This window comes from Eurosta solidaginis, chromosome 2 (genome assembly GCF_040869045.1).
Source record: "Eurosta solidaginis isolate ZX-2024a chromosome 2, ASM4086904v1, whole genome shotgun sequence".
Classification (NCBI taxonomy): Eukaryota; Metazoa; Arthropoda; class Insecta; order Diptera; family Tephritidae; genus Eurosta; species Eurosta solidaginis.
Genome location: NC_090320.1, coordinates 237292334 through 237436512, shown reverse-complemented (window position 1 = coordinate 237436512; position 144179 = coordinate 237292334). Strand labels below are relative to the sequence as shown.

The following is a 144179-nucleotide window of genomic DNA, read 5'->3' as shown; positions in this document are numbered from 1 at the left end:
GCGTTTGTACAATATGGGTATCAAATGAAAGGTGTTAAAGAGTATTTTAAAAGGGCGTGGGCCTTAGTTCTATAGGTGGACGCCTTTTCGAGATATCGCCATAAACGTGGACCAGGGGTGACTCTAGAATTTGTTTGTACGAAATGGGTATCAAATGAAAGGTGTTCAGGAGTATTTTAAAAGGGAGTGGGCTTTGGTTCTATAGGTGGACGCCTTATCAAGAGTTCGCCATAAAGGTGGACCAGGGGTGATTCTAAAATTTGTTTGTACTATATGGGTATCAAATGAAAGGTGTTCAGGAGTATTTTAAAAAGGAGTGGGCCTTGGTTCTATAGGTTGACGCCTTTTCGGGATATCGTTATAAAGGTGGATTAGGGTTGACTCTAGAATGCGTTTGTACAATATGGGTATCAAATGAAAGGTGTTAAAGAGTATTTTAAAAGGGCGTGGGCCTTAGTTCTATAGGTGGACGCCTTTTCGGGATATCGTTATAAAGGTGGATTAGGGTTGACTCTAGAATGCGTTTGTACAATATGGGTATCAAATGAAAGGTGTTAATGAGTATTTTAAAGGGAGTGGGCCTTGGTTCTATAGGTGGACGCCTTATCAAGATACCGCCATAAACGTGGACCAGGGGTGATTCTAGAATTTGTTTGTACAATATGGGTATCAAATGAAAGGTGTTAATGAGTAATTAAAAGGGAGTGGGCCTTAGTTCTATAGGTGGACGCCTTTTCGGGATATCGTTATAAAGGTGGATTAGGGTTGACTCTAGAATGCGTTTGTACAATATGGGTATCAAATGAAAGGTGTTAATGAGTATTTTAAGAGGGTGTGGGCCTTAGTTCTATAGGTGGACGCCTTTTCGGGATATCGTTATAAAGGTGGATTAGGGTTGACTCTAGAATGCGTTTGTACAATATGGGTATCAAATGAAAGGTGTTAATGAGTATTTAAAAGGGAGTGGGCCTTGGTTCTATAGGTGGACGCCTTATCAAGATATCGCCATAAAGGTGGACCAGGGGTGATTCTAGAATTTGTTTGTACTATATGGGTATCAAATGAAAGGTGTTCAGGAGTATTTTAAAAGGGAGTGGGCCTTGGTTCTATAGGTGGACGCCTTTTCGGGATATCGTTATAAAGGTGGATTAGGGTTGACTCTAGAATGCGTTTGTACAATATGGGTATCAAATGAAAGGTGTTAATGAGTATTTTAAAAGGGCGTGGACCTTAGTTCTATAGGTGGACGCCTTTTCGGGATATCGATATAAAGGTGGATTAGGGTTAACTCTAGAATGCGTTTGTACAATATGGGTATCAAATGAAAGGTGTTAATGAGTATTTTAAAAGGGCATGGGCCTTAGTTCTGTAGGTGGACGCATTTTCGGGATATCGCCATAAGGGTGGACCAGGGGTGACTCTAGCATTTGTTTGTACAATATGGGTATCAAACGAAAGGTGTTAATGAGTATTTTAAAAGGCTTTAGTTCTGTAGGTGGACGCCTTTTCGGGATATCGCCATAAGGGTGGACCAGGGGTGACGCTAGCATTTGTTTGTACGATATGGGTATCAGATGAAAGGTGCTAATGAGTATTTCAAAAGGGCGTGGGCCTTAGTTCTATAGGTGACACCTTTTCGAGATATCGCCATAAAGGTGGACCAGGGGTGACTCTAGAATGCGTTTGTACAATATGGGTATCAAATGAAAGGTGTTAATGAGTATTTTAAAAGGGCGTGCGCCTTAGTTCTGTAGGTGGACACCTTTTCGAGATATCGCCATAAAGGTGGACCAGGGGTGACTCTAGAATGCGTTTGTACAATATGGGTATCAAATGAAAGGTGTTAATGAGTATTTTAAAAGGGCGTGGGCCTTAGTTCTGTAGGTGGACGCATTTTCGGATATCGCCATAAGGGTGGACCAGGGGTGACTCTAGCATTTGTTTGTACGATATGGGTATCAAATGAAAGGTGTAAATGAGTATTTTAAAAGGGAGTGGGCCATAGTTCTATAGGTGGACGCCATTTAGGGATATCGCCATAAAGGTGACTCTAGAATGCGTTTGTACAATATGGGTATCAAACGAAAGGTGTTAATGTGTATTTTAAAAGGGAGTAGGCCTTAGTTCTATAGGTGGACGCCTTTTCGAGATATCGCCATAAACGTGGACCAGGGGTGACTCTAGAATTTGTTTGTACGATATGGGTATCAAATGAAAGGTGTTAATGAGTATTTTAAAAGGGAGTGGGCCTTAGTTCTATAGGTGGAAGCCTTTTCGAGATATCGCCATAAAGGTGGACCAGGGGTGATTCTAGAATTTGTTTGTACTATATGGGTATCAAATGAAAGGTGTTCAGGAGTATTTTAAAAAGGAGTGGGCCTTGGTTCTATAGGTGGACGCCTTTTCGGGATATCGTTATAAAGGTGGACCAGGGTTGACTCTAGAATCCTTTTGTACAATATGGGTATCAAACGAAAGGTGTTAATAAGTATTTAAAAGGGAGTGGGCCTTAGTTCTATGGGTGGACGCCTTTCCGGGATATCGCCGTAAACATGGACCAGGGGTGACTCTAGAATGCGTTTGTACAATATGGGTATCAAACGAAAGGTGTTAATAGGTATTTAAAAGGGAGTGGGCCTTAGTTCTATGGGTGGACGCCTTTCCGGGATATCGCCGTAAACATGGACCAGGGGTGACTCTAGAATGCGTTTGTACAATATGGGTATCAAATGAAAGGTGTTAATGAGTATTTTAAAAGGGAGTGGGCCTTAGTTCTATAGGTGGAAGCCTTTTCGAGATATCGCCATAAAGGTGGACCAGGGGTGACTCTAGAATGTGTTTGTACAATATGGGTATCAAACGAAAGGTGTTAATGTGTATTTTAAAAGGGAGTGGGCCTTAGTTCTATAGGTGGACGCCTTTTCGAGATATCGCCATAAATGTGGACCAGGGGTGACTCTAGAATTTGATTGTACGATATGGGTATCAAATGAAAGGTGTTCAGGAGTATTTTAAAAGGGAGTGGGCCTTGGTTCTATAGGTGGACGCCTTTTCGGGATATCGTTATAAAGGTGGACCAGGGTTGACTCTAGAATGCGTTTGTACAATATGGGTATCAAACGAAAGGTGTTAATAAGTATTTAAAAGGGAGTGGGCCTTAGTTCTATGGGTGGACGCCTTTCCGGGATATCGCCGTAAACATGGACCAGGGGTGACTCTAGAATGCGTTTGTACAATATGGGTATCAAACGAAAGGTGTTAATAGGTATTTAAAAGGGAGTGGGCCTTAGTTCTATGGGTGGACGCCTTTCCGGGATATCGCCGTAAACATGGACCAGGGGTGACTCTAGAATGCGTTTGTACAATATGGGTATCAAATGAAAGGTGTTAATGAGTATTTTAAAAGGGAGTGGGCCTTAGTTCTATAGGTGGAAGCCTTTTCGAGATATCGCCATAAAGGTGGACCAGGGGTGATTCTAGAATTTGTTTGTACTATATGGGTATCAAATAAAAGGTGTTCAGGAGTATTTTAAAAGGGAGTGGGCCTTGGTTCTATAGGTGGACGCCTTTTCGGGATATCGTTATAAAGGTGGACCAGGGTTGACTCTAGAATGCGTTTGTACAATATGGGTATCAAACGAAAGGTGTTAATAAGTATTTAAAAGGGAGTGGGCCTTAGTTCTATGGGTGGACGCCTTTCCGGGATATCGCCGTAAACATGGACCAGGGGTGACTCTAGAATGCGTTTGTACAATATGGGTATCAAACGAAAGGTGTTAATAGGTATTTAAAAGGGAGTGGGCCTTAGTTCTATGGGTGGACGCCTTTCCGGGATATCGCCGTAAACATGGACCAGGGGTGACTCTAGAATGCGTTTGTACAATATGGGTATCAAATGAAAGGTGTTAATGAGTATTTTAAAAGGGAGTGGGCCTTAGTTCTATAGGTGGAAGCCTTTTCGAGATATCGCCATAAAGGTGGACCAGGGGTGATTCTAGAATTTGTTTGTACTATATGGGTATCAAATAAAAGGTGTTCAGGAGTATTTTAAAAGGGAGTGGGCCTTGGTTCTATAGGTGGACGCCTTTTCGGGATATCGTTATAAAGGTGGACCAGGGTTGACTCTAGAATGCGTTTGTACAATATGGGTATCAAACGAAAGGTGTTAATAAGTATTTAAAAGGGAGTGGGCCTTAGTTCTATGGGTGGACGCCTTTCCGGGATATCGCCATAAATGTGGGCCAGGGGTGACTCTAAAATGTGTGTTGTACGATATGGGTATCAAATGAAAGGTGTTAATGAGTATTTTAAAAGGGCGTGGGCCTTAGTTCTGTAGGTGAACGCCTTTTCCAGATATCGCCATAAAGGTGGACCAGGGGTGACTCTATAATGTGTTTGTACGATATGGGTATCAAATTAAAGGTATTAATGAGGGTTTTAAAAGAGAGTGGTGGTCGTTGTATATGTGAAGGCGTTTTCGAGATATCGACCAAAATGTGGACCAGGGTGACTCCGGACATCATCTGTCGGGTACCGCTAATTTATTTATATATGTAATACCACGAACGGTATTCCTTCCAAGATTCCAAGGGCTTTTGATTTCGCCGTGCAGAACTTTTTCATTTTCTTCTACTTAATATGGTAGGTGTCACACCCATTTTACAAAGTTTTTTTCTAAAGTTATATTTTGCGTCAACAGACCAATCCAATTACCATGTTGCATCCCTTTTTTCGTATTTGGTATATAATTATGGCATTTTTTTTATTTCTCGTAATTTTCGATATCGAAAAAGTGGGCGTGGTCATAGTCGGATTTCGGCCATATTTTACACCAATATAAAGTGAGTACAGGTAAGTACGTGAACCGAGTTTAGTAAAGATATATCGATTTTTGCTCAAGTTATCGTGTTAACGGCCGAGCGGAAGGACAGACGGTCGACTGAGTATAAAAACTGGGCGTGGCTTCAACCGATTACGCCCTTTTTCACAGAAAACAGTTACCGTCCTAGAATTTCACAAGGATTGGTAAATTTTTGTTCGACTTATGGCATTAAAAGTATCGTAGACAAATTAAATGAAAAAAGGCAGAACCACGCCCATTTTGAAATTTTCTTTTATTTTTGTATTTTGTTGCACCATATCATTACTGGAGTTGAATGTTGGCATAATTTACTTAATTTTATTTTATCTATCGTGACAGCAGCGAAGTTCGGAAACGGCTGTGCAGTAGCAGAAACGATATAATATAGAGACATTGCATAGACGAAAAATCGTGTGAGGCAAGCTTCACAAAATTCTAGTAGGTCACATTCACCACTTACCACAGCAGAATTTGTTAAACTATCACTGTCTGTATTTGTTATTTAATAATTATTGGTACACTTTTTATTCAGCTAAAGTGTTCAGAATTTTAACTTTTACTCACTAAAACTCCAATCAGTGTATTTCTGTGCTTAAATTATGTTAAAAATTGCGTTAAAGTTTTTGGTGTGGGGAAAGTGATCTACTAGAATTTTGTTACGCTCCGCTGCTTTCCACCGAAGTTCGCGCATGCAATATCTTTATATTCAAAAATTTTTGTCACAGCTAAGTTTTTATGTCTTGTATGTAATCATTTTGTTCAGTTTTTTTTGCAATATTAAAACAGTTTGATAATTGCACACAGTAGTGGCGGCGAAAAAGGACATGTAAAAAGAAAAACCAATTTCATACACTAATAGTTAATCAAAAAATCTGCTTAAATATCTATTGCTAGACATTGTCAAAGTACAATAATAAAATTTTGAATTGTTAGTGTCTGCCACTAAGCTGTCGAGTTTACATATATGTAGGTGTATATAATAATATTAATTCATATTTCATATACCATAATATTTTAAATAACCTTTTGTATCAAATTGTAAGACCATGAACCCCGAACAAATACTAGGCTTGACGGTAGGCGGGCTAAAAGAAACATTAGAAGAACGACTACTGGACGGAAGGCTACACTACAGGATAGGTTATTGGAACACTTCGGCCTGAACGCTAGCGAAGATGATGATGTCGATATCGATGACACAGGTAGGTAGTAGACGAAGTGCCCATTTTCCCATTACCGAGCGTTCAATATTTACTATACACGACGTTGAAGACTCTATGACGCAATTCAGCGGATCAGGGCAACCTACTTTTGAGCAGTGTGTCCAGGATTTCGAAGACAACGCAATAGCCGTACAATGGAGTGAGCTGCAAAAATACATCTATGCCAAGCAGTTACTAAAGGGAGCTGCGAAAATGTTCAGCCAAACAGGTGTTAGCAATTGGAGCTCACACAAGGCAGCGCTGAAAGAAGAGTTCGGAACTGCAGTGTCATCTATCGAGGTACACCGGACCCTGAGAAATCGTCGTAAGCGTCATGGAGAAGATCTACGCGAATATATGTATAGCTTGATGGAAATTGGGAAATGTAAGCTTGGATGACCACAGCTCAATACAGTATTTTATCGACGGCATACCGGATGCGAAATCAAACAAAATCAACTTGTATCAAGGGAAGTTCATAGATGATCTCAAGTATCAAATTAAAGTTTACGAAAAAGTTCAGCAAGGAAAACCTCAACCCTTTGCTCCCAGCTCAGTGCAGCCATCGTCATCAAACAAGGCAGTACCGAGTTACTGATTGTAAGCGCAGCAAAACAAAATGTTTTAAATGCGGTGAAGAGGGCCACCGTGCAGCGGAATGCAAACCAGATGTAAAAGTGAAGTCGGACAAGGATAGTGTTAACACGATGACAGGTATCAAGGGTGGTCTGATTTTTAAAGATTTGGTTTTCACGGCGCCGAATATGATGCCCCAAACTATGTCAGCGTTAATAGATACTGGTTCGGATTTGTGTTTAATGCGACATGATACGTTGGTGATGCTACGGTTGGACGTCGATCTAACTAAAGAAAAGCGGCGATTAGTAGGCATAGGCAACAGCGAGCTAGTAACCATAGGTAGTTTCACGCAACATATGATCATTGACGATATACCCTTGCACATAACATTCCACGTAACCAATGAGCGAGATCTGAGTTATGCTATTGTGGTGAGCAACGATGTTTTTATACAAGTTGACTTGACATTACAGAAGAAGGGGTTGAGTTTCACAGGAAGGGGTCTACGCAGGAGAAGTTAACGACGGAGTTGGTTGCGCAGCCACAGGTATGCGCAGATACATCGGGCGTCTCACGCGAAGGGCAGACCGAAGGGACAGTAGGAGGGCAGCAGCCGAGCGCATTGAAGCTCGCGAATGCAGTTGGTGAACTGGGTGGACACAACCAGATGTTGGCATGTGCTGCGAAGAAAGGCAAAGTGGGCGCTATAGTGCGCGTGAATGCAGTTAGTGAACTGCGTGGGCACAGTCAGGTGTCAGTAACTGCTGCGGAGAAGGGCAGCGTAAGCGCTATGGTGCGTATGAATGCATTTGGTGAACTGGGTGGGCAGAAGCAGGTGCCAGCATATGATGCGAAGAAGAACGGTGTGAGCGCCGCGGAGCGCAGGTTAAGTCAACAGTGACAGAGCGTCCTAGCGACTGGAAGGCCAAATCGATATCATCGTCATCAAACAAATATATCGGGGAGGAAAATGGTAATACACGCGATCAGAGAGAAGATAAAAACAAGATTCCTGCGCAGATAAGAGAGTTTGGCGACATGTGCCTGACGGTAGATACTAGCAAATTACCCGTAGCAGAATTACCTCACCCTAGTAGCAACCAGGCAAGCAAGGTCAGACAGCTAATAGATGCGTACAAGCCAATACGCGGCGCTGAGGCGCCAGTTGAGATGAAAATAGTCACGAAGGACGATGAGCCGGTGTATGAGCGACCAAGGCGAATGTCTTATGCGGATCAGTGTCTGGTGCAAGAAAAGGTAACTCAGTGGTTAAAGGAGGGGGTCGTTAAACACAGTACCTCAGAATATGCCTCACCAATTATCCTAGTACCAAAGAAAAATGGCGAAAAAAGAATCTGTTGCAACTACAGAAGATTGAATGCCAAAATCGTGCGAGATAACTTTCCGATGCCAGTTACAAGTGTCAATTTCTTTTACGTAGAGTAGAATTTCTGGGATACGTCGTCGAGAACAATACAATTAAACCATCTGAGGTAAAAACGAACCCCATTAAGCTTTTCCTCTGCCTCGCGATCGCAAGTCGACGCAACGTTTCCTCGGCTTGACGTCCTATTTCAGAAGATTCATCGAAGGTTACGCAAACATAGCAAGGCCACTTTCAGATATGCTGAAGCAAGATGTAAGGTTCGCATTGGGCGACGAACAGCTAGCTGCATTCCAGCAGCTCAAATAAGCTCTAGTTAACGCACCAGTGCTAACATTGTACGACCCGAAAGCTGTGACTGAGGTGCACACAGACGCTTCCAAGCATGGATATGGTGCCGTGCTTTTGCAGAGAAACCCGGACGATCAACAGTTTCACCCTGTCCAATTTATGAGCAGGAAGACGAAACCGAGCGAGGAAACTTATCACTCTTACGAGCTAGAAGCGCCAGCCATCGCAGACGCCCTAAAGAAATGGCGAGTGTACTTGATGGGCATCAATTTCAAAATCATTACGGACTGCAATGCGTTTGCAATGACGATGACAAAACGAGACGTACCAGTGAGAGTTTCTCGTTGGACAATGTACTAACAAGATTTCGGATACGAAATCGAACACAGAAGTGGCACCAAGTTGCGGCATGTAAACGCCTTCAGCAGAGTTTCCTGTTTGCTTATGGAAGACTCATTGCACCATCGGTTAAAGCAAGCCCAAGAAAAGGACGATTGGGTAAGAGCTGCGCGTAAGATCCTTGAAAAGGACGAGTACGAAGATTTTTATATGAAGCATGGCGTAGTACACAAGGATCCCATCAAGGACTTGATTGTTGTCCCATCGCTCATGGAAGAGGAGATAATCTGAACAGCACACAAGCAAGTTCATTTTTCAAGTAAAAAGACTCAAGAAGTAGTTGAGAAATTGTTTTTTATTCCACATCTAAAGTCAAAAGCAGCACGCGTTGTCGAAAGTTGTATCGGGTGCATCGTAACGGATAGTAAGATGGGGAAAAAGGAAGGGTTTCTTAAACCTATTAAAAAGGAAGACCGCCCTTTAGGTACATACCACATAGACCACGTCGGGCCCATGGAGCTGACAAACAAAGCGTACAACTACATATTGGTAGTCGTTGACGCTTTTTCGAAATTCGTTTGGCTCTACGCGACTAAAAATACAGGTGCAGATGCGGTCGTCGACAGGCTTAGAAAACAATCAGCAGTGTTTGGGAACCCTAAGCGTATCATCACCGACAGAGGCGCAGCTTTCACATCGAATCTCGTCAAAGAATATTGTGAAGGTGAAAGTATCTAGCATCTAATGATTGCTACAGGTGTATCGAGAGGGAATGGCCAGGTGGAGCGCATGCACAAAATCGTAGTTCCTATGGTATCTAAACTCTGTAGTGAGAGTCCTGGTAGTTGGTATAAGCACTTAGATCGAGTACAGCAAACGATTAACAACACTCCACCCCACAGTACAAAAATATCACCATTCAAAATTTTTACCGGGTTAGATATGCGCGTAAACGGTATTCCAGAGCTTCCAGAACTCTTAGAAGATGTTGCCATAGAATAAATCAATTCGGATCGCGAGCAAAGCCGCCATCAAGCGAGAGAAAATATTGCTGCGATCCAGGACGAAAACCGAAGAACATATAACGCCCGTCGCAAAGCTGAAGTAGAGTACAACGTAAAGGAGCTGGTAGCGATTAAGCGTACACAGTATGGTTCTGGTCTAAGATTGTAGCCGAAGTACCTCGGACCTTACAAAATATTGGAAAAACTTGAACATGTCAGATATGAGGTTGCGAAAATCGGAGATCACTAGGGGCCTGGACGAACTACTACAGTCGCGGAATTCATGAAAAAATGGGACCCTTCATTCGGGTCGAATGAACGCGCAGGATGGCCGAATGTGGGAATCGATAACCGCATAACCCGTAGTGGACAGACGTACTAGTACAGGATCGCACCTAACATACTTGCCAATACAACCCTGACCAATGACAACTAAAAAGACTAAGTGGAACGGATGAGATAATAATTCAGCCACTAAGCTAAGAATCGGACGCTTGACCAATTTGACCGCGACTAAATAATTTATTGTCAATTGAAACTATTATATTACTTACATGTTAACCGGTGTTGTTTTATTTACCAAACGGAGTATAACCCACATACATACTATCAAGCTACTAACAAAACTCACTTATTATAGTATATATACATTTATACTTAAACAATTTTTATTATTCAATAACTATAACGATATAGAATTAATCATCCGGGACTTTAATCCCGACATAATATGTTTGCAAGAAACTAAAATACCTTTAAATGCAAACAATTGCGTAGTTCCAAAGTTATTGCATATTTTACTAACTCCCCCAAAACACCAGGCCAAAAGAAGGTTCAGCTACTCTCGTAAAACGTACTACTTCTCGGAAACCGAAATCCTCCCCCTACTCTACCGAGCAAACGGCCCAACGCTCTTTCTGGGTGACTTAATGCCTGGAGCCCTTGGTGGGGTTACGAAAAAGCTAACTCCCGCGGCACGATAACAGAAAGTATTATCATGACAGAAAACCTAACAATTCTAAACGACGTCTCTCCTACACACTTCTCCACTCATAAATCCTTTAGTCACATTGATTTAATGCTTATCTCGTCACAGCTGATTCCTTAATGCAATTGGAAAAGGATGGACGACTTGTTTGGTAGCGAAGACTACCCACTACTCACAGAGGTCATGTTTAACCTCCCTCCTACCAACCTATCGACTAACACCCACCAGCTGACAGCTAACATAAGCATAGCCATCAGATCTGCTGCCAATAGAAACACATTCTCGACCAATAACTACTCAGCATGGTGGAACAGAGACCTGAACAACTTAAGAATAAAAACGCAGAAGCTATGGCATTCCTACAAACAATCCCCTTCTTTAGAACTTCTCGCGGCATATAAAAAAGCAAATTTCCTGTTCAAAAAATCGGTCAAAGAAGCCAAAAGAAAAGCCATCCCCACTTTTACCGCCGATATTAACCCGTCAACCCAACCAAAGAAAATCTGGGAGAAAATTAAAACCCTTACTGGAATCCCACCTCCAACAATAAAACTGATCCAGGTTGCCAACCGTACCCTCACAACAGCGTATGTTGTTGTTGTTGTATTAACGATAAAGACACTCTCCGAAGGCTTTGAGGAGTGTTATCGATGTTGATGGTCCTTTGCCGGAAATAGATCCGGTACGCTCCGGTAACAAAACACCATTAAGGTACTAGCCCGACCATCTCGGGACCGATTTAAATGACCACATTAAACCTTCAGGCCATCCCTCCCTCCCCACCCCCTAGTTCCATGAGGAGCTTGTAGTCGCCAGAGCCTCGTCTTTTAATGGAACAGGATTCGCCTCGGGTAGGTGAGGTTGATAATTGGGTTGGAAAAGCTATATATTGCGCTGGCAGCCACTTGAGAGGGTTGCGCTACACAACCCCTTGAATACCCAGCATCTGATATAGCGAAAGCTTTCGGCAGCACCTGGTCAGAGTACGCAGAAAACGCCAACTTCCCAGTAGAATACATCAACCGAAAAAACTCAGTTCTATCCCAACCCTATGACCCATCCAACGTTTCGAGGGAGGCACTTTCCCTGAAAGCAGGCTTTTCCTACACCGAACTAGAAGCTGCCCTTCAGCATGCTAAAGTCAAAACATCGGGTGGAGACAGAATATCATAATCCATGTTACGAAACCTCCCCAAATCCTGCAAACATTACCTGTTTTCATTGTATAATTATATTCTTGAAAGTGGAACGAACCCACATACCTGGTTATCCGCTTCGATTCTCCCGATTCCAAAACCCAACAAACCCCAGGATTCATTAGTAGCTACAGACTTATATCCCTTCTTTCTTGCCTCAGCAAAACGCTCGAGAAAATGCTAGCACAACGTCTTATGTGGTTTATCTCACGAAATGGCTTTGCGAGTCACAACCAAGTAGCGTTTAGAAGAAAACATGGAGTCTTAGATTGCCTGCTTCCACTGCAACATTTTATTACAGACGCGTTCTCCACCAAAAAGCATGTGACTATTCTCTCAACAGACTTAGAAAAATCCTTCGACCGTATTGGAGCCCACGTTGTCCTCGAACAGTTAACATCCTGGCGTACATGTCCTAAGGTATACAACCTCATTAAATCATTCCGCACTGGACGCAAATTTCAGGTGAATGTAAGTCGTGAATCCTGCTGCCCATATCCCATTGACAACGGAATTCCTGAAGGCTCTCCACTATCGGTGGTGCTATTTACGATTGCTTTTGATAAACTGAATATAATGGCAAATAATTTCAAGTCCATTGACTTCCGTATCCATGCAGACGACACAATCTTTTATACTAAAGCCAAAGAGAACACAAAGGCAAAGAGAGATTTCACGAACCTACTCCTCGACTTTAATTCCTGGGGACAGTACTCAGGCACTGTATTGACCTACAGCAAATGCAAGCTACTATATATATACCCGAAATCCAAATGTCAACCCATAAACTTCAACATCAACAACATACCCATAGAGAATGTACTAACACACAAAAAATTCTCGATATAACGTTTGATAATAAATATACTTTCAAATAGCACTGCGTCCTGTTAAGAAAAAACCTTGTTAGTAGGCTTAATATTATTAAGTAATTGGCGTCGAGACACCTCCAAATTCATCACAATAGCCTCATAAACATCACTCGCTCTATCATCTTATCCAAAATAGACTACAGCCTGCCTATCTAGGGATGGTGTGCCAAAAGCCACCTCAGTCTTCCCAACTCCCCCTATCATTCTGCGGTCCGGCGTAGCCTTAATGCCTTCCCATCCTTGCCGAACAAGGGGATCTTAGCTGAAGCTGGTCTCCCTTCTATTATTCATAGACGCCTAACATGCACGCTTAAACTTATACCCAAGCTGCTCAATACCACAAATAAGCTTCTTTTCAGCACCTTTAAAACGGCTTCCCGCCACAAACGTTCTTTCAAAACAATGTCGGCCATCCTCCGTTGCGTTTCTAATTGCAAAACCCTCGGTAACTCTCTACGTTCAACCGGTTTTAAAGGTAGCACTCAGCCGCGCTGGGAACTTCCTCCTACAGCAGTAAACGTTGATCTAAATTCTCTCCGTAAACTTAATACGAACAGCTTAGTTTTCATACAACGCTACGAGGAACTGATACATGCTGAAAGCCTTAGAGACTTCACAGACTGCTCTAAAACCGACCATAGCACAACATTCGCGGCAGTACACAGAGACGGTTTGCTAATATCCAACGGCTATTTAACATCAAATAATTTATTTTCTCAGCCGAGGAACTGGCTATTCTTAAAGCTTCGGAGTACGCAGCCAGCAACAAAAGCTAATTTCTAATTTGCACAAATAGTTTGTCTGTCTGCCAAGCATTAAAAAGCATCTTTAACGAGGACGACCAGACTGTTTCCCAAATTAGGGAAAAACTAATAAAATCGACAAAAAAGATAAAAGTTTTATGGATACCTACCCATATAGGCACCCCCGGCAATGCGTATGCGGACTCAGCTGCCAAAAGTACCTACTACAATCCCACCTTCTCCTTCAACACATGCTCCAAAAACGATATTCTCAAAACTATCGACTGCCACCTGTCAGACCTAAAAACAATTGAGTGGTCCCAATTTAACCATACATATTTCCTCCTAAATCCACTTGGTGAAAAGTCAATATACCCAACTCTCCTCTCCAAACAGCAAATCACTATATTTATAAGACTCAGGTTCAGACACACCAAAATATCCCACGAACATATAGTACTTAGCATGGCACCGTCACCTTGTCGGTTCTGCGGGCATCTATTTTCAATTGACCACGTTCTTGATCGCTGCCCAGCACCAGCCACCAAACGACTAACGACATTTGGAACTACAATACCATCCTCACTATTAAGTAACGTTACCTATAATAATATGATTACCATATACAACTTAATAAAATGTATTAATATGTTAGAATACAGCTAATAACATCACATACACTAGTTAAGCTTTTAACGCATATTAACATATGAAAATACTTAGTAATAAGCCATATGTAAAGCATGAAGCACCGAAGGCCCTCGCAGCCAGTGCGCTAAAAACTGCAGCTCATTTATTACTTTTATGGTAAATATAACAACAGTTCTTGGTTGTGCCAGTAGTACTTTCGAAAAAGCTCATACATGGGAGGTAGTTTACGTAATTGAACACGCCCTAAATGGACATAGCTTCGAAATATTGTCATAGAAGCAAAAGCTCTTAAAAGCTGTGGATTTTTTATATCAGTCATAACCAAACTCCCAAGCAATTATCATATTTACCGTACATGTGAGGAGTTTTACGTGACCGTATCCAAAAAAAATAGATGCAATACAAAGAAGTAAGGACGGCACTGTCTTCGGCTGTGCCGAAGACTTCATACCTTTCATGAATGCGGCTGAACAATAATCTTAGCCCGTTCGTAATCTCCAAATAATCGGATTTATAAGACAAGAAATATATAGATGTCCATACCAAAACGATTTTTAAGATAAATATAAAATAAACAAGTAAGGAAGGTTAAGTTCGGGTGTAACCGAACATTACATACTCAGTTGAGAGCTATGGTGACAACATAAGGGAAAATAACCATGTAGGAAAATGCACCGAGGAAACCCTGGAATGTGTATCAAATGAAAGGCGTTAAAGAGTATTTTATGAGGGAGTGGGCCATAGTTCTATAGGTGGATGCCATTTAGGGATATAGCCATAAAGGTGGATCAGGGTTGACTCTAGAATGCGTTTGTACGATATGGGTTTCAAATGAAAGGTGTTAATGAGTATTTTAAAAGGGAGTAATCCTTAGTTCCATAGGTGGACGCCATTTCGAGATATCGCCACAAAGGTGGACCAGGGGTGACCCTAGAATTTGTTTGTACAATATGGGTATCAAAAAAAAGGTGTTAATGAGTATTTTAAAAGGGAGTAATCCTTAGTTCCATAGGTGGACGCCGTTTCGAGATATCGCCATAAGGTGGACCAGGGGTGACCCTAGAATTTGTTTGTACAATATGGGCATCAAACGAAAGGTGTTAATGAGTATTTTAAAAGGGAGTGGGCTTTAGTTCTATAGGTGGACGCCGTTTCGAAATATCGCCCTAAAGGTGGACCAGGGGTGACTCTAGAATATGTTTGTACGATATGGGTATCAAATTAAAGGTATTAATAAGGGTTTTAAAAGGGAGTGGTGGTTGTTGTATAGGTGGTCGCCTTTTCGAGATATCGCCATAAAGGTGGACCAGGGGTAACTATAGAACGCGTTTGCACGATATGGGTATCAAATGAAAGGTGCTAATGAGTATTTTAAAAGGGAGTAATCCTTAGTTCCATAGGTGGACGCGGTTTCGATATATCGCCATAAAGGTGGACCAGGGTAACCCTAGAATTTGTTTGTACAATATGGGTATCAAAAGAAAGGTGTTTATGAGTATTTTAAAAGGGAGTAATCCTTAGTTCCATATGTGGACGCCGTTTCGAGATATCGCCATAAAGGTGGAGCAGGGGTGACCCTAGAATTTGTTTGTACAATATGGGTATCAAAAGAAAGGTGTTAATGAGTATTTTAAAAGGGAGTGGGCCTTCGTTCTATAGGTGTTCGCCTTTTCGAGATATCGCCATAAAGGTGGACCAGGGGTGACTTTAGAATATGTTTTTACGATATGGGTATCAAATGAAAGGTGTTAATGAGTATTTTAAAAGGGCGTGGGGCTTAGTTCTATAGGTGGACGCCTTTTCGAGATATCGCCATAAAGGTGGACCAGGGGTGACTCTAGAATGAGTTTGTACGATATGGGTATCAAATTAAAGGTATTAATGAGAGTTTTAAAAGGGAGTGGTGTGAAGGCGTTTTCCAGATATCGACCAAAATGTGGACCAGGGTGACCCAGAACATCATCTGTTGGATACAGCTAATTTATTTATATATGTAATACCTGCCAAGATTTTAAGGGTTTTTTATTTCGCCCTGTAGAACTTTTTCATTTTCTTCTACTTAATATGGTAGGTGTCACAACCATTTTATAAAGTTTTTTCTAAAGTTATATTTCGCGTCAATAAAACAATCTAATTACCTTACCATGTTTCATGCTTTTTTTCGTATTTGGTATAGAATTATGGCATTTTTTCATTTTTCGTAATTTTCGATATCGAAAAAGTGGGCGTGGTCATAGTCGGATTTCGTTCATTTTTCATACCAAGATAAAGTGAGTTCAAGTAAGCACGTGAACTAAGTTCATTAAAGATTTTTGCCCAAGTTATCGTGTTAACGGCCATGCGGAAGGACAGACGGACGCCTGCGTATAAAAACTGGGCGTGGCATCAACCGATTTCGCCCATTTTCACAGAAAACAGTTAATGTCATAAAATCTATGCCCTACCAAATTTCAAAAGGATTGGTTAATTTTTGTTCGACTTATGGCATTAAAAGTATCCTAGACAAATTAAATGAAAAAGGGCGGAGCCACACCCATTTTGAAATTTTCTTTTATTTTTGTATTTTGTTGCACCATATCATTACTGGAGTTGAATGCTGACATAATTTACTTATATACTGTAAAGATATTAAATTTTTTGTTAAAATTTTACTTAAAAAAAATTTTTTTTTTAAAAGTGGGCGTGGTCCTTCTCCGATTTTGCTAATTTTTATTAGGCGTACATATAGTAATAGAAGTAACGTTCCTGCCAAATTTCATCAAGATATCTTCAACGACTGCCAAATTACAGCTTGCAAAACTTTTAAATTACCTTCTTTTAAAAGTGGGCGGTGCCACGCCCGTTGTCCATAATTTTACTAATTTTCTATTCTGCGTCATAAGTTCAACTCATCTACCAAGTTTCGTCTCTTTAGCTGTCTTTTGTAATGAATTATCGCACTTTTTCGGTTTTTCGAAATTTTCGATATCGAAAAAGTGGGCGTGGTTATAGTCCGATATCGTTCATTTTAAATAGCGATCTGAGATGTGTACTCAGGAACCTGCATACCAAATTTCATCAAGATACCTCAAAATTTACTCAAGTTATCGTGTTAACGGACGGACGGACGGACGGACGGGCATGGCTCAATCAAATTTTTTTTCGATCCTGATTATTTTGATATATAGAAGTCTATATCTATCTCGATTCCTTTATATATGTACAACCAACCGTTATCCAATCAAACTTAATATACTCTGTGAGCTCTGCTCAACTGAGTATAAAAATGGCAAAAAAACCCCTCTATCTGAACGATCGGTTGTATGGGATATATATTATATATAGCTCCGATCGAAATGATTTTTACAGGAAATCTTCTATGATATATTAGAATAAATACCACCAAGTTTAACGTTTTATATTGGAAATTAAGGGAGAAATTGCCAAAAATCTTTCTATCTGAACGATTCGTTGTATGGGATATATATTATATATAGCTCCGATCGAAATGATTTTTTCATGAAATCTTCTATGATATATTAGAATATATACCAAGAAGTTTCACGTTTTTATATGGAAACTAAGGGAGAAACGGCCCAAAAAAATTCTATCTGAACGATCGGTTGTATGGGATATATATTATATATAGCTCCGATCGCATTGATTTATACAGGAAATCTTCTATGATATATTAGAATAAATACCACCAAGTTTAACGTTTTATATTGGAAATTAAGGGAGAAATTGCCAAAAATCTTTCTATCTGAACGATCCGTTGTATGGGATATATATTATATATAGCTCCGATCGAAATGATTTTTTCATGAAATCTTCTATGATATATTAGAATATATATCACCAAGTTTCACGTTTTTATATTTGGAAACTAAGGGAGAAATGGCCAAAAATCTTTCTAACTGAACGATCGGCTGTATGGGATATATATTATAATAGCTCCGATCGAAATGATTTTTACAGGAAATCTTCTATGATATATTAGAATAAATACCACCAAGTTTAACGTTTTATATTGGAAATTAAGGGAGAAATTGCCAAAAATCTTTCTATCTGAACGATCCGTTGTATGGGATATATATTATATCCCTGCAAAAATCGTTGGATCATGTGGTCCAATGGAGTGCTTACCATTATACTCCACTGTAATGCAGCAATGGACCAACTCATGTTTCTACACGAACATATTGTAAGCCGATCATTGCTCGTTTTTAACGATTGTAATCACTACACGATCCCTGCAATAATCGCAAGTACTCCATGCATGCATGTATGGAGTACTCGCTATGGACCAAGCGAGTGCTCCAAAATTAACCACAATTCATACAAAAAATATGGTCCAATTAACATTGCGATGTCCTAGGACCGGACCATATACTCCAGCTCCGCATTACATCAGAGTAATCCATGGAGTACCCACAGTCCAATAAACTTCGTGTAGTGATTACAATAGTTAAAAACGAGCAATGATCGGCTTACAACATGTTCGTGTAGAAACATGAGTTGGTCCATCGCTGCATTACAGTGGAGTAGAATGGTAAGTACTCCAGTGGACCACATGGTCCAACGATTTTTGCAGGGATGTTTATTGGACTGTGGGTACTCCATGGATTACTCTGATGTAATGCGGAGCTGGATTTATGGTCCAGTCCTAGGACATCGCAATGTTAATTTGACCATATTTTTTGTATGAATTGTGGTTAATTTTGGAGCAATCGGCTGGTCCATAGCGAGTACTCCATACATGCATGCATGGAGTACTCGCGATTTTTACAGGGATATAGCTCCGATCGAAATGATTTTTTCACGAAATCTTCTATGATATATTAGAATATATATCACCAAGTTTCACGTTTTTATATTGGAAATTGAGGGAGAAATTACCAAAAATCTTTATATCTGAACGATCGGTTGTATGGGATATATATTATATATAGCTCCGATCGCATTGATTTTTACAAGAAATCTACGATATATTAGAATATATCACCAAGTTTCACGTTTTTATATTGGAAATTAAGGGAGAAATTGCCAAAAATCTTTCAATCTGAACGATCGGTTGTATGGGATATATATTATATATAGCTCCGATCGCATTGATTTTTACAAGAAATCTTCTACGATATATTAGAATATATCACCAAGTTTCACGTGTTTATATTGGAAACTAAGGGAGAAATGGCCAAAAATTTTTCTATCTGAACGATCGGTTGTAAGGGATATATATTATATATAGCTCCGATCGAAATGATTTTTACAGGAAATCTTCTATGATATATTAGAATAAATACCACCAAGTTTAACTTTTTATATTGGAAATTAAGGGAGAAATTGCAAAAACTCTTTCTATCTGAACGATCCGTTGTTTGGGATATATATTATATATAGCTCCGCTCGAAATGATTTTTTCATGAAATCTTCTATGATATATTAGAACATATATCACCAAGTTTCACGTTTTTATATTGGAAACTAAGGGAGAAATGGCCAAAAATCTTTCTATCTGAACGATCGGTTGTATGGGATATATATTATATATAGCTCCAATCGCATTGATTTTTACAGGAAATCTTCTATGATATATTAAAATATATATCACCAAGTTTCACGTTTTTATATTGGAAATTAAAGGAGAAATGGCCAAAAATATTTCTATCTGAACGATCGGTTGAATGGGATAGGTATATACATACTATATACATATAGCTCCGATCAAAGTGATTTTTTCAGGAAATCTTTTATGATATATTAGAATAAATATCACCAAGTTTAACTATTTTATATTTTAAATTAAGGGAGAAATTGCCAAAAATCTTTCTATCTGAACGATCGGTTGTATGGGATAGGTACATACATATAGCTCCGATCAAAATGATTTTTTCAGGAAATCTTCTCTGATATTTAGAATAAATATCACAAAGTTTAACTTTTTTATATTGGAAATTAAAGGAGAAATGGCTAAAAATCTTTCTATCTGAACGATCGGTTGTATGGGATATATATTATATAAAGCTCCGATCGAAATGATTTTTTCATGAAATCTTCTATGATATATTAGAATATATATCACAAAGTTTAACTTTTTTATATTGGAAATTAAGGGAGAAATTGCCAAAAATCTTTATATCTGAACGATCGGTTGTATGGGATATATATTATATATAGCTCCGATCAAAGTGATTTTTTCAGGATATCTTCTATGATATATTAGAATATATATCACCGAGTTTCACGATTATACTTTTTAAATTGCGGCAGGAATGACCAAAATCGTCTTATCTGAACTATCGGTTGTATAGGAGATATATGTTATAGTGGCCCGATCCTGCCGGATCCGACAAATGTCTAATATAATACAAAAATACATCCTTGTGCCAAATTTCATTGAGATATCTCAAAATTTGAGGGACTAGTTTTCGTTCAAACAGACAGACGGACAGACGGACTGACGGACGGACAGACGGACATGGCTATATCAACTCAGTTCGTCGCCCTGATCAATTCGGTATACTTAATGGTGAGTCTATCTTCTATATTTCTCAACGTTACAAACATCGGACCAAAGTTAATATACCATTTCATGTTCATGAAAGGTATAAAAAAAATAAAAGTAAAGATTCGTTATTTCAAAGTTCCACGCATACGCAGCTAGTGTAATTATATAAACATATGCAATCTTGATGAGTTGCATTGCTACTTAAAGACTTTAGTGCATTTTGAATATGCGTAATAAAAACAATACATTACGACTTTTATTTTCCATATGTAGGAATCGCTATTAGCATTAACGATCTTGATCTCATGGTCACCATAATTCACTACTCACGTTTTGCACATAATTCGCTTGCAAATGGGCCAAAAATGTTATAATGATATAATAAAAGAACTGTGTTCGAACAAAATAAACCAAAAAAATTACGAAATATTATGTAAATTTTGGTAATGCACTGAAAGCGGCAAAAAAATGCAGTTACCCAACTGATGTGACCTACTTTTTGATTAAAGTAAGGAAGCGATTAAATGAGGCTCCCCAACCACAGTAGCATCTTTCAGGCGGTAGATGGGATGTTATCCACCGCTTATATTGCTAGGGTATTTGATATTTACACAGGTAGTCAGCACTAAGCTTTACCACCGTGAGGTTGAGCGCACTTGCAGCGGCATCTAACCACTTTTTGATAAATTTTTTCTAAAAGCTGATATCTTGGTACGAGCTAGCAATGGCGAAATGAACATGCACGCCAGTGGAGACATTGATATTATCTTGCCACTTAATATCTTCCTAGCGGAAGACGTTATTCTTTCTCTTTAAATGTATATTTATATTAAATGTGGAAGCACACAGCTGGGCATATATTGTTCTTAGACTTCCTTTCTTATTCTTCATTCTGGACAATACAAATTATTTTTTTTCACACGACCACACAATCAAATTGTCAACCGCAGAAACTTAAACAACAACAAACAAAAACTATGCATAGCTACTTTGTTTTGGGTTATTTGTGCTTATCGCCGACAACAAGGGAAGAGCGTGATTAAAGAAGCTTTTAACGCATGACAGAAACCTTATAATGACATCTTAATATTTTAACAAAAACGAGATTATATTTCATGCTTATATTATTTTTTGCATATTTTGCTCAGCCCATCACATCGTCATATCATCGCTTTTTTCTTTCTTGTTTTTGCTTCAACTGTTGTTGATGAGCTAAAGTGACTAATGATACAAATTAGTGAAAGTTTTTGACCTTCATTATGAAATGAATATGTATTAAGAATATAATTCAGTGAAAAACCCCCTGTAGGAACAATTTAGTTCGAGACTAAAAGCCCACGTGTAGAAAATCTCAAATTTTGTATGACTTTCAATTCGATATATCATAATATGGCGAATTTTAGCATCAATATGTTGTTAGTAAATAAAGGAACAACAACAATAAAGTAAGCTGCCACTATTGTGTACATGAAAAAAACAATCATCATTTACACACATACATACAAGGCAACGAAGAGGTATCTCACAAATACATGTAATCATCAGCCGAAGTAATCACTCACACAAACACTCGCATATGGCTATAAGAAAAACATAGACTACAAATATACATGTATATAGATGGTATCCTAGCAGGAGATACAAAAGTTCTAGAAGGTGAAACGTCTAGACCTTAGGAGAAATATGCGAACGAAGCAATGGAGAGTATAAAAGCAGCGCAAGTTGAGTAATCAGTTTGATTTAAACACGCTATTAGTTTCGAAGTGCAGTATAATGGAAAGGTATAATTGTACTACTCCCAAAGTAATCTAAATAAAGACCAGTATGCAATACTGAATATTGGAGTGATTTAAGGATTCATGAGCTTAACACCGGCTTATAATAATTGAAGTTCATTTATTATGTTTTCTAAGGGAAACTGAAAAGAAAGAAACATTTAATGGCATATTGCGATGGAACCATTTCGAAAACCGCCAACGTAATCATCATCAGGCAATTTTGTAATGTTATCAAAGGTTTCACCGGGATTCGAACCGTGAATTACATGGTGAAACTGCAGTTGCCTTTAACCACTAGGCTATCCAGCTGGTATTTCTTTTCATGCTTAATTCAGTTTTTATCATTTCTACACTAACAACACAATTGAGACATTTTGTCTCTATATTAATTTGTGTGCCATGTAGATTTGTTTTTGTAAAGTTCTTCTTCGTTGCGAATGTGAAGCTTTTGTAAACTCGGGCTCAGTATTACATATTTATGTAGGTTTGTTTAAGGTTGTGTTCAATTTATACTTATATTTAAGAATTCATGAGCTTAACATCGGATTATAATAAATGAATTTCAATTATTATGTTTTCTAAGAGAAAGTGAAAAGAATGAAACATTTACTGGCATATTGCGATGGAACCATTTCGAAAACCGCCAACGTAATCATCATCATCAGGTGCTAAGCTCATGAATTCTTAAATATAAGTATAAACTGAACACACCATTAAACAAACATACATAAATATGCAAAACTGGGCCCGAGTTTACAAAAGCTTCTCATTCGCAACGAAGAAGAAATTTACAAAAACAATTCTACATGGCACACAAATTAATATAGAGACAAAATTTCTCAATTGTGTTGTTAGTGTAGAAATGAGAAAAACTGAGTTAAGCATGAAAACAAATACCAGCAGGATAGCCTAGTGGTTAAAGGCAACTGCAGTTTCACCATGTGATTCACGGTTCGAATCCCGGTGAAACCTTTGATAACATTACAAAATTGCCTGATGATGATTACGTTGGCGGTTTTCGAAATGGTTCCATCGCAATATGCCAGTAAATGTTTCTTTCTTTTCAGTTTCTCTTAGAAAACATAATAATTGGAATTCAATTATTATAAGCCGGTGTTAAGCTCATGAATTCTTAAATATAAGTATAAACTGAACACACCATTAGACAAATGTAAATATGTAAAACTGAGCCCGAGTTTACAAAAGCTTCTCATTCGCAACGAAAAAGAACTTTACAAAAACAAATCTACATGGCACACAAATTAATATAGAGACAAATTGTCTCAATTGTGTTGTTAGTGTAGAAATGAGAAAAACTGAATTAAGCATGAAAACAAATACCAGCAGGATAGCCTAGTGGTTAAAGGCAACTGCAATTTCACCATTGGAGTGACTTATTCAACAGTTTGGCCATAGTGGTATAGCGTCATCAATCACAAGACGAACAGACTACCTGATTCCCTATCTGCGCTTCGAAGGAGATCTTAAGGCCATAATAGTGGTGGACGGTTGGCGCAAGCGTGCGCAAATGGCGGACGAGGCGATACATGTGTACACAGATGGTTCCAAGATAGTGGAAGGAGTAGGGTCTGTGGTGTACTGTGCTGATCCGGAAATAAACAGATCCTACAGGCTGCCTGATTACTGTACCGTTTTCCGAGCGGAAATATTAGCCGTAACCAAAACAGTAGAAATCCTGGAAGAGAATAACTTAAGCTGCAACCGTGTTGACTTTTATATTTACAACCAAGCAGCAATTAAGGCAATAATCTCGCATAGCACAGCATTTAAATGTGTGTTAGAGTCTAAGCAGTATCTGGAGAGAATCGGGATAGGGAGAAGCATACATCGATATTGGGTCCCAGGGCATATGGGAATAGATGGGAATGAAAAAGCGGACGAACTAGCTAAAAAGGGCTCGTCCCTTGAAGCTTGCTCCTCAAACGTCCCAATTAGACTGGGCGAGATTAAGCGAAGCCGAGAGGTGCACATGATCGACCAAGCGGGAAAGGTGTGGGTTTAAGCGCGGGGCTGTAAAGTGTCGAAGATTATGTGTAGGTCTTACAACCTTAGACATACAAAGTTGTTTCTATCATTAAAAAGAGAGGACTGTAGACTCATGACGGGTATTCTGACTGGACACTGCCTTCTGGTGTCACATGCCTTTAAATTAGGCTTGGTCAGTGACAGCAAATGTGGGAAGTGCGGGTTGGAGGAGGAAATGATCCAGCAGGTTCTGTGCTCGCGCCTGCTCTTGCCAGGCTTAGACACCAGCTATTAGGAGTGATACAGCTGTCAGATTTAGAAGCAGCAAGTGGCTTAATTCCTAGGAAGCTTCTAGTATTTTCCAAGAGGACGGAGTTATTTTATAACATAGGTCCTGGTTTTTGATAGGGTTTCAGTTTGGTCGTTAAAACAAAGTTCTAGTAACATTATGGACTCAATCAGTCTATGTGAGGTCCTTGTGGACCGGCCAGTTCAACCTAACCTAACCATTCAACAGTTTAGCGATTCGATCGTTAGCAGTAGGTTTCATGTAAGCGGAATTTCCCAGAATTCGTTACAATATATAGTGAAATGTCGAACCATACCCAGACTATAGGTAGGCACAATATCTATGTCAAACTATATGAGTATCATATCACCTCAATATTTTAATCTGTTTCGAAACAAGTAAAGGTGTCTAAGTTCGGGTGTAACGAACATTATATACTCAGCGTTATCTTCAATTATACATATCATTTCAGACAAATTACTTTTCTACATAACACGTGCCACCGCCCGTTTAAAAAAAATGTCTCTCCATTTCCTCTTTCAATAAAACTTGATAAGTGAAATATTATTGATTCAAAACTATTTTTTTGCTAAGTTATAGCTTATTATTCTAGCCTACGACCCTTTTAAACTTGTTTTATATCTAACTTGCCATGGTCTTTAACCGATCTCGTCCATTTTTTCTAGAAATATTTCCTGCTGTAGGGAAAATCTGTGTACCAAATTTTATTACGATCCGTTAATTTTTCTTCGAGATATGGCTCCGAAACATAGAAAATTGCTTAGTAATAAAAGAGGCGGTGCCACGCCGATTTTTTTTAATTTTAAGTTTTTCCTATTTATTGTTATAAATCCACTTGGGAAATGAAATACCATTGATATAAAGCACTTTTTGTAAAATTATAGCTTATTTTATTCTCCCACGACCCTTTTAAAAATCTTTTATATAAAAGTGCGCGTCGTCCTTAACCGATTTCGTTAATTTTTCTCCAACGTATTGTTTATAGTAATGGCAACCTCTCTGCCGAATTTTGTCACGATAGGTTTAACGGTTTTTGATTTATGATTAATAATATTTGTAAAATTGATCTTATCACAAGTGGGCGATGCCACGCCCATTTTAAAATTTTTTTTCGAATTTTTATCAAGAGTCTCAATATCAATCCACGCGTCAAATTTTAACATTCTAGGCGTATTATTTACTAAATAATCAGGTTTTTTGTGTTTTCCAAAATGTTATATATATAAAAAGTGGGCGTGGTTATCATCCGATTTCGCTCATTTTCAATACCAATCTATTATTGGTCCAGATAAGCTCGTGTACCAAATTTGGTGAAGATATCTCAATATTTACTCAAGTTATCGTGTTAACGGACGAACGGACGGACATGTCTCAATCAAATTTTTTTTCGATACTGATGATTTTGATATATGGAAGTCTATATCTATCTCGATTCCTTTATACCTGTACAACCAACCGTTATCCAATCAAGGTTACTATTCTATGTGAGCAAAGCACGCTGAGTATAAAAATGTACTAAAATGTTAACCAATATAGGTTCAACGGGTTTCAAAGTTATCACCCAAAATGGGGACACAAAGTTCGACAGTACTGATATAAAAAAATCGCGCTTATGAGTAGTGCAATGAGAAGTACTCTTTTTATTAGAATGTCGCAACGCGTTGTGTTGGTAATGTACTATATCACACCGAAGGTCCTGCGGTCAAGAGCCGCGAAATGCAACATTTTGTTCCTAGAAACAAACTATTTTTTTATTTCGACAGATTGGATCATTGCTGTATATTAAAACGAATTTCCGTCATCCCTTGTCAAATTTGGTTTCGAGTCAGACCGTGTCGCCGTTACGCCATCATCAGTGTTAATTTCCGTTCTGATCTTTTTTTGTCGTTTGTCTTGTATTTATAGTTCATAGGTACATGGGCAGGTATTGGCAAAATGGATGTTTGTGCTTTTTGTTCATTCATAATCGAGATTGGTTTTTACTTATCATTTTGTGTGGCTGACTAAGGCAGGTAGAAATCGGTTATTCACGTCATTTGACGAACAAGCTACAAGACAAAAACAATGAGATTGTTAAAAGAATGTTCAACAGCGGTGCCATAGATACCCAGGAAAAGAACAACCTACTGTGTAAAAACGCTATTACTCCCATAATGTATGATTTACCAAAAATTCATAAAGCAGGTATACCACTCCGACCCATTTGTTCATTTATCGACTCCACTTCATACAACCTCTGTAAATATGTCGTGAGAATACTCAAAAATATCACTTCTTCTAAAAATAATGTCAACAGAATTTAAGAGTAAGGTCAATGGCGCATATATTTATGATGACGAAAGCCTTGTTTCCTTGGACGAAGGCTCCTCGTTCCCAAGCATTCCGGTTGATTTAGCCGTTGAAAACATATCTGCAAATTCGAATGACATAAAAAAATATACATCCTTAACAAGGGAACTATTTATCACAATGATGAAATTCTGCATAAAAGAAAATCGATATTTTAAATACAAATGAAGATATACGAACAGCGTACTGGAATGCCAATGGGCTCACCAGCCTCCCCGGCCATAGCTGACATTTTCATGGAGGAGCTGCTAACAAGATTCGAAACGAAAGCTACTAGCAAACGACGCACAGTGGCGCCTTTTGAGTTTTTTCATTGCAAAAATCATAACTTTTGAACCAATGAAGATATTTTAAAAATTTATAATGAAAATGAAAGCTAATTATTTGAAGTTTTATTGTGTGAAAGCTCAGAATGTCACAGATACAGGGTGCTTCAAAAAAATTCGTCAAAATCGAAAGATGCAAAAACAAAATGTTTTTAGTAAAAAATAAAAAAAATAAAATGAGATTTCTCTTATAATGACGTATTTAAGCAATAAATAAGATAAACTAATGATTTTGATAAGATAGCGTGGCACTGCCCACTTATGATAAAAAGTTGTATCTAAGTAGTCACGTAATCAATAACTACCAAAATCGATAGACGTATTGTTTCTATTAAATGGCAATACTCTTATAAAACTCAAATGTCCGTTTTTGGTGACACAGGTGCTTCAAAATTCATCGTTAAATTTTACATGTTTTTTTTTTTTTAATTTACAAGCCAAATATGTATTTTATTAATAACTAAAAGTTATTGAAAGTGGTTCAATGAAATTTTATTTGAGGTAGAGATTAAACAGCCAACGAATTTTGGAAAAGGGTAGTGTCACTACCCATTTATGCTAAAAAGTTTGATCTTAGTAACCGCTTTACCAATTTGTACCAAACTCGATAGACGTATTGATTTCTATAAAAATTTATTACTCGTTTGAAGGCGAAATGCCTAAGCTTTAAAATAAATTTGATAAACTTTAGAGAAATGCAATAACAAAAAGTATATATTTATAAATTACTAATTTAATTAATTCTTTTATTTGAAATAAAAAATTAACTTGTATCTAGATATTTTATTTTTCAATAAAGTAACAAAATTGATTAGTAAATCTCCTTTTCATTGTTGTGATAAGAAGTGAGAAACTTATTTTATCTTAACATAGTCATCGTCACTGGAACATATATCTAACAAAGCAACAATTTCTTAGCTATACGCATCTGTAAGATATTTTTGTGTTCTTACATACCTCATAGATGATATGACTGGATCAGAAGAGATAGCTAACATGTTGAAAAGGTCTTCGTTTTGTCTAACTCGTGATACTCTGCAGGTGTTCATACCTCTATATCTTTTGTAGTCATTGTTCTTAGATTCTTGAGCTTCTTCAGACAATTCTCCTAATAGTAAGCACTGGTACTCTATTAAATCTTTTCCATGTGCTAAAATTGTATGTACCGTTGGTGTAAGTTTCTTCTCATGATACCTTTAATGCAGAAACTCTGTAGTTTTAGATGCATATTCTCCAAATTTTGGTCCATTAATTGGTTCATGGCAGTTTAAAATATTTAAAATTACTCCCAATCTTTTCACAATATCTCTATCAACTCCTGTTATGCGAGCAGTCACTTCATCGTTTTCAAAAAATCTTCTTGAGGAGTTACCATCATTTGTATTTCCGTATCCATACTTTGGACAGTCAACTCTAAGGCCAATCTCTTTATAGAATGCATCCTGAATTATTTTTTTTCTCCTGTTTGGTTTCTCCTTACATGTTGTATTGTCGTCGAAAACTTCTCCTTATTGTGGTAGTGTATAAGCCAGCTTCAAAACAAATTCCATTCATCTTATCCTAGCATGCAAAGGGGATATTCCATACTCATAATTTAGTTCGTCAGTTATTGAATCATCAAGATTTTCAAAGTCGTTTTGACTCTTCTTACAAATTGGACATTTCATTGTCGATGTCGTATTTGTTCTTAAGTTCAAAACCTTTCCATAGACCATTGTTAGAAGAAAATCATGCTTTATTGTAATGACATTCCCCTCTTCAATTTCAATTATTGTTGGTTCTAATTTGGCAATTTGATTTTTTATATCACTCACTGTAGCTTTTATGAGTTCCGAAGACTACTTCTCGTATTTAAATAATATCGGGCGGCACAATATAGTTGATGACAGACGTGGATTTTTCCAATATTCTGAAGCTTCATCTTTCAGTCGTAATGGAATAATAGAAGCCATAAATATATTACTATCATTGTAAAAAAATTTAATGAGCTGATAGGCCTTAGTTAAATAAAACACAATATTTAAAGTTGTGTTTTAGTTTTACTTCGTCGATATTTCGATTTCAGTCTGAAATCATCTTCAGGACTGTCAAACACAAATAGAAAAAAGGACTATTAGAATAATATTATATTTTGCATATAGGTATATAATAAAGCAACTTACACATATGCCTATGTTTGATCGACTGATCAGATGTTCAAAAATTAAGTATAACAAAGCATAACAACGAAAGTAAACAATAGAAAATACCGCAAGTGTAAACAAATTTTTGCAATAACAATAATACATAGGACAAAGAACAATAAGACAGAAAAAATGCATGAGCCATAACTATGGTGTTTAGTTGTTGTCATTGGATAGATTTTGAGCGGGATGTTGGCTGGACGCTGTTTGAATTTGCTGAGCACCGTGAAGCTTGCACTGCATTTTGTTGTTGTTTCAGCAATAGATGTCGATATGCATATGCACATTGGTCGGTGTCGCTTTTAAAATTCATTCTCTTATCATTAGGTGTGCTCATAATATGGAGCATTTCCAAAGTAAAACGCTTATTATAATGTTTCTCAATATCCAAGATAGAAACATTTTTGAAGTCAGGATAGTGACCAGTGTCCTTACAATGCGCTGTCAAGGCCGTCTTATTGTCCGAAGCAATGTTTCTAAGCTTTATATTGGACTTATGACCGGAAATCCTTGTCTTTAGCTTTAATTTGGTTGTCCCCACATATACCTTATCGCATAAGTGGGACCCGTCACCGTTGCATGGAATTTTATAAATGATGTTGGATTTCTCATCTTTCGAGATTCTGTCCTTAGTATTGCTGTAAACCTGTCGTAACGTATTGTTATATGTGAACGCTAGTGTAATTTTCTCTTTATCATATAATTGCGATGTCTTTATTCTCTCCGATATTCTTGGAACATATACTATAGACTTGTATATTTTACTTTTCGTTTCACGTGTTGCCTCATCATTAGAGGTTCTAATTTTGAAATTTCGTATGAGTTTGTTGATGAGATTACTGGGGAATTCATTTTCTTCTAGAGTTTTCTTTATAATCGCAATATTCTTTCCATGGTATATTCTGTCGCTAATAGTGAGTACCCTACTGATGAATTTTTTGGCTGTATTTAAAATTGTTTTCCTTTCATGGTGTGAGTTGTAGTTGATTAATCTTCCCGAAGCTGTGGGTTTTTTGAACCAGTCAAAATATATTTTATTGTTGTGCGTGTTTATTAGCGTGTCAAGGTATGGTAGTTGACCGTCTTTTTCGACCTCCACTGTAAATCTGATGTTCTTGTTGTAGCTGTTGAGTTCCTTCAGCATATTCTCTACTTCATCCGTTTTGACAATCGCAAATAAATCATCTACATATTTAGTTAGTAGGCGTGGTTTACATTTGGCTTCCATCTCAAATCTTGTTAGCAGCTCTTCCATGACGATGTCTGCTATGACCGGGGAGGCTGGGGAACCCATGGGCATTCCTGTCCGTTGTTCATATATCTTTTCATTGTATTTGAAATATCTATTCTCCTTTATACAAAATTTGACAATCGTTAAAAAAAGTTCCCTTGTTAACGTTGTGTACTCTTTTATTTCATCCCACTTTGAAGAAATGATTTCCAAGGCCACATCAACTGGAATGCTTGGGAACAGGGAGACTACGTCGAAGGACACCAAGCATTCATCATCATATATGTACGTGCCCCCCACTTTGTTTTTAAATTCTGTCGAGTCCTTAACATTATACTTGGACGACATAGTAACTTTTTCAAGAATTTTCACGACATATTTACATAAATTGTATGACGGGGAGTCAATCGAGGAGCATATAGGCCGTACAGGTATATTTTCTTTGTGGATTTTTGGTAATCCGTAAATTCTCGGTGTGTTTGCGTTTTTACATAGTAGAAATTTCTTTTCTTGGGCATCTATATTGCCATTGTTGAACATTCGTTGTACTAATTCATTGTTTTTCTCCTGTAATTTGTTAGTCGGATCGCGTTTTAAAACCCTGTAGGTAGAGATGTCGTTGACTACCGTCTGTATTTTTGAGTCGTATACTTTTTTGTCCATGACAACCGTAACATTGCCCTTGTCGGCATTAAGTATGATTAACTGTTTGTTTTGTTTGAGGAACCGTTTTGTGTCTTCTAAGGTTTGGCATATAAATTTGTCTCGGAATGAAGTCGTCTTTTTCTTTAAGTGATCCTGTATTAGTGTCGTGAAATTATTTCTGGCTATTTCTTGCATATCTCTATCTTTTACAGTTTGTATGATGTTCTCCCCGTCTGCTATAAACTTAAACAATGGAAACTTCTCATTATCGGACGCAAGGGCGTATTTTGGGCCAAGGGATAATAGCCACTGTATGTTGTGTGGAATTTCTATCTGTGTTAGGTTTCGAAACCATTGTGGGACTACCCTAATATTTAATTTTTCCATTTCTTTTTGTCTTAGTTTTTCGTACTTGTTGGTTTGTGTCTTTTTGATATTGTTGGTAAGTTTGTCCAGCAGTACATTTTCACTGTCGAAAAACTTTTTTGAGTGATGCAAGTCAAGTATATGAGAAATCTCTGTTTTCATTTTTTCCGATTCCCTCTTTTTTTGTCTTAGGAGTTCATGTTTGATACATATTATGATGTTTAATAATTTTATTTGCACTTTGCTAATATATGTGGACACTCTGTTAGTGAACTTACTTGGTATCCTGCTGCTACTGGTGTTGTTGCTTATGATGTACATGATCGTTTTTGTTGCATCACTAATAAAATTCGGTGTTAGTCCGCTCCGCTTGCATCTCTCCAAAAACTTGGTCGACTGGGATAGTTTTGTAATTTGTTTGGTTATTTGTTGGTATCGTTTGATATGCCTGTTGGTCCGATTATTGTATTTGTGTTTGATTGTATGGTACACTTTGAATGTGTTGATGTTTTCTCGGTGTGCTCTCCGTTTAAACATATTGCTGATTTTTGATAGCCTTGTAAGTACTTATTATTGTAAAAAAATTTAATGAGCTGATAGGCCTTAGTTAAATAAAACACAATATTTAAAGTTGTGTTTTAGTTTTACTTCGTCGATATTTCGATTTCAGTCTGAAATCATCTTCAGGACTGTCAAACACAAATAGAAACAAGTAAGGAAGGCTAAGTTCGGGTGTAACCGAACATTACATACTCAGTTGAGAGCTATGGAGACAAAATAAGGAAAATCACCATGTAGGAAAATGAACCTAGGGTAACCCTGGAATGTGGTTGTATGACATGTGTATCAAATGGAAGGTATTAAAGAGTATTTTAAGAGAGAGTAGGCCATAGTTCTATGGATGGACGCCATTTAGGGATATCGCCATAAAGGTGGACCAGGGGTGACTCTAGAATATGTTTGTACGATATGGGTATCAAATGAAAGCTGTTAATGAGTATTTTGAAAAGCAGTGATCCTTAGTTCCATAGGTGGACGCCGTTTCGAGATATCGCCATAAAGGTGGACCAGGGGTGTCTCTAGTTGTACGATATGGGAATCAAATGAAAGGTGTTACTGAGCATTTTAAGAGGGAGTGGGCATTAGGTCTATAGGTGCACGCCTTTTCGAAATGTCGCCATTAGGGTGGGCCAGGGGTGACTCTAGAATGTGTTTGTATGATATGGGTATCAAATGAAAGATGGTAATGAGTTTTTTAAAAGGGAGTAATCCTTAGTTCTATAGGTGGACGCCTTTTCGAGATATCGCCATAAAGGTGGACCAAGGGTGACTCTAGAATGTTTGTACGATATGGGTATCAAACGAAAGGTGCTACTGAGCATTTTAAGAGGAAGTGGGCATTAGGTCTATAGGTGGACGCCTTTTCGAGGTATCGTCATTAGGGTGGGCCAGGGGTGACTCTAGAATGTGTTTGTACGATATGGGTATCAAACGAAAGGTGTTACTGATCATTTTAAGAGGGAGTGGGCATTAGGTCTATAGGTGGACGCCTTTTCGAGATATCGCCATTAGGGTGGGCCAGGGGTGACTCTAGAATGTTTGTACGATATGGGTATCAAACGAAAGGTGTTACTGATCATTTTAATAGGGAGTGGGCATTAGGTCTATAGGTGGACTCCTTTTCGAGATATCGCCATTAGGGTGGGCCAGGGGTGCCTCTAGAATGTTTTTGTACGATATGGGTATCAAATGAAAGGTGGTAATGAGTATTTTAAAAGGGAGTAATCCTTAGTTCTATAGGTGGACGCCTTTTCGAGATATCGCCATAAAGGTGGACCAAGGGTGACTCTAGAATGTTTGTACGATATGGATATCAAACGAAAGGTGTTACTGAGCATTTTAAGAGGGAGTGGGCATTAGGTCTATAGGTGGACGCCTTTTCGAGATATCGCCATTAGGGTGGGCCAGGGTGACTCTAGAATGTTTGTACGATATGGGTATCAAACGAAAGGTGTTACTGAGCATTTTAAGAGGGAGTGAGCATTAGGTCTATAGGTGGACGCCTTTTCGAGATATCGCCATTAGGGTGGGCCAGGGTGACTCTAGAATGTGTTTGCACGATATGGGTATCAAATGAAAGGTGGTAATGAGTATTTTAAAAGGGAGTAATCCTTAGTTCTATAGGTGGACGCCTTTTCGAGATATCGCCATAAAGGTGGACCAAGGGTTACTGAGCATTTTAAGAGGGAGTGGGCATTAGGTCTATATGTGGACGCCTTTTCGATATATCGCCATTAGGGTGGGCCAGGGGTGACTCTAGAATGTTTGTACGATATGGGTATCAAACGAAAGGTGTTACTGAGCATTTTAAGAGGGAGTGGGCATTAGGTCTATAGGTGGACGCCTTTTCGAGATATCGCCATTAGGGTGGGCCAGGGTGACTCTAGAATGTGTTTGTACGATATGGGTATCAAATGAAAGGTGGTAATGAGTATTTTAAAAGGGAGTAATCCTTAGTTCTATAGGCGGACGCCTTTTCGAGATATCGCCATTAGGGTGGGCCAGGGGTGACTCTAGAATTTTTGTACGATACGGGTATCAAACGAAAGGTGTTACTGAGCATTTTAAGAGGGAGTGGGCATTAGGTCTATAGGTGGACGCCTTTTCGAGATATCGCCATTAGGGTGGGCCAGGGTGATTCTAGAATGTGTTTGTACGATATGGATATCAAACTAAAAGTATTAATGAGGGTTTTAACAGCGAGTGGCCCTTAGATGTATATGTGAAGGCGTTCTCGCGATATCGACCAAAATGTGGACCAGGTGATCCAGAAAATCATCTGTCGGGTACTGCTAATTTATTTATATATGCAATACCACTAACAGTATTCCTGCCAAGATTCCAAGGGCTGTTGATTTCGCCTTGTAGAACTTTTTCATTTTCTTCTACTTAATATGGTAGGTGTCACACCCATTTTACAAAGTTTTTTCCAAAGTTATATTTTGCGTCAATAAACCAATCCAGTTACCATGTTTCATCCCTTTTTTCGTAGTTGGTATAGAATTATGGCATTTTTTTCATTTTTCGTAATTTTCGATATCGATAAAGTGGGCGTGGTTAAGGTCGGATTTCGGCCATTTTTTATACCAAGATAAAGTGAGTTCAGGTAAGTACGTGGGCTAAGTTTAGTAAAGATATATCGATTTTTGCTCAAGTTATTGTGTTAACGGCCGAGCGGAAGGACAGACGGTGGACTGTGTATAAAAACTGGGCGTGGCTTCCACCGATTTCGCCCATTTTCACAGAGAACAGTTACCGTCACAGAATCTATGCCCCTACCAAATTTGAGAAGGATTGGTATATTTTTGTTCGACTTATGGCATTAAAAGTATTCTAGACAAACTAAATGAAAATGGGCGGAGCCACACCCATTTTGAAATTTTCTTTTATTTTTGGATTTTGTTGCATCATATCATTACTGGAGTTGAATTTTGACTTAATTTACTTATATACAGTAAAGATATTAACTTTTTTGTTAAAATTTGAATTTAAAAAAAATTTTTTTTAAAAAGTGGGCGTGTTCTTCATCCAATTTTGCTAATTTTTATTTAGCACATATGTAGTAATAGTAGTAACGTTCCTGCCAAATTTCATCATGATATCTTCAACGACTGCCAAATTACAGCTTGCAAAACTTTTAAATTACCTTCTTGTAAAAGTGGGCGGTGCCACGCCCATTGTCCAAAATCTTACTAGTTTTCTATTCTGCGTCATAACGTCAACCCATCTACCAAGTTTCAGCGCTTTAACCGCCTTTGGAAATGAATTATCGCATTTTTTCGGTTTTTCGAAATTTTCGATATCGAAAAAGTGGGCGTGGTTATAGTCCGATATCGTTCATTTTAAATAGCGATCTGAGATGAGAGCTCAGGAACCTACATACCAAATTTCATCAAGATACCTCAAAATTTACTCAAGTTATCGTGTTAACGGACGGACGGACGGACGGACGGACGGACGGACGGACGGACGGACGGACGGACATGGCTCAATCAAATTTTTTTTCGATCCTGATTATTTTGATATATGGAAGTCTATATCTATCTCGATTCCTTTATATATGTACAACCAACCGTTATCCAATCAAACTTAATATACTCTGTGAGCTCTGCTCAACTGAGTATAAAAAGGACTATTAGAATAATATTATATTTTGCATATAGGTATATAATAAAGCAACTTACACATATGCCTATGTTTGATCGACTGATCAGATGTTCAAAAATTAAGTATAACAAAGCATAACAACGAAAGTAAACAATAAGAAAATACCGCAAGTGTAAACAAATTTTTGCAATAACAATAATACATAGGACAAAGAACAATAAGACAGAAAAAATGCATGAGCCATAACTATGGTGTTTAGTTGTTGTCATTGGATAGATTTTGAGCGGGATGTTGGCTGGACGCTGTTTGAATTTGCTGAGCACCGTGAAGCTTGCACTGCATTTTGTTGTTGTTTCAGCAATAGATGTCGATATGCATATGCACATTGGTCGGTGTCGCTTTTAAAATTCATTCTCTTATCATTAGGTGTGCTCATAATATGGAGCATTTCCAAAGTAAAACGCTTATTATAATGTTTCTCAATATCCAAGATAGAAACATTTTTGAAGTCAGGATAGTGACCAGTGTCCTTACAATGCGCTGTCAAGGCCGTCTTATTGTCCGAAGCAATGTTTCTAAGCTTTATATTGGACTTATGACCGGAAATCCTTGTCTTTAGCTTTAATTTGGTTGTCCCCACATATACCTTATCGCATAAGTGGGACCCGTCACCGTTGCATGGAATTTTATAAATGATGTTGGATTTCTCATCTTTCGAGATTCTGTCCTTAGTATTGCTGTAAACCTGTCGTAACGTATTGTTATATGTGAACGCTAGTGTAATTTTCTCTTTATCATATAATTGCGATGTCTTTATTCTCTCCGATATTCCTGGAACATATACTATAGACTTGTATATTTTACTTTTCGTTTCACGTGTTGCCTCATCATTAGAGGTTCTAATTTTGAAATTTCGTATGAGTTTGTTGATGAGATTACTGGGGAATTCATTTTCTTCTAGAGTTTTCTTTATAATCGCAATATTCTTTCCATGGTATATTCTGTCGCTAATAGTGAGTACCCTACTGATGAAGTTTTGGCTGTATTTAAAATTGTTTTCCTTTCATGGTGTGAGTTGTAGTTGATTAATCTTCCCGAAGCTGTGGGTTTTTTTGTACCAGTCAAAATATATTTTATTGTTGTGCGTGTTTATTAGCGTGTCAAGGTATGGTAGTTGACCGTCTTTTTCGACCTCCACTGTAAATCTGATGTTCTTGTTGTAGCTGTTGAGTTCCTTCAGCATATTCTCTACTTCATCCGTTTTGACAATCGCAAATAAATCATCTACATATTTAGTTAGTAGGCGTGGTTTACATTTGGCTTCCATCTCAAATCTTGTTAGCAGCTCTTCCATGACGATGTCTGCTATGACCGGGGAGGCTGGGAAAGAAAACTCTAGAAGAAAATGAATTCCCCAGTAATCTCATCAACAAACTCATACGAAATTTCAAAATTAGAACCTCTAATGATGAGGCAACACGTGAAACGAAAAGTAAAATATACAAGTCTATAGTATATGTTCCAGGAATATCGGAGAGAATAAAGACATCGCAATTATATGATAAAGAGAAAATTACACTAGCGTTCACATATAACAATACGTTACGACAGGTTTACAGCAATACTAAGGACAGAATCTCGAAAGATGAGAAATCCAACATCATTTATAAAATTCCATGCAACGGTGACGGGTCCCACTTATGCGATAAGGTATATGTGGGGACAACCAAATTAAAGCTAAAGACAAGGATTTCCGGTCATAAGTCCAATATAAAGCTTAGAAACATTGCTTCGGACAATAAGACGGCCTTGACAGCGCATTGTAAGGACACTGGTCACTATCCTGACTTCAAAAATGTTTCTATCTTGGATATTGAGAAACATTATAATAAGCGTTTTACTTTGGAAATGCTCCATATTATGAGCACACCTAATGATAAGAGAATGAATTTTAAAAGCGACACCGACCAATGTGCATATGCATATCGACATCTATTGCTGAAACAACAACAAAATGCAGTGCAAGCTTCACGGTGCTCAGCAAATTCAAACAGCGTCCAGCCAACATCCCGCTCAAAATCTATCCAATGACAACAACTAAACACCATAGTTATGGCTCATGCATTTTTTCTGTCTTATTGTTCTTTGTCCTATGTATTATTGTTATTGCAAAAATTTGTTTACACTTGCGGTATTTTCTATTGTTTACTTTCGTTGTTATGCTTTGTTATACTTAATTTTTGAACATCTGATCAGTCGATCAAACATAGGCATATGTGTAAGTTGCTTTATTATATACCTATATGCAAAATATAATATTATTCTAATAGTCCTTTTTTCTATTTGTGTTTGACAGTCCTGAAGATGATTTCAGACTGAAATCGAAATATCGACGAAGTAAAACTAAAACACAACTTTAAATATTGTGTTTTATTTAACTAAGGCCTATCAGCTCATTAAATTTTTTTACAATAATAAGTACTTACAAGGCTATCAAAAATCAGCAATATGTTTAAACGGAGAGCACACCGAGAAAACATCAACACATTCAAAGTGTACCATACAATCAAACACAAATACAATAATCGGACCAACAGGTATATCAAACGATACCAACAAATAACCAAACAAATTACAAAACTATCCCAGTCGACCAAGTTTTTGGAGAGATGCAAGCGGAGCGGACTAACACCGAATTTTATTAGTGATGCAACAAAAACGATCATGTACATCATAAGCAACAACACCAGTAGCAGCAGGATACCAAGTAAGTTCACTAACAGAGTGTCCACATATATTAGCAAAGTGCAAATAAAATTATTAAACATCATAATATGTATCAAACATGAACTCCTAAGACAAAAAAAGAGGGAATCGGAAAAAATGAAAACAGAGATTTCTCATATACTTGACTTGCATCACTCAAAAAAGTTTTTCGACAGTGAAAATGTACTGCTGGACAAACTTACCAACAATATCAAAAAGACACAAACCAACAAGTACGAAAAACTAAGACAAAAAGAAATGGAAAAATTAAATATTAGGGTAGTCCCACAATGGTTTCGAAACCTAACACAGATAGAAATTCCACACAACATACAGTGGCTATTATCCCTTGGCCCAAAATACGCCCTTGCGTCCGATAATGAGAAGTTTCCATTGTTTAAGTTTATAGCAGACGGGGAGAACATCATACAAACTGTAAAAGATAGAGATATGCAAGAAATAGCCAGAAATAATTTCACGACACTAATACAGGATCACTTAAAGAAAAAGACGACTTCATTCCGAGACAAATTTATATGCCAAACCTTAGAAGACACAAAACGGTTCCTCAAACAAAACAAACAGTTAATCATACTTAATGCCGACAAGGGCAATGTTACGGTTGTCATGGACAAAAAAGAATACGACTCAAAAATACAGACGGTAGTCAACGACATCTCTACCTACAGGGTTTTAAAACGCGATCCGACTAACAAATTACAGGAGAAAAACAATGAATTAGTACAACGAATGTTCAACAATGGCAATATAGATGCCCAAGAAAAGAAATTTCTACTATGTAAAAACGCAAACACACCGAGAATTTACGGATTACCAAAAATCCACAAAGAAAATATACCTGTACGGCCTATATGCTCCTCGATTGACTCCCCGTCATACAATTTATGTAAATATGTCGTGAAAATTCTTGAAAAAGTTACTATGTCGTCCAAGTATAATGTTAAGGACTCGACAGAATTTAAAAACAAAGTGGGGGGCACGTACATATATGATGATGAATGCTTGGTGTCCTTCGACGTAGTCTCCCTGTTCCCAAGCATTCCAGTTGATGTGGCCTTGGAAATCATTTCTTCAAAGTGGGATGAAATAAAAGAGTACACAACGTTAACAAGGGAACTTTTTTTAACGATTGTCAAATTTTGTATAAAGGAGAATAGATATTTCAAATACAATGAAAAGATATATGAACAACGGACAGGAATGCCCATGGGTTCCCCAGCCTCCCCGGTCATAGCAGACATCGTCATGGAAGAGCTGCTAACAAGATTTGAGATGGAAGCCAAATGTAAACCACGCCTACTAACTAAATATGTAGATGATTTATTTGCGATTGTCAAAACGGATGAAGTAGAGAATATGCTGAAGGAACTCAACAGCTACAACAAGAACATCAGATTTACAGTGGAGGTCGAAAAAGACGGTCAACTACCATACCTTGACACGCTAATAAACACGCACAACAATAAAATATATTTTGACTGGTACAAAAAACCCACAGCTTCGGGAAGATTAATCAACTACAACTCACACCATGAAAGGAAAACAATTTTAAATACAGCCAAAAACTTCATCAGTAGGGTACTCACTATTAGCGACAGAATATACCATGGAAAGAATATTGCGATTATAAAGAAAACTCTAGAAGAAAATGAATTCCCCAGTAATCTCATCAACAAACTCATACGAAATTTCAAAATTAGAACCTCTAATGATGAGGCAACACGTGAAACGAAAAGTAAAATATACAAGTCTATAGTATATGTTCCAGGAATATCGGAGAGAATAAAGACATCGCAATTATATGATAAAGAGAAAATTACACTAGCGTTCACATATAACAATACGTTACGACAGGTTTACAGCAATACTAAGGACAGAATCTCGAAAGATGAGAAATCCAACATCATTTATAAAATTCCATGCAACGGTGACGGGTCCCACTTATGCGATAAGGTATATGTGGGGACAAACAAATTAAAGCTAAAGACAAGGATTTCCGGTCATAAGTCCAATATAAAGCTTAGAAACATTGCTTCGGACAATAAGACGGCCTTGACAGCGCATTGTAAGGACACTGGTCACTATCCTGACTTCAAAAATGTTTCTATCTTGGATATTGAGAAACATTATAATAAGCGTTTTACTTTGGAAATGCTCCATATTATGAGCACACCTAATGATAAGAGAATGAATTTTAAAAGCGACACCGACCAATGTGCATATGCATATCGACATCTATTGCTGAAACAACAACAAAATGCAGTGCAAGCTTCACGGTGCTCAGCAAATTCAAACAGCGTCCAGCCAACATCCCGCTCAAAATCTATCCAATGACAACAACTAAACACCATAGTTATGGCTCATGCATTTTTTCTGTCTTATTGTTCTTTGTCCTATGTATTATTGTTATTGCAAAAATTTGTTTACACTTGCGGTATTTTCTATTGTTTACTTTCGTTGTTATGCTTTGTTATACTTAATTTTTGAACATCTGATCAGTCGATCAAACATAGGCATATGTGTAAGTTGCTTTATTATATACCTATATGCAAAATATAATATTATTCTAATAGTCCTTTTTTCTATTTGTGTTTGACAGTCCTGAAGATGATTTCAGACTGAAATCGAAATATCGACGAAGTAAAACTAAACCACAACTTTAAATATTGTGTTTTATTTAACTAAGGCCTATCAGCTCATTAAATTTTTTTACAATAATAAGTACTTACAAGGCTATCAAAAATCAGCAATATATATTACTATCAGTAATTGTTTCATCGTCTACATTTATTCTTTGTTTATATGCGCTTTGTCCTGATGATCCATCACAGCCTCACTTAGTTATTAATGCTAGCTCCTTTGGCAGTGATTTCAACTTTTCTTCAGTAAAGCTTTGAAGGTGTCGTGTAGACGTTTTGTAGCTCAATTTCAGCTGATACTTCGGTTATTTTAGGACTTCGAGGAACTGCTTCTTTCTTGGATTGAGTAATTTTTTTGTATCCAGGTAAAATATCGGCACTACGTTGCAATAATGGCTTACGCAATATAATATATTTTTTCTTCATTAAACCGAGATCTATAAACAGCGCCAAAGCTTCTTCGGGAGTGTATTTCCTAGGTAGCGCATTTTGTGGTGTGGGAATGCTGTTTTCCTCATCAGTCGCTCTGGACTTGCTACCGCAACTGCTTCTGTTATATGAGACTTCTTTCTTCGTCTTTTTTATATTTAATAGCCAGTGCTTCTGAAAGATGAATCGTGGCCATAGCTTTTGTGGTATCAGACAGCTTCCTTTTCCTTGTGTAGGTAGAACACTCTTCTATGGGTTTTGTTGGTCTCCCTCTAGTTGGATTGGTTGACGTGCTAGGCGTTTCTTCTTCCAAAAAAGTTTTGTCATGCTTACTTAGAAATTTTGAATTGTTACGATAGACGTCCTTCCAATTTATTTCTATCATAATGTATTGTAAACCAATTTTTTCTTGCGGTCCTTTCTTTTCTTTAATGCTTGTTTTACTCGCTAATTCTCTCATAATAGCCTCAACGATGTCCCGTCTTGACTTTGTAGATTTAAACAACGCAAATAGTTTCCAGTTTTCTAGATATATATTAGAATTGGCTTCGAGTGTATCTGACTAAATATTAAACTGCGAACTATATTTAAAAATAATATTCACTTTATTTAAGTAAACAGAATACTTAGTTCCTTAATCTCGAAAAGACGAATGATAATGTGCATTGTATGATGGATAGCTTTATATACCTACTCAAATTATTAAAAAGAAATTTCAGGTATACAATTCGTAACTAAAAAAATGTATGTTTTTAACAAGTTCCAACAAGAAAAACGAACTTACGGCCGTATTGAATTATATATACCTGCTTAGGCGCGTATTTATGCCCAAGGTTGTTTAACTTTATTTGATGTAAAAAGTGAAGTTGCAGCTGGACGCAAGTAGACTTTATGAATTTAGATAACTGAATATTTCACAAATAACTTCTGTTAATTTGATGGAGCACATAATTTAACATTTTTTTTCCATTAAAGTTTTAAAAAGGGCCTAAAAATAGACATTTAGAAAAACAGGTATATCCGCTCACTTTTACCAAAAAAAAAACAATTTTATTTTTGTTTCAATCCTAAATTAAATTATCTTTAATTGATATACGAGAAAACGACAACCGGCCGCCTTATTTACTCACAAAACCATTTTAAATACAACGAAAAAGAAGAAAATTTTCAAATTGTTCCCAATGTTGAAAATTGGTCAATTTTGAGCGGTTCTACCTGGTAAACTATAATTTTCAGTTGCATATTCTTAATCCCCGGAAAATTCTCTATTAGAGACATGTATTAGATTTAGCGAACGCTTTCATGATTTTTTTGATTTTTGCCAGGATTTAACGGCAGAGGCGCCACTGTGCGACACCTATTTACAAATTATGTAGATGACTTATTTGCCATTGTAAAAACTGAAGAAATTGAAAACGTTCTCACTGAACTCAACAGCTACAGCAGAAGCATTAAATTTGCAATAGAGGTCGAGAAGGATTGTCAACTACCGTACTTGGACACGTTAATCAATAGGAGAAACAACAAATTATATATCGATTGGTACAGAAAATCCACAGCTTCGGGAAGACTAATTAACTTTTGTTCGAAACACGAAAAAAGTACAATATTAAATACCGCTAAAAGCTTCATAAGACGGGTACTTACAATAAGCGGTAGAATGTATCACAAGAAGAATACCACGATCATCAAAAAAACTCTAGAGGAAAATTAGTTTCCAAGTAGCTTGGTCAATAAACTGTTCCGAAATTTCTATACCAAAGCACGTAATAAACGGAAACCCGAAGAAGCAAATAACGAAATATACAAAGGGATAACCTATGTCCCAAGAATAGCAGAGAGGATCAAGAGATCGGATTTATATGACAAAGAAAACGTTAAAATAGCGTTCACATACAACAATACATTGAGACATATTTACGGCAATACAAAGGACCGAATTCCAAAGGATGAGAAATCAGTATTACGTTGGAACGTTGGAATCCCACGAAACGGTGACGGGTCCCACTTATGCGAGAAGGTATATGTGGAGAGAACCTAATTAAAACTAAAGACAAAACGGCCCTAACGGCCCATTGTAAGGATACGGGCCACTATCCCGATTTCCAGAATGTTACTATATTGGACATAGAGAAACCATATAATAAGCGCTTCACCATGGAAATGCTCCACATTATGACCAGGCCTAATGATAAGAAAATTAATTTTAAAAGTGACACAGACCAATGGGCATATGCATATCGCAATTTATTGCTTAAGCAACAACTATACAAAATGCAAATCGCACGGCACATGAAGAAAGCAGCGTTCAGAAATTGTTCCGCTAGCAGCCCTGCAGTCAAAAACCAAAGTAGTCAGCAAACATTCTAGTTCATTGACTAGAATTGTGTGGCGTTCATCATAATGGTCAGTTTTAGAATGGTTCATTGTAGAGTTGTGCTTTTTCGTTCATTTCAGAGATTCGAATCTTTCGTTCTTTTTCTGATGAACGAACAAGTTGTTCTTTTTTTTCATTTGTTCTTGTTTTTTTTTTTTTAAGCAAATTTGTTCACTGCTGCTCGCCCTCGCGGAAAAAGCCTACAAGTATAGATTGGGGTGTGTATGCAGCAATGCTTTGTGTAGGTATATTTAAATGTGTATGTAGCAGTGCCACACACAAAGGTGACCACACATATCTTTAGTGCAGGGATGCACCTTAACGTTAAGCTAATCGTTTATCAAAAAATTTCCACCGTTTCCGTTGAAACACTTCGAAATATTATCGATAAAGAAATTATCAAGATAAATTGTATCTCGTTTTTAACCGAAACGAAAAGCTTTCGTTAACGTTAAAAACGTTAACGAAAACGTGATGCTTTATGTTTGAATTGTGCTGGCAATGCTGTAGCCATGGTGAAGCCGTAAGGTGGCAACAACGAGCGCACATACACACACAAACTCTATGTAATTTGTTTGTGTAATTCGTTGGTGGTAATGTCAAAAATACTCTGAGAAATGTTCGTACTGTCAAAATTCATGAGAAAAGTTGCAATCAGCTTGGCTAATGCTTTCACCTTTAATGACTCCGCCATCAATCAGCTTTGCCAGCATAGTTTGAAATTAATAATCAACATAAACGATTTGATTTCGTTTTGATATGGCAGAAAACGAAACGAAATCATTTCGTTAATTTGACGATCTTAACGCTAATAAACGAAACGAAATGACTTCGTTTCGTTTATTAACGTTGATTATCGTAACGAAATGATATCGTTTCGTTGGTTAAGCATGCCTGCTTTAGTGTAAGTCGCATCATCGACATTCGGCTCACTGTGAATTTCTGCGTATGTATGTATGAATTTACGTATGTATGTTCGCGAACGATATGAGAGAAAGAATAACATTAGATAAAACGAACTAAAAGAACAAATGAACTAAAAGAACAAATAGAACCGATATTGAAGATCTAGTTCAGTTGAGAGACCCGGTCAATTGAACAAGTTCAGAATGAAACGACCCAACTCTAGTTCATTGGCTATAATTTTGTGGTGTTATTAATACTAGTTAGTATTTAAATAATTCATTTGACTATAATTTCGTCTGTCGGCTCGAGGAAATGCGCGAGTGCTTTCTGTAGCCAATTTGCAATGCATACTTCAGTTGACAATGCTAGATATCGTCCAAATCAACGGGCACATAAACACAAGCATGACGAGTCAACCCTCACCGTTACCTCAACAGAGGTTAAAGAAGTTATTGAAAAGGCCAAGCCATCCATATCAATAGTCCCAGACGGAAGACTTATACCGATGCCAAAACACCTGTGCCATGAGGGCATCAGTAGCCTAGGACATTTTTTCTACTTGTCGTTACAAGCCTATGCCTTTAGAGAATAACAGAGAAAGACCGGAAACCCAGCCAGTATCTACCGATATTATCCCTTTAGTCAGTAACGAAAACGTTTAAAGCCGTAATGATTCCCTCAATTAAATGAAATTGTTCGGTTATCCAGCCATAAGCATGACTTCCGTAAAGTGCATATCACTACCACCATTCTGAACTCCATTAACACTCATAACAGGACGGCGCTAGTGCAGCTCGGCCTGTTTTTACACAGTCAACCACTACTGGTTCTTCCCTTCTCCGTTAGATAGATAGATAATTTATTGAGGATTGCACTGCGACCTTTGGTCAGCACCTCATCCCATCCGACTTCCATGATGAACCCTAGCAGTTCTCTTGGCTTGAGGGATTTAATGTGGGAAAAACGGAGATAGTACTTTGTTTACTTAAGCCTCAATCTCTACAAAAAAGTGGGTTTTGTCCAATATCCAGAAAAAAAGTTGATTTTGTCGCATAACGTTGTTACTATAAATACGGAACTACAGGTTTGACTCACTTATTTACTTTGACTTCCCCTATTCCTGATATTTGGCATATCTTTATTAACTTTTCAATCCAAACCCTGCAATTTTTCCTACAAAAATATCATGAGTTTCAGGTCTAAGTATAATAAGAATCAGGTCAAATAACAGTTGCAATAAATATTGAAAGTGCTATAACTTCTTTGTTTATTATTTTAGTAATATGGTTTCAAAGCAATATTTTCTTGAATTTTTAAGTACTTTCGTTTGGTTAAGGAAAAAAAACAACCATTAGGGCGGGTAAAATTTTTTTAGCTGACCTAATCATGTGAAAACGACTTCGTAGCTTAACAGGGCATTAAACGGAAATGTGGAGCTTCTCCAGGCCAAAATAATGACATATCAATTTTAAAAATCGGTCGTCAAATAACCAAGTTACAACGAAAAAACCTTTTTGGCTGTATTTCGAAGGATCAAAAAAAATTAAAAGAAATTTTTCGAAACCCTCTCAACATAATCTTCAAATTTAGGGACGGACATTAGCAACTTTTTTTTTGTATGGGGACCAACCCAGTCTACTGACTAGTATGTCAATTGGTATGATATTGGTGTATATAATAACTAGTATGCCATCTGGGATAATGCTGGCGCAAATGCTGACTAGTATGTTAATTGGTATGAGTCTGATGGCTATGCTGACTAGTATGTCATCTGGTATGATGTTGGTGTATATAATGACTAGTTTGTCAATTGGTATGATGCTGATGCAGAGGCTGGCAATTGATATTTCGTAGGATATCGCCGTGTTAAAAATACCAGTTGGTAATATGGAAAAAAGACAGAACTCATACTAGTATAGTTTTTTGGCAAACTAGTATTCTTCTAGTATACAACTAGTTGGTTTGACTGCAGGGAGCATATTTAGGATCAATAAATAATTGTTCTATTGTTCGTATGTCTATATATTTGTTTGTACATATTTTTGTTTACACTTACGGTACTTTAAATTGTATACATTTTTATACTCAGTTGAGCAGAGCTCACAGAGTATAATAACTTTGATTGGATAACGGTTGGTTGTACAGGTATAAAGGAATCGAGATAGATATAGACTTCCATATATCAAAATCATCAGTATCGAAAAAAAATTCGATTGAGCCATGTCCGTCCGTCCGTCTGTCCGTTAACACGATCACTTGAGTAAATTTTGAGGTAGCTTGATGAAATTTGGTATGTAGGTTCCTGGGCACTCATCTCAGATCGCTATTTAAAATGAACGATATCGGACAATAACCACGCCCACTTTTTCGATATCGAAAATTTCGAAAAATCGAAAAAGTGTGATAATTCATTACCAAATAAGGATTAAGCGATGAAAATTGGTAAGTTAGTTTAACTTATGACGCAGAATAGAAAAATGGTACAATTTTGGACAATGGGCGTGGCACCGCCCACTTTTAAAAGAAGGTAATTTAGAAGTTTTGCAAGCTGTTATTTGGCATTCGTTGAAGATATCATGATGAAATTTGGCAGGAACGTTACTCTTATTACTATATGTCTGCTTACTAAAAATTAGCAAAACTGAGAACGACCACGCCCACTTTTTAAAAAAAATTTTTTTTAATTCAAATTTTAAAAGAAAAGTTAATATCTTTACAGTATATAAGTAAATTATGCCAAAATTCAACTCCAGTAATGATATGGTGCAAAAAAATACAAAAATAAAAGAAAATTTTAAAATGGGCGTGGCTCCGCCCTTTTTCATTTAATTTGTCTAGGATACTTTTAATGCCATAAGTCGAACAAAAATTTACCAATCCTTGTGAAATTTGTTAGAGGTTTAGATTCTGGGACGATAACTGTTTTCTGTGAAAAAGGGTGAAATCGGTTGAAGCCGAGCCCAGTTTTTATACACAGTCGGCCGTCTGTCCTTCCGCTCGGCCGTTATCACGATAACTTGATCAAAAATCAATATGTCTTTACTAAACTCATTTCACGTACTTATCTGAACTCTCTTTGTATTAGTATAAAAATGGCCGAAATCCAAATATGACCACGCCCACTTTTTCGATATCGAAAATTTCGAAAAATGAAAAAAATGCCATAATTCTATACCAAATACGAAAAAAGGATGAAAGATGGTAATTGGATTGATTTATTTACGCAAAATATAACTTTAGATAAAAACTTTGTAAAATGGGTGTGACACCTACCATATTAAGTAGAAGAAAATGAAAAAGTTATGTAGGGCGAAATCAAAAGCCTTGGCAGGAATACTGTTCGTGGCATTACATATATAAATAACCCGACAGATGATGTTCTGGGTCACCCTGGTCCACATTTTGGTTGATATCTCGAAAACGCCTTCATATATACAACTAAGTGCACTCCCTTTTAAAACACTCATTAATAACTTTAATTTGATACCCATATCGTACAAACCCTTTATAGAGTCACCCCTGGTCCACCTTTATGGCGATATCTCGAAAAGGCGTCCACTTATAGAACTAATGCACGCTCCTTTTTAAAAGACTCATTAACACCTTTCATTTGATACCCATATCGTACACACAAATTCTAGAGTCACCCCTGGTCCACCTTTATGGCGATATCTGGAAAAGGCGTCCACCTATTGAACTAAGGCCCACTCCCTTTTAAAATACTCATTAACACCTTTCATTTGATACCCATATCGTACAAACATATTCTAGAGTCACCCCTGGTCCACCTTTATGCCGATATCTCGAAAAGGCGCCCACCTTTAGAACTAAGCCCACGCCCTTTTAAAATACTCATTAACACCTTTCATTTGATACCCATATCGTACAAACAAATTCTAGAGCCAGCCCTGGTCCACCTTTGTAACGATATCTTTATAACGATATCTCGAAAAGGTACCCACTTATAGATCTAAGGCCCCTCCCTTTTAAAAGACTCATTAAAACCTTTCATTTGATACCCATATCGTACAAACATATTCTAGAGTCATCCCTGGTCCGCCTTTATGGCGATATCTCGAAAAGGCGACCACCTATAGAACTATGGCCAACTCCCTTTTAAAGTACTCATTAAAACCTTTCATTTGATACCCATATCGTACAAATATATTCTAGAGTCACCCCTGGTCCACCTTTATGGCGATATCTCGAAAAGGCGACCACCTATTGAACTAAGGCCCACTCCCTTTTAAAATACTCATTAACACCTTTCATTTGATACCCATATCGTACACACAAATTCTAGAGTCACCCCTGGTCCACCTTTATGGCGATATCTGGAAAAGGCGTCCACCTATAGAACTAAGCCCACGCCCTTTTAAAATACTCATTAACACCTTTCATTTGATACCCATATCGTACAAACAAATTCTAGAGTCAGCCCTGGTCCACCTTTGTAACGATATCTTTATAACGATATCTCGAAAAGGTACCCACCTATAGATCTAAGGCCCCCTCCCTTTTAAAATACTCATTAAAACCTTTCATTTGATATCCATATCGTACAAACATATTCTAGAGTCACCACTGGTCCACCTTTATGGCGATATCTGGAAAAGGCGTCCACCTATAGAACTAAGCCCACGCCCTTTTAAAATACTCATTAACACCTTTCATTTGATACCCATATCGTACAAACAAATTCTAGAGTCAGCCCCGGTCCACCTTTGTAACGATATATAGAACTAAGGCCCGCCCCTTTTTAAAAGACTCATTAACACCTTTCATTTGATACCCATATCGTACACACAAGTTCTAGAGTCACCCCTGGTCCACCTTTATGGCGATATCTGGAAATGGCGTCCACCTATTGAACTAAGGCCCACTCCCTTTTAAAATACTCATTAACACCTTTCATTTAATACCCATATCGTACAAACTTATTCTAGAGTCACCCCTGGTCCACCTTTATGGCGATATCTCGAAAAGGCGCCCACCTATAGAACTAAGCCCACGCCCTTTTAAAATACTCATTAGCACCTTTCATTTGATACCCATATCGTACAAACAAATCTAGAGTCAGCCCTGGTCCACCTTTGTAACGATATCTTTATAACTATATCTCGAAAAGGCGCCCACCTATAGAACTAAGGCCCACTCCCTTTTAAAAAGACTCATTAACACCTTTCATTTAATACCCATATCGTACAAACTTATTCTAGAGTCATCCCTGGTCCGCCTTTATGGCGATATCTCGAAAAGGCTTCTACCCATAGAACTAAGGCCCATTCCCTTTTAAAATACTGATCAACACCTTTCATTTGATACCCATATCGTACAAACAAAGTCTAGAGTCACCCCTGATGGCGATATCTCGAAAAGGCGTCCACCTATAGAACTAAGGCCCACTCCCTTTTAAAATACTCATTAACACCTTTCATTTGATACCCATATCGTACAAACAAATTGTAGTCAGCCCTGGTCCACCTTTATGGCGATATCACTAAATGACGTCCACCTATAGAACTGTGGCCCACTCCCTATTAAAACACTCTTTAATACCTTCCATTTGATACAAATATCATACAAACACATTTCAGAGTTACGCTAGGTTCATTTTCCTACATGGTTGTTTTCCATTATTTTGTCACCATAGCTCTCAACTGAGTATGTAATGTTCGGTTACACCCGAACTTAGCCTTGCTTACTTGTTGATGTTTATTTTACTTTTGTTTTTCGAACATATGCTCAGTCGATCAAGAATTAGCACGTGTGTAAGTTGTGTTTCGTTTATATGTATACCTAGTTGCATAAAGTAAATTTTAATGACCATGTAAATGTCCCCTTTTTATATATTTGTGTTTACTTACAGTCCTGAAGATAGCTTCAGATTGAAGCCGAAATATCGACAAATTAAAAACCAATGCAATTTTAAACATTGTATTTGATTTAACCACGGTCTTTAAGCTCATAAAATTAACATAAAATAAAAAAAACTTGTTTCTAAAATTTTGAATTTGCTTTGCACGGGGCGTGAACCCAGGATCTTCGGTGTGGTAGGCGGTGCACGCTATCATCACACCACGGCGGCCTGAAGAACCACTACCACGTGAAAATTCATCATGACTAGTTAGGTTAGATTATAACTGGAGTATGCAAATCGTTCAGATAGCTTCATTTGACATTTTCGTTTTCATCAACACAGGGTGACCCACTTCCAGTTAAATCGATAGTTGTGGAATTTTTTTTAAACTCACTCACCAACCAACTAATTGTGGTTTTTAACATCTCTGGTTCACTTAGAGTTATGGAGAATAGAAATCTTGCAAATAACTTCAAATGATATGACAGTGAAAATGTATAGGCTTTCAGACAGCGTTCGGATTCCTCGTGAAACATGTAGATCCTGTTCAATTACGACATTATCTTAAAATCTGTTTCTAAAATTTAACAATCTAACAAATGCGCAAATGGGCATATAAGCTTATGAGGAAGCTTCCATTCTAATTTTTATTTTCGCACCAAGTTGGTAGGTATATTCAATTTTGGTCAAATTTTTTCACAGCCGTTTGTTAAGTAAATTATGGCTTGCATTTCCATTTTCTGGTAAAAATAAATATTTTTAGAGACCAATTGTACAGCGAACAACGGGACATGCATATGGCTTAGCAGCTAAAAGGCTAGCACTGACATGAATGTGAAAGATTCGAGTTCAACGCTCAGCTCCCGAAAAGCTAGCTGATGAAGAAGTGAAATTCAGAAACATGTCCTAGTAACCATCGCCTTTTGTAAACTTACAATTTTTCTCTAATATCAATTATAAATATTTTTGTTTAAAATGAAATGTTGAAAATATATTATTTTCTATTATTTTGCTTATCCTCCCATTGGGCGTAGCCTCCGTTAAGTTCTAGTATTAAATAAGCCAATTCGACATACAAACATAAGTTAATACTTTATTTATTTATTCATATATTGTCTAACATAAAGCTGCCCCGATTTGACTGATACGACATATTACGTGTGCACGAGTATATAGGTATATGTAGGTATATATATTTATTTTTTTAGCTTAAAATTTTACTTAAAATGCTTCCATTCGATATATATAACACATTTTTTTCTAATACACATTTTTTATTTAAAATATTTTCAACTAACATTTTGTTTTTTTTTTATGCGTTTTTTAACAGTGTTTTCATTTGCTGCCCCGGAGCAGCAGTAGCAAAGAAAAATATGCTCTGCTACCGTTCCGGCTCTTAACATGAACAGAGCATAAAGCAGAGCCGTAGCATGAAAAAATGTGATATGATTTCTTATGCTCTGCTACGAGCTGCGTTGTATTTTAGATCGGAGCAAATAGTAGAATAAAAAAAACTCACACTAAATGCTATTTGTAGTGAAGCGAGAGCACAAACACAAACATGTATTGCTATTTTCTCTGTTAGGCATTGTTATGCTGAACTTTGTCTTTTCTCTTGCTTTTGTTGTTGGCGTTGTAAAGTTGTTGTTTTTGAGCTTTGGTTTTATTTTTCCATCTTTAATTGTTGTTGTAGCTTCATGTTTTTGTTGGTATGATTATTAAGTCGAGACTTTCTCCTCTGTTTCCACGTTGCATTGCAAGATGCATGGAGGAACGATACAAGGTGGCCGCATCGAACAGCTGATTATAACCTTTTTTTATTTGATTTGATACATCAACTTCCGGCGCAGTACGATTTTGACATTTGTCCATCGAATTTACAAAAACAAAGTACATGGAATTCTTATTTATGTATGTAGGTATGTCACCATGCTGCCACCTTGTATCGTTCCGCCATGGCAAGATGATGTAGATAAGCAGACACATGAGAAACAACAATGATCTGCATAACAGTGCCTTTGCATAGCAAATTGCATTAACATTTTTTTTGCTTCCGCTCCACTACAAATAGCATTTCGTTTAGAGTTTTTACTCCAATATTTGCTCCGCTCTAAAACACAACGTAGCTCGTAGCAAAGCATAAGAAGTTCTATAAATTTTTTATGCTACGGCTCTGCTCTATGCTCTGGTCATGCTCAGAGCCGGAGCAACACCAAAAATAATTAAACTCCGGAGTAATGTAGCATTTTCAATCACTGGTTTTTAAAGGTTTTGCCTTTTGCCTAAAAACTACGAAAAATTATTGTTTTCATGTTAACATTCACAATTACATAATGAATATGAGTAAATTACTTATTTATCAATATGAATGTTTGCATATATTTTAACAAATACATGAATGTTTACATAAGCAATAGTTGTTTCTGTTTCTGCACTTATTTAAAATATCAATACTTCTACAATATATGTAAATACACAGGAATGAATTTCTAAACATTTTTTTTCACTAAATGATATCATATAAGGACATAAATATGGGTAATTATTGTTGGTTAGTAATTGTTGTTAGGAACATTTAAATATTTTTGGTCTAAAATATAGCACCTACATACATATGAGTATAACGACTGTGTTTAATCTATATATTTCTCAACTAAATAATGTGAGTAATATTAAAATTGAAACATACTTTTTTATTGATTTTTTTGTTTTTTTTTTTTTTTTGTAAGTTTAAAATAAGAAACTAATACTTTTTTTCAGTGTATAATGAACAAAAATATTATAAATGAAAGAAATTTTATTAATATGAACAACTTTTTACAAAAGCTAAGTGAAAAGCCCATTTTTCCGCGCACTTCGTTACTTAGTACGAAAGCTAGGAAGCTTAATACCAAGAGGTTAAAGCTTTCATGTCCATTAACGAATGAAAGCTGAACAACGCTTAATAAACTTATCGTTGAAAGTTTTTGTGAAGTAAGAAGGCAGTCAAAACTCTCTGCCAATTGATTTGAAAAGCCTTGAAATTTCAATGCATTGTGAAAACTAAAAACCTCCTGGCTAGGAATATTTTAAAGCAATAACTTTACATTCCATTTAAAGTACAGTTGCATGTAAAGGCTTAAATGTTTTAATTCAAAAGTCTTCAAAGCTTTGTGAGCACTAACAACTGTAAGGGTTCGTAACTTGTATGTACATAAGCTTTTCTTTGGCTTACTATATCAATAAAAAAGCATAAGGGCGTACGTAATCAACATATTCAGCCCAATCACGCAATCCATCGTAGACTGTTTTTTCGGGAAAGTTACGAAATTGCTATCATGCAATTCCACCGTGTTTCCGAACGTCTCCGAAAGTAATAAGTAAATCGAAATTCGTACAGTGGCATTACTGAATTCACTTGGAACGTAAACTTTTGACGTTTATTTGAAATTTTCTACGACAAGTTCTTGCCAACAGAGAAAATTTACGAAGCGCGAAAAATATTTAAAACAAACAGCCCAATCACGTAATCCATCGTAGCAATGTTACGAATTCTAATGTTACGAATACCGAAAAAACAGACTACGATGGATTGCGTGATTGGGCTGATTTATGAAGTCTAAGCAAAAAAACTGCATTTCAATTCTATAAGCTTTTCGGGTACCAAAAATCTTAAGGCTTTAAAAAATTACATTTTAGTATTGATTTGAAAAGCTCATTTTACTTCACCATGAAAACTCTAAGCTTAAATATAAAACCTTCTTTCATTTTTGTACTATACAACAGAAACGTCCAATATATGAAGTGAAACCCATAAAAGCTCATTAAAAAAGCTTTTTAAGTAATACCGTTTTGCTAAATTATATTCCCGTTTAAAACATATATTTATAATAAAACGCAAGGAATGTTAAGTGGAATTAGCCGTAATTTTGGAATATTAGCAAATTTACTGATGGATTAAAGGTTGTCTTCAATGAACAATAATCTTGATTTCCTTACAGTATAATGCTAGTTCGGATGTTCTTAAAGCTTTTGCCATACAAGCTTTTTGTTACAAAGCTTTAAAATTTTTATATACTATATTCAGCAACTATAACTCTCAAAGCTGGAAAACAAAGAAAAACTTAAAGCATTGATTTCAATGGAAGCTCATCTAAAGCTCATAAACTTATTTGCTAAAAACAAATTTTTAAAAGTTTTTTGTTTGAAAAAGTGCTTAGCCTTTGATTTTATAAGTAAATTAAAATTCAAAGATTCATGTCTTATTAAGTTTTGTTCTTTCCATCTTCGAGTAAATATATTATTACTAAAGCTTTGACTCGTATCAGACTTGCTTAGCAGGTAGAGAATGTCAAAATAAAGCTTCCCATTTAAGAAAGCTTTTAAACTAAACCATTATTCAAGCTTAAATAAATCAAATTGGACTAGCATGTGCTCTTTCCATTTTAAAAAGTTCAATAGTATAAGGAAAGCTTTAAACCCTCCTAAATTGCGATCTTTAAAGGAAAAGGTATAAAACATTCAATTTATTATATATTTCAACTTACTACAGGCAACAAATGATGAACTGTTTCTTTATCCCTTTTTTACATAGCATGTTTTTCGTGTTTTTAAGCTCCTATGCTTTAGCATCTAAGACTTGGAAGCTCATGAACATATTTATTAAAACAAAAATGTTAATTTTGTATTGCCAACATGTTCAAAACCTTGGTTTTTGCGAGTAAATTATAGATCATAAGGTCATATTTTATAAATCTTTTTCTTAAAATTTTTTAATAGTTGTATTATACTTGAAAACATTGACTGGAATCAGAGTTTCTTAGCAGGTAGCGAAAGTTAAAATATAGCTACCCATATAAGAAAGATTTCTAAAACTCTGATTTTTATTGAAACAAATATTCAAGCACAAGGAAATCAAACTTAACTAAATTGCGTTCTTTCGCTTCAAAAAGCTGATTGATATTAGGAAAGCTTTGAAGCTTCCTAAATTTCGACCTTTGGAAAAAAGCTACTGAAAACTCAGTATAATATTTTTCAAGTTAAAACATACAAAGGAATGATTCTGAAGAAAACGAATTGTGATCTTTTTATAAACTTTTCGTTTCAAAATAATTCAAATTTTCTAAACAAATTGTTTACATAGGATGCTTTTACATATTTTCAAGCTCCTATTACATTGAATACAGTTTCCATCAATCTTCTTCTATTTTTTTCGCTTACAATTTTTCATCTTGAATACAATTACTTTTGCCCACTCTTCTCCTTCCTACAACTCTGACCTTTACATTCGGCACTGTTACTGAAATTTTATTTTCATTTGCATACAGCGTTATGTAGTAACTTTGTTTTATTTAATTTAATAGTATCGTCCATTATCGTACATGCCACGTGTGCTATATTTTCGTGGCATCTCCATACCATCCATGCCATTCACTTTATTCAACCAGGAAGCACGTTGCGCTAATGTATTGCCATTAGCCTCGTTCGGTGGGCGTTGCTCTTCATTGCTGGACTCTAAGATCTGTATGACATGAAAAGAAGAAAAATAAATCAAATTATATATTTTGGTAAAGTTGTATATTTAGGACAGCAAGAGTGTGAGAACTTAAGGTGTGTTAAATTGATGACAGATTTTTTTTCCAATTTTGCTGATACGCTTTTCATTTACAGTACGGCCGATCGACTATTGCTCAAGCTTGTCTTACTTTCGGTTACTTACTAAGTTACGAGCTTTTCATTTTATAAAAATCTCAAGTTTTGGTTCGACTATGAGACAGTTTTTTAGTCTCGCTTTGGACCAGGAATAGAAGTTATCGATATAATCAATAGCTCAGACGTACCTTTAAACACAATACAACGTTCGCAATGCCAGACACTTAAGTACTGACCACCCAGCGGGTTAAGAGATTAACTCCTTAGGCGACTAAAATCCACAGAGGCAGACGCTCGACAGGTACAAAAAAAAAGGTCTCCAAGTAATCGGGCTAAAAGGCTGAAGGTGTTGGTACCGGATCGTACCGAATTTATATCCGGAGGCTTTTGAAGTTGCAACAATAACATACATACATATGCATATAATAGGATGCGAGTGCTTTTGATTCATACACACTTGAAGTTTAGGCTGCATCATAGGTTGCATTTTCAATTTCAGTTTCCGGTTCAGTTTCGGTTTCTTCGGTTTCTTTTCCATTTCGGTTGCAGGAGCGACTCAGCTTCAGTTGCCGTTTCGGTTTCACTTTTCTCTTGTCTTAAAAACACACACTGGAAAAATCTGCAGGTCTGTCAAATTGCTGCTGGGATGTCTCATTATGACCCCTGAACAACACCTACATAGGAGGCCAGAGAGCTCAACATATAAAAGAATAACGAATAGCTGAACAGACGGTTTTCGCTAAGCTGTCACAAATCGGGTCACCTTCACAAACAACTGCTTGATCTAGCCCCGCCTTCAAGAGGGTTAAGGGAACATCGCCGAAAGCACTATGATGAGATCCGGCACCTCTCAACACAGTCGTTTGATCGAGAAGACGGCTCTAGGCAAAATCCACACAGAATAACGCCTTTGCCAGGATGCGCCCCGTAAACCCTGCCATCAATATACAGTATCCTACTACTGCAGAAGAAGAAAGTACACCACCAAGGGAGACACGAATCACCCTTGCCCAACTTAGTTCTAGATACTATAACTGGTTAAACTCTTACTTGTCCAGAATCAACCCCGACATACATTATATATGCCATGCATGCGGTGTGTCCCCACATGACACCAACCATCTTTTCAATTGTAATGTGGAACCTACGCATCTAATACCAATCTCCCCAAGGTCCGCCTCTGTTGAAACTGCTAGTTTCAGGTACATATATTTGTAAAAACTGAATCGAAATACATACTTATAAATAAAAAGTGATATTTTAACTGGTATAAAGTTAGTCGGAGTCAATATCGTCGACATGCTCTGGTTCATATAATAAGCTAATAACATCACTCGTCAATGCTCGCCGCATTGACCTAGGGGTTTTCCGCAAACTGTTTATGAACGGGTCTGATGATATCAGCAATCTGTGCAGCAAATCCAAGTTACTACAAATTCTTGACTTTTTTGTGGTGAAAAGTTCACGATAGTTTCGTGCATCTTTGTTTCTGGACCCTTGAGCTTCTTCCGAAAGTTGACCAATAGGAAGAATAGCAGACACGATTATACTCTTTCCATGAAACAGAATTTTATGTACGCTCACTGGCATATTGTACCAAGCATATTCCGATAAATATAGTACCCTTGTCTCTGTCACATAGTGGTCAAAATCTTCAGAATTTATTTGATACCCACATCCTATGCATGAAAGTATTATATGAAATCTTTTCAAAAGATTGATATTTATGCCGATTATGTCTGATGTTATTTCAGGATCTCCAAAGAATCTTCTCGCAGTGTTGTCATCATTTGCGTTGCCCGTTTTTTGCTTTGGCATATCAATCAAAATACCAACTTCTTTCATGAATCTATTTTGGATATGTTCTTTCTTCTTTTCCATCTTTTCCTTATTTTCTTCTCCCCGCACACACCAGGTCTCATTTCCATTCGATAAGCGATGTGTAGCATACACTCCATGCATTGTATCCAAGAATGTAAATAGGAAATTCCGAAAGCAAGCATGCTTTTGTCAAAATTTCGCTCTGACAGGGCTCGCATATTGTTCATAACTTTTGGAGAAGCCCCACATATGTAGCACTTTTGCTATGTTGTATATGCGGACAGAGCGTTAGGTAGACGTTTATGTCATGTATACATACATATGTATATTCCCGAAGCACTCAATTGCTTAGAAGTATCACCCATAATAGACGACCCTCAGGTAGGCGTGCATACGTAACATAAGTTGATGGGATAAGTTCACAACTCGTTAACTATGGGAAAACTCATATGACAAGCAATGAAGGCTATTCAGTGCACAAGTTTCCTTTTTCTGGGTTTTTACCATTTCATGTATAACTGTCTTTTTTGGGATCTAGTATTGTAGACTTGAATTGAGGACATTCCACTACGCTTCACACGTGAGCGAGGGCATAGAGACATTAAGTTGGCGATTACAAAGAAAAACGCAAATTTTCGCAATGGTTTGTGTTTTTATTTTATATGAAACTATATGAAATTCCCTTTAATGTGTATGTATTCGTTCAATGGAATTGGGCGGAATTAGGCAAGTTTTATTCTTTTGAAAACGAAACATTTTCTAAGCTTACTAAACTTTTAGTGACTGTCTCAAACAAAAAAAAATAAAATTTAAAAAAATTCCTACGTGGCTGAGACTTACCAATACTGCTACAAACTACCCTAGTATGTTAAATAAAATAGTTCGAAGTCGAAACAGTTATCGAAAAATCCACAACGTGGCACAGAGTTGGTTAAAAATTTTGGACTGTGAAATGATTTTTACACTTGTTTCAATTATCCAAGTTTCATAATGCTTATCATGGTGATCGTGGGTTTTTTACTTTGCTGTGTATACATTTTCTTAACAGTTGGTTATTAATCTGTTGCATGTCAAAACATTTTTGAGATTGGAGAACATTCTTTTTTGGACTTTTGGCATCCTAAAAGTGAAAAAGTTACACTGTGCGTCGTCAACCTATGATCAGAATGCGATTGCAATACAGCCGGTGTACTTCATAGAGTTGAAAAAGAATGCATGGTGTTCCAGAAGTTGCTTGTTCTTGAAGTTTCGCTTCTAGGTTTCAGGTGGTCCAGGTGGTAGAGGGTGTTCCCGGCTGCGCATGGTATATAGCGCTTATATTCTAGGGCCCCAGCTTGAGTTAGAAAGATAATGAAAGCAGAGTTCACCATGTAAGACAATTTTTAAGTCGAGTAAAGTTACAAAATTGTGGTCGAAGTATAACAGAATATGTTCTCAGCCCATTTATTTTAGTTGACCACAATCCATCATTATGTACATTGCGAGTAAATGGAGCTGTGATATGGACAACGTCAACATAAAATTACTTGATAATCAAATTATAGTCATTTGTCGAGAGAAAATCCCCAAGTCATCATTACATAGTAATAGGAAGCATTATAATCAGAGAAGAGAAATAAGCCATGCCAAACCAAGAGTAAAGCCTAGCATAAATAGTATTTAGTTAGATCATTTTCTTTAAGGGAGAAGGCGCCAAGTTATTATTATAAGCTATGTGAAAAAGCCTCCCATCTTTTTATTGCTACTTCTGGGCCTCTTTTGAAAACGCTTTCGACTGCACTACTACTTAATTAGGAATCGCGTTCACTTTGGCCTGAGTTGCCGAGACATACGCCATAGATATAAACGTGGAGCTCGGATGCCAGAAGAGAGTAGACTAGCCTTTTTTTTTTTTGCATTGTTGGTAACATTTCGCAAAGGCATTTTTCAAAGATTTTGGACCATCGGAGAAATCTCGCCAACTTATTTCTTCTAACTTGAAGCCGCACTAGGCTTAAAATGCTCGATCCCTTAAATATCGGCACAAAACTTTAAAGTGGAGAATATGAGGTTCGAGCAATAAAGCAACGAGAATCGTACTCGTCCATCGTGTTTCGGAAGAGTTCCCCGTTTTGTTAGAGCAATTATCAATGGTGCCGATGATAGCGAGTTTGTACATTCAGCAGGATATTCATTCCAATATGTCCCATTCTTCAGCCATATTCTGAAATTACACTCATGTTGCTCCCTACGACATGAGTAATGGAACACAGTGCCTGTAGCACTAATAACAATTACACCAACAATGGCTGCAAAACACTTTTCTTAAGCCTACTTCGGACACATAATATATATTTCCCTGGGAAATACAACAACAAAGAACTTTTTAATGTTAAACTGTAAGAGTTACGAAGAATAATAATAATAAGAATACAAACTCTTTGATAGCGCGTTGTGTGGGAAGTTGGCTGCAGTTTCACACTAATGCACTGCCCAATAGAAAAACGAAATAGTAAAATGCACAAAACACAAAAGTTGCTCTGTTGTATCTGTAAGGCCTGATAATCTGAATTCTCGCCAAATGCAAGACCTTGTCTTGCCCCAGCGGGTTAAGGAGTTAAAAAATTTTCGCCTTCGACATGTGTGTCGGAAGAGGCGACTTCGTGGGGCCAAAATATCAATCCCGCGTCATTCGAGCTTGTACCAGAAGGTGCTAGTTCCGGAGCGTACTGGATTTAATTCGGCAAAGGACCGTTTATGTCCGTAACACAACCTAGGCTCTCGAGGTGTGTTTTTGGTAATTAAACAAAAAAAATATGTTATGAAAACAGCTCCATTTAAACCAAGTGCCCCCAAAAATTTAAAGGCATGACATTTATCCGTCTTGGGAAAAGCAAACTTGCATTGGATTATTGATTCCTTTAAGCCGTACAAGTCTTCGGGGACAGGTGAAATAACTCCTTTGGGGGTTTCTTTACGCCAACTGTCTGCGGTTGGACTAAGTCTTAGAATATGATCAAAGTCACCTTCATTCCAAAAGCTGGGTAAAGTTCTCAGTTTTCTCCCAAAGACTTGAGACCAGGAGACCTATGCTTTACACCAATCAGGCTATCCTAGTTTCGGTTAAGAACGATCTACGTCACGACTTTAAAGATAGAAGCTGTCAAGTAGTGGCTTATGCTGATGACCTGGCAATTTTTGTCAAGAATAAATTTCTGAGTACATTGAGGGAGGTTTTGCAGGGTTGCCTGACTCAAGCGGATTATCTGTAAATTATAGCAAAACGGACCTCGATTAGTTTACGCATAGGTACAAGGTTCTTGAATTAAGATTATTCTTTATTTGAAGGAGTATCGCTGGTGCAGAATCACAGGGTTAAGTATCTTAAGGTTTTCTTTGACAGTAGGCTGTCATGCGAAATTTAATGTGAAGGACAGAACTGGGAAGACTTAGGTTAGCTTGTACTGCTACAAATGGCTAACGCTTGGAGCTCTCTCCAAGGGTGGTATATTGGCTGTACGATATGTAGGTCAAGCAGATTCTGTTCTATGGACTTCTGGTTTGGTGGGAGCATTACACACTTCTTTTATGGTAAAGAGTATAGTTGGAATAAGTGGAACCCTTCGTACAACACCTATACTGGCAGTATACGCAGTGCTGAATCCGTACCTAGATATCATCGTGGGCAAAATAGCCGCGGCTCGGGCGGCAATGCTTCTTAATGGACAGGCAAGACAGACAGCTGTGCGCTGTTGCCACATTTACCACTCAAATGCCCTCAACATATGAATGGAGTGGGGAATAAAGACTGGTGGAAAGGGTCTGAGGTGGAATATTCTGCCAAAAGATCGGTGTTAGGAAATTGAGGCTGCTCGGTCACTGAAAGTCAAACGGCTATCAAAGCGCAAAGCTCAGATACTGTGAGTTCGAGGGCTGTAAGGGATTGCTTGGCCACACTTGCGGTGACATCCAGCTACTTTTTGGAAAAAAATATCTGAAAGCCAAGGAAATCCCTGGCAACTGTCAGGCTGATGTCATGACCTGGACTCGCAGCACGATCGAATAAAACGTGCCACTAAATGGAGTCTTTTGAATTCCGCTGACAATTTGCTTTCTGGCCTCGAATCAGCTTAGCAAACGCTGTGCTGACACCGCCTATGGCCGTTTATCGTGGGTTTTCTGGCCCGATGTTGACTCCAAGCCCTCGGCAAGACGTATTTGACTCTCCGGAAGAAATTTCCAAGATCGATATGTGCCTTATTCGTAGCTTTATCGTTGCCACGCAAAGATTTCCTAAATAACTGGAAGCTACTTTCTCTGCTGGAGGATGCGGTAAGGCAACGGACAAATATAAAAGTGCTCCAGTGAGATTTTCTTAAACCTGAAGCTATCATCCAACCTAACTTAACATTTCGCACACGCTTGAGCACAATTGTGGAATGGAATGCAGACCTCTGATCTTAAAACAGCGCAAATGTCTCATTGTGAGCGTAGTTGACATCTTGCGAACTCACTTCTCGATGAGAAGCACAGGAAGCAGTTTACATACTGGAACGTTTGCTTTGAAGCTATTTTGGTCTGCCTTATTACCAGTAACAAATGTGTCCTAAAAAATAGTAAACAAAAGAATGCAGATGGTAAAGCTTTGCAGATACTGCAGCATATTGAGATACTTTAAGCGTTTTTTATACTCAGCTGAGCAGAGCTCACAGTATATTAATTTCGTTCGCATAACAGTACACGGTAACGGCATAAACTAATCGAGATAGGTATAGACTTCTATATAGCAAAATGATCTGGGCGAAAAAAGATATTAATTTAGCCATGTCCGTCCGTCAGTCCTTGAGTAAATTTTGAGGTATCTTAATGAAATTTGGTATGTAAGTTCCTGGGCACTCGTCTCAGATCGTTATTTAAAATGAACGAAATCGGACTCTAACCACGCTCACTTTTTCGATATAAAACAACCGAAAAAGTGCGATAATTCATTACCAAAGCCGGATAAAGTGATAAAACTTGGTAGCTGGGTTGACCTTATGACGCAGAATATAAAATTGGTAAAATTTTGAACAATGGGCGTGGCACCGCCCACTTTAAGAAGAAGGTAATTTAAAAGTTTTGCAAGCTGTAATTTGACAGTCGTTGAAGATATCATCGTTGCGATATGTGTTCTAAATAAAAATTAGCAAAATCCGATGACGAACATGCCCACTTTCAAAAAAAAAAAAAATTTTGAAAGTCAAATTTTTACAAAAAATTTAATATCTTTACAGCATATAAGTAAATTATGTCAACATTCAACCCCAGTTATGATATGGTGCAACAAAATATAAAAATAAAAGAAAATTTCAAAATGGGCGTGGCTCCGCCCTTTTTCATTTATTTTGTCTAGAATACTTTTAATGCTATAACTCGAACAATAATTGACCAATCCTTGTAAAGTTTGGTAAGGGCATAGCTTATATGATGATAGCTGTTTTCTGTGAAAATGGGCGAAATCGGTTGAAGCCACGCCCAGTTTTATACACAGTGGACCGTATGTCCTTTCGCTCCGCCGTTAACATGATAACTTGAGCAAAAATCGATATATCTTTACTAAACTTAGTTCACGTACTTATCTGAACCCACTTTATCTTGGTATTAAAAATGGCAAAATCCGACTATGACCACGCCCACTTTTTCGATATCGAAAATTTCGAAAAATAAAAAAATGCCATAATTCTATACCAAATACGAAAAAAGGGATGAAAAATGTTTTTTTGACACAAAACATAACTTTAGAAGAAACTTTGTAAAATGAGTGTGACACCTACCATATTAAGTAGAAGAAAATGAAAAAGTTCTGCTGGGCGAAGTCAAAAGCCCTTGGAATCATTTCAGGAATACTCTTCGAGGTATTACATATATTAATAAGTTAGCGGTACCCGACAGATGATGCTCTGTGTTACCCTGGTCCACATTTTTGTCGATATATGGAAAACGCCTTCACATAAACAACTAAGAGCCACTCCCTTTTAAAACCCTCATTAAAACCTTTAATTTGATACCCATATAGTACAAACAAATTCTGGAGTCATTATATATTAGGGCGTTTATTTTTATACCCAGCTGTACTTGTACAAGGGTATTGTAACTTTGATTGGATAACAGTTAGTTGTACAGGTATAAGGGAATCTAGATAGATATATATTCCATATATCAAAATCATCAGTATCGAAAAAAAATTGGATTGAGCCATGTCCGTCCGTCCGTCCGTCCGTCTGTCCGTTAACACGATAACTCGAGGAAATATTGAGATATCTTCACCAAATTTGGTAAACTAGCTTATCTGGACCCAAAATAGGTTGGTATTAAATCGGATCATATCCACGCCCACTTTTTATATATATAATATTTTGGAAACACAAAAAACCTGATTATTTAGTAAATAATGAACCTAGTATGTTGAAATTTGAGGCATGGACTAATACTGAGACGCTTGATAAAAATTTGAAAAAAAATTTAAAATGGGCGTGGCACCGCTCACTTGTGATAAAATCAATTTAACAAATATTATTTATCATAAATCAAAAATCGCTAAACCTATCATTACAAAATTCGGCAGAGATGTTGTTTTTACTATAAGGAATGCTGTGAAGAAAAATTAACGAAATCGGTTATTGACCACGCCCACTTTTATATAAAATATTTTTAAAAGCGTCATGGACGAATAAAATAACCTATACTTTGCAAAAAAGGCTTTATATCAATGTTATTTCCTTTCCCAAGTGGATTTATAACAATAAATAGGAAAAACTTCACATTTTGAAAAATGGGCGTGGTACTGCCCCTTTTATGACTAAGCCACTTTCTATGTTTCGGGAGGTATAACTCGAAGAAAAACTAGTTCAGAATAGAACCATATGTATGTATTATTGCGCAGACTTGTAACACTATTAAGCACACAAAACCAACAACAACAGCATTTCAAGCGTACAGCTGGGCACGTAATGTTCTGTTTCACCCGAACTTAGACTTCCTTGCTTGTTACTCTTTCCTTTTTCTACTGGGTAAGTGAGTATGTGTGCATGGTAGTACCACTTATTCTCTATCCAAAATAAATGTGTTAATGTGATAATAGCAACATTGTTAATAGAGTTTATTCGTGTGTTTGTGCAATCAAAAGCCCACATTATTGGAGCTCAAGCTGGCTTTTGGGAATGTTGCAAGCCAACAATGCAAGTAGTAGAGTACGCGTTATAAAACTGGCATTTCTTAGCTATGAAAAAGCAAAATCACTAAGACAAGTAGACAAAGCTTGTGAACTTGTTGTTGATGCTATTGCTATTACTCGTTCCATGCAGCTCGTAAGCGTCAAACAAGCGATCTCATCTCATCGTAAAAATCATAATCTTTTGCCTCCTCACAATGGACTTTGCTCTAATCTCATATTTTGTTGATGTGCAATCATGGCTATTATTTTTGTTGTGTTTTTTACGCTGACGCGATAATAACAAATTACCTCTAACAAATGAATTGTTACTAATTAAAATGTGGCAACCTCTATTTATCTCGTCATATTGTGCGCATGTAGCCACAACGGACGGTTGCGGCCCGTTACTAACCAGGTAGGCTGTTTTATGTGGTGATGTCAAGTCAAGTGGTTGCAAACGTTTTGCTACAGTTATTATATCGCGACTACCTTGCCCTTTCCTCTTAGCATCTTTGAACCCTATTAAAATGGCTGATACGGTTTGTTAAGGTTTCGTTAACTGCTCGTTGTTAGCAGTTTACTGAAGTATTCACTTATGGTTAGGCGGCATGGCGTCAGGCGGGGTAGCATTCGTTCGACGGTTTATCGTTCACCTGTACATCCTCCGCATATTTAGAGCTTGTACGGAAAAAGAAACTGAATATGTCGTAGCAGTTGTGTCGCGCCATTCGGAATGAAAGGGTCCTGAGTCGTCGTGCCGTTAGTGCAATTTATAGTGGCCGATGGATGCGATGCAGGTGCTGCTTAGCGTACCCCCAAAGAGGACTAAAATGGCTTTGCTGAGGATGAATGGGTTGCCTACCATGATGTGGAGAAGGGATTGTTGGAAAATAGGTGTCGGTTTCTTGGGGGTTATAAGAGGGAAAATGCAGGAGCGTTGGGACAATAATTTCAGCGGCGGTGTAACGTAGGGTACATCCAGGAAGTTTCGTTTGTGGCAGAAAATCTGAACTTCAGATTAAATATGAGTCTGGGCTTTCGTCTTAACAGGTCATGACCCTCTCAATATATTCTTTCACGAGAGCAACCAGACTGAAACGAGCGGTGTGTTTGTCGGACGTTGCGTGAGGGCTGGTACATGTGACAATGATCGGAGTAATCAATCAAGGACACTAGCAGTTGTGAGGTAATTTATAAAGATAGAACAGTGGATCCATGTGAGCCAGTTTTCACTAGTCGGTATTTTGACTTGCATAATAGATATGCTTAAGAAGTGGCCAGACGGAGGAGAAGGAGAAAAGGGCGGATTATCAGTGATGATGGTTGGGGTAATATGTGTTTGTGAATGTGCGGAGCCGTGTGTTCGGAGTAGATGGATACTCAACCAGAATTAGCTGAGAAAGTTCCACCAAAAACTTAAAAGCTTGGACCACGAAGCTTCCTCCATATCCGTTCAACTGGGATAGGACCTTCGGCCAGTAAATGCTACACTAATTTGCAATATACGCAAAGTAAATATAAGCTTTGTCGTGATTGGTTTCCAATTATGAAATTAAAGTGAGAAGAATAGACAAAGCAACGAAGTAACTCTTAGCAAATTATTTAGATCCCTAACGTAATATCGGTGTATTAAGTAAGTGAACTGTCCGCTTTTGTTCCTGTGCCACAGCTCTACAATAATTTTGGTTTTTGTCGCTTGGCCGCAGTCTTGGGGTTTGTTGTTATTAAACTGCACCTCCTACTGCCGAGCTCATGGCCTTTTTTTATTGGACTCTATTGCCAGTAAGGGTTCAGGTGTATGACCATTTCAACACCTGCCTTTTAGGCTAATCTATCTTTTTGTTCGTTGCCATTCAGCAATTTTGGTCTGAAACCCATACCAACAGGATATCCAATGCTCCCATGCATCCGAGGGCTTATCAACACTTCATATTACCTAAGGCTAGTGCCTGCTTTCCAGCTCATCTCAACTCAAAAGATTATGACGAATACTTCCACCGAAAAGATGTTCGAGTTGTAAAGAAAAATTATCTCTAGCGTAAAAGATTAACGTTCTAGTACCTTTGAGACATTTAATTCACTTTCAAATTCGTTAATCTTCCTAAACTCGTTTTAAGGGAAGCTGTATGAGTGGGAGCTGATCTTTTAGCTCCGGTACCATAGCACCCTTAAGGTGCTAGCCCGACCATCTTGGGAACGATTTATGTGGCCGCGTTAAACCTTCAGGCCATTGCCTCCCTCCCTACCCCCAAGTTCCATGAGGAGCTTGGGGTCGCCAGAGCCTCGTCTGTTAGTGAAACAGGATTCGCCGCGGATAGGTGAGGTTGACAATTGGGTTTGGAGAAGCTATATATTGCGCTGGCAACCTGAAAGGTTGCGCTACACAGCCCCTTGAATCTGATATTTTAGTCGCCTCTTACGACAGGCATACCTACCGCGGGTATATTCTGATCCCCTAACCCGCTGGGGTCCAAAGCCCCCGTCGGCTATGTGCACATGGCTACCACGATAAAGGAATACTCCGCGTGAAGTTTATCGACTGATACCAAAGTGGCTCCAAATGCCCAGATGACCGCTTCATATCAGTGACAGAAAACTTCTGATTATGTAAAAGATAGACACACCAATAAGTATAGGCAAATGATCAGAATAACGAGCTGGGCTAATTGAGCCATGTCCGTCTGCCTGTCCGTATATTTGGCAGTCCGATTGATAATTTGTTAGAATCGACCGGATGAGACCACTATAGCACATATCCTACATACTACCGTGGCGGTATGGCCTAGAAGGTTTCATCCGGTCATACTATATAGTTCACGAGATGGTCAGGCTAGTAGTTTAATGGTGCTTGATTCTTTCATCATCATTTAATTTTTAGAGTTTACAACTAATCTTAATTTAGATAACCTATAACGACTCGAGAAAGTTATATCCGGTGCTACATATAGCAGTGAAATCACAGTTGATAACCCATCTTCCCATATACCGCCTTTCACTACCAATCTCCTGCTTTCCTTCACATCAGGTGAGACAGTTATCTCTAAACGTGTTTTGAAGAGAATATAAATTACTTGAGATGGTTCGAAGTTATCCAGGAAGTATCCATTTGGAGCAACTTGGGCATCAAAATTGAAGAATGTGGATCTGCCAAGTTTCAGTAAAACGCTGAGTCTAACCCACATGCGAAAGTAGCTGAAATTGTTCACCTGAACCTAAGCTTTTAAGATGTTCCATATTACCAGTTTTGAGCTAAATTTTATTAAGCAATGTTAACAACTAATTTCAACATTAGATACAACACCAACAACAAAACAACACCTGTTACTGTAACAATTCATACCATATGGCAATATTTCCTAGTCCTTACCAAATTTTTGTTATAACTTTCATTTGCAAAATGAAGGTGGCTTATGCTTTAGACGTCATTTTGACATATTAATTTGACTTAAGCAAGAAGTACAGAGTTATGTCAGATGACCAAGTTTCCATGGTGTGTGTATGTACGTCTATGTGTGCGTGTGTGCTTAATACTCTCCCATTGCAAGTCTTCCTTAGCACTTCTTTCAAATTTTTGTTGATGGTTTTGTTTTTGCCTCTCACTTCAATTATGAGCTCATATATAATGCAAAGTTATTATCGCACTTGGTATATTAGACCGTTAAAAATGATTTCCTTACTTTAGCGTTTAGTTTTTGGCACTTAGGTGAAGAGTTATGTATCTAAGTTTAAAGGTGTTTACAGAGGCGTTAAACCATTATGCGAGGAATTGTTTTTAATTTAGTATTACTTAAAAGGCACTATCACAAGTATAAAGATAATAATTATGTGGCGCTAATGTGAATTAGTAGGGCTCTCGTTAGTGAGAATTAAATGAATGAATGTATCTAAGTTCGCAAATACCTTCTAATCAATAAGCGTTGTAAGATTTAACAGAAACCTAAGACGCCCTCCAAACAATTGTTATGAAAAATTTATATCCCCTGCTAATATCGCCCGAGAAACGTACATAAAGTTGTCAAGGTCTTAACGGATTCCCGTCTTATTAAGCTTTTAACTGTTTACGGCTTAGGGAAGGATTCGGGCAATGTTACGAATGAGCTGAATATATTGCTGGATAATAGTTAATCCGGTATGATCCTGTACCAGCCTGACCGTCGTGGGCGCGATTTTTTGATTTCTCAAACATTCGAGTCTTTGGATCGCCTTTGATGGCTTATTTCTTAACTGTACCTTATAGATACAATAGATAAACCGCTTTAAAATTTTTGGAAGAAAATTAATTAAGACCTCACTCTCAAAATATAAAGGCTTTTCACAGCATGCTGAAATAATCCGCAATGTCTAGCAATCCACAATACCTCAGCTCATTTTATGTCAATATTGGGGAACCCGTATATTTTTGTAAAGTGTAAAATATATTCAAGGGATACTTAGCCATCTCACACTCGGTAGAGTGGAGTCGTAAGGACGTAGTAAACTCAATCCACCTGAATTTCCTTGAATTTTTTTCATAGAGTCTTTACAAGAGTCATAATGGTCAAACGTGAAAGAGGAATACAAAAAGAAGAAACGGCTACAGCAACGACTAGGCACAGAAACGGGACGAGCTTCAAGAATTTTTCAAAAATAAAGTACAAAAAATATCGAAACCACGTTTCGGACACCAGAGTTAGATACAACAATGTATGCAAAGGGCACAAAGGAAATTATAAAACATACACAAAAAACAAATTTTTTCCTGACCCATAGAAAAATCTGCAGCTAGTTTTAGCTGACCATGTTAAAGTGGGCCCAAACCCGCCATTAAGCTTACTCGATGCAGCTTGAAAACATGTCGAGAGGGCTCCTAAAATTACGTAACGCTGCCGACAGAGAAATCGCATCATCATTAATCTAACTTAAGACGGTCCGTTGACCATGAAAGCTAGATGCGCAGCAGCACAAGAATAAAATCTCCATCCTGAACTACGAAACGTCAGTTACGTTAAAATATCAATATTTTAACTCTCGATGATACATTTCTCGATGTAAGGGCCGCGGCATAGGACATTGCCGTAGTCATTACAGCCCGAAATATGCAGATAGCCTAATCGGGGTTTTAACACACATTCCAGCTAGTAGTATTCCAAACAAAAAATCATATGTCGCTCGAAGTTGGTTCGAAACCTCTGGGAAGAAGGTTGTAAGCCACTAAGACCTAAGATAAGGCATCTAAGAAGATATCGCGGCTAAACTAGATGATTGCAAATATTGGAGCACCAACAGAGAGCAAAAAGAAGTTGCTGATGGACATCGCCCTATCGATGGTAATAACGCTTCGAACTGAGGGCAACCGCGCTTCAGAGAAGGTCTGTGAAAGCTCCTAACATACATATCGCACCATAAGGAGAACAACAAGGCATCTTGCTCCGGGCGCTACTCACAGGGGGCGCCAAATTGTCCGCAAAGCAGAAGTTCCTGGATTATTCTTTTTTTACATAACTAATTTCTGGAAAATATTGATTTCGGAAAAAAACAATGCATGCATATATCCGGAAAACTTCGACAGGTTGTGGAATAATTGAAAGCATATATCTTTTCTTCTCACGTTCAAACTAACGAGGGGAATTATTAAAAAACGCTTTAACAAAAACTGTCAAACGTGAATCTGAAACACAATGGAGCGCCAGAATACAAAGGATTAGCGTTATTTTTATTAATTAGCGTTATCGTCGATGGGCTAGAGAATGAAGTAGAACACTTAGAACAATTAGCAGAGGACACTAGCACCACAAGTGACACCAGAAGCGAAGCTACAGTTGTGTTGCAAAATATACTAAATTTTAGTTTTATAACATTAGTTCATTTCTGGTATGAAATCTTAAGTCGGATAGGATTGGATACAAGATTCGGGGATGAATTTTAGAGAAGCGTATTATGATTTTAAATCCTTAGCGACTGACCTATGTGAAATTCGAGACAATCTGTGAAGAAGCAATAGAAAAAGTCAAGTATCTTTGTGAAAAATGAGATATTGATGTAGTACAACGTGTAAGAAGGCGCCGCAAAATGCCCGGAAAATCGGTTAGAGATATTGGTCTTTCCGCAGAATGTGAAATTTCTCACGTTATGAAAAGTTGTCTCGATCGTCTCCAAAAAGAAATACGTACAAGATTTACACGACTAAATTACCTTAATTTTAGATTTGGATTTCTCTTAGACTTTGGAAATTTGTTAAACAAGGATTATAACGACATAAGGCCTGAACAAATAAGATAACCTATTTGACGATACCCATACAAAAACATGTAGTCAACTCATCTGTCAGCGCACGATGCTGCAGTTGACTGCATGTGTTTTTATGGGGATCGTCAAATGGGTTATTCTTATGTGTTCAGGCCTTTAGAAAGAAAATGTAAGAACTTGAGTGAATTTTGTAATACAGATTTCGATGGAACAGAACTTTTTATCGAAATATGTAACTGCAAAATATTAGGTACCTACTTCGCATTAGAAAAGACATTGAACCTAAAACTCCGTTAGAATTACTTACTTTTATAATCTCGTATGGATAAGATGTTTTTCCAAACTTGCGAGTGACACTTCAAATACTCTTGACTACCTCAGTATCAATTGCTAGCTGCGAACGTTCCTTCAGCAAATAAAAACTGATTTTAGGCGCCAAAAAAATATCACTGCAAAGACTCAGGAGAAAGTAGGCCAAATCCGAGTCATTGGTGTTAAAACGAAAATTCTGAGCAGCCCAGAGCAGGAAATCAACGACTTCGTACATACTATACTTAGGGGCTTCAAACTACAAAGCGAACTTCGCACCAGCAAAGGACTGTACAAAGTGAGAAACATGCAATGCTACCAAAGTGCTAGAATTGATAATATTTTTATTCCACGGGCATTCGGCTGCTGTGACGGGATAAATTATGTTGCACCAGGGTTTTTTTATCCCACCGGCAAATAAAAAAATTACCCTTGGACTCTTATGCTGTCCTGAATTCGCGTTTGCCATTAAATAATTGCATATATTACGGCCTGGCCTAGCCTTAATTAGCTGACTTAAAGTTAGGTTAGATTGAAATAGCTGGCACGGAGGCACATTATATGTCGCTCTGTATCAGTAGGCATAGTGGTAGTGATACCACAAACAGACACAATTACTACTGCGAACCATTTTGAGGACCTAATAAAGAGTAACACGAACATGATGTTATACTCCACAACCTGACTTAGATTATCCAGAAATGACGCTACCAGACAGAGCTGCCTCGTGCCACTTAAAGCGAGGCAGTTGCAGATGACGTGATTCACCGTTTCTTCCTCTTCCTTGTCTTTATAACTTCTACAGCATCGGCGATAGGACACTTCTACTCTTACAAATGTGGAAGCTTATCCCTACTTAGGGTGTAACATCCCATTTTGGCTAGGTTCGCTTAGATATCCGACATCCTGGTGTTTGTAGTCATCTATCGTTGGCTTGACGGTAAATGTACTCTTTTGTCATTAAACTGCACTTGGCAAAGAGTATTCATCAGCGTTCTTTGTGAAGAAGACTTGTGCTTTGTCGTTACCTGCGTCTGCAATACAGTTTTCCTTAATGTACATACCAGTGTTCCTATTTGAGGCGTACACGGTTCTGTTGAGCTATCTCCTGAAAGGATCGGCGACAGTGTATTTTTAGTTCAGAATCGAATCAGTAAAAGGGATTTGATAGCCGCTTTACTGTCGCCAAAAATTAAGGTTCCCTTACCGATAGTGTATTTTCCTACAACTGCGGCTTCCATGATAGCTGATACTTCTGCCACCTTCAAACAAACTTGTAATTTTACTGTAGAAATATAAAGGCTTTTGTAACTTAAACCTCAAATTAATATTTTTATTCGCATCTAAACAAATCTATGTACACCCTACCGGGCAAGAGGTGCTTAAATCAAAATATCAGCGGGGGTTGTCTGGAGTGAATAATGCGGTCAGTTTTATTTATTTGTTTCCGCATAAACAATTAAAAAAAAAAAATACATAAATAGGCATTAAAGCGATCACCTTCGCATGCGCGACTTTGAGTTTCAACGCCTCATCAAGGTAAGTAAGACAAAGCGCGTTCGTCTTCGTGGGTATTAAAGATGGGACTTTTTGGTCTCTTTTATTTACCACTCTTTCCCATCGATTTGATAGGTACTGCTATGATGCAATAAACCAGACAGGTGGAGTTAATATTCCAAAATGGATTCGTCCTCATAAATTTAAGTGGTGGTTCCTGACTTACCTGCAGCGTTGTTTTTTCAGTGTTATAAAAAAATACTACTAATGCCTTTCTGAAGTATGAAATAACGTGCAGGAAAATAACGACAGCGGTCTGTTTTTCCATTTGTGGGAAGGTTTAAATGTTTTCCTAAGAGGAAATTGATAATTTTAGTTTACGGAACTGAATTGCTGGAACTTCAGAGTATCACATTGTGCACAATTAAGGGATATGGAAACATGCTACTGACGTCAATGTTATAATTAACGATGTGGAGCAATATCATGCACTTGCGGTATTGTTGTATTAACCATAAAGACACTCATCGAAGGTTTTGGGAGTGTTATCGTCGTTGACGGTCCTTTGCCAGATATAGAACCGCTACGTTCCGGTAACGAAGCACCAATTAGGTACTAGCCCGACCCATCCCGGGAACGATTAATATGACCACATTAATCCTTCTAGGCCCCCACCACCTTGTTCCGTGAGCAACTTGGAGTCGCCAGAGGCTCGCCTGCTAAATACATACGTGTATGATACATTCATATTTGTAAAAGGATTCCCCTCACGTAGGTGAAGTTGACATTTGGGTTGCGGAAGCTTTGAAGCTATAAAGCTTTGTATTGCGCTTATCAACCCCTTGAATCCCATTGCGGATGAGCGTCTGGGAGGCATGTAATAAGAAAACTCGGAATTGACGGTCCCAAGACCTGACATTTATCTACGTAAACCGAGCATTGAGATAGGCTCATTGAGCAGAAAAAGGTGGTTGGTGTAAAAATATATAGCAACCGAGGTTTTATAGCAACGATGCTTCAACAAATCAGATTATAGATTTACCTGATGGCAAAAGAAAAATTTGGCTTATGAGAACTTATTTTAAACAGCTCTGGATAACCCTGAAAACGTTTATACAAATATGAAATGCTCCCAGCCGTATGATCAAATTTGACAGAAATTGTTCTGACTATCCATGTATCCACGTGTCTCTGCTCTGACTAGCCCTCTTATTTCCTGTCCCCTCTGCATCTTTAACCTCGATCGGCTTATTGAATTTCCCAATTTATTTTCCTCTAATTCTTTTCGTTCTTACTTTATCCAAGTCAAACTTTCACTACTACTCTTCATCTTATCCTTATTCTTAATTTCACTATTAACCTCTTTTTACTTCTTTGTCTCAAACCATTACCCTTACTCTTACTTTTGCTATACCTCTCCCTTTTCCTCTTGTTCTCTTCACTTTTCAGACTTCCCCCTAATTCCTCTTCGTTGTCTTCTCATTTCCTCTGTTTTCTCTTTTCTTTCATGTCCCCGTTATCAATGAGGAGATATATCGAGTTTGGCTTTTTTCCGCAAGTTACATTACTAAAGTAGTAAAAAAGTACCAAAAATTATTACTAGTACTATAGAATTCATGACCGGATTTTGAGGACCGTAAAATTTTTGTTGTTGTACCACTGACTTCACTTGTCTGGGTTTTTCTGCGTCATGAGTGTACACTTTGAAAACCAAGAGCAACAAAGCATAAAATCAAATACAAACTTTTTCTTTTATTTATTGCAATGTTTGCTTGTGACGTCATAACTTACCGCCATCAATTTAACAAGTACTGCAGTCAAGCAAAACACAATAGTAACTTTGAGTGTATGTTTATATTGATTGCGTTATCTTTTTATACTCAGCGTGCTTTGCACAGAGAGTATATTAACTTTGATTGGATAACGTTAGGTTGTACAGGTATAAAGGAATTGAGATAGATATAGACTTCCATATATCAAAATCATCAGTATCGAAAAAAAATTTGATTGACCCATGTCCGTCCATCCATCCGTCCGTCTGTCCGTTAATACGATAACTTGAGTAAATTTTGAGGTATCTTGATAAAATTTGGTATGTAGGTTCCTGGGCACTCAGCTCAGATCGTTATTTAAAACGAACGATATCGGATTATAAGCACGCCCAGTTTTTCGATAACGAAAATTCCGATAAACGGGAAAAGTTCGATAATTCATTACCAAAGGCGGATAAAGCGATGAAGGTGGGTGACCTTATGAGGCAAAATAGAAAATTAGTAAAATTTTGGACAATGGACGTGGCACCGCCCACTTTTAAAAGAAGGTAATTTAAAAGTTTTGCAAATTTTAATTTGGCAGTCGTTGAAGATATCATGATGAAATTTGGCAGGAATGTTACTCCTATTACTATATATGTGCTAAAAAAAATTTGAAAAATCGGTTGAAGAACACGCCCACTTTTAAAAAAAAATTTTTTTAAAGTCAAATTTTAACAAAAAAATTAATATCTTTATTGTATATAAGGAAATTATGTCAACATTCAACTCCAGTAATGATATGGTGTAACAAAATACAAAAATAAAAGAAAATTTCAAAATGGGTGTGGCTCCGCCCTTTTTCATTTAATTTGTCTAGGATACTTTTAACGCCATAAGTCGAACAAAAATTCGTCAATCCTTGTCAAATTTGGTAGGGGCATAGATTCTATGATGGTAACTTTTTTCTGTGAAAATGACCGAAATCGGTTAAAGCCACGCCCAGTTTTATTACACAGTCGACGGTCTGTCCTTCCGCTCGGCCGTTAACATGATAACTTGAGCAAAAATCGATATAGCTTAGCTCACGTACTTATATGAACTCTCTTTATCTTGGTATAAAAAATGGCCGATGACCACGCCCACTTTTTCGATATCGAATTTTGCGAAAAATGAAAAAAATGCCATAATTCTATACCAACTACTATGATTGGTTTATTGACGCAAAATATAACCTTAGAAAAATCTTTGTAAAATGGGTGTGACACCTACCATATTAAGTAGAAGAAAATGAAAAAGTTTTGCAGGGCGAAATCAAAACCTTTTGGAATTTCGGCAGGAATACTGTTCGTGGTATAACATATATAAATAAATTAGCATTACCCGACAGATGCTGTTCTGGGTCACATATACAACTAAGGGCCACTTCCTTTTCAAATACTCATTAACATCTTTCATTTGATATCCATATCGTACAAACACATTCTAGAGTTGGTCCCCCTTTATAGCATATCTCGAAAAGGCGTCCACTTATATAACTAAGCCCACTCCTTTTTAAGATACTCATTAACATCTTTCATTTGATATCCATATCGTACAAACACATTCTAGAGTCACCCCTGGTCCACCTTTACGGCGATATCTCGAAAAGGCGTCCCCCTATGGAACTAAGTATCACTCCCTTTTAAAATTCTCTTTAATACCTTCCATTTGATACCCTTGTCATACAAACACATTCCAGGGTTACCCTAGGTTCATTTTCCTACATGGTGATTTTCCCTTATTTTGGCTCCAAAGCTCTCAGCTGAGTATGCAATGTTCGGTTACACCCGAACTTAGCCTTCCTTACTTATTTTTTTTTTTTTTTGCGGTTTGTTGTAAAATATTTTGGCGCTAATCCAGGTCATGCACTTGAACTTAAAAAATTTTTCAAATCAAAAACTCACAAAAAATCATATTTGTGTCGCCACAGTTTGAGTTTTATGCAAGACAAGGTAAACATAAATCAGCGTAAAATTATGAGTTATTGTGCAAAATTTACTGTTACTTTTATTTAATTTTAGTTCATAGTGCACCACAGGCAATTTGCAACATTCCATTTGGCATTGTAGGTGTCTTAACACATTTGTGATGCCGAAATTAAAGTTTTTATAGTTTTTAGCGTAATCTTATATTAGTTACACTTTCAATGTTCAGATTTTGAGGGTGCATCATTATCGCTAGTAATAGAAGAGTACTTTGACAAAATTAGAAGAGCAGCCCTACAAGAAAAATATAGCACAATGTATCTAGGAGTCATCCTAGGTAGCAATTTGTTGTGGAAGCTCCAAGTGGTAGAGAAAGCGAAGAAAGCTTCCGCGGCACTGTAGGCATGCAAGAGAATGCTAGGATGCTCGTGGGACCTAGAGATATACGCCGTCGATAAACGCCGCCGCCGAATGTCAAAAATATCGGCGCGGCGGCGGCGTTCGCCGCGTTATTGTATTTTCTACTCTTTTAAGACTGTCTAGGCCATTTATTGTTCATCTCGAAAATTGGTCCGATATGATCGAAAGGGGTATCAAGGAATGCGCATCACTGCCAGTTATAAAAATCCAATTCCGAAATTTAACACTTTCTAACCATTCAAAAGTTGTTTGCGAAAACAGGCGCTTTCAATGCCAGCTTAACAGAGATTTCGCATCACCGAATTCATCAAGTTATTAAAACAAAACACTTAAAGAAAAGTTATATAATACATTTAAATGCTTACTTCGCATAATTTTTTCAAAAAATTATTAAAGAACAATGAATTTAAATAAAATGTCCCAAGTGGAACATATTTTCAAATTGTCCTCAATTTGTTAAAAAAGCAAGTTATATTATAAGCGTAATCAGTGATGCAAAATCTTTTAGTAGGCTCCTGTGGTTGAAATTCTCCTTTGATATGATTCTCAGCTCATACTTAAGTTGCATATACGTATCTTCAACACGTATGAGAAGGGTTTGAAAAGTCACTTTATTTGTTGAACTATAAAATAGCGTCAGAAATCTTAATTTTGATTTTCACACTTCATCATTCAACGCCCAAGTCTCCCAGTTTGACATTTCGTAAAGTTGGCGGCCCTATCCACAACTAGTCCATTGGAGTGAATCACATGTTTAAATATGACCTACACGTGACGGCTTATGTGAATACCTAGGCTAATTTTTTACACATGTTAGGCTTTGTCCTTCACAAGAACACTCAAGTGGTGAAGCAAAAGCTTTCTCAAGACAGTCAAACAAATGGCCGGGTATTCTACTAGCCTAACGTAGGGGATAGTCGAACTAATCTGAAAGCTGAAGGCGGTCATGATATCCACTTAGACCATTTATGACCGCACTTATTTCGAGAGCGGCATCCTTGGCCGAATAGTTACTCCCTATTCAAGGTGTTTTTTTGGTGTAGCTCGGAAGCATAGCGCGACCCCGTCAGAAAGTCTGCGGAGCTACACCTAGAGCTTCTAGGAAAGTGACGTCAATGAGTTCGAAGTCACAGTCCTATGGCTTCTGTGCTGGAAAATGGCATAAAAGCCAGGATGCGTGGTAGCGACTGGTGGTCGGGATTGCTACTGTTCGCACGTCGGGAATTGTAGCTCCTAGCCGAAAAAACTTAAGGCGCCCTTTGGCGCGATCAACAATAAGCCGCAATTGATGGTAATGGTTAAAACTGTGCCACGAGAGTCATGACTATTAGTAGATAATTGATAGAAACCGTAAGTCGCCTTTGTGCGTGACCAGCATGTAGCCACAAATGATTTAAAGAAACCGTGCCGACGACGACGATTAGAGTTAGCCCAGAATATATCCTTCGGTGAAACTACGCTACAAAAGTGTGACCATTTTAAGTAATTCTCCCTCTCCCCGCAAGGAGTTACTCACGAAATTTTCTGAACGATACGCAAAATTTTGAGGCAAAAACCGCGGATCTTTTTGAAATGTCCGAAACGTCGATTTCCTTAAATACATATAAACAAAAACTTTCCAAATATTATTTTTTTAATTTTCGCTTTAAAAGCCATTGACGTCAGCAGTATGTTTCCATATTCATTAGTTGTAGACAATGTGATACTCTGAAGTCCAGCCATTCAATTAAGAGGTTTACGCTGAACAATTTGTTGGTGCGCCGGCCTAGCCGCCGCCTCCGATTAAGTGACCGGCGTAAACCTCTAGTGGGACCTATCACTCAAACTTTCTCATTGGCTATTTTCGGTAATTGTCAAACCCATACTTTACTATGGGGTCTTTGTTTGGTGTACGTATACCAACAGATTGTAAGATCTATGCAGATTATCAATAATTAGCACAACGAGAGCCCTAAAAACTACCCCAATAACAGCATTGCATGCCAATATATACATCCCTCCTATCGACCTTTTGGCCAAAAATATCGCGTTTGCCACTGCAACAAGGCATCGGGGCAGCATTTGTGCAGGCAGTATGACCATATTACTATAACGTCATCTAATATCAGGCAAACAGAATATATGGTCCCGTGGCTGAGCTTCGAAAGAGTTCTGGGGGCCACAATTCAGCCGGAGGGTGGGCGCCTGGTTGCTGAAATTACAGAACATAAAATTTACGTGTATACAGATTGGTCCAAGTAAACGGAAGGGGTCGGGTCTGCTGGCTACCGGTTGCCAGATTATTGAAGCGTCTTTCAGTCGGAAATTATAGCAAATAAGAAAGCAGCAGAAGCTCTGGAAGAAGCGTGCTTAAGCCGCAGTAGCGTCTGTATATATTTATTCTCATAGTCAGACGCCGACTAAGTCTATAATCTCTCATATTATTTCATCAAAAAGTGCCTTGGAAGGCAATGCTTTAAAGCATCCCCTTGCTTTTATTACTATCCGCAAGCGTTACTCTCTCTCGTTCTATTCTCTATTTGTTTTCCGGATCCAAATATGATTTTTTTATGCTCAGTTGAGCAGAGCACACAGAGTATATTAACTTCGATTGCATAACGGTTGGTTGTACATGTATAAAGGAATCGAGACAGATATAGACTTCCATATATCAAAATCATCAGTATCGAAAAAAAATTTGATTGATCCGTCCGTCTGTCCGTTAACACGATAACTTGAGTAAATTTTGAGGTATCTTGATGAACTTTGGTGTGTAGGTTCCTGTGCACTCATCTCAGATCGCTATTTAAAATGAACGATATCGGAATATAACCACGCCCACTTTTTCGATATCGAAAATTTCGAAAAACCGAAAAAATTCGATAATTAAATTGCCAAAGACGGATAAAGCGATGAAGCTTGGTAAGTAGGTTGAACTTATGACGCAGAATAGAAAATTAGTAAATTTTTGGACAATGGGCGTGGCACCGCCCACTTTTAAAAGAAGCTAATTTAAAAGTTTTGCAAGCTGTAATTTGGCAGTCATTGAAGATATCATGATGAAATTTGGCAGGAACGTTACTACTATTATTATATATGTGCTAAAAAAAATTTGAAAAACCGCATGAAGAACACGCCCACTTTTAAAAAAAAATTTGCTTAAAGTCAAATTCTAACAAAAAATTTAATAACTTTACTGTATATAAGTAAATGATGTCAACATTCAACTCCAGTAATGATATGGGGCAACAAAATACAAAAATAAAAGAAAATTTCAAAATGGGCGTGGCCTTTTTTATTTAGTTTGTCTAGAATACTTTTAATGCCATAAGTCGAACAAAAATTTACCAATCCTTCTAAAATTTGGTAGGGGCATAGATTCTATGACCGTAACTGTTTTCTGTGAATGTGGGCGAAATCGGTTGAAGCCACGCCCAGTTTTTATACACAGTCGACCGTCTGTCCTTCCGCTCGGCCGTCAACACGATAACTTGAGCAAAAACCGGTATATCTTTACTAAACTTAGTCCACGTACTTATCTGAACTTACTTTATTTTGGTACAAAAATGGACGAAATCAGACTATAACTGCGCTTACTTTTTCGAAATCGAAAATTACGAAAAATGAAAAAAAAAATGCCATAATTCTATACCAAATACGAAAAAAGGGATGAAACATGGTAATTTGATTGGTTTATTGATGCAAAAAATAACTATGAAAAAAACTTTGTAAAATGGGTGTGACACCTACCATATTAAGTAGAAGAAAATGAAAAAGTTCTGCAGGGCGAAATCAAAACCGCTTGGAATCTTGGCAGGAATACTCTTCGTGGTATTATATGTATAAATAAATTAGTGGTACCCTAGTCCACATTTTGGTCGATATCTCGAAACCGCCTTCACATATACAACTAAGGGCCACTCCCTTTTAAAACCCTCATTAATACCTTTAATTTGATACCCATATCGTACAAACACATTCTAGAGTCACCCCTGGTCCACCTTTAGAACTATGGCCCACTCCATTTTAAAATACTCTTTAGTACCTTCCATTTGATACCCTTGTCATACAAACACATTCCAGGGTTACCCTAGGTTGATTTTCCCTTATTTTGTCTCCAAAGCTCTCAGCTGAGTATGTAATGTTCTGTTACACCTGAACTTAGCCTTCCTTACTTGTTCAACTGAATTTACTTACGGCTTACTTATAGTACATATCTAGGTGTCGATATATCACCGGTGATGGGAAACTTCTCTGATATATAGCGGGATGTATAAAATTTTGAAGGACGACATTCGCAAATTCAACTGCAAATATCTAAGGCGATTTTCTTTGCAAAAGCTTTGGAACTTTGAAGGACGACCGTTTACCAGATTTCTTTACGAAAAATATGAATTAAAATTTGCAATGAATTAGCGCCTTTTAATTAAATATATATTAAAATTATTGCTAAAACTGCAATGAAATAACTGACTGTTGAAGTGATGAAACAGCTCACAATTCCCCCTTCACCAAAATATTATCGCCTTGAAAATCACTCCAATTTGTGTTATGCGAACCACTGGCAATTATTTCGCCATAATTATTACCAACCACTGAATGACCTCTACCGTTCAACACATACATACAAATACTACTCCAAGAAATGTCGCCTATAGCCCATTAATAGATGAATTTATTTTTGCGGTTAAGTGATTTGAAGCCACTAACCAATAATTATTATAAACATTTAAATTATGAAGATGCGCTTTCAGCAAAAACTAAAAACTTTCAACAGTGGAATATCTGGTAATTGCTATAGGAGATAAAAATTAAAAAACGAAATTAGTAATTATCAATTAGTATAAATGTTAGTATATATATAGTTTAGTTTCAAGCGTATTTAATATTATTAACCATTATTATACCCAGCTGGACTTGTACACAGGGTATTATTACTTTGACTGGATAACGGTTGGTAGTACAGGTATAAAGGAATCGATATAGATATAGACTTCCATATATCAAAATCATAAGTATCGAAAAAAAATTTGATTGAGCCATGTCCGTTCGTCCGTCTGTCCGTTAACACGATAACTTGAGTAAATATTAAGATATCTTCGCCAAGTTTGGTACACGAGCTTATCTGGACGCAGAATAGATTGGTATTGAAAATGAGCGAAATCGGATGACAACCACGCCCAATTTTATATATATAACATTTTGGAAAACACAAAAGACCTGATTATTTAGTAAATAATATACCTAGAATGTTGAAATTTGACGTGTGGACTGATATTGAGACTCTTGATAAAAATCTGAAAAAAAAAATTTTTTAAAACGGGCGTGGCACTGCCCACTTGTGATAAAATCAATTTTACAAATATTATTAATCATAAATCAAAAATTGTTAAACCTATCGTAACAAAATTCGGCAGAGAGGTTGCCTTTACTATAAGGAATGCTTTGAAGAAAAATTAACGTGATCAGTTAAGGACCACGCCCAATTTTATATAAAAGATTTTTAAGAGGGTCGTGGACGAATAAAATAAGCTATATCTTTGCAAAAAAGAGCTTTATAACGATGGTATGCCATTTACCAAGTACATTTATCACAATAAATAGGAAAAACTTCAAATTTTTAAAAATGGACGTGGCACCGCCCTTTTTATGACTAAGGAATTTTCTATGTTTCGGCAGCCTTAACTCGAAGAAAAACCAGTTCAGAATAGAACCATATGTATATTAGACTGGGTCGAAAAAAAAAATTAACAATGTCCGCCCCTAAATTTGAAGATTGTGTTGAGAGGGTTTCGGAAAAAAAATTTTTTATAATTTTTTTTTTGATCCTTCAAAATACAGCCGAAAATGATTTTTCGATGTAACTTGGTTATTTGACGTCCGATTTTTAAAATTGATGTGTCATTATTTCGAACTTCGAACTTCGTAAGCCGGTGTCTATTTTGTTAGCTGACCTAATCATGTGAAAACGACTTCATACCTTAAAAGGACATTAAACGGAATGTGAAGCTTCTTAAAGCCAAAATAATGACATATCAATTTTAAAAATCGGACGTCAAATAACCAAGTTACAACGAAAAAACATTTTCGGCTGTATTTCGAAGGATCAAAAAAAAATAAAGCAAGTAAGGAAGGCTAAGTTCCGGTGTAACCGAACATTACATACTCAGTTGAGAGCTGTGGAGACAAAGTAAGGGAAAATCACCATGTTGTAAAAAGAACCTAGGGTAACCCTGGAATGTGATTGTATGACATGAGTATCAAATGGCAGGTATTAAAGAGTATTTTAAGAGGAAGTGGGCCATAGTTCTATAGGTGAACGCCTTTTAGAGAAATCGCCATAAAGGTGGACCAGGGGTGTCTCTAGAATGTGTTTGTACGATATGGGTATCAAATGAAAGCTGTTAATGAGTATTTTGAAAAGACGTGATCCTTAGTTCCATAGGTGGACGCCGTTTCGAGATATCGCCATAAAGGTGGACCAGGGGTGTCTCTAGAATGTGTTTGTACGATATGGGAATCAAATGAAAGGTGTTACTGAGCATTTTAAGAGGGAGTGGGCATTAGGTCTATAGGTGGACGCCTTTTCGAGATATCGCCATTAGGGTGGGCCAGGGGTGACTCTAGAATGTTTGTACGATATGGATATCAAACGAAAATTGTTACTGAGCATTTTAAGAGGGAGTGGGCATTAGGTCTATGGACGCCTTTTCGAAATGTCGCCATTAGGGTGGGCCAGGGGTTACTCTAGAATGTGTTTGTATGATATGGGTATCAAATGAAAGATGGTAATGAGTATTTTAAAAGGGAGTAATCCTTAGTTCTATAGGTGGACGGACGCCTTTTCGAGATATCGCCATAAAGGTGGACCAAGGGTGACTCTAGAATGTTTGTACGATATGGGTATCAAACGAAAGGTGTTACTGAGCATTTTAAGAGGGAGAGGGCATGAGGTCTATAGGTGGACGCCTTTTCGAGATATCGTCATTAGGGTAGGCAAGGGGTGACTCTAGAATGTGTTTGTACGATATGGGTATCAAACGAAAGGTGTTACTGAGCATTTTAAGAGGGAGTGGGCATTAGGTCTATAGGTGGACGCCTTTTCGAGATATCGCCATTAGGGTGGGCCAGGGGTGACTCAAGAATGTTTGTACGATATGGGTATCAAACCAAAGGTGTTACTGAGCATTTTAAGAGGGAGTGGGCATTAGGTCTATAGGTGGACGCCTTTTCGAGATATCGCCATTAGGATGGGCCAGGGGTGACTCTAGAATGTGTTTGTACGATATGGGTATCAAATGAAAGGTGGTAATGAGTATTTTAAAACGGAGTAATCCTTAGTTCTATAGGTGGACGCCTTTTCGAGATATCGCCATAAAGGTGGACCAAGGGTGACTCTAGAATGTTTGTACGATATGGGTATCAAACGAAAGGTGTTACTGAGCATTTTAAGAGGGAGTGGGCATTAGGTCTTTAGGTGGACGCCTTTTCCAGATATCGCCATTAGGGTGGGCCAGGGGTGACTCTAGAATGTTTGTACGATATGGATATCAAACGAAAGGTGTTACTGAGCATTTTAAGAGGGAGTGGGCAATAGGTCTTTAGGTGGACGCCTTTTCGAGATATCGCCATTAAGGTGGGCCAGGGGTGACTCTAGAATGTTTGTACGATATGGGTATCAAACGAAAGGTGTTACTGAGCATTTTAAGAGGGAGTGGACATTAGGTCTATAGGTGGACGCCTTTTCGAGATATCGCCATTAGGGTGGGCCAGGGGTGACTATAGAATGTTTGTACGATATGGGTATCAAACGAAAGGTGTTACTGAGCATTTTAAGAGGGAGTAGGCATTAGGTCTATAGGTGGACGCCTTTTTGAGATATCGCCATTAGGATGGGCCAGGGGTGACTCTAGAATGTGTTTGTACGATATGGATATCAAATTAAAGGTATTAATGAGGGTTTTAAAAGCGAGTGGCCCTTAGATGTATATGTGAAGGCGTTCTCGCGATATCAAACAAAATGTGGACCAGGTGATCCAGAAAATCATCTGTCGGGTACTGCTAATTTATTTATATATGCAATACCACTAACAGTATTCCTGCCAAGATTCCAAGGGCTGTTGATTTCGCCTTGTTGAACTTTTTCATTTTCTTCTACTTAATATGGTAGGTGTCACACCCATTTTACCAAGTTTTTTCCAAAGTTATATTTTGCGTCAATAAACCAATCCAGTTACCATGTTTCATCCCTTTTTTCGTATTTGGTATAGAATTATGGCATTTTTTTCATTTTTCGTAATTTTCGATATCGATAAAGTGGGCGTGGTTATGGTCGGATTTCGGCCATTTTTTATACCAAGATAAAGTGAGTTCAGATAAGTACGTGGGCTAAGTTTAGTAAAGATATATCGGTTTTTGCTCAAGTTATTGTGTTAACGGCCGAGCGGAAGGACAGACGGTGGGCTGTGTATAAAAACTGGGCGTGGCTTCCACCGATTTCGCCCATTTTCACAGAGAACGGTTACCGTCATAGAATCTATGCCCCTACCAAATTTGAGAAGGATTGGTAAATTTTTGTCCGACTTATGGCATTAAAAGTATTCTAGACAAACTAAATGAAGATGGGCGGAGCCACGCCCATTTTGAAATTTTCTTTTATTTTTGTATTTTGTTGCATCATATCATTACTGGAGTTGAATTTTGACTTAATTTACTTATATACAGTAAAGATATTAAATTTTTTGTTAAAATTTGAATTTGAAAATTTTTTTTTTTTTTTAAGTGGGCGTGTTCTTCACCCAATTTTGCTAATTTTTATTTAGCACATATATAGTAATAGTAGTAACGTCCCTGCCAAATTTTATCATGACATCTTCAACGACTGCCAAATTACAGCTTGCAAAACTTTTAAATTACCTTCTTGTAAAAGTGGGCGGTGCCACGCCCATTGTCCAAAATCTTACTAATTTTCTATTCTGCGTCATAATGTCAACCCATCTATCAAGTTTCATCGCTTTACCCGCCTTTGGCAATGAATTATCGCATTTTTTCGGTTTTTCGAAATTTTCGATATCGAAAAAGTGGGCGTGGTTATAGTACGATATCGTTCATTTTAAATAGCGATCTGAGATGAGTGCCTAGGAATCTACATACCAAATTTCATCAAGATACCTCAAAATTTACTCAAGTTATCGTGTTAACGGACAGACGGACAGACGGACGGACGGACGGACTGGCGGACGGACGGACATGGCTCAATCAAATTTTTTTTCGATAATAAAAAAATTTTTCCGAAACCCTCTCAACATAATCTTCAAATTTAGGGGCGGACATTGGCAACTTTTTTTTTTTTGTATGGGGACTAACCCAGTCTAATGTATATGTATTATTGCGGAGGCTTGTAACACTATTAAGCACACAAAACAAACAACAACAGCATTTCAAGTGTACAGCTTGGTATCTAATGTTGGTTTCACCCGAACTTAAACTTCCTTACCTGTTTTTTACTTAATTTAAGTAAATATAATGGCGCCAATAGCATTTAGATATGGGAAAAAGTGCTAAAAAATGGTTTAAGTAAAAATTTTAATAGTGATTAAAAAAGGTATGCAAAAATGATTAATGAGCAGGAAAACCTGTCATTATTTATGCAATAAAAAAAGTTATTCAAACTATATTCCCATAACACAATTTTTTCAAAAAGGTAGAGTTTAAAAATTTCTTTTGTATAATTTATATGCATTTTTAGTATGGGATGCGTGTTTTTCCGAACAAAATTTTTTCCCAAGGTTGGGCTAGCGAAAACAAAGCTCGGCTAACCTGGGCTAACCAGGGCTAACCATGAGTAAAGGAACCACAAAGTTTTAACTTAATAAAATCGCATTTGGGTGTGCCAGCTTCAACATTTTTTTTCTATTATTTCTTTTTTTCTAAGGATGGGCTAACGAAAGAATGGCTATAGCCCACCCTGCGCTTAACTTCGGCAAATGGCCGTAATTACAAAGCAATCATTTTTGAGGGGTTTTCAACTTGCAAAATTGTGTATTATGAAAATTTCTTTTCTAGATGGGCTATCCTGGACTACCCTTGGGTAAACGAACCGCATAAGAAAAAATAAATACCAAGAGCGTCGTGTTCCTTTAAATTTTTTGTTTTTCTGTTTTTCAAATTGGCGGACCTATATGTTCTACGACGACTGGGAACAGCATCTGCAAGGCAGATGAGTTTACACTGAGAAACTTTTCATAGCAGAAATGCACTAGGAGTGTTTGCAAAATCACTGCGGATAGGCGACCCCGCTTGGAAACACTTTTTTCGAAGCACATAGTTTTTATTTAAAACAGTTTGAACATTTTCCCCCTATATAGTCTTTTTTCCAAGGGTGGGCTAGCGACAAAAAATAGTATGCTACCTTGTAATTGTGTCTCAGAGTTGAATATTTTTTTTATGAAACTTTTCTCTCCCATGGTGGGCAACCGAAAAAAGGGTTGGCTATGCTGCGATAACCTTTGGAAAACGACACACGGTGAGAACACGCGCATTTTGCATTTTTGTTTTTTTCATTACGATAATTTATCTTTTTTTCCAAGGCTGGGCTAATCTTGGGCAAACGAACCACATTGATTTTACTTAAAACATCTTGAAAATTTGTTTTCAAAGGTTCAAAAGTTACCTAATCGAACATTGAGATATCAAAATGTGTGATACTTTGCGTCCTTTTTGTATAATTTTACTAGATAAGTCATATTTACCGAATCTTGGAGACAAAAAGCAGTGACTTTATCTAAGACTACCATTTCATCCGCTCCGCTTCGGTACTGGAGGATGCCCGACGGATTACCTATAGCATCAATGCATCAAACGAAAGCAAAACTACGTGATGGAAAACACTTTGCGAGGAAGTGAACGGAAGCACTATAGCGCTACTTCAAGGTACCACAATTTCTGCAAGAAATTTTAAGAGACTACCTAAAATACCCATATCTAACTCACGAAACCACTCACAATTTGAAAAAGGTAAATATAACAGGCGAAACAGACCAGTGATCGGTACTCGGCCCTAATTTTTGCAATATTACTTGCTACAGTATTCTTGAATTTGACATGCCAGAGAGGAGCTTCTCCGTCGCTTTCGCAGACGACGTGACACATATCATAACAGCACGATGATGTGTGCTACATAGATGGACGGTTGACCACGGTCCTCAGCTAGCAACAGCATAAACGAAGATTGCCATCCTCAACGGGTGAGACTATGTTAAAGCTAAATCTGTTTACTACAATGAATTTGGCCCTACCTGACCTAAAACTATTTTTCAAATGCAGCCCTCACGTTCCATTTTCATGATAATATGTCCGACCAGATAAAGGAACCACTACCTCGTCTATTTGCTCCAGACTCTTAACAAAATTTCATTTGTTAATACTCTGTGGTATGATATGCGAAGGGATCAATATTTAATGGTGGCAAAACTATAATTCTGGTAGAAATTTTTAATATAGATATGCAGTATAAACTTGCACTAGAGAGTGCCTATGAAGAGATTTACCTTTGTGGCATGTATTAGATAGCCTTGCATTCGTACACAACTATTTGAAAGCACATATATGAATAAATATGAGTCCTTAAAGATCAGGGGGCCACAGACACGTTTTGTTAGGCTGCATTGGTATTGAAAATATGAAGATAATGAACAAGGCCATTGGGGGCCCAGCACAACACACAAACCGAACAGTGTAACCAACACCAGATTGACTACGGAGGGCAAATCATTAATTTAATCAGAAAGAATGCACGGACTGCCACTGGTACTGTCTGGAATAAAATTGCTTAAGCTCACACCTAAGTAAACTGAATCTATCCGATACACAGGTTTGTTGCTTATGTGAACTAGGCCACCTAAATTTTCTGCGAGTGCCTTTCTATAGCAAAACATAATCACCCAGTGTGACTCTTACACTCAGAGAAAAACGCCGTTCTAAAATCCAGCACCACCGGACTCAATTCAAGCTTTTCATGTTCTTACTTTTTTGTTCTTGAAAAACGAACGACAAAACAACTACCTTGTTCTTAAACTGACACCAATTTCTTGAAACGATAACGGTTGGTCCTAAAATATAAACAAATGTTCTATTAATGAGAACGTTGTTCTTAAATTGACAACAATGTTCTTAAATTAAGTTCAAGAAAAAAGAAACGGTACAATTCGTTTGCAGTACAATGTTAAATACGACATTTGGCACAAGCTACCAAGCAGTTGTAGTGGCGCAGAGGCTACGATGTTGCTATTGCGATCGTGTGGCGCGAGTTCGATCACCGTCGAACTCTGAAGTTTTTTAAAACATTTTTTTTTTTGTTCTATTTTTTAACTCATATTTTTTGTTCAATGCACATTATTCACATATGCACAGGTAATTCTCAAACTTGTTATGTAATGCTTTAAGTATATATTCAGATTGCATCCTCAAATAAGAAAAATTTCTCAATGAGAAAAATATATGAAAAATGCATATTATGCGTTTTTTTCACCTTTTGGACTTTAATATGTAATAGGTTTTTGTTGTTAATATTTTTTATTAATGACAAAAAAATTAATATTAATAAAACTAAATAAATGGGTACTAATTGGAAAAATTACCTTCTCACTCCCCCCAAAGATCAAGTTCAACCGTTCTTGAATTGACGCCGAAAAATGTTAAATCAACCACAAATCGTTCTCGCAGCGTGAGAACGAAAAATCTTAAATCAAGCCCAAATAGTGCTTGAAATGAGCACAGAAGATTCACACATTAATACTAAACTGGTCACAAAATACAAACGGTGTGCTTGGAAAAACTGTTCTTAAAACAAGCCCATCGGTCACGAGTTAAGAAAAAACGTACTTAGCAGACTGTTGTCAACGATTTTGAACTTGTTTCATTCGTTTTAGAACGATTTTTTTTCTGAGTGTACTCCTTTCGTTACGAAGAGTAAAAAGCCTGATGAGAAAAGTTGCCCTATAACCCAGGGATTGTGGTAGGTGAGCGATTCAAATAATCTTTGGACTTAAAAAGTAGCTTCTTTTCGGGTCGGTTAATTTGCAGATATATCGCTCAATTCAATATTTTACACCCGTTACAACTATTTTGCATATAACGTCCGCATTACTTTGATCATCGTTTTAACCATCGTTACCTATTCTAATTTAATTGACATTAATATGCGAGTTATTGAATTAGTGACCAACGAACTTCTACCACTCAACAGTATGACAAGATAAACATATGCTAGGTCTATTGCGATATTTGACTGTTAACTTAATGGTGGTATAAGAAACTGATAATTAATTAACACTTTTAGTTAATTGTCGTAATAATTTTTATATAGACCCGCTTTATCTTAACACTTTAAGCACTCAAATCAAGTAATTAAGACTCGCAGCCCACAATAACAAAAAAAGTATGAAATGAAGGAATGTGGAAGATTTCAGTGACGTCACGCAAAAGTCATTGTAAAGTAAACTATTATTACATCAAATTACAACAAATGTGAAGATTATAGCATTTAATTGATGAGATTATGTAATAGTGAAAAAGCAATATGTAGTGGAGATAGTTTTAAAACTTTTTAAGTAATTAAACGGAAATCAGATGCATGACGAAGATTTAAAAGGTGACTGACAAAAGAGGGCCCCGTTTGGGTTTAGTACTAAATTTCACACTTTTTCTATAATGATATCATATAGAAAGCAGTAAATGTAACTTGATTTGTGATGGTAGCGTGCTCCGCCTATCACACCGTATGCCCTGGGTTCAACTCCCGGGCAAAGCAACATCAAAATTTTAGAAATAAGATTTTTCAATTAGAAGAAAATTTTTCTAAGCGGGGTCGCCCCTCGGCAGTGTCTGGCAAGCGCTCCGATTGTATTTCTGCCATGAAAAGCTCTCAGTGAAAACTCATCTGCCTTGCAGATGCCGTTCGGAGTCGGCATAAAACATGTAGGCCCCGTCCGGCCAATTTGTAGGGAAAAATCAAGAGGAGCACGACGCAAATTGGAAGAGAAGCTCGGCCTTAGATCTCTTCGGAGGTTATCGCGCCTTACATTTCTTTATTTATTTTATTTTATGATGAAAATTATGAAATGAAGTGTGCTTTATTCTATTTTTAAACATTTGCAGCTTATCACTTTCCTTTTAAGGCATCAATTTTGCTGGTAATACTCTAGGATAGGGGTCAACTGCCAATACATGACCAAAATGTCGGAAGAGGTGTTATTTGTCCTCGGTATCAATAACCCGAAAAATTGTTACTTTTGTCGAAAGCTATTTGCAAAAAAATGTTTCAGATAGGTGTTGGCGAATAAAGACTATGGATCCTATCCCCCCATATTTTTGGACCCGCATTAGAAGTATACTTCTGTTCTTGAGAATTAACAAAAGCAATTTTTACTATATTACATGTTGGGAGAAAAATTAAACTACACACAACAAGAGGACGAAAAAAGCGACAGGTCTATAAATTTGATGAGATATTGAAGTTCTGGATTTGAACGGTAAACCTGTGATGTTTCGGCTGTAAGAAGATCCATTTTTAGTCACCCACCCTTAACCAATGCTCACGCCGACTGTAGGCAGGGATTCCAAAGCCAAAGGGGGCATCGATTATCAGTTCACACATCTAGCCAAACCTTCGCTGATAGTAATGATATCGAGCGAGCTGCTACAATTTCCCGTATACTGTACGGGGCATTTTCATTGTTGTTTTTATGATAAAAACACTCCTCGAGTGCTATCCTTTGCAGGATATTTATCCGGTACATTCTGTTAACTAGTACCATTCAGGTACTAGCACGACCATCTTATGAACGATTTGATATTGTGGCGAATGTTAGCATCACTAAGCTGCTAGTAAATAAAGGCACAACAACAAAACAATTAAAGCAACCTACCCTTGTGTACATGAACACATCAACCATCATTTATACACATACATAGAAGGCGACGATGTAATATCTCACACACACATATGTAGTCATCAGCCGAAGTAGTTACACATAGACACACTTATGGCTATAAACTACAAATATACATGTATATAGCTGGTAACCTAGCATGAGATACAACTGTTTGCGAAATTACTAGACCTTAGGAGAAATGGGTGAACAGGGAAACCGAGAGTATAAAAGTAGCGCAAGCTGAGTAATAACTAATCGGTTTTGATTTAAACACGCTATTAGTTGTGAAGTATAATTGTGAAGTACTACTTCCAAAGTAATCTAAATAAAGACCAGTTTGCAATACTGAATATTGGAGTGATTTATTCAACAGTTTAGCGATTCGAACGTTAGCAGAAGGTGCATAAATATCAGAAATCCCCAGAATTCGTTACAATATGATCAAGTTGAACTTTATAGGTCATCCCCCTCCACAAAGGTAGAAAAGCTTCTGATTGTCATTTACCTATAAAAATAACAACAAAGAAGAGCTACTTGGTTTAGTGGGGGCCTGTAATTTCAAATTAGAGAATCATATAATATATTTTTTTGTTGTTGTTGGTGTTGTTAGCATTTGTATATTTCGACATACATATGTAGGTCTATATTCATGGCCGCTATCTGTGTCCGGATATGTAGTTGCAAAGTAATAGTCCCATGGTTATCTATGCGCGCAGAGAGGTCATGCGAGGGTTGACGCATGCTCTTATGATAGATGCGATAGAATGGCACCTACTGCAATAACTTTATTATTCCGGGCACATAACGTGCCATGAGGCCTGCCAGAGTTAACACGGGGCATGGACAGCTGCAATATTAGCCCACCAGTTATTTCAGCAGGGTATCACACCTAGGAGTCATTCTTATACAAACATCGCAGGATCATTTCAAAAAGTAAGCCAGTCCGTCACCATTGTGTACCGATTTTGACACATAAATGCAGTATTCTTTAACCCATGAGCTCGACACAAATGCTCAGCGTTGCTGGTTTTATCGAGTTTTCCTATTTCGATCCGCCAGTTTCAATAAAAGCACCTCTCAATCTCATAACTATGTTCGGTCTAACGCTGCTAGCAGCCTCTGATCCGCAGCCTGGTACCATGTTTGATATCCCGACCAAGAATCTTCAACCCCTAGGTATGTACCTAGTAAGAATCCAAAAAGGATGTGACATCCTCGGTGAATAGTTGCTCTACTGATAGCTTTCTTGTTCGGACTAGATTGATTCGAAGAGTATGGTTACTCCTACTGCTCAGCAGATTTCCTCTGCAATTGTCTTTTATCCTGCTGGGTCTTTTTCGGAATCCATATCAGGACTAAACTTAACCCTTCACTCTCCCTACGTAACTTCCTTTTCAAAGAGTTAAAAAAATCGAAATAATGGCGGTATTTTGAGAACGAAAAGGTGAGTGTCAAAGAAAAATGGAGGCAGATGTATAGAACGAGAAAGAGAACGAATGAGTGGCATAGGAAAAAAACATTTAGACAGAGGGAGTAGGATGTAAGGAGTGAGAGTGCAGAAGAGGTAAAGAAAGATGTAAAGTTAATAGAAGATGGATAGTGAAGTGAAGAGAGAGGTTGTTAAAGTTAAAGATCGGAGTCCTACGCCTGGGAATATAATTAAATTTGACATAACTCCGAGTATATTAAGCACTTTACAGAGTTTCAAATAAAATACAAAATTTCCTAAGAATTAGAGGCAGCATTTGTCCAGTCAAAGATTGTTCTGTCATATTCGAGTTACACAAGAAAAGTCTTCAAATTAAATATATACAAATGACTAACGTTGGCGTTTCTGTACATCTTGGGTGCTGCGCCGTCCAGATACCAAAGACCCGAGCCCAATTAACACATGTGATGCCATTTTTATACATATTATCTTGGAACCAATTGCTACTGTTTTAGTTTGACTAGTCGGTGCTCCGCTCAAACAATTTGGTACGGAAGGTGATATCTTTTACAGATCATTTAGCAACTCGTTGAAGTTCCGGCAATATTTAACTGCCCATAGGACAGGTGGTGCATATCTGTTTCTGCTCTTCTCGCCGAAGCTCCTGCAAATGCTGCCAAAATGGACTCCCATTATCTCAGCATGCTGGCAGAACGGCCAATGTCCCGTAACTGTTGGAGTGATCCTTAGGAATTATTTCTTTGACTTATTTAGTAGGTCTTCGGTTCCCCCGCTATCGTTATTCGGTCTGATTTGCTGGGTAATCTTGTAAGCAACCGATGAGTACCAGTTGCTAACTCATTGAATCTACTATATTTGTCTATTTTCATTGATGTTATTGGATGATGCATCCAGCAGGGCTCCTGGCTGTACAAACTCGTCTACCTTCACGTTCCCTCAGTTTTCTTGTGACGGAATCCCCATATAATAAGGTTTAGAAAGTTCACTGCGTCTAAAGCTACCTCTTGCAGCTGTTGACGGTTCTAGACGAAGTGATGGGAGAGTTAAGCCCCATGAGCGCTGTTTGGCAATCTCGGTAAAGTGTTTCGATAGGAGCGTACACGACCTCTCTATACCCATAACTTCCACTAAGAAGATACTAGCAAATTTGGGACCACGAACTGACAGCGACACTTTAAGATACTCACAGAAGACACCAGCTACAGCACTTTGATGCTCATAACTCCGTTTTGAGCTTGTCGGTGTATTTTCTTGCACTTTTCTTTGGGGGAAACTAAATATTATGACACCTCTCAAAGCTTACTGATGGCGAGTGTGGTCATACTGCCTCGAGCTCCAACAGTCAAACTGGTGAAGTCATACTGAACAAGTTGCATACGAAGGTCCAGAGGTAGCTAGTTTAGGAGCACATTTAATGCGTCAGTTGGAAACGACCTGAGTACATATCCTCAAATCTCTTTCCGGCAGCACTTGGGGTGAAAAACAAAGAAACGCTCATTATCACTTACAAAGGCCGGCCGATTGTGTGCTACGCGTCCCCGTTTTGGTCGCCTACCCCAAAGGTTACTCACTGGAAGAAAATACTGGTCTGCCAAAACACTGCACTCAGAATTGCTACGGGCTGTCTTCATATGTTCCCAGAAACCTGGGCATCCAAACAGACATCTAGTTGATGAGGCCACGCCTCTCCGTAAGCATTACGGCACCTGAGAACACAGCCGTATGAAGCAAAAAAGCACAAGCAAGTCTGCAGTGATATCCACCAACAAGCGTCTGACTTCTATGCCAGGAATTGCCCGGCCAATCCAGTTCTTAAACCAAAATACCCAGAACTCGCAGAAGTGGAACGGACTCTCCCCAGAGAAACTCGCGTCACTCTAGCTCAACTTCGATCTGGGTACTGTAACAGGTTAAACTCTTACCTATCCAGAATCAACCCCGACATAAAAAATGTATGTCTTGCCTGCAATGTGCTCCCACATGACACCAACCATCTCTTCAATTGAATTGTGTAACCAACGCCTCTAACACCCCTCTCACTATGCCCCTCCCCTGTTGAAACTGCAAGTTTCCTTGGACTTCCGTTAGAGGATATTGATGACAATTTGTGATCGGTCGCGCCTATTGAATGGGTGTACTCTATTCATCTCTACCCGAATAGCAAGGAAAAGTGGGATCTTTATATTTCGCCTTAGCACATAAATTTACATAACTAAGCTGTGTACTCATACATTACAGCTAAGTAAATTTCATAGCCTCAGGCAGCAATCAGTCAAAACCAACCGTAAGCCATTAATCGTACTTTCGATTTTCAATGAAATTCTCTTCAAGACAAAATTAGTGACGGAATTTCACTTATCAAGCAATTGAAAAAACGAAACTGCCACAAAAAGTATGTTAGTATTACTTAAGTACCCAACTGGATTTTTCGTAGATTAACGTAACAAAACATCAAAAGTTTATAATTATTTTGAGACTTTAATTTCACCTGTCATTTGCACCTTCATCACATCACATCATATGTACCTCCTATAGACCTAAACAAGTATGTTACTTTATTTGCAGTGATTGATATCACTTAAGAGGCACTGCAAGACTGGCATCTGATTTTAGATGCTTAAATTGGCCATCAAGCATTTACCTACTAAAAAACCAAAAGTCGTTTATAGTTGCTGAAATGATTTTCAAATTTCTTTGGGAGATGCACAATCGAGCTCGAATTTGAATTTAAGTCAGTTTGGAGTAAGTTTAAGATATAATTAGATTATTCAGAAACTGATAATTTTTTTTGGAAGGCTATTTTGTTTAGCTTTAACTTATGGTAAGTTCTTACCTTTCTCACTCCTTCTTACCCCCTCCTTTTCAAACTTCCTTTCTTTCTTCTAAGTCTAATACCCCTCTAACCTCCTTTAACCCTCTATTTTCCTCTCCTGCTTCCTTGCCTCCTCCCTTTGTTCTACCTCTGCTTTCTTTCCCTATCCCTATTCCCTTCCCACCTCTTGGGATTTAGTATTACTTTTACTTCTCCTTCCTCATCCCGCTCAATTTGCCACTCCCTGGACCCCTGAAATAGAGTCACGCTAACCATAAATACAATTTTATTCAAATATTCGAAAATTCTCAGTTTACGCATACAAGTAAAAGTCAATTTTAAGGCTAATTTTACTACTCCAATTACCATCCTCAATGTGTGAGTGCGTCATTTTTTGCTGTGCTAACTGGGCATAAAAAAGAGAAGCAGTGGTTTTTCACTTCTGTGAGCATAAGCGGTTCCATGCCAAAAATCAGCCCAGTAATCATCCCCAGCGGTTTAGAGGGCTTATAATATACCTGCGTCAGGTATGTTTGTCGCAAGCGGCGGATAAAATTCAATTCAAAGGACTGTGTAGCGCAACCTTTCTAAGGGTTGCCAGCGAAATTAATAGCTACTCCAACCCAATTGTCAACAGTGGCGAATCCTCTTTCTTTAGCGGACGAATCTCCACAGACCCCAAGCTCCATAGAACTAGTAGGTGGGGGCGGGATAGCCTAGAAGGTTCAATGTGGTCATAATTAAACATGTGGTAGCTGCTGGCACTCAAAAAAGGGAAACCTCTCCCATTAAGGATCGTAATTTTTCACATAATCATTCTACTCTCGTGATTATCTTCACAACTAAGCCTAACGCTATGCCTACATGGGTTTCATAAAGTTTAAATTGCCATTTCCAATGCTTCAAACATTGATGTTATTCGGTGCTTTTAATAATACAATGATAAATCAATATAACCATCTCTTGAAACGAGTATTTTACTTCGCTTATTCCACCATTTTCTTCTTCTATTGGTCGCCTTGTTGCGGGGAAAAGGATTAAGTTTTTATTGGAATCTCTGTGACCCCCACAAAACGGTCTTTCCCATGACCGGACGGACCAACCTTAACCAGTTTAGTCCTGACACCAACATATCAATACTAGTAAAAAAAAATGTTGATGTGCATAAGGAGAGTGTTCTAGGAACATCCATCAAGCAACAACCAGCACTACACGAAGCACATCAGTCACAATGGCAAGGTACTTCGGGGCTATTTGTATTCTAGATAATATCGTCTAAAATTTCAAAAGTGGACAGAACCATGAGGGCAATGCCGAGGGTAGGGTGAAGTACGCAAACAGGCTTGTATTGCAGCCACAAAAACTGCTGCTACAACGAACAGACATTCACCAGTGGACAAACTTAGACAAAGCACACTTTTATTGAGATGATTCGAGATCATCACCAGGTTTCCCTTTTCGACGCTATGAGCAATACTAGAAGGCAAGTTCTGACGGATTGGAGCTCGATTGAAGGGCAATTATCAGAGGTGGTAATCAAGCATCTCATGGAGAACCAAACACTAGCTCCTGTCTTCAACTGATGATGGCTTCTGATGGGATTCCTCGGACAATGTGAAGCTTCATATTATCAAATAACTTCTGTAAAAGCAACAAGGGCAATACTCTCACCTTTATCTTTCCAAGTTCTCTGAACTTTTCAGGGTGAGAAAAGATCCTTGATATTACGATAACTGAATCCCAGTATCTAAAGTGATATCTTGAAGTCAATTCGACATGATAGTTATTGAAATGCTCTGCAGAAATAACTCCCATCCAATCAACAGGAAATTAAGACGACCGGGTTTTTAAGTAAAGGTCTCAAGTAGCGTACAAAGTTGCCTATCCAATATTCAGGAGCAAGAAATCCTTCCCTCAGGGGTGGGATAAAAACCCTAGCGCCTTAAGGCCACATCTCAGAAAAATCGCCTATGAATTTTTCTCAAATGGATACTTTCTAATAATGACCTACCCTTTCCAATATGACCTACCCACTATTTCATTTTGATTGACTGAGTTCCAATCGATATTTAGACCAGTATATAATGGAATGTTGGGAAGATTTTAATATTCCAAAGCAAATGGTAACTTCGTCAATCTGAACAGAAAGACAATGTCAGCTTAGAAATCAAACGGAGAAGTGCTTTATATTTAAAAATTACCAGTTCCGATTTATGGCTCAGTATCATGAAGTATCCTAGAGTAAATGAATCATCCTGAACATGGTGCAAACGGGGTATGTCGAATGAATGGATCATGTTTTTAGAATGAGCGAACATCTCACGCTCAGAATTTATTCCTGTCGCTACCCACGCTTGGTAGTAGTTTGAAGGAAAGCCTCCATTGAGTTGTTAGGTCCAGCTGAAGGAAGAAATAATCTCGCTTGGTGCTAGCAATCGATGTCAGTTTTCGGGAAACAGAGAAAACAGGCATGAATTGCTATGCAACGGACAAAATCGCTTAGGTGGTTAAGCGCCTATTAGTTATGACGATGATGGTCTCAGTGCATATGTAAAATAATACAATACTGACAAATACAATTGGCCTATAAAATTTACTTAAATATTATCACAGATGCGGTTATGATATTTTTTTTTTTCTGTTTGTTTTCGTTTGCAGATAATTACTTGTTGATTGTTTTCGTTTTTAAAACACAACAAGTAAGGAAGGCTAAGTTCGGGTGTAACCGAACATAACATACTCAGTTGAGAGCTATGGAGACAAAATAAGGAAAATCAATCTGGGGTAACCCTGGAATGTGGTTGTATAACATGTGTATCAAATGAAAGGTATTAAAGAGTATTTTAAGAGAGAGTAGGCCATAGTTCTATGGATGAACGCCATTTAGGGATATCGCCATAAAGGTAGACCAGGGCTGACTCTAGAATTTGTTTGTACGATATGGGTATCAAATGAAAGGTGTTACTGAGCATTTTAAGAGGGAGTGGGCCTTAGGTCTATCGGTGGACGCCTTTTCGAGATGTCCCCATTAAGGTGGACCAGGGGTGATTCTATAATGTGTTTGTACGATATGGGTATCAAATGAAAGCTGTTAATGAGTATTTTGAAAAGGAGTGATCCTTAGTTCCATAGGTGGACGCCGTTTCGAGATATCGCCATAAAGGTGGACCAGGGGTGTCTCTAGAATGTGTTTGTACGATATGGGAATCAAATGAAAGGTGTTACTGAGCATTTTAAGAGGGAGTGGGCATTAGGTCTATAGGTGGACGCCTTTTCGAGATATCGCCATTAGGGTGGGCCAGGGGTGACTCTAGAATGTTTGTACGGTATGGGTATCAAACGAAAGGTGTCACTGAGCATTTTAAGAGGGAGTGGGCATGAGGTCTATAGGTGGACGCCTTTTCGAGATATCGTCATTAGGGTGGGCCAGGGGTGACTCTAGAATGTGTTTGTACGATATGTGCATCAAACGAAAGGTGTTACTGAGCATTTTAAGAGGGAGTGGGCATTAGGTCTATAGGTGGACGCCCTTTCGAGATATCGCCATTAGGGTGGGCCAGGGGTGACTCTAGAATGTTTGTACGATATGGGTATCAAACGAAAGGTGTTACTGAGCATTTTAAGAGGGAGTGGGCATTTGGTCTATAGGTGGACGCCTTTTCGAGATATCGCCATTAGGGTGGGCCAGGGTGACTCTAGAATGTGTTTGTACGATATGGGTATCAAATGAAAGGTGGTAATGAGTATTTTAAAAGGGAGTAATCCTTAGTTCTATGGGTGGACGCCTTTTCGAGATATCGCCATAAAGCTGGACCAAGGGTGACTCTAGAATGTTTGTACGGTATGGGTATCAAACGAAAGGTGTTACTGAGCATTTTAAGAGGGAGTGGGCATTAGGTTTTTGGTGGACGCCTTTTCGAGATATCGCCATTAGGGTGGGCCAGGGTGACTCTAGAATGTGTTTGTACGATATGGGTATCAAATGAAAGGTGGTAATGAGTATTTTAAAAGGGAGTAATCCTTAGTTCTATAGGTGGACGCCTTTTCGAGATATCGCCATTAGGGTGGGCCAGGTGTGACTCTAGAATGTTTGTACGATATGGGTATCAAACGAAAGGTGTTACTGAGCATTTTAAGAGGGAGTGGGCATTAGGTCTATAGGTGGACGCCTTTTCGAGATATCGCCATTAGGGTGGGACAGGGGTGACTCTAGAATGTTTGTACGATATGGGTATCAAACGAAAGGTGTTACTGAGCATTTTAAGAGGGAGTGGACATTAGGTCTATAGGTGGACGCCTTTTCGAGATATCGCCATTAGGGTGGGCCAGGGTGACTCTAGAATGTGTTTGTACGATATGGGTATCAAATGAAAGGTGGTAATGAGTATTTTAAAAGGGAGTAATCCTTAGTTCTATAGGTGGACGCCTTTTCGAGATATCGCCATAAAGCTGGACCAAGGGTGACTCTAGAATGTTTGTACGGTATGGGTATCAAACGAAAGGTGTTACTGATAATTTTAAGAGGGAGTGGGCATTAGGTCTATAGGTGGACGCCTTTTCGAGATATCGCCATTAGGGTGGGCCAGGGTGACTCTAGAATGTGTTTGTACGATATGGGTATCAAATGAAATGTGGTAATGAGTATTTTAAAAGGGAGTAATCCTTAGTTCTATAGGTGGACGCCTTTTCGAGATATCGCCATTAGGGTGGGCCAGGTGTGACTCTAGAATGTTTGTACGATATGGGTATCAAACGAAAGGTGTTACTGAGCATTTTAAGAGGGAGTGGGCATTAGGTCTATAGGTGAACGCCTTTTCGAGATATCGCCATTAGGGTGGGACAGGGGTGACTCTAGAATGTTTGTACGATATGGGTATCAAACGAAAGGTGTTACTGAGCATTTTAAGAGGGAGTGGACATTAGGTCTATAGGTGGACGCCTTTTCGAGATATCGTCATTAGGGTGGGCCAGGGGTGACTCTAGAATGTTTGTACGGTATGGGTATCAAACGAAAGGTGTTACTGAGCATTTTAAGAGGGAGTGGACATTAGGTCTTTTCGAGATATCGCCATTAGGGTGGGCCAGGGTGACTCTAGAATGTGTTTGTACGATATGGGTATCAAATGAAAGGTGGTAATGAGTATTTTAAAAGGGAGTAATCCTTAGTTCTATAGGTGGACGCCTTTTCGAGATATCGCCATTAGGGTGGGCCAGGGGTGACTCTAGAATGTTTGTACGATATGGGTATCAAACGAAAGGTGTTACTGAGCATTTTAAGAGGGAGGGGGCATTAGGTCTATAGGTGGACGCCTTTTCGAGATATCGCCATTAGGGTGGGACAGGGGTGACTCTGGTATGTTTTTGTACGATATGGATATCAAATTAAAGGTATTAATGAGGGTTTTAAAAGCGAGTGGCCCTTAGATGTATATGTGAAGGCGTTCTCGCGATATCGACCAAAATGTGGACCAGGTGATCCAGAAAATCATCTGTCGGGTACTGCTAATTTATTTATATATGCAATACCACTAACAGTATTCCTGCCAAGATTCGAAGGGCTGTTGATTTCGCCTTGTAGAACTTTTTCATTTTCTTCTACTTAATATGGTAGGTGTCACACCCATTTTACAAAGTTTTTTCCAAAGTTATATTTTGCGTCAATAAACCAATCCAGTTACCATGTTTCATCACTTTTTTCGTATTTGGTATAGAATTATGGCATTTTTTTCATTTTTCGTAATTTTCGATATCGATAAAGTGGGCGTGGTTATGGTCAGATTTCGCCCATTTTTTATACCAAGAAAAAGTGAGCTCAGGTAAGTACGTGGGCTAAGTTTAGTAAAGATATATAGGATTTTGCTCAAGTTATTGTGTTAATGGCCGAGCGGAAGGACAGACGGTGGACTGTGTATAAAAACTGGGCGTGGCTTCCACCGATTTCGCCCATTTTCACAGAGAACAGTTACCGTCATAGAATCTATGCTCCTACCAAATTTGAGAAGGATTGGTAAATTTTTGTTCGACTTATGGCAATAAAAGTATTCTAGACAAACTAAATGAAAATGGGCGGAGCCACGCCCATTTTGAAATTTTCTTTTATTTTTGTATTTTGTTGCATCATATCATTACTGGAGTTGAATTTTGACTTAATTTACTTATATACAGTAAAGATATTAAATTTTTTGTTAAAATTTGAATTTAAAAAAATTTTTTTTTAAAAAGTGGGCGTGTTCTTCATCCAATTTTGCTAATTTTTATTTAGCACATATACAGTAATAGTAGTAACGTTCCTGCCAAATTTCATCATGATATCTTCAACGACTGCCAAATTACAGCTTGCGAAACTTTTAAATTACCTTCTTGTAAAAGTGGGCGGTGCCACGCCCATTGTCCAAAATCTTACCAATTTTCTATTCTGCGTCACAACGTCAACCCATCTACCAAGTTTCGTCGCTTTATCTGTCTTTTGTAATGAGTTATCGCACTTTTTCGGTTTTTCGAAATTTTCGATATCGAAAAAGTGGGCGTGGTTATAGTCCGATATCGTTCATTTTAAATAGCGATCTGAGATGAGTGCTCAGGAACCTACATACCAAATTTCATCAAGATACCTCAAAATTTACTCAAGTTATCGTGTTAACGGACGGACGGACGGACGGACGGACGGACGGACGGACGGACGGACGGACGGACGGACGGACATGGCTCAATCAAATTTTTTTTCGATCCTGATTATTTTGATATATGGAAGTCTATATCTATCTCGATTCCTTTATATATGTACAACCAACCGTTATCCAATCAAACTTAATATACTCTGTGAGCTCTGCTCAACTGAGTATAAAAAGTATGTCTCATAAAATATAAGTTGACCTACTACCTTACACACAAACAATAACCCTCGCAGAAACTCTTTGCTATCGTCATGTTACTGTTAGACTAAACTTTTCAAGCATTACTAAACGATTGGTTTTTTACACTTTTCCATGTATGTGTATCTTTTTGATTTTAATTACTTATCATTCAACATCATTTTGCTTGATTGTCTTATTGCAACGCCATAGATCTTCATTATGTTTAATTGGTGCATAAAAATTGATCAAAGCTTCACATAAATACCATGAGAAAATAGTTTTTTTGCATACCATTTTCAATCGCTTATATAACTTACTAGCAGGGTACCCGTGGTTGCTCGGGTTGGGCAGATACTAATCTAAATAAGAAGGTGTACTTTAACGCATTCCTTCCCGTTACTCAAAGTCAAGCAATCAACATGTAAGATTTTATGGATATTTTTCAAAATGTATATGCCAATTTTCCTCATTCTTACCCTTTATAATTTACTTATCTCTCCCTCTTCTTTTTTTACACTCTCTCTTCTTTTTTCTTAGATCCCTCATTCCCCTAATTTATAATTCTTTGCTTTATTTTTCAAATTTTATTTTGTCACACACAATTCATACTCAAAATCTTATAACTTAATCAAAATATTTTAGCTGCACATATTTTGTTATATCATCTCATATAGACAGCCATTTTTACAATGGAATGCTTATATTTAATAAAAACTTTTAAATTACTCAATGCAATCGCTTTAACTTTTTGTGAATTCAATGCTATGACCCAGGCATGCTTAACGAACGAAACGATATCATTTCGTTACGATAATCAACGCTAATAAACGAAACGAAGTCACTTCGTTTCGTTTATTAACGTTAAGATCGTCAAATTAACGTTAATTTGTCGTTCTTAACGTTAATAAACGAAACGAAATGACTTCGTTTCGTTTATTAACGTTGATTATCGTAACGAAATGATATCGTTTCGTTCGTTAAGCATGCCTGCTATGACCAAACAATAGTTCTGCACTTAAGTACGTACATGGCGAATGAGTAACTTTTGCTGACATACAAAATTTGTCGCACCACCCAGTGGCGCACGTGAAATTGAAAAAAAATTTTTAATTTAAAATTCTTAGTTCTGAAATATGAAAAACCTTCGTCTTGATCCAAGGAACCTATAACCAAAACTTGGTGATGATTGAAGTGTCGAAAATACGTTTCCATAGGAAACACACACACATCCACAGAATAAGATTTTTATATATTGAGATACAAATTTTCTAGTAATCTGCGTTTTTCTTGTGTGAGTTGAGGGAGAGGTGAGATTAGGTTAAAACAAATACGTTGCTTCAAAGAATGTAAAAGAAAAAAAAGTTGATGAACACCTTGTAGAAACAATCAATATTTGCTTGGTTAAAGAGGAGCCTTGTTAAATTGTTGTCCAACAAACCGCTTGCGGATCATACTGAATATGGCATACCGCCGAAAATTTTGTTCCAACTCAAATTTCACAGAGAGTGGCGGGAAACGTTCCATCATACTTTCCACAGAGTCGGAAACTCAACAAATCAAAACGAATTAGTTAAACATCCTCCTCATCCTACACCAAAAGAAGATATTAGTTGAAGCTCCCATGCGTACACCATTTACTGCCATTAGACAGAGCCCTATTAGCATCGTAATCACTCGACGATTGCAATTATTTAATTAGTCACCTTCTTCTACTTTTATTAATGGGGTTCCAATTGACGGGGATACTGGCTATACATGCAAACACCAGTTCCCCGTATTGCATTCGCTTTTTCAGCGAAGTCAGAAACATGCTAATACTTGCATATAGCAGGGTAAGATTAACTGAATAACCTCGTTTCGATTGAAAGCTCTCCAAGCTCGGACATCCTAAATGCCTTTTCCTGGAACACCACTAGAAGTACACACCTCTACTGTGGTGCTCAGCGAAGAAAGCTCATTAAGTTACTGCCAGCAATGGTTTGTTTACCTTGAATTAAGTATTCCTGAGGTGCTCCAGAGCAGGACTGCACTGAACTCCAACTTGCCATTTAGAGTATCGGGAGAGGGTTGAGCATAACCTTCAAAGCTTTTGTAGGTGTGTATGGAAGTGCACCCGTTTTAAGCACTGCGGCTTCCAGCTGCAATTCGCTTATACCGCTCATAGTAGTGCTACCTTCGAGTGCTAGCCACTATAAATTGTTCACTGTTGTGTTTTACCTTCGTGCAGAAGCCTCTCAACGCCTCTTTTATTAAGCTTGCGTCTTCCAGATTAAATTGTTGAACTTGCTTAAAAAGTCAACCAGTCACTGACTCAGTCGCATTTATAGGAGCGACTCATTAACTTCGAGTGGATACACGTTGTTAAACGCTCCCTCTAATTCGAATGTAACCCTTAAAGCAAATATCTTCTTCTGTCTTTTGAGAATATATATTGAAGAGGGGAGAGGTAATGTGAGATTTAATAATTTGTAATATCCGTACCCGGAAGTCTCTTGCGTCTTTTAAAGGGAAATTTCATAATTAAAACGGAAATCTAATTTTAACATTGTTAAACATTTTTTTTTCACTATTACACCCGACGTTTCGCTGATTTTTATCTTTTTGATCTGCGTGACAAGCTCTTTAGCATTTCGATATGATATTATCTGCTGGGTTGATTCATAGATGCCGGTGGCAAAGCTTTAGGCAGGCTTTATGAATTACTGAAACTTGTAGCTCAACTTTTAGTGAACAGTTGTCCTAAGCAAGCATTATTGTTTTTATACTCAGCTGAGCAGAGCTCACAGAGTATATTAACTTTGTTCGCATAACGGTAATCCGTAACGGCATTAACTAATCGAGATAGATATGGACTTCTATATATCAAAATGATCTGGGTGAAAAAAGAAATTCATTTAGCCATGTCCGTCCGTCCGTCCGTCCGCCTGTAAACACGATAACTTGAGTAAATTTTGAGGTATCTTGATGAAATTTGGTATGTAGGTTCCTGGGCGCTCATCTCAGATCGCTATTTAAAATGAACGAAATCGGACTACAACCACGCCCACTTTTTCGATATCGAAAATTTCGAAAAACCCAAAAAGTGCCATAATTCATTACCAAAGACGGATAAAGCTATGAAACTTGGTAGGTGCGTTGACCTTATGACGCAAAATAGAAAACTAGAAAAATGTTGGACAACGGGCATGGCACTGCCCACTTTTAAAAGAAGGTAATTTAAAAGTTTTGCAAGCCGTAATTTGGCAGTCGTTGAAGATATCATGATGAAATTATGGAGGCACGTTACTCCTATTACTGTATGTGTGCTAAATAAAAATTAGCGAAATCGGATGACGAACACGCCCACTTTTAAAAAAAAATTTTTTTTAAGTCGAATTTTAACAAAAAATTTTATATCTTTACAGTATGAAAGTAAATTATGTCAACATTCGACTCCAGTAATGATATGTCTGATATAATCCGATGATAATCTGAAAACAAAATTCTGCTTTTTAAAATTCTGCTTTCTAAAATTCTGTATTAAAATATATTGTTAACAATGTTAAAGAGGTCATGTAATTATTTTGAAAAAGTTCGCCATGCACAGTAATTCTGCGTAGAACACCTTTCTGCATAGGTGGCCTTCGGCCGCACTTTAAAACAAGTAAGGAAGGCTAAGTTCGGGTGTAACCGAACATAACATACTCAGTTGAGAGCTATGGAGACAAAATAAGGAAAATCAATCTGGGGTAACCCTGGAATGTGGTTGTATAACATGTGTATCAAATGAAAGGTATTAAAGAGTATTTTAAGAGAGAGTAGGCCATAGTTCTATGGATGAACGCCATTTAGGGATATCGCCATAAAGGTAGACCAGGGCTGACTCTAGAATTTGTTTGTACGATATGGGTATCAAATGAAAGGTGTTACTGAGCATTTTAAGAGGGAGTGGGCCTTAGGTCTATCGGTGGACGCCTTTTCGAGATGTCCCCATTAAGGTGGACCAGGGGTGATTCTATAATGTGTTTGTACGATATGGGTATCAAATGAAAGCTGTTAATGAGTATTTTGAAAAGGAGTGATCCTTAGTTCCATAGGTGGACGCCGTTTCGAGATATCGCCATAAAGGTGGACCAGGGGTGTCTCTAGAATGTGTTTGTACGATATGGGAATCAAATGAAAGGTGTTACTGAGCATTTTAAGAGGGAGTGGGCATTAGGTCTATAGGTGGACGCCTTTTCGAGATATCGCCATTAGGGTGGGCCAGGGGTGACTCTAGAATGTTTGTACGGTATGGGTATCAAACGAAAGGTGTCACTGAGCATTTTAAGAGGGAGTGGGCATGAGGTCTATAGGTGGACGCCTTTTCGAGATATCGTCATTAGGGTGGGCCAGGGGTGACTCTAGAATGTGTTTGTACGATATGTGCATCAAACGAAAGGTGTTACTGAGCATTTTAAGAGGGAGTGGGCATTAGGTCTATAGGTGGACGCCCTTTCGAGATATCGCCATTAGGGTGGGCCAGGGGTGACTCTAGAATGTTTGTACGATATGGGTATCAAACGAAAGGTGTTACTGAGCATTTTAAGAGGGAGTGGGCATTTGGTCTATAGGTGGACGCCTTTTCGAGATATCGCCATTAGGGTGGGCCAGGGTGACTCTAGAATGTGTTTGTACGATATGGGTATCAAATGAAAGGTGGTAATGAGTATTTTAAAAGGGAGTAATCCTTAGTTCTATGGGTGGACGCCTTTTCGAGATATCGCCATAAAGCTGGACCAAGGGTGACTCTAGAATGTTTGTACGGTATGGGTATCAAACGAAAGGTGTTACTGAGCATTTTAAGAGGGAGTGGGCATTAGGTTTTTGGTGGACGCCTTTTCGAGATATCGCCATTAGGGTGGGCCAGGGTGACTCTAGAATGTGTTTGTACGATATGGGTATCAAATGAAAGGTGGTAATGAGTATTTTAAAAGGGAGTAATCCTTAGTTCTATAGGTGGACGCCTTTTCGAGATATCGCCATTAGGGTGGGCCAGGTGTGACTCTAGAATGTTTGTACGATATGGGTATCAAACGAAAGGTGTTACTGAGCATTTTAAGAGGGAGTGGGCATTAGGTCTATAGGTGGACGCCTTTTCGAGATATCGCCATTAGGGTGGGACAGGGGTGACTCTAGAATGTTTGTACGATATGGGTATCAAACGAAAGGTGTTACTGAGCATTTTAAGAGGGAGTGGACATTAGGTCTATAGGTGGACGCCTTTTCGAGATATCGCCATTAGGGTGGGCCAGGGTGACTCTAGAATGTGTTTGTACGATATGGGTATCAAATGAAAGGTGGTAATGAGTATTTTAAAAGGGAGTAATCCTTAGTTCTATAGGTGGACGCCTTTTCGAGATATCGCCATAAAGCTGGACCAAGGGTGACTCTAGAATGTTTGTACGGTATGGGTATCAAACGAAAGGTGTTACTGATAATTTTAAGAGGGAGTGGGCATTAGGTCTATAGGTGGACGCCTTTTCGAGATATCGCCATTAGGGTGGGCCAGGGTGACTCTAGAATGTGTTTGTACGATATGGGTATCAAATGAAATGTGGTAATGAGTATTTTAAAAGGGAGTAATCCTTAGTTCTATAGGTGGACGCCTTTTCGAGATATCGCCATTAGGGTGGGCCAGGTGTGACTCTAGAATGTTTGTACGATATGGGTATCAAACGAAAGGTGTTACTGAGCATTTTAAGAGGGAGTGGGCATTAGGTCTATAGGTGAACGCCTTTTCGAGATATCGCCATTAGGGTGGGACAGGGGTGACTCTAGAATGTTTGTACGATATGGGTATCAAACGAAAGGTGTTACTGAGCATTTTAAGAGGGAGTGGACATTAGGTCTATAGGTGGACGCCTTTTCGAGATATCGTCATTAGGGTGGGCCAGGGGTGACTCTAGAATGTTTGTACGGTATGGGTATCAAACGAAAGGTGTTACTGAGCATTTTAAGAGGGAGTGGACATTAGGTCTTTTCGAGATATCGCCATTAGGGTGGGCCAGGGTGACTCTAGAATGTGTTTGTACGATATGGGTATCAAATGAAAGGTGGTAATGAGTATTTTAAAAGGGAGTAATCCTTAGTTCTATAGGTGGACGCCTTTTCGAGATATCGCCATTAGGGTGGGCCAGGGGTGACTCTAGAATGTTTGTACGATATGGGTATCAAACGAAAGGTGTTACTGAGCATTTTAAGAGGGAGGGGGCATTAGGTCTATAGGTGGACGCCTTTTCGAGATATCGCCATTAGGGTGGGACAGGGGTGACTCTGGTATGTTTTTGTACGATATGGATATCAAATTAAAGGTATTAATGAGGGTTTTAAAAGCGAGTGGCCCTTAGATGTATATGTGAAGGCGTTCTCGCGATATCGACCAAAATGTGGACCAGGTGATCCAGAAAATCATCTGTCGGGTACTGCTAATTTATTTATATATGCAATACCACTAACAGTATTCCTGCCAAGATTCGAAGGGCTGTTGATTTCGCCTTGTAGAACTTTTTCATTTTCTTCTACTTAATATGGTAGGTGTCACACCCATTTTACAAAGTTTTTTCCAAAGTTATATTTTGCGTCAATAAACCAATCCAGTTACCATGTTTCATCACTTTTTTCGTATTTGGTATAGAATTATGGCATTTTTTTCATTTTTCGTAATTTTCGATATCGATAAAGTGGGCGTGGTTATGGTCAGATTTCGCCCATTTTTTATACCAAGAAAAAGTGAGCTCAGGTAAGTACGTGGGCTAAGTTTAGTAAAGATATATAGGATTTTGCTCAAGTTATTGTGTTAATGGCCGAGCGGAAGGACAGACGGTGGACTGTGTATAAAAACTGGGCGTGGCTTCCACCGATTTCGCCCATTTTCACAGAGAACAGTTACCGTCATAGAATCTATGCTCCTACCAAATTTGAGAAGGATTGGTAAATTTTTGTTCGACTTATGGCAATAAAAGTATTCTAGACAAACTAAATGAAAATGGGCGGAGCCACGCCCATTTTGAAATTTTCTTTTATTTTTGTATTTTGTTGCATCATATCATTACTGGAGTTGAATTTTGACTTAATTTACTTATATACAGTAAAGATATTAAATTTTTTGTTAAAATTTGAATTTAAAAAAATTTTTTTTTAAAAAGTGGGCGTGTTCTTCATCCAATTTTGCTAATTTTTATTTAGCACATATACAGTAATAGTAGTAACGTTCCTGCCAAATTTCATCATGATATCTTCAACGACTGCCAAATTACAGCTTGCGAAACTTTTAAATTACCTTCTTGTAAAAGTGGGCGGTGCCACGCCCATTGTCCAAAATCTTACCAATTTTCTATTCTGCGTCACAACGTCAACCCATCTACCAAGTTTCGTCGCTTTATCTGTCTTTTGTAATGAGTTATCGCACTTTTTCGGTTTTTCGAAATTTTCGATATCGAAAAAGTGGGCGTGGTTATAGTCCGATATCGTTCATTTTAAATAGCGATCTGAGATGAGTGCTCAGGAACCTACATACCAAATTTCATCAAGATACCTCAAAATTTACTCAAGTTATCGTGTTAACGGACGGACGGACGGACGGACGGACGGACGGACGGACGGACGGACGGACGGACGGACGGACATGGCTCAATCAAATTTTTTTTCGATCCTGATTATTTTGATATATGGAAGTCTATATCTATCTCGATTCCTTTATATATGTACAACCAACCGTTATCCAATCAAACTTAATATACTCTGTGAGCTCTGCTCAACTGAGTATAAAAATAGCACTTAACCGATCCAACACCGGCTACGTCATGCCGTGATTCCGGAATTTTGACTTCCAGAATTAAACATGCAGAATTTTGAAAAAGCAGAATTTTAGAAAGCAGAATTTTAAAAAGCTGAATTTTGTTCAAGCAGAATTTTGTCACCCAGAATTTTGTAATACAGAATAATGACACGTTCCCGTTAAGGTGGATGCCTCCATCCACTCAGCTATTTGAATATCCAGCTACACGCTCTGAAATTTTTCTTTGGCTTTTTGCCTTTTTGTTGTTATTCACTTTATATACACTTTATACAATATGTTTTTAACCACCAATTGTGTGGAATATATTTCGACGCGTTCAACAGAACTGCGATATAAGCAATGCTTCTGTTGTTCACCATCATCTGAGATAATATGTATGTCCAGAAGATCGAGAGCTAGAAAAACCATTGCCATACTATGTTCAATTGTTGCACCGTTGAGCTAAGCGCTTGAATAGCCGCTTGGCGGTTCGTGTAAATGTTAAATTCTTTCACTTAAATTGGATAGCAATCAATTCCCCTCGTAGTTACTCGCTACGGCTTTCGTTTAAAGGCCACTCCGGTGTTAGGTTAGCTCGATTCAATTATGATTGAGAAATATTCAAGTAATCTCTCATTCACACCGTGTGCAGTTTATCATCCACTCTAAATTATGCTTTTAAAACCATTCGGTGTCCAATATAACTTTATTAGTGAACGTATAAATGTTAAAAATTCCAAATTCTGGCTCATCATTTAACGCTTAAGTTATTACAAAATATGCAGTTGAAAGCTCGTTGATGTAATGCAATACATTCACACACATCGAGAAGCTACTCAATGCCTAGCACTGTATAAGGCGAAACTGCTTTGCTGCCCACTAGCAGATTACGCATGCGCAGTGCGGTGCTGGCGCTTCTTAAGTAACTATGGTTGTCGTAATTTAAAGAAGTTTGTCTGCCTTTTCAAATCTAAACGAAATATTTGATTAATTTTTGCACTCTTTATTGGGAATATCTCATTTTTATATGGGCAATAGGTGAAACCCAGCGTTATATACCCATTAGTAAATTTAAAAGTTGTACACTTTAACAACTTATTGAAAAGACATAAAACTCTGCTAACAGAACAGACAGATAGTGAACACCGATGGAATATTTTGACAAGAAATATATGTACAGCCAGACTCCCTAAGAAGATATAGGAAAACTTGCATACTGAATCCAAACCCATTTTCACCGACATATAGTCATAAAACTTTCATACAAACACGACCTACTCTGAAAGCTAAGCTGGAACGAATGCCGTGCAAACTGCTCTAAAAGAGCACGGTCTCAAAAACCAATGTAACAACGATCTATGTCGACAGCCATTCCGCCTTAAAAGCATAAGAATCCAACGAAATAAAGCCGGATAACGGTAAGGTATCAGAAAGTCTCTCTTGGTTCAGAGGCGTAGCGGTATTGAAGGGAATGCAGGCGGACGAATCCGTACAACCATCGCTGGGTTATCTCCTTAGGAGAATTGATGAATACAAGATAAGGCCAACGGACTTGCTGTCGAAAAATAACGATGACTACGAGGTTTCAAGGTCTTTATGGCCTGTTTGGATAGGAAAGGAATTAGCCTCCTTCTCAAGCTAAACAGATCTGCAGTTAGATGCAGATAAGGCCAACGGACTTGATGTCGAAAAATAACGATGACTACGAGGTTGCAAGGCCTTTGTGGCCATGTTTGGATAGGAAAGGAATTAGCCTCCCCTCTCAAGCTAAACAAATCTGCAGTTAGAGTACTTACTAACTTTCGCTCCTACTTAAGTTCATCAGAAAAAAGGAAGTGGTTCGTTGAAGACTAGTTGGAAGTAATCTAGTTAGACGTATATGCCGCCACCCGACACTCACTAATGGGATACACAATGACAAAAGCGTCTTCGGGTGGATATGTGGGAAGTTCCCATGTACGCCTGCTTAACTTAACCTTACCCAAAGTCGTACAGGCTAAGGTATATACAAGAAAGGTGTTATAGGTCCCTGAACAGAGCGCTGTACCTGGTATTTACATCTTAAATGCATACATGATCACATTAGGAAACTGACAAGCCATCTATTAGAGGCAGCAGCAGTAAGAGGGAAACTATGTCCGGTTCGTTGTTGTTGTTTTAGATATACTAACAGCAAAACCTCCCCGCGAAGGTTTAGGGAAGTGTTACTGATGTTGACAATCCTTTGTGAGATATGCATCCAATAAATCCTAATACCAGTATCTTTTTACGAATACATGATTATTATTCTGTTAATTGTGCTTGGAGCTAACAGCACCTCCTAGTATGAAGGAAAACAGGATATTGACAGCAAGAGGTGAAGGCGTCATATCTGTAAATCATCGAGATCAACCCAATGCAAAACAGTCCATGGCTTTGCAAAACTCGGGTATATATTTTGCCAAGGCAAACAAGAAATGGTTCAGTGTCATAGGACTTTGAGGAAGATTTTAGTTCTAGGTTCTAGTTCTTTTTTGACAGTGATAAGCGGTGGGCGATGAATAGCCTAAAATAGTTTAGTTTAAGTATGTGACTGTGGTTTTATTGCTAAACACGTAAAGAACCCCATAGAACTAAAAGGCTAGAAAAGTAAAATTAAGAACAAGAATTGCCGTGTATAAAAAAGAATATCCACAACGGCTGTTGTATCCTCCTCTTCCGAGGATTTTTATATGCATTAGACTCATCCTCAGGGTTGGAAGGGTAAATCTAGTCATTGTTCTATCTAGTTTACGTGTATTATAGCATCACAACGTCATGAACTGATATCGAGCAATGGGCAATAATAGGATTTATCATCGCTCATCAACTTGTTAATGGCAAATGTATCCCTTCTTTGTACGAAGGGTGCTTACTTCTAGGAACTCTGCAGTAGTACAGTCGCTACCACCTAGTTTTAGCCACATTTAACCAATGTTGAGATACGACTCTCGATGTCAATAATCTACTTAATGAGTCAATCCATTTTAAGGCAACCCATCTTCCATTTCAAATTTATGTATGTTATAATGCTCCAACGCCCGACTTATAAAAACGCTATGTCTTTTAACCGGATTCATAACCCACTCTCTGCAATAATTAGTCAACGTTGATATTATTAAAACTAGCCCGACGAGCTATACGGATATCTATGAAAACAACATCCCTACAACCAGAATTTACACGTCACCTGCATAGATTATATGTAAATTTCCGATTTAGGAATATCTGTTCAATCCCTTACAGCATAAATACGGACATAGTCGAGAATCTTCTCCTATTTCACTATCTTCCCAATCATGGATAGATAATCCTCTAGCGTGCATCGCAAAATTTATATGACAGGCGTAGTCCATTTTTCTATTTTGATGTGTGATTTGTCAACATTGAGAAGAATATGGCTAACATTCTCTCCACAACCCCAGCCTTCGTAGTTAAAGGACACCCTATTATGGTGTTCCCTTGATAAAACTGTCAATCGGTCGCATATTGCATATCACTCACAGAGCCTGTAAACGTGCGCTCAGTTTGACCTTGGTTGAATTTGTACTTCAAGAAAGCCCACACAAGGCTCTTAGTGGCTCACAACAACATTACTTTGGCTCAGTTTGGCTCTCAACCTATGGCAAATCTTTTTCGATATAATAACACAGAATAGTATCACATCATACTTTGAATTGCCTTCGCCTTTATATGCCGCATACGTTAAGGAAACGATACAAATTCGTTCGATTTTCATCCACTGCTGGTTAGTCAATTGTGGTCAATTAGCAGTTGTATCAAGACACATGTATGTGTATGAGTATGTGTATGTGTATTATTCATTTGTTGTTGCACAATTTTTTTAAATTCCAAAAGGACTTTTGTTTAAATTTTTAAAGACTATTTACTCGTCTGACCCCAGTAGTCAAACTTCATGTATGTGCCCATAGTGTTACTAGAATCTGTTTGAAGATCAAAGGGAAGAATCTTAAATACCCCGTCCTCTTGGCAAATACTATAAATTCTTAGGAACGAGCTTAATTTCTGCCTTGAAATCTGGCAACTCTGCCGCCCCTAATAACTAGAGGCTAGGCCTGGCAAGTGCATACACGAACACAGAACGTGATCTACCGTTTCTTCCTGCAGTTCGCAATTCCTACACCTGCTGTGACTAACATGTGACACCAGAAGGCAGTATCCAGCTAGTATGGCCATCATGAGCCTTAAGTATTCTCTCTTCAGAGATATGAGCCGCCTTATGAGTCTATGATCTTAGAAATTTTTCAGCTCCACGCTTTTGTCCACGCCTTTCCTCTTGATGGATCATATGCAGCTCCTGTTTTCTTTTAATGTCTTCAAACGCATTGGGACGTCTATTGTCGTTTAAGCCAGTGTTGCACCATGGCTATACGAGAGACTATAAACTACAAATGTACATGTACATATACGGCTGGTAACCAAGCATGAAGTTCGCGAAGTTACTAAACCTTAGAAGAAATGGTGAACGAGGCAACAGAGAGTATTTTGATTTAAACACGCAATTAGTTGTGAAGTAGCTTAATAAAGGCCATTCTTGCATTATTCAATTTTGGAGTTATTTATTCAACAGTTTAGCGATTCGAACGTTAGCAGAAAGTTTCAAATAAGCGGAATCACCCTAAATTCGTTACAATATATAATGGAAACATCAATAATATGAACGTAATAGTTTAGCATAGCCGTACTTATAGAAGCCAACACCAAAGATACCTATGTAAAGGCCCATCGATATTCACCTACTCGTTTATGTGAAAAAGTACTAAAACTGCCATATTTTACTCCTGAAAAATACAAAAAAAAACACCATGATATTAGGTGAGCATGTACGTGAAAAATTTAAATTTTAATGGTCGGCGGGCATGCGCGTCACACACGATTAGAATTGTCATTAATTTTGTTTCTATTGATTATTTTATTTAATTTTTAGTTTTTGTTTTGTTTTTATAAATAAAAATGCTTACATGCATGCACATTTCCTTTTTGTATATTTCTGTTAGCGAAAAAGACTTACCTGCTGCTACTTTATTGCATCAATTACACCACACACATATATCCGTATACAAATCGTTACAGAGAAGAGGAAAAAAACAAGAAAAATAAAAAAAACAAGTAAGGAAGTCTAAGTTCGGGTGAAACCGAACATTACATACTCAGCTGTACACTTGAAATGCTGTTGTTTTTTGTTTTGTGTGCTTAATAGTGTTACAAGCCTAGGCAATAATACATATACATATGGTTCCATTCTGAACTGATATTTCATCGAGTTATGGCTGTCATAAAAAGGACGGTGCCACGCCCATTTTTAAAAATGTGAATTTTTTCCTATTTATTGTTATAAATCCACTTGCGAAATGAAATACCACTGATGTAAAGTTCTTTTTTGCAAAGATATAGCTTATTTTATTCGTCCACGATCCTTTTAAAAATCTTTTATATAAAAGTGGGCGTGGTCCTTAGCCGATTTCGTAAATTTTTCTTCAAGGCATTCCCTATAGTAAAGGCAACCTCTCTGCCGAATTGTGTTACGATAAGTTTAACGATTTTTGATTTATAATTAATAATATTTGTAAAATTGATTTTATCACAAGTGGACGGTGCCACGCCCATTTTAAACAATTTTTTCAAAGATTTATCAAGACATTCTAACATTCTAGGTAGATTATTTACTAAATAATCAGGTTTTTTGTGTTTTCAAAAATGTTATATATATAACAAGTGGGCGTGGTTATCATCCGATTTCGCTCATGTTCATTACAATCTATGCTGGGTCCAGATAAGCTCGTGTACCAAATTTGGTGAAGATATCTCAATATTTACTCAAGTTATCGTGTTAACGGACAGACGGACAGACGGACGGACATGGCTCAATCAAATTTTTTATCGATACTGATGATTTTGATAAATCGAAGTCTATATCTATCTCGATTCCTTTATACCTGTACAACCAACCGTTATCCAATCAAAGTTATAATACCCTGTGTACAAGTACAGCTGGGTATAATAAAAAAATTCAATAACTGATGGCAGTGCGATGAACAACCAATTTTGGTAGTTGCAGTAATTTAACCACTTCAAATGGCATTCCCCGAAGGCAACAACAAATATGCGTGAATAATTGTACTTACAGATAAATATACAAACATACATACATACACTTGTGTTTCTGTATATAGTGAGGTATTGTAAATACAATGTTGATATCAAAAGTAAATAATTGAAACTATGCTCAGAAAGGGGTCATTGGGGGGGATGTGATTCAAGGAATGTGATACGTAAATGGCTGCATTGCAATTGCGACATGCCAGATGTATTTTTGGTAAACTTTAACTTTTTTAAAACTTTATGTTTTTTTTTTCATTTTATTTGCATGTGACTTTCCTGTAAGCATCTCGGATTTGACCCACAGACTTTTGTAAACAACAGAGCTCCCAAGTAACTTCCAATCAATTAAATATGTGTGCTATAACTGTTATTGAGGGATGATACATTTCAGTCAGCAATAACGTGTTAACAGTCATGAAGTAGGCTTTCGGTTTCTTTCAGTGAGAAAAACTTATTCATGCTTTGAAATTTTTCCTCTTGAACTGACAAGAAGACCCTAGAAGGTTTTGGGAGTTTTATCGACGTTGATGGTCCTTTGCGAATATTCCAGTACGTTCTGGAAAACAGCACAGTTAAGATACAGGCACGATCTTATAGATCATCCTACCCCTTCTTCCATTAGGAGTTTGTGGTCGCCAGAGCCTCGCCTTCATAAAAAACAAGATTCGCTACGGTTGCGTGGGGTTTACAAGTAGGTCGGACAAACTATCAATTTCGCTAGCAACACTTGGAAGGGTTGCGCTACACAACCCCTGAATCCCGTCTCTTTCTGTGATATACCGTTATGCCTTATCGGCTATTCTTATTTTGGAGCCCCGGTAAACAGATTAGATAAATGATTTCCCTTTAATACCCACTAGCGCCAGTTACTACAGTTTCATTCAAATATGAATTGCAGATCCTGCTCCAAATACGATTTACCTGCAAAAAGGTAAACCAGTTTTTACAACTCACTCAATCCCCTCTTTCCTTCCACGCTGCTTCTGCCTTTTCCTCACTCTATGTTTATAACTCCTTTTTCCTTAAAATTTTCCTTCATTTTTTCGCCTCCCTTAACTCTTCCCTTTCTCTCATCCTCATCCTCAAATTATTTTCTTTCCTTTGGAACTATAAATACGATAGTTTCGAATGGATGGTCCTCGTCCATTTAACCATGGTAAAGAGCTAACTACGTAATAAATTTCAATGAAATCAGATTATGATTATCAAGTCACGAGGACAACAATGTAGCACGAGAATTATAAATTAGAAGATAATGGCACTTAGGGGCAAGATTTTGGATGGTGGCTGCCAATATGTTACTGAGAGGTCCTCACGTATGAAGCGCGAGCGGCAGTCTAAATTATGGAACCCATTGTTCCGAAATATATCATCAGCCATAGAGGTTTCCGAAGTTAACCCCAACCTTCTCCCGAAAGACTTGTATGACATACTTCAACCAAGTTGAAAAACAGACTGAATGCAGTTCTGCCCTCTCGCTACACGACATCTTTGCTATTACAATCGCACATAAGCAGGACGTGGTTCAATTTCCTACATATTTTAAGGAAGAAGACTTCACAAAGGGCCCACTGACACAAGCATCCCTTCTACTCCGCTGTGGTGATTCGCCAACTGGAACTTCTTTTCTTACAATTCCGAACTACAGCCTATTGTTCAGTGATAAAAAACTGTAGAGTTTTAAAAAAAAAATGTAAGGCGCGATAACCTCCGAAGAGATTTCAGGCCGAGCTTCTCTTCTAAATTGCGTCGTCCTCCTTTTCAATTTTTCCTACATATTGGCGGGACGGGACCTACTTGTTTTATGCCGACCCCGAACGGCATCTGCAAGGCAGATGAGTTTTCACTGAGAGCTTTTCATGGCAGAAATACAATCGGAGTGCTTGCCAAATACTGCCGGGGGGCGACCGCGTTTAGAATAATGTTCTTCTAATTGAAAAAACTTGATTCTAAACTTTTTGGTGGTGCTTTTCCCAGGCTTGTATCCATTATCTTCGGTGTGGTAGGCGGATCCAGCTACCATCACACCACGACGGTCGGATCTTAAAACTAGCACAACCTTACCAGCCTTCGCTGCTGTTCAATCTGATTTAAAATTAAAAGTAATTTAAATGCTACTCTTTTAGGCTTGCTTTCCTATTTGTTTTTGTTTTTCTTTTCATAAGTTCCCTTCCGTCGCTCGCTCCCCCATTAGTTCTCCTGCTCCCTTTATGTCCTTCTCTCATGTTCTCACTCTATCTACCCTCTATATATTTCCCTATCACCTTACGTTTTTAATCCCCTCCCAAGACTTATTTTTCCTACTCTCCCATTGCTTTGCTCTCTTCATATAAATTCATGCGCTGCTGGGTATATAATATTCGGTTCTGAGGAAGCTTAGACTCTCTTAGGTGCTTTTTTAATTTTTTGTCATTTTCTTGTTTTCATTGCTTTACTCTTTTCCTGTTTTGCTCATTTCCTTTCATCAATTTTTATTTTTTTATTTTTTTGCAACACTTACCTGCAACATTAATTCGCGCAATTTATCCAAATCGTCGCCATGTGACCTTGTCGGCAGATAACGTCCCTCACATGGTTGTTGTTGCCACGCCAACAACACCAACAACACCGGCAACAACCAAAGTCCAAGACTAAGTGATGGCGCTGAGGCGACACTGATGCCATCAAAGCCGCCATTACGGCGAAATTTTATTTGTGAGCTGCTTTTGCTGTAATTGTTGCTGCTGTTGGTCTTACACAAAGTTCCACTCTGTTTCTTGTTGCCAATGTTGTTGTTGCCGAATTTTTGTTTGTTATTGCTGTTTTCATTGCTGCTGTTGTTGGTGCTGCGTCGAATTGTCAGTTCGGCTGTTACCATTGTGTTTCCGGTTGGTTTATTGATCGTTGTTGTCGTGCAGTAAAATAATTTCACTTTTATTCAACAAATTCTCTTTTCGTATTTGAGTTTATGTGTGCGTGTTCTGGTTTTTGGGGTATATTGCAGTTGCAGCTGGGTGTTTTGAATTGTTGGCGGTTTTGGCTTCCACAAATGGCGCCGAATTTTTGCTAAAATTTAATTGCTGGTTTTACTGGATTCTTTTGTTAAATATTTAAGTTTTTTATTAAAATTTTTGGGTGTTTTTTTTTTTTTGGTATCGGCAATTTGTTTACTTTTCTGCTGTTTTTTGTTACTGTTGGTTATTTTCGTGCTTCCAGCCCAGGAATGCCAAATGTTGGGAATGGCAATTAAATTTAAATACGCCCAACGCGATAACATGTGGAATGCATGGAAAAGAGAAGAGGAAGAAATAAAATGAAATATTTGTTAAAAATTCACTAAATGTCATAATAAACATAGCTGCCCGCGCACAAACATATTTACATACGGAACGTTCATGCACATACATACACACATACATACATATGTATATAGAAGTATTATATTGCTCGAGTTAATAACGGGAACACGCCCACTTCCGCTTTGTTACCGAAGTATTAAAAGTTTACAATTGATAACGTAGATTATCAACGAACTACCGATTTTATATCGCCGAGTTATCGCTTTGTTGTCGAAAAATTGTCGTTTATTTATGTATATAAATTTACATGTTATTTGTTTATCGATAAGTTATATATTTGCTATCGAAAAGATATCAATAATCAAAAGTAATCGAGATGTTATCGACCTATTATCGAAAAATAATCGATTATATAACGCAGAATTATCGGGAGTTTATCTCAAACGTATCGGTAGAATATGAAAAGGTTGTATCATCGAAAAATTATCGATATGTTATCGGAGTGCTAACAATTTGTTATCTATGTTTTAACGATTTTGTTTCGAAAAATTCTCGATTTGCTATCAAAAAGTTACAATTTTTAAGTTGGAGAATAATTAATATATTGTCGGCGTAGTATTGATTTGTTATCAACGACTTGTCGGTTTGTTTAAAATCGATTAGGCATCTGTTACCCGGCGATAACAAGCCGATAGGTAAGGTTAGGTTAGGCGTACAGGAATTCTCCACACTCCCACTCGATAAAATGTTTGCCCCTTGTGAGTGACAACAGTGAGTGCCGGGTGGTGGCACGTTCGTCCAAATCAGACTAATTCCTAGTGGTCCTCAGCGAACCGCTTATTAATGAACTTAGGAAAAATTGAAAGATCCAACATCCCAACCCCCGTCAGACTATCGAGAGACTGTGCGCCTAAGTCCTGGACATCGGCAGGGAAAATAATGAATAGGCGAATCCTCTTCCTCCACACCACGACAGCTTCTGCAAAGAGAGCTTGTTGGCATACGCCACGGTCGGAACATTGCTGCAACAGCGCCATGACCGATGATGGTACCCTTAAGTCTTCGCTTCAATATCGCTGTGCACAGGAACCGAGCAAATGCACTATGGACGACAGCTAGGCTCGACACCCAGCGTTGGATTCTAATGCTTTTAAGGCGGCCTCAATGTATACAAGATTTCGTAACTTCCTTCCCATTACTCCATTGAGGAATATCCTTTGTTCTGAACTTGGAAGTAAAAAAACGCCGTAGTTTGGTCGGCGTCGGCCGTTAGGTCAGTTATGATTCTGTTTAATCGTTCCCTTCCTATGCCATCTTATATCGTCGCGCACACGTGTTTGGTCGTTTTATATACATGTTGGACTGTCTTGGTCATAGAGCCCCTTTCTTGGCCATATCGGAGCGCCATCAAATGAAAAATTAGGTCCAACCATTCCCAGACATCCAACCTTCAGCACCTTCCCAGCCCTATGTTGATTGTTCTTTTCTGTCTAGCGCCTGCGGCCAGACAAAAGTTCCAAAGGTAAGTATCGGTCGAATGAATGTGGTGTACATGCCGTGGATAATATGTGGTGACAGTTCAGAGTTCCTCCCGAAAGCCCATTTGCAGAAGTAGTATGCTGCCAGAGCTTTCATTGATCCCACCTCAACCGTTCTTTCTCCAGCTTAATTAAGTGTTTAGTATTATACCAAGATATTCCTTTACAAGAGAGATTTTTCATTGTACCGTTTAACGTCGTAAGCCAAAAGAAGGGAATTAGTTTTTCTTGTCTACAGGAAAATTTCTAATTTTGTTGGATCTACTCCCAGCCCATTTTGTCCTGCTCATCGCGGAATGCCGCAAAGTGCAGTATCTATGAGCTCGCTAATTGTTGGCAGGAATTTACCAGTGATCAGAATCACTAACTCGTCACCGTATTCCACTTCCCTCGTTCCTTCTGCCCAAAGCTTTCTAGAATTTCATGAACTTCCAGTATTCAAAGAAGTTGCGATAGCACATGGCCCTGAGGGGTGCCTCTTTTAGCTATTTTGCATACGGAGCCAGCTTCTTAATTTGCATTGACGAGCTTACTCCTGGGCATAGAATCGATCCACGTAACAAGTATGGGGTTCCATGTTGTATAAATGCTCTGCAAATGTCCGCCATTTGATAAGAAACCAATAAGAACCCGATAGCTCGCCTGTAACAAGCCGTTTACAAACCGATAGCTCGACGATAATAGTTCGCTATCGAAAATAAGCCGACAATAAAGGAGTAACTTGTCGGTATCAGTTGTTAGCGATAAGAAGCCGGCGACGCTCTTCTCAAATAGCCCGAAATTATTTTTTAGTTTTCGTTTTCATTTTTCTTTTTCCACCATGAGAAAGAATACGCGTATTCGCAACTTGACACACCGAATGGCATCTGCAAGGCAAATGAGTTTTTCCTGAGAAGCTCTTCACGGCAGAAATACACTCGGAGTGTTTGCCAAATTACTGCCGAGGGGCGACCCCGCTTGGAAGAACTTTTTTCTAATTTAAAAACTTGTTTCTAAATGTTTTATGTTGCTTTGTCGGGAATTGAACCCAGGATATTCGGAGGGGTAGGCGGAACACACACACAACATCATGCCGGCCGTCACTAAACTATTCAATATACTAAGCCTTTAACCCACTGGGGGTACGTGATGCCATAGAAGATAGTACTAGAAGCAGAGTTTAAGCGTAAGGATATAATTCGTTACATTATGTATGATATCCATAATATGGTCTTTTACAGTTCCGCTGAAGGTTTTGCTTACTCTGGGCCGAATAAATTGGCAAACAAAATTAAGCTGGCGGTGGAAGGAGGAAAAACAAAAAATTTGCTGCCAGTGAAGAAGGCGTTAGCGCTTATGGAAGTTACATAGAATGGGTCTTCGTGTGCAGAAACCTTGGTTAGATTACGTCAAGTTAAGCAAGCGTTAATGGAATCACTCACTTCTCAGAAATCTAACTAGGGTTGCCTTGTTTAATCCCAATTAAACCACTTGCCTTTCCAATTGAAGTTAAGGGATAGCAAACATCGACACTTAATCTCCCAAAGGATCATCCAAACAGCACAGTCTGCAGTAAAATTAGTGGTAAGCCGCAATGCTTATATCATCTTCCCTCAGCAGCAATAAAGGTTCTGAAAGTTATCCTCAATCCGGTAAACCCGTATGGAAAACTCTAAGAAAAAATGCAAAAATCATAAATGCTTTTCTATCAGATAAGTTTAATGCCCCTAATATGAAGCTGTAATCCAAGTATGAATTAATCTGTTTATCTGCATGTAAACCAATTTCTAAACCCAACAAAAAGAAGCGAATGAAAAATTTTGCAATAAATTCAATTGTATCACTCGATATTTTATAACACCATCAGGCTAATCAGAGTCACAAAAGTAGGCTTAAACATGTAAGCGTACGTGTGTGTGTGTGTTTATGTGCTGTCTATGTGTAAGAAATAGCGCAAAGCGTCCCTTCGAACGACAATGTGCAATTGGAGATTAGGAGCAGTTCCCGTTGGACACACAGAACAGCAGCGTCATAATACGCTAGACTGACGCAGTTGTGCTCATAAAGTGGAAATTGTTATCTCATTTCTGTGTGGACCATACGCAATTTTATTTTGCAAAATAATTGTGCATCGATGTGTGTTTATGAGTTAATGCTTTGGCCTATAAATTTTGTAAAGAAAAATTTTACATGTCTGCATATATGATAAAATATGAGTGTAGACGGTGTAGACGGTGTAATACTCAAAGTAAAAAACTCTAAAAAAAATGGGGCATTCCATGCCAAGTCAACCTTACTTACTTACATATATGCCGCTTAATTGCTTAAACGGACACTTCTGTATTTCGTCACCCGACGGCAGTTGGAAATTTCAGATAAATATCTTGTACTCCGCCGAGTTTGCATCAAAGTGGGGGAACCCTCTTCCTTTCTTTCAACTCAAGGTTCAAGTTTCACTGGAATCTGTGATGCAAACTGTGTGCCTACTAAATGGCAAACTCAGCGATAAGCATGCCTACTCTTCGGTGCTACATTACTTAGCTATCCGATATTTTAGTCCCTGCTTGTCATCGACCACATCTGAAAGTGGAATTCTAAGTATGTATTTGTACAAGACAAAAGTGGAAGTACATTTCTTCTACCCCAGTCCCAGATGACGGAAGAACACTGCCTAGCGGCCGCTCAAGTTAACTATAAATTACATGGTACCTTATTATTGCTACTTCAGACCTTGTGTAAGTTTGCTATCGGCCAGATTTTTAACATATGCCAAATATATATCCGATGATCTAAACTGCTCAGGAACAAAAAATGCAATCTGAAATCATTAACCTTAACCACCAACGTATTGTCGCTTCCCAAGGCAGTCGGTTCTATGTACCGGAGCGATTCGGGATTTTTCCCGACCAAGGACTGTCATTTCAGTGTAACCCCATTTAACTTGTTGCGTCCCTCCCACAAATTCTCATCCTCCCAGCAGCTCCTTGCAGCGGGACTGTTCCATATTCTCTTGCTCCGGGAAGGTATCGAATCCAATCCGGGTCCGTCTCCTGACCCCGGTCTTGAGAAATGGTTTTGCTGCATCTGACCGAAAAGAATATTTTTAGGTCGGTCATACTCTGTTCAGTGTGTCTCGTGTAGGGGATGGTTGCATCGGACAGGTTGTTCTAGGCTTGATCTCAAAAACCCGACGTCCACGTAACTTTTATAAATCTTCTGTGGCTCCTTGCTGTTCACGTCCAAGGGCGTCCCGTAGTCTACGCCTTAGCACCCCCCACTACCTTCCAGCAGCCCAGCTGCTCAGCAAGCCACAACTAGTACCCGCTGCTGCTCGCGCCCCGCGGCGCCAACAACTCAAACAACTGCTACCACTCATAACTACTATCTTCGTATTAGAGTCGGTAGCAATGCTGAGCATCAGCCCCTGCCCCCATCTTCTCCCCCCCACCCTCTTTTCCGGCAGCAATCGTGTAGGTCAGGGAATCAGACTCTTAGTCCCTAACCCCGTTTGCACCGTTTGCCAGCACAGAATATATATGTTTGCGACATCCGCCCAATGCAGCTCCTGCCTTGGGCGGTGCCCCTTTCCAAGATGTTCTGGTCTCCGCGACGGCAACCCCTCGACGGGTTTCATTGCGCCATGTTGCCAGGTCGCAAGGACGCCCAATCCCAGGGCCACAACAGCAGTTGCGTCCTGGCCTTCCTCACCCCAGGCGTAGTCACCCGTTACTTACTCCCAGAGTGGCGACGTCTCCCCCTATGCACTTCAGAATTCTGCAGTTAAACTGTAATGGATTAACTGGGAAGATCACGGAGATAGTCGATTTCATGAAGCGGCACAACATCCGCATTGCTGCGATTCAAGAGACTAAACTCACAGCAAGATCTGTACGGCAAACCTGTTCTGGGTAAAATGTCCACAGAAAAGATCGCATGAGCGGAAATGGAGGTGGCCTCGCGTTTATCATACACCACTCTGTGCAATATCATATATTTGATGCTGGCATCGACCGCAGGGACAATGTCTTAGAACGCCAAGGCCTATCTGTCCGGTCAGACGATGCAAACCTAGAAATCAACAACTTCTACATCCCTACTGCCACCTGTTGCCCCAGTGGATACCGCCCTAATATTAGCGCCTTACTCACTGGCAACAATCGCATTATCTTAGGCGACTTTAATGCCCATCACGATCTATGGCATTCAAACTTGCGGGCGGACAGTAGGGGTGAGATGTTGGCGGATCAAATAGAAGAAACGACGTTCTGCACAATAAACGGAGACGCCCCCACACGTATGGTAGGAAGCTGTCACAGTTCGCCGGATATCTCAATCGTGAGCGCAGAACTCATAAACTGCGTCAACTGGCAGCCGATGGTAACATTGGCATCCGACCACCTGCCTATACTTATTTCGTTCGAGCGTACCGCCGACTTCATCGTTACAGAAAAACACACTTTCATAAACTTTAAAAAAGGAAAGTGGGAGGAATACAAATCTTTTACAGACAACCGCTTTGCTGCCCTCCCTATCCCGACTGATGTCCGCCAAGGGGAGCGTGCTTTCCGCAAGGTCATTGAATCCGCTTCGGCACGTTTCATTCCCGCCGGGAGAATTCCCGAAATTCGGCCCCACTTCCCGCCGGAGGCCGCAAATTTAGCGCGAGAACGTGACCTTATAAGACAGCTCGACCCAGGCGACCCCCGGTGTGGGTAAACTTTGGTCCACCGTAAAGTCCCTATCGAATCCGTCTAAGCACAATTACAAAGTTTCCATCGCCTTCGGCGATAAAGTGCTGTCGGATTCGAAAAAATGCGCGAGCGCTTTCTGCCGTCAATATGTAGTGCATTCTACGGTCGACAAAGATAGACGGAGGGCCAACAGACACGCACGTAAACATAAGTTCAGCGCGTCACCAATTACCATCACCGCCAAAAAAGTTGAGGATGCCATCGCTCATGCTAAACCATCCAAAGCAGTGGCCCCAGACGGCATAGCCATGCCGATGCTTAAAAGCCTAGGGAAAGAGGGTTTCAAATATTTAGCGCATGTCTTCAACCTGTCTCTTTCCACCTTTGTCATACCCGAAAAATGGAAAATGGCCAAGATGGTCCCGCTACTAAAGCCTGGGAAACCAGCTATCATAGGAGAGTCGTATCGTCCGATATCTCTCCTATCGCCAGTAGCAAAGACGCTTGAAGCTTTTTTGCTCCCCTACTTCCAAGCAAATTTGCAGCTAGCCTCTCATCAGCATGGCTTCAGAAAACTCCATAGCACCACCACCGCGCTAAATGCCATCAGCACCCAGATAAATTGCGGTTTAAATCAAACCCCCCATCATAGAACAGTACTCGTAGCGCTAGACCTATCAAAAGCTTTAGATACGGTCAACCATGGCACGTTACTGCAAGACCTGGAAGGGTCTACCCTTCCCCCATGTCTTAAAAGGTGGACCGCAAATTATCTGGGTAGTCGGCAGGCATCGGTGCAATTTAGAAACGAAACATCAGTACCAAGAAGAATTAAACAAGGGGTGCCACAGGGTGGTGTCCCATCCCCGCTTTTGTTTAATTTCTACATATCTAAGCTACCTTCACCACCAGAAGGAGTCACTATCGTTTCATACGCCGATGACTGCACAATAATGGCCACAGGCCCAGGCCCACAGATCGATGAGCTCTGCAACAGAATAAACGGCTACCTCCCTGATCTCTCCAGTTTTTTCGCCTCGCGGAACCTGACATTATCACCGACTAAATCTTCCGCGACCTTATTTACAACAAATTTCGACCATTTTGAACATCCACGTCGATGGCACAACGCTACCGACTGTCCTACACCCCAAAATCTTGGGTGCGACGTTTGATCAGGATCTACATTTTGGTGAGCACGCAGCCGCAATTGTTCCGAAAATCCAGAGCCGTAATAAAATCCTCAAATCCCTTGCTGACAATACCTGGGGAAAAGATAAAGAAACGCTCATTACTACATACAAAGCAATTGGTCAGCCGTCTACGTGCTACACGTCACCCATATGGTCGCCAAGCCTAAAAACTACGCACTGGAAGAAGCTACAGGCCTGCCAAAATACTGCTCTCAGAATCGCCACGGGCCGCCTTCTTATGTCCCCAGGACACCATCTACATAATGAAGCGAGAATACTCCCCATCAGGGAGAGAAATGAGATGCTAACCAAACAGTTCCTGTTGAATACCCAGAAACCTGGCATCTGGCATCCAAACAGACATCTGATTGATGAGCCAACACCGCCTAGGGGCTTAAGGAGTCACCACCGTAAGCATTTTGAGGAAATACGGCACCTGAGAACCAAGCCGTGTGAAGCAAAAAAACACAAGCAGGTCCTTGGTGAAATCCACAAACAGGCGTCGGATCTTTATGTCAGGAATTGCCCGGTGAATCCAGTGCTCAAAGAAAAGTACCCAAAACTTGTGGAAGAGGAACGCATACTCCCCAGGGAAACGCGTGTCACTCTTGCTCAACTTCGTTCTGGGTACTGTAACAGGTTAAACTCTTACCTATCCAGAATCAACCCCGACATTCAAAATGTATGCCCCGCTTGCAATGTGTCCCCACATGATACCAACCATCTCTTTAATTGTAATGTGGAACCAACGCCTCTAAAACCCCTTTCATTATGGTCCACTCCTGTTGAAACTGCAAGTTTCCTTGGACTCCCGTTAGAGGATATTGATGACAATTTGTGATCGGTCGCGGCTGTTAGGTGGGGCGTAGCACTGCTACAACAACAACAAAAACAACCAACGTATTGTATGTTCATCTTTCTTTGTCCTCGAAAAAGCTCGCAGTGCTTGCCAGCTCACTGCGGAGGGGCGACCCCGCTTAGAACATTCCTTTAATTGAAAAAACTTGTTTCTAAAATTTTGATGTTGCGTGAACCCAGGATTTTCGGTATGATAGGCGCAGCACGCTACTGCCACACCACGGCGGCCGCCACTAATCTGGTGTTGTGCCATATTGCGCCACGGTGTCCCGAAATAGGGTGTCAGCACCAGTAACTCCATCCTCGGTGTCAACTTAAAAACTCAAGACAGCACAGAATTACACAGTCTTAATCATCCCTTTTCTAAGAGCTTTGCGCAGATATGAACATAGTGCACGGAATAAAAGCCACAAGGACTCGTTGGCTAGGTCATATCATGCAAATGGATAAAAAACAACAGAAAACATTGGAAGTTGGATACCCCACAGGTGATATTGCCAATTGTTGTCAGTTACCGCAAAGCAGAAATAGGTTTGTAAGCCACTGCCAAAACCGCTTGTAACGTTAATCGCCAATTGATTAAGATCCTTCGCGTTTTCAGAATAAGCATGCAGTTTCCGTAAAAGCTACGTTTATTTCAAATAAGAAATGTCAGATAAAAATCTTAATTATTTAAAGCAGGTTAGCAAATCTTCGCTCATAACCACAAGCTGAAATGCTGTCATACTTTGTTTACGAGGGACTACTGATAAGGTTTGCAACATTTACGTGTAATCGGTATGATCCAAAATTAGTACCTAAGTATCAGAATATCTGAAGTGAATGAAAATTCGGGCTTATGATTACTGAAAACTACACAGGCCGACAACTTTTAGACCGAGAAATGAGCTGATGCTTTTCTAAAGGCCTTTGATACGCTTAATCTGTATCCGCTGAATTCGGAAAATTGGTTTGGTTTTTTGAGAAATTTCTACTTAAAAGTACTAAAAACACATATTTCTGATATATGTATTCACAAGGCTCTTTTCTCACGATAACTTCCTTTTAGTACAAAGCAACACTTAAAATTGGATGGTACATGGTTAGCGCAATGCCGCTCAATTGGCGGACGATAAGATACAGGTGTACTCCAATGGCTGAAAAAACGGCGCATCTTTCGAAGCTTGCTCCTTAGACGCCCCAGTTAGATTGAGCGATATTGCGAGAAGGCGAGAGTTGAACACGATACACCAAGTGGACCCGGCCTTGGATTAACAAAGTTACTTCTAGCATCAAAAAGAGAGTACTGTAGACCTATGACGGGTATGACAGTGATAGCAATTGTAGGTAGTGCGGGTTGTAGGAGAAAGTGATCGAGCACGTTTTGAGTTCATGCCCTGCGCTTGACAGGCTAAGACTTCAGTTATTAGGAGTGATACAGCTGTCAGACCTAGAAGCAGCAAGTGGCATAGGGCCCAAAAAACGTCTAGTATTTGTCAAGAGGATGGAGCTATGTTATAACCTATCAAGGGCTTATCAGTTTGGCGGTTAAACATACTTCTGGTAGCACTACGGACTGATTCAGTCTATATGATGTTCTCACAGACCAGCCGGTTCAACCTAACCTAACATGAAAGATTTTATTTAAAGTGCAACTATTTTCCTTGAAAATGTAGATACATTTTGTAGAAGGCTTCCTTAACGATTTCAGATATTGTCCTTTAAACTGTATTAGGTGTGTGATACTTTTTACATACACAATTTTTTAACCAATTTGAAGCTTACTTTTAGGCGCATTGGTCACTTAATAACTGCACGTAGGCGAGTTCAGCCAACTATGTAAGTTGCAAATAAAACTATCTTTAACTAATAAAATAAAGCGTTAAAGTTAAAAGATATTAATTATATCGACTATTTAATCTCCTACACAACTTCAAACTCAGTATCTTAAACACCGCCTGAAAGTATGCTTCCGATAATGTTTTTATTCGCAGCGATCAAGGACGTAGAGTACAAAAACATTCATGTAACACGACTATATAAGAAAGAGGGAAAATATTTCACTTTTCAACGGTGTATGTAGATTGTTAGTGAAAAAAAAAGTTTGTGTCAAAATACCGTATTAAATGCTGCCAAATACTTGATTTTTGTACATTTATGTAAGAATATCTCGGAAATAAGAACCAAAATGAGAAGTCTTGCTCGATATTCAGATGTAGAGGACCAAAAAACCTGCGAAATATATTGCCTCATTTCTGGATCTGCGCATTTTTTTTTTTCATATTTTGTCAGCCTGTGTATTTTTAAAAGGGAAACCTTGTCTGGTTAAGCTTTTTAAAGAAACGAAAGTCCGGCGTATAGATACCCGTATAAATATTTTAAATTGTGCTATGCGACCAAAACCGCTAACAACAAACCCACTTAATGGTTCAACTCTTTTAAAACTGCCGGTTTCCTTGGACCTCCGTTAAAGAATTTTTTCGACAGATCTTTGAGTGCGCGGGTCCATAATAGAAGGCTAAGAAATTTAACTTACTTAATTGGCGAAACCAAGGGAATGGGAACCGCCCTCTTCCTCTGCTTCCGTAGACGGATTCCGATAAAAAATACTTTCATAGACAGAGCGTCGTCTTTCATTCGCTTAACATTGCCTAGATATCGTAGTGGCTGCCTTTTAATTCGCTGATTTTCGTTTGCCGAGAGTGAATTGTAACAGCATCAACAAAAACCGTAATGTATTTGACACTGCCCGACGATTGGAATCTAAGTGTTCTTTCAGCCTTCTTAATATCGCATATAAGGTCCTGTCAAGTATATTGTACGAAAGATTGAACGACACCCTGAATCGGCTGATTGGACCTTATCAGTGCGGCTTCAGACCTGGTAAATCTACCATCGACCACATTTTCACAATGCGCCAAATCTTGAGAAAACCCCGCGAAGAAAGAATCGACACCATCACCTCTTCGTCGATTTTAAAGCCGCCTTCAACAGCATGAAAAGGACCTGCCTATATGCCGCTATGTCTGAATTTGGTTTCCCCGCAAAACTTATACGGCAGCTCTGAAATCCAGCGAAGAATCACTCTTGCCAATAAATGCTACTTTGAACTAGGTAGGCAATTGAAAAGTAAAGTCCTCTCTTGACAAACGAAAATCTTACTCTACAAGTCACGTATCGTTCCCGTCCTGCTATATGGCGCAGAAACATGAACCATGACAACAACAGATGAAACAGCTCTGGGAGTGTTCGAAAGAAAAGTTCTACACTTTGGCGATGGCGATTACTGCAGAAGATTTAACGACGAGCTGTACGAGCTATACGCAGACATCAACTTAGTCCAGCGAATTAAAACGCAGCGGCTGCGCTGGCTAGGCCATGTTATGTGAATAAAAGATGACGCTCCGGCCAAGAAAGTCTTTCTATCGGAACCCGCCTATGGAAGCAGAGGTAGAGGGCGACCCCCACTCCGTTGGAAAGACCAGGTGGAACACGATTTAAACTCCCTTGGTGTGACCAATTGGCGCCGGTTGGCAGAGAGAGGGAGCGACTGGCGCGCCTTGTTGGACGGCCATAACCGATTAAGCGCCAATTAAGTAAGTAAGTATTTGATACTATGATAATGACACCCAACAGTCCGTTAAGGAACCACTCATTTGTCCTCCTTCCAATCTACTTAAACTGCACTAATCAAAAATCATGAACTTATGAACTGCTCCTCAACAAATTTATTTATATATTTGTCGCAATACAAAAAATAGGTATGTCATCTTTTTCTTTTTCAGCTTCATTGTTTTCTTAATTTCCCATTCTGATTTAATCTCAAACATTTCTAGCGTTCATTTTCATCTGTTTAAAAGTTTTACGTCATTTTGTAATACTTGTTTTTTTTTTCTTTGAAAAACTTTAACGAGGCGAAATTGTATATAAAGTTAAAAGTAGTGTAGATTTAACTATTTCGTAATTGCGGGTATATCTTTTGTTTCTTAAATATTGTGTAAGCTTAAATTTGTGGTTCAAATGCTTCTATAAATAACAAGTAAGGAAGGCTAAGTTCGGGTGTAACCGAACATTACATACTCAGCTGAGAGCTTTGGAAACAAAATAAAGGAAAATCACCATGTAGGAAAATGAACCTAGGGAATGTGTTTTTATGACAAGGGTATCAAGTGAAAGGTGGTAATGGGTATCTAACAGGGAGTGGACCTTAGTTCTATAGGTGGAGGCCTTTTCGGGATATCGTTATAAAAGTGGACCAGGGGTGATTCTATAATGTGTTTGTACGATATGGGTATCAAATAAAAGGTATTAATGAGGGTTTTAAAAGGGAGTGGCCCTTAGTATTATGTGTGAGAGCGTTTTCGAGATATCGACCAAAATGTGGACCAGGGTGACCCAGAATCACCATATTTCATCCCTTTTTTCGTATTTGGTATGTAATTATGGCATTTTTTTCATTTTTCGAAATTTTCGATATCGAAAAAGTGGGCGTGGTCATAGTCGGATTTCGCCCATTTTTAACCAAGATAAAGTGAGTCGAGATAAGTACGTGAACTAAGTTTAGTAAAGATATATCGATTTTTGCTCAAGTTATCTTTTTAACGGCCAAGAGGATAGGCAGACGGTCGACTGTGTATAAAAACTAGGCGTGGCTTCAACCGATATCGCCCCTTTTCACAGAAAATAGTTACCGGCATAGAAGCTATGCCCTTACCAACTTTCAAAAGGATTGGTAAATTTTTGTTCGACTTATGGCATTAAAAGTATTCTAGACAAATTAAATGAAAAAGGGCGGAGCCACGCCCATTTTGAAATTTTCTTTTAATTTTGTATTTTCTTGCACCATATCATTACTGGAGTTGAATGTTGACATAATTTACTTATATACTGTAAAGATATTAAATTTTTTGTTAAAATTTGACTTTTTAAATTTTATTTTTTTATCTTCACCGACTGCCAAATTACGGCTTGCAAAACTTTTGAATTAGCTTCTTTTAAAAGTGGGCGGTGCCACGCCCATTGTATACAATTTTACAAATTTTCTATTCTGCGTCATAAAGTCAACCTACCTACCAAGTTTCATCGCTTTATCCGTCTTTGGTAATGAATTATCGCAGTTTTACGGGTTTTCGAAATTTTCGATATCGAAAAACTGGGTGTGGTTATAGTCCTATTTCGCTCATTTTTAATAGCGATCTGAGATGAGTGCCCAGGAACTTACATACCAAATTTCATTAACACACCTCAAAATTTACTCAAGTTATCGTGTTTACGGACGGACGGAAGGACAGACGGACGGACGGACATGGCTAAATGAATTTCTTTTTCCGCCCAGATCATTTTGATAGATAGAAGTCTATATATATCTCGATTAGTTTATGCCGTTACGGATTACCGTTTGGCGAACAAAGTTAATATACTCTGTGAGCTTTGCTCAGCTGAGTATAAAAATGTACATACGTACATAGAAATATTTGTGTGGTTATGTGAATGTGCCTACGTTAGGCGCACTCTTTGTTTTCAAATATATCGGTACAACAGTGAATATGACGAAAGTACTTGCAGTACCGAAATAATATTTAAGCATTTTTTTCTGTTTTTAGTTGTTTACATTGTTTTGTTTGTAGTAACATAATTAAACCTTGATACTAACTTTATTATTTTTTCTTTTCTATTTGTGTTATGCGCGCTTTTTTTGATTTTGTATATGAATACTAGGCTGGGTCAAAACATAAAGTTGAAACCTTGAAACATATGTGAAGAAGCGGTTTTCACTCAAAATGTGCTTCTGGCTACATCAAACTATGAAGAGACATTGTGAAAACGACAGCTGAGCTTAAACGGCCAGTAGAGGTGCTATAGAGCTTCTCAAGACCAAAATGAAATTTTGCAAATAGGGTCTCAAAAAGCAAGTTAAAATAATATATTTACACTAGGCCGGGTCGTTTTGTGGGGAGGCAAAAAAATCGCCCATTGCCAGCGAGCGATTGAGCGATGAGCGATTTTTAAATCGACCCTCCCTAATGTACATATTTATAATTTCAGCTCGGGACTCTCTTAACTAGAGCACCAACATTTTTAGGTCGACTTTTGCAAATTTATTTATTTTGGAAGAATTACATATGTAAATAGATAAGGCGTTTAGTTAAACATGTCACCGGCCCAACTTTTAAACCGATTTTGTGTTGTAATGAAACCTGAATTAGAAAAACGCAGCGAAAATTTTAAATAAAAAATAGCATCATTGGGTCAGTTTTTTATCTGATTTTTCACTACAATGGAACCGAAATATAGTAAAAGGAGCGCCATATCGGAAAATGTTTAATAAAAAAATATCTTTTCATTACAATGTATGTGCAAAACGAAATAATTGAACTTATGGCTACTTGAGAAAAAGGAGTTGACTTTATGACCATTTGAGGAAAGGAGGACGGTCATAACACTAATATTGTTGACATGGTAAACATTTCAAATTTGATATTGTGGCACTTCATTTGTTCATATCTTCAATTCACTTTGTTGTCATTTTAAGTGGTCGTAAGGTCAATTGACGTTATTACCGTTGACCTTACATCACCCTCCATTATGACCATATGAAACGGTCATAACCTAAAATTTCAAATGGCTGCAATGTCAAAATATTGATATTATTATCCTTCTCCTTTTCTGACACGGCCAAAAAGCTCAAGAGGCCAAAAGGTCAATTAAAATTTCAACAATTGGTGAATTTACATTTTATTGTCAGTACATATTTTTTTTATTGATATTAGAGAAAAATTACAAAGTTTACAAACGGCGCTGGTTACATGTCCTTTCTGAATTCCACTTCTACGATCAGCTAGCTTCTCGGGAGCTGAGTATTGAACTCGAAATCTCTATCATTCAGATTTTATACTATTGTAAAGCAACATGCCTTTATCCGCTCAGCTATATGAATACCTCGCTGCTCGCTTTTCAATTGGTCTCTAAGTGTTGCCTCTTTGTTGCTATTCCTTTATTCACTATTTAGGTACATACTAATTCTATATGCTTTTTAATCCTAATTGTGTGGAATAATTAAAGGCGCGCTCTAAGAGCTTGGCAGCATTGGGTCTATAGCATTGCTTTTATAAGCAGAACTTCCGCTGTTCACTATTATATCAATATAATTATCTGTATTTAATTCATATGGTTGAGAGGATAAAGTATTTGTATAAAATATGTATGTAAGCTAGCCGATGAAGAAGTTAAATTCAGAAACATGCCCTAGTAACCATCGCTGTTTGCAAACTTTGTAATTATACTCAGCTGAGCAGAGGTCACAGAGTACATTAATTTTGTTCGCATAACGGTACCCCGCAACGGCATAAACTAATCGAGATAAATATAGACTTCTATATATCAAAACGATCTGGGCGAAAAAAGAAATTCATTTAGTCATGTCCGTCGTCTGTTTGCCCGTAAACACGATAACTTGAGTAAATTTTGAGGTATCTTAATGAAATTTGGTATGTAGGTGCCTAGGTACTCATCTCAGATCTCTATTTAGAATGAACGTATTCAGACTATAACCACGTCCACTTTTGCGATATCTAAAATTTCGAAAAACCGAAAAAGTACCATAATTCATTACCAAAGACGGATAAAGTGGTGAAAATTGGTAGTTTGGTTGACCTTATGACGCAGACTAGAAAATTAGTAAAATTTTGGACAATGGGCGTGGCACCGCCCACTTTTAAAAGAAGGTAATTTTAAAGTTTTGCAAGCTGGAGTTTGGCAGCTGGGTATGTAATGTTCGGTTACAACCGAACTTTGCCTTCCTTACTTGTTTTTATCTAATATCAATAACAAAAATAATCGTATAAAGCAATTTAAGCATGTATCGCTATTCAAATACAGGTAATTATATTTTTTTTTTTTGTTCAGTCGAATGAATAGAGCAAATAGGGCTCATACGATCAATTGACCTTATGGCTATATAAAATCATCATAAGACCAATTGAACGTATAGCCTTTGGAGAAGGTCTGTTTTACTCATAGCCGTTAACTTTATGTCACCGCATCTTTATTTCATATGATCACCGACCCAGCCTAATGTAAAGTATGTGTGCGTGTGTACTAAAGTTGGTGACTCCGTTCCAGGCTGCTACTAAATAATTTAACTTCATATGCCCATCCATATGCATTTATGCAAATGACGCTCCCTTCTCTTTCCATATACCTACTTAAAGTTTTTTAATTCGCTTAGTAATTACGACTGTTGCGAGTACAAATGAGAGCAAATATTTTATTTATGAATATTTACGAAGTACTTGCGAAATACTTTAAAGTTTAACTTATTTTTTATGCAAAATGGAAAATATGTACATGAGATGCATACGAGCTTGGGAACAAGCTTACCTCTACATATTTTGAATGCTACGTCAGATTATTAACACAAAGTGCACCAAGAATAATCGCTGACCCATCGCAAACCTAACTTTTGTTCGCTGAAAGGGGATTTAACTTCTCAATTTCCTACCTACCCAGTGCAAACATCACTTTTTAACATAAGAACTCACATATACCACCATGCCAATGCCAGGACCCATCCTTTTCGCGCTATCCAAAGATGTTTTGAATTCGACCGAAAAAGGTGCGTGTTTGAGTTTTCTCTAGGGATATGGATGTTGTTGTTGTTGTTGTAGCGATAGAGACACTCTCCGGTACGTTTCGTTTACAAGCACCATTAAGGTATACAAGCCTGACAATTTCGTGAACGATTTAATATTACCTTATTGAACTCTTCATGCCACTCGCGCGTTGCATTTATTTATTTATGCTCTAAGTAGTCCCCTGATAATTTGGGTATTGTATTCGAATTTTACGACAGGCATACCTGCCGCGGGTAGCCCCCTAATCAACGCCTCGCATCTGTGCTTGAACAGCTTGGCAGCTAGTCCGTCGTTTAGCAGAGCTTTCTTATTCTTTATCTAAATTATTATCATTTCATTCATTTCGTCACTGTAGGATAGCAGGACACATATACTGGCATCACCTATTGGAGTATCTGGTTCGCCTTTTCTTGCGATATCTATCAATTAGGAGAAGTGCTCCAATGTGGACGGGCACGCATTGTATACCAATTACTATGTCGCTATTATCATCATTTCTGCAGGAATCTATCCCGGTCTTAAAACCCTAACTAATCCACTCGATTTTTTCGTAGACGTTTCTGACATTATTCCTATGTAGGTCGGTACTCCCCATCTACCAGTTGTTTTTACGGGCTAGCTGTAAACTGGTAGTCTTCGCAGCAGCGGTATGTAATGAGAGAGCAATGTGCTCCCACTGCACTGGTACAAAGTTGGTCGAAGATACCTGTCTTCCGTGAGTAGTTTCTAAGCTGCAAACTCTCGTTGTAATACTGCGCGCCTTTTTCTTTCTACACACATGCATGTGTTTATCTTGGCTGTCACTAGGTAAAGGTCCTGTGCTCATCCACGTCGTAATCAATTTCATTTCGTGTTCTTTGTTCAGTACACAAGAAAATAGTTTGGTGTTTCTTTGTACTACAGAAAACCAAATTTTGAGCGCCGGCAAAGTCCATCAACCTTAACCGAACTGAGAAATCACTTCATAAAGGCAAATTTTTTTTCAATTCATTCATTTTGCGACTATACTACCCAAGGTTGTTTCATTTAACAATGCGTTAAAGTCGCCTGGCTTGATTTTGATGCAACCTCTGTATTACCGCGTCTATATTTTGCTGTATAACGCAAAATAAATCATTACCGACTTCAGCCATATCTTTCGTAGGTGCGTAGACGCACTTTAACGCTATATTAAAGACCCTCGCCTGGACTGCGAACGTGGCGAAACGTTACAGTAATTTGCGATGAAGTCCTTTCGCATCACTGAAACAACACCACAGCTACGCCTCTGTTTTTTCACAGCCAACATTACAATAAAAGAGCAAAATTAACCATTTTAGACTAACAAGTTTGAAAATTGAGCAAGTAATGACCGTTGTTGATTAGTCACTATTTTGATTAAGGAACTAATAGATTTATCGTACAAATTATTAATCTGAACTTTGATTAAACAAATAGTCAATAAACCGAACGTTTATTTAACTTACTCGATCATTTCAATAAAGAATTTGTTTTTTGTTTTAGAAATCGTACGTGAGAACCGCATAAATCTGCATTTCTAGCGTTTTTGAGAAGTCAAACAAGTTTATTTAGCTTTTCAATTCAAGTACATAAAATAATAATTTACAATTTAAGTTCGGAAAATTGCAATCCAAGTTCACAGTTTAAATTGAAATCCACAAAAGCCAAGTTCAGAAAGTAAATTCAAGTCACATGATTCCCAATTCAAATTCAAAAAGTTACAACTCAAGCTCAGAATTTTAAATTTAAGTAAAGAAAATTAAAAATTTAAGTTCAGAAAATTAAAGTTCAATTAAATTGGAAGTTCTAAACTTGAATTGGAATTTTCTGAACTTGAATGGTGAATTCAAAACTTAAGTTGTCACCTTTTGAATTGAATTAGAAATCCTGTGCCTTGAATTAAATTTCTGAACTTGATTTTTCCGAATTTCAGTTTAAACTCTGAACTTGGATTGTAATTTTCCGAACTTTTTCTTTGTGTGTTGGAAATTATTATTATTATTTCCTTTTTATTAAGTCGGTTGAATGTTTGCCCGCATGTTCAATACAATTCTTGCAATCGATTTTTAAGTAACTACTCATTGAGCTACAAACGTGAAACTTCACACATAGGTTAAGACACCGTGACAAAGGAACAAAAGGAAAAAAAATTCCGTTAGGTGCACCACGGATCGAAAGAATTAGATAAGAATTTGGTAAATTTTGAATTTTGAGATCGATTTTAAGAAGCTTCTCAGATTCAGATTGGAAATTTCGAACTTGAATTTGTAGTTTTCGGAACTTAAATGTAAAATTTTGAAAAACATGTCAATTCTGTGTTGGTTATATAAAAAAATTTGTTATCCATATACATATCTCGAAACACAGAACCTTCACAATTTTGTATTAAAATAATTTTGCGCCATGTGTCAATTTCCGAAAATCCTTTATAAACCCATTTTGTTCATGCATCCGGTTTGCTCCTGCCCCGTCTTACTTAATTTATTTCATTTATTGAGCACCTTTCAATTTCATTTGAACACACACAACCCATTACACATTAACCGTTATTCACAAAATATTACACACACATTAACATAAAAAAACTCTGAAGTTAAAATTCACCTTTTAAAAATTCCTTGGCAATTCAAAATTTTATTTATTTAAGTGATGCTCCACAAAATTCTTTCTATTAATTTTAATTAGTGTACACTTTCAAGTTGAATAATTCACTTATTTCGCTTTTCGAACTATATTTCCACCGTTTTCATTTGAATATATTTTTTTATGTTTGTTTGAATTTTATACTCTCATCACTCGCTCGCGGCGTCTTCTATATTTGTGGAATAACTTACGCGTTTTAAGCCATATTCTGACCAGAACATTTGTATTTATAGCCAGAAAGTCGTAGCAAGAACAGCGGCAACGACAAGAGCAGCAACAACAACACAATAACAATATGTATAAAATACCGACAACAGCAATGGCAACAGTGGCGACAGCAGCATTTGTGGCTAAACGCTAAAAGCAAGTAAAAAGGGCGTCAGCGCAGCCTCAATGTTGGTAAAAGCGAAGCAAATCATGGCTATGTGTGCGGATATGGGTGGCAGAGTGGCGATTTTAGCCCACAAAATAGAAAGAATACTTTCGCTCACAAAATAATGGTTTTCGCTTTCGCTATAAAAGTTGGTTGACTTCTATGAGTTTTACGTTCGCTGTGTGCGTGTAAGTTTATATGCCATATCTGGTTGTGTTAACATATGCTTGTGTGAGTGGAAGTCAGTTTAGTCAACATCCTCACTACATATGTATATTTGAATGTTAGCTTTAAGAAGATAAAGACGATATCAGATTTGATGAGAACCGAGAAAAACATGCAGTACAAAAATTATCAGTAGCGCACTTTGGGCTAAATTATCAAAAACTTTGCATCATTTAAAAAAGAAATTTTATTTTGAGTTTCTATTTGAAAAATCAGTGAGCACTTAACGAAACTTCATATTTTCATCTGGCTGAAACATCACGCTATCTCGGCTACCAATTCCAAAATGGCCCATCTCCGTATTTTTATACGCAGCTGAGCAGAGCTCACAGAGTATATTAATTTTTTTCGCATAACGGTACCCCGTAACGGCATAAACTAATGGAGATAAAAATGATCTGGGCGAAAAAAGAAATTCATTTAGCCATGTCCGTCCGTCTGTCCGTAAATACGATAACTTGAGTATCTCAATGAAATTTGGTATGTAAGTTCCTGAGAACTCATCTCAGATCGCTATTTAAAATGAACGGAATCGGACTATAATCACGCCCACTTTTTCGATATCGAAAATTTCGAAAGGCCGAAAAAATGCGATAATTCATTACCAAAGACGGATAAAGCGATGAAACTTGGTAGCTGGGTTGACCTTATGACGCAGAATAGAAAATTAGCAAAATTTTAACAAAGGGAGTGGCACCGTCCACTTTTAAAAGAAGGTAATTTGAAAATTTTGCAAGCTGTAATTTGGCAGTCGTTGAAGATATCATGATGAAATTTGGCAGGAGCGTTACCCCTGTTACTATATGTGTTTTAAATAAAAATTAGCAAAATCGGATGACAAAAATTTTAAAAGTCTAATTCTAACAAAAAATTTAATATCTTTACAGTATATAAGTAAATTATGTCAACATTCAACTCCAGTAATGATATCGTGCAAAAAAATTCAAAAATAAAAGAAAATTTCAAAATGGGCCTGGGTCCGCCCTTTTTCGTTTAATTTGTCTAGAATACTTTTAATGCCATATGTCGAATAAAAATTTACCAATCTTTGAGAAATTTGGTAAGGGCATAGTTTTTATGACGATAACTGTTTTCTGTGAAAATGGGCGAAATCGGTTGAAGCCACGCCCAGTTTTTATACACAGTCGACAATCTGTCCTTCAGCTCGGCCGTTAACAGGATAACTTGAGCAAAAATCGATATATCTTTACTAAGTTCACGTACTTATATGAACTCACTTTATCTTGGTATTAAAAATGAGCCAAATCCGACTATGATCACGCCCACTTTTTCGATTTCGAAAATTTCGAAAAGTGAAAAAAGTGCCAAAATTTTATACCAAACACGAAAAAGGGATGAATCATGGTGATTGGATTAGTTTTTTTACGCAAAATATAACTTTAGAAATAACTTTGTAAAATGGGTTTGACACCTACCATATTAAGTAGAAGAAAATGAATAAGTTCTGCAGGGCGAAATCAAAAGCTCTTGGAATCATGGCAGGAATACTGTTCGTGGTATTCCATATATAAATAAATTTGCGGTACCAGACAGATGATATTCTGGGTCACCGTGGTCCATATTTTGGTAGATATCTCGAAACCGCCTTCACGTATACAACTAAGCGCCATTCCCTTTTAAAACCCTCATTAATACCTTACATTTGATGCATATATCGTACAAAAACATTATGGAGTCACACCTGGTCCACCTTTATGGCGATATCTCGAAAAGGCGTCCATCTATAGAACTAAGGCCCACTCCCTTTTAAAATACTCTTTTTTCATTCCAGGGTTACCCCAGGTTAATTTTCCTACATGGTGATTTTCCCTTATTTGACAAAGCATGAAGGAAAATCGTTTCAAAAAACGTCACCCTTGGTCTACAATTTCGGACTCTTATCGGACTCATAATTAAGAGCGCTTCGAAAATATTTCAAGGGTGATTTAAAAAATAATGATAAAGAAATGCGTTCAAATTTAACCAAATTTTCATATTTCAAAAAAAAAATTCAAATAAAACGAATTGTTAGCTGAAGAAAGATTGCAAAGGCAAGTTGCTCCACTTTTTAGTATTAACATTTGTATGTATCCATGAAAAAGACAAATTTGTCTCCAAAGTTCTCAGCTGAGTATGTAATGTTTGGTTACACCCGAACTTAGCCTTCCTTACTTGTTTCATATACGTTTTTGAAACAAAAATTCCGTTACGAAACATTTTCCAACCGAATTCTGATATTAGGCATCACGGCATCTAGATTGATCAAATCTTACAGACTACTAAGATGCACATTTCGCCTATATTATTTTTAACAGATATAACTCAAAATTTTATTTTTTCATTCAGCTCAATTATTCAAATTAAATAAATTCAAAGAACACAGGTCCGGTCATTGTTGCCCCTAGATGGTATACAGAATAAGTAGATTGAGTTTTAAGACACTACGTGGATCACATAAATTCCGAATTTTAGAGTTAATAATGTTGAGATGGACGGGATTCCAAGCATTATAGTACAGCCTGCTTCAAAGGTTCAAAATTATTTGTTTTCGTTCTATTAGCAATTTTCCATAGCTAGAAACTCTCAAACATTCAGGCAATATCTTCAAAGATTAATTTTAATTCTAATAATTATAGCATTTATCAAACTATGGAATATGTTGTCGGAATTTACGTGATTTGGAGCAGCTGATATAAAATTATCCATACATGTAGGGATGCACTGCTTAGGAGGTTGAAAAGAGCATGTTTTCAAGCCATCTGTCATTATTTTCTTCTTTTTTTTAAGGTAACAAGTAAACGCTTTTTAATAAGGAAGAGCTGGACAGAGGTATCAAAATTGATCCTATGTTTTCTGGAATCCTGACAGAATCAACGGAAAGGTTCGTGCATTTCAAAGTTCCATGTACACGTGCTTAAGAAAAAGGAATTAATGTGAATAGACGACCTAAAACGGACCAGTTAGCCCAGAGAAGGAGTGACTGGCGCGCCTTGATGGACAGCCATAACCGTTTAAATGGTCGGTTAAGCGCCAATGAAGCAAGTAAGCTTGATAAAGAAAAGAATAAACACGCTCTAAGCAAAATCTACAC

At 38.1% G+C, this 144179-nt stretch overlaps 1 protein-coding gene across 2 annotated transcripts; it reads right to left on the bottom strand.

Moving 5' to 3' along the window:
- Nucleotides 1-52029: 52029 nt before the first annotated feature.
- Proc (Proctolin) lies at nt 52030-140671 on the bottom strand. Of its 2 annotated transcripts, none has more exons than XM_067767332.1 (3): nt 140452-140671; nt 120199-120886; nt 52030-56439 (listed from the first exon to the last, which is right to left on the bottom strand). In XM_067767332.1, exons 2-3 carry the CDS (start codon nt 120553-120555, stop codon nt 56275-56277), a joined length of 522 nt encoding a protein of 173 aa, XP_067623433.1. In that variant the 5' UTR covers nt 120556-120886; nt 140452-140671; the 3' UTR covers nt 52030-56274. The 2 variants fall into 2 exon arrangements, with proteins under 2 accessions (XP_067623433.1, XP_067623432.1); XM_067767331.1 differs by having other exon boundaries at nt 120199-120868.
- Nucleotides 140672-144179: the final 3508 nt, after the last annotated feature.

Excerpts from the sequence above, each read along its gene's own strand:
- Proc (XM_067767332.1), bottom strand. The coding sequence starts at position 120,555 with ATGGTAACAGCCGAACTGACAATTCGACGCAGCACCAACAACAGCAGC. Across the intron at positions 56,440-120,198 it reads TGCGCGAATTAATGTTGCAG|ATCTTAGAGTCCAGCAATGA; the intron begins GTAAGTGTTGCA and ends CATGTCATACAG.